Source organism: Stenella coeruleoalba (genome assembly GCF_951394435.1).
Source record: "Stenella coeruleoalba genome assembly, chromosome: 5".
In the NCBI taxonomy this organism is placed as follows: domain Eukaryota; kingdom Metazoa; phylum Chordata; class Mammalia; order Artiodactyla; family Delphinidae; genus Stenella; species Stenella coeruleoalba.
Window position 1 is genome coordinate 57378452 of NC_137150.1, and position 144179 is coordinate 57522630.

The 144179-nt window shown below is 37.5% G+C and overlaps 3 protein-coding genes across 9 annotated transcripts; 2 read left to right on the forward strand and 1 right to left on the reverse strand.

Moving 5' to 3' along the window:
- Nucleotides 1-1793: 1793 nt before the first annotated feature.
- On the forward strand, nt 1794-17218 carry ZNF639 (zinc finger protein 639). Of its 3 annotated transcripts, none has more exons than XM_079922962.1 (6): nt 1794-1985; nt 5697-5769; nt 6408-6476; nt 7518-7628; nt 12399-12533; nt 12677-17218. In XM_079922962.1, the coding sequence occupies exons 3-6, from the start codon at nt 6419-6421 to the stop codon at nt 13828-13830; spliced, it is 1458 nt and encodes a 485-aa protein (XP_079779088.1). In that variant the 5' UTR covers nt 1794-1985; nt 5697-5769; nt 6408-6418; the 3' UTR covers nt 13831-17218. The 3 variants fall into 3 exon arrangements, with proteins under 3 accessions (XP_079779088.1, XP_079779090.1, XP_079779089.1); XM_079922963.1 differs by lacking the exon at nt 1794-1985 and adding an exon at nt 2036-2216; XM_079922964.1 differs by lacking the exon at nt 5697-5769.
- An 8690-nt stretch (nt 17219-25908) lies between these two features.
- On the forward strand, nt 25909-60094 carry MFN1 (mitofusin 1). 4 transcript variants are annotated; one of them, XM_079921702.1, is made up of 19 exons: nt 25909-25981; nt 26525-26658; nt 27347-27462; nt 30321-30456; nt 31687-31849; nt 34547-34671; nt 35995-36103; nt 37707-37814; nt 40779-40932; nt 41046-41113; nt 47155-47276; nt 48936-49062; nt 49235-49339; nt 49637-49739; nt 49879-50108; nt 52043-52195; nt 53336-53532; nt 55911-56045; nt 57916-60094. In XM_079921702.1, the coding sequence occupies exons 3-19, from the start codon at nt 27351-27353 to the stop codon at nt 57995-57997; spliced, it is 2229 nt and encodes a 742-aa protein (XP_079777828.1). In that variant the 5' UTR covers nt 25909-25981; nt 26525-26658; nt 27347-27350; the 3' UTR covers nt 57998-60094. The 4 variants fall into 4 exon arrangements, with proteins under 4 accessions (XP_079777828.1, XP_079777826.1, XP_079777827.1 ...); XM_079921700.1 differs by lacking the exon at nt 26525-26658 and having other exon boundaries at nt 25914-26018; XM_079921701.1 differs by lacking the exon at nt 26525-26658 and having other exon boundaries at nt 25923-25981.
- Nucleotides 60095-60456: 362 nt separating this feature from the next.
- GNB4 (G protein subunit beta 4) lies at nt 60457-120584 on the reverse strand. 2 transcript variants are annotated; one of them, XM_079921296.1, is made up of 10 exons: nt 120285-120584; nt 91364-91461; nt 80179-80217; nt 79362-79468; nt 77136-77199; nt 75331-75493; nt 74219-74285; nt 73915-74116; nt 68860-69076; nt 60457-64869 (listed from the first exon to the last, which is right to left on the reverse strand). In XM_079921296.1, the coding sequence occupies exons 2-10, from the start codon at nt 91418-91420 to the stop codon at nt 64763-64765; spliced, it is 1023 nt and encodes a 340-aa protein (XP_079777422.1). In that variant the 5' UTR covers nt 91421-91461; nt 120285-120584; the 3' UTR covers nt 60457-64762. The 2 variants fall into 2 exon arrangements, with proteins under 2 accessions (XP_079777422.1, XP_079777423.1); XM_079921297.1 differs by lacking the exon at nt 91364-91461.
- Nucleotides 120585-144179: the final 23595 nt, after the last annotated feature.

Genomic DNA, 144179 nt, shown 5'->3' on the forward strand with positions numbered 1-144179 from the left:
CACTTGCGGGGACTTGAAGCTTAAAGCTTCGTTATCTCCACAGTAAATGCATCTTTGATGATAAGTGGACTGAAGCACCAAATGCTATAAAACCTCTGAAGAGTGATCAGAGATCTCTGCTAGGGAAAATCAAAGACTTCACAGAAGAGATAAACTGTGACCTTGATCTTACGGACAGAAGCAAAGGAAAGGAATTGCAGGTGGAAGAAACACACCAAAACACACAGATGAGAAAGAACTGGAGCCTATCTGTGGAATAGTGAGAAGCACTGTAGTATTTACCCAATGTCAGGCTGGGTGGGGAAAGCCTTAGGCTAGTGGTTCTCAAAGTGTGATCCTGGGAGCAGCATCAGCATCACCTGATGCTTAACAAGCCAATAAAGAAATACTCCAAACCAAAGATAGATTAATTACACTACCGTTCCAGGCTGACGGGAGGTGTAAGAAATAAAGCCCAAATTTAGTTGAGGTGTACCTTTTCTATAAGTTGGTTCTCAGTAGAGTTGTCTTAGTCAACAGAGAGCTGATGTCCAGCTGCCAGCGCAAATCAAAAGTTCCTCGCTGCCAGGGCACAACGCTAGTGGAATGAAGGCGCCGGCGCTGGCGGGCAAAATGATCTCCTTCCCAGGACCGCTGCATGGTTTCACCACTGCTGGCAAAGAGAAGCCTTCAAAATGGTTCCATAACACCCCCTAGTGGCTTCCACCGTATCAGATCAAGAAACAGCCCAAATACCCAAGAGGAGGGAACGAAACATACTGTCCTTTACAAATTCCACAAACCTGTGTCAATTCCCTATTCCGTGCCATAACTTACTATACTAGGATTAAAAGGTGCCTCTAAATCTCTTCATACTTTATTCAGGCCATGCCAGCATTCGTAAATATTCGTTTATTTGGGCTTAACACACACATAAAAGTTATGAAATCGTAAAAATCGAGACACACACTAGTGTCTCTTTCAAATATGACTTTTATCTCCTGGGAGATAGTTGAAGGGGTCAGAGTAAAGTCTATGATAACTATCTGGTGGTTGGTTGGTTAGTATGTGGTAAGGAAGAAAAGCACAGTAGACGTATGGATAAAAAGACACAGATTGCAGTCCTGACTGTTAGTGACCTTGGGCACATGACACTCCATATGGGCTTCATCATCCATTTAACAATTATTTGAACCGGGTGCTGAGGCTACAAATGAATAAAACCTAGTCTCTAGACCCTCACAAGCTCACTTTACTAGTTTGTAAATTGGGACTAACAACCTTAACTCTTTGTCAAAAAGATAAAACATGTGACCACACCCTGTTCACAAGTTTATTTACGCTTACTTAATTTAATCCTCTCTACCTCTGCTCCTAGAAACTCAAGGTCGGAAAAGGAGTTAAATCATCTAATCCAATCCGCTATAATTTCACACTCATTCCACCAAGATTTTTTGAGTCAGGGAATCCGGCTAAAGCCTAACAATGATTCACGACCTTTTAAGAGCTTAACACTCCTGCCCTGTGGACAGCTGCCCTTTTCGTCCCCAATAGGCTGCGGCCCCTCTTTGGGGTTTGAAACGCCACATGCCTTACCCACCCCGAGCAAGACCATTCTCGCACATCCCAGGAGGAGCTTAGTGGGAAAAGGGCGCCCGGCGCGCGTCGCTTCTCCCACTTCTTCCGTGCGGGAGGGAGGGCCGGGGTCGGGCGGGGGAAAGTTCCTTCGGCAGCCTCGCCTGGAGCAATTCTAGAGGGTGGAATCGCCCGCTTGTTTCGGGCGGGGCGGTCCCCCGCCCGGAAGGGACCCGCCGCGGCGCGGAGGTGCCTGCCAGGGGGCGGGCGGGCCGCCGGGCCACCCCCGGCACTCGAGGCCGGTGGTCCCGCCCAGGCCGGGTGTGCTGCGAGGCCAAGCCACCCGTTCCCCAGCCCCCACTCTCACCTAGTCACCTCCCCGCCCTCACGGCGGGCCCCTGAGGCGTGCGGCGCAGGCGCGGAGCGAGGCGGTGAGTGCGGCCGCCAAGCCTGGGTTGGGGGCCTGGCAGGCAGGGCATAGGGCGCGCGGGGAGGGAGTGGGGCTGGCCCGGCGGAGCGCCCGGGAGCGTGAGGGCTAGAGCGGCGCCGGCCGCCGCCGTGCGCCTGAGGGCAGGGCTGCGCGGCCCCTCCGACCGTGCTCGGGCGCCTTGTCCGCCGCCTCGGAGCTGCGCCTGGGCTGGCCGGGCGGGGCCCGAGGACTGGTGAGTGTGAGGGCGGAGCGGATCGGGCTCTGCACTGCTGCAGGGGCCGCGGGCGTGCGGCCGCAGCTTCCTGCGGGAGAGGGCAGGGAAGACCGGATGGCGTCTTTTAAACTGAAACCCTGCCTTCGTTTTCAGGCGGGATGGCGCTCCCCTCCCCCATCCCGAAGGCAGTTCCATTCCCTGTGGAGGATGCCTCCACCCTGGCTCGCCTCGGCCCCCCGCTGTTTTTTTCCGAAAGGTGCCTCCGGGGTCGGGACTTGGGAGTTTCCGCTAGTCGTCGGGGCCGGTGCGTGGCGCTGGGGTGGAGGCGGCTGGGTCTCGGTGGCTCCTGAGGGGCCCCTCCGGGCGTCTGGGCCCGGGACGCCCGTCGGTGCCACGCTGGCCCTCAAGCCCTGACGGGTGGCATCTTGACCCTCCGGCGGCGCGTCCCTTGACCGATCTTGTAGCCTCAATCTTCAGGCCTCGGTCCCGGCTATAAGTCTCCAGCCAGTATAGTGTAAGCCACTTGTTAGGGTGCTTATAACTCCTTTTGGTCTTGTTTTTCAGTAGAACCAAGGGACACGGGTGATTTGAGGCAGTTTATCTCTTAGCAAAGAGATAAAGCAAAGACTGACACTAAATTGGACATATAGTGTCGGTTCTAGTTCAAGTTTTCCTGTGGCATTTTTGTGTTTCATTTCTTTTAAAATCTGGAAAATATATACTTGTTTCAAAATGAAGGTGGAAAAGAACGTGCTTTTAAAACTCTTTAGAAGAAAACTAGCTTTTTATTGTAAGTGCTTGTCTTATGTTTATACCAATTAGAAAGAGAATATTTACGTTGCATGAAAGGCCTTAGAAAGTTTGAACTCTTTGATGTGAGTGCTGACTGCCTATTATCTGTAGTGTGTTTTGTACTTACACATTTTTATTGTTGAAAAAAATGACAGGTGGAAAGATGCTGATGAGTGTCTTGTAAGTTGCTTTTTAAAAAAAAATGCTTTGGATGGCATGATTTTCTTTCTGTAAACGTAAAATATTTGTGAATACCTTAGCATGAGAAAAATGTCTAGATGTGTATGCACCAAAATGTTAACATTGGTTTTTCTGGATAAATAGATTCTAAGTGATTCAATTCATTTTAATTTTTTTCTAATTTTACTGCAGTGACATATATTACATCTGTAGTTTGTTTTTAAGTGAGGAAGGGGAGTTGAGTTAAAAGGTGCATGTGCATGTTCAGAATCTTCCCAGTGAAAGGAGGACTAGTGAGCAAATGTGTATGTGACATACCTAAGTAAAAAAGCCAAACTTCTTCATCAGGGCAGTTATACATACAAAAGGCACTTAAAAACATTTGCTGAAATGAAGGATGGTTAGCATTTTTGGTCTTGAGTGGGCATTTTACCATCTTGGCTTAAAGGAGGTCTGGTGAGCATTTGGATATTGTTTAGCCCTAAGTAGGAGTCAAACAGTTCCTGATCAAGGTGATCCTATTCCTTCCACCTGACATCTGAATCCAGGCCAGCTTAACATTAATTCTAATGCCGTAGTTGGTTTCCTTTTCTTGTTTTTTTGAAAGAATTTGAAGTGTTTAACATGCTCGGCTGACAGTTTTCAGTGTTCTATCTGATACTTGTAGAACATTTAGAACATGAAGTATAAAGGTTTTAGCTGTGTAAATTCTGGAAGTGTACAAAAGGTATTAGGAATAAGTCTTGAGATTTTAGTTTATTACATAAATATGAAAACAGCTTTTCTTTTTTTTATTTTTTAATGCACTTGATGGGGGTGGGCTCAAGGAATGCTATTTGTGTTGTTAGGTGAGGCATTATATATATTGATACCATTTCTGTAAATCATGGTTGTCAATTTCTTTGGGTGATTCCCTTCCCCTCCTCCCAATTGGTGGCTGAGTAAGAACTGGAAGCAAGACGTAACTTTCTGGTATCAGTGATTAGAAATGAAGATTTACTCACACAGTTAGTTGCTCAAAACCCAGAAGTCAGAAGACATGCTTTTTCATCTCTGGTTCTACTACTTTGTTGACTTGACTTTGCCTGAGTTTGTTTCCTCATCAGTAATATTGGAGTGGATTTGATAGTAGCCCTTCTATGTACTTCACAGGATTGTTGTGAAGATCAAATAAAATAAGGAAAATTTGCAATAAACTCAGCAGCACTATAAGTGTAGTATAACAGCACATGTAGTGCTGATATACCCAGAACTTAGTGAAACAGCAAAAATAGTATGTTCACCTCAAGTTCCTTACCACTAGAAATGAGATGGTCTTAGTAATGATGCCAAGTTCTACCTGCTATATAGTATATCACCGTGGTGATAAGAAAAGCAGTTTATAAGCTGGTAGAGAAGACTTCATGATGCATTTTTTTCCCTGACATTCCTTACTTTCCCAGTGCTACAGTGGAAAGAACACTAATCTGAAATGGAGTAGGCAGTTCTGATTCTGACACTAAGCTATTACTTGAATTGGGGTGATCACTTTGTCTCCCTATTTGTTTCCACAACTAAAATAAAGGGATTGAAAGCATGGTCTTCAAAATCAGTTAGATCTTTGTTCAAATCCCAGCCCTGTCACTTATTAAGTATTCCCCTGACTTAAATCTATGCCTCAGTTTCGTCATCAGTAACAAAGGGTAAAGAATAGCGATTTTGAGAGTGTTGTGGATTTTGCAAATCATAGGGTTAAATAAAATAATGTACACAACAGCATGGTACATAATTGGTGCTCAAATGATCATTATTATACTTTATTAAATAATCTATAAGGATTTAAACAGTTTAAAGTCTAATTTGGAGTTGGCTTGCATTATATTGGCTTTCACTGTGGCTAAATAAATTAATGAGATTTATATTCCTATTTCGGTGTTAAGATACAACTATAGCTTTAGAAGATAAATTCATTTCAATGAAACGTGACACATTTACATATAGTCACATATTTATAGATTTACACAAGTTTTAGTACTTAATACAGTATGTTCAAAAGAATATTGTACTTGAGTTAATTCTGTATAGCTTTCTAGTTGACTAAGATCTGGTACCATTATATTCGTTTTTTAAAAAACTAATTTTATTTATTTATTGGGGCTGCATTTGGTCTTTGTTGTTGCACACAGGCTTTTTCTAGTTGCAGCGAATGGGGGCTACTCTTCGTTGCAGTGTGCCGGCTTCTCACTGCAGTGGCTTCTCTTGTTGTGGAGCATGGGCTCTAGGCGCACAGGCTTCAGTAGTTGTGGCACGCGGGCTCAGTAGTTATGGCTCGAGGGCTCAGCGCAGGCTCAGTAGTTGTGGCGCATGGGCTTAGTCGCTCCACAGCATGTGGTATCTTCCCGGACCAGGGCTCGAACCCATGTCCCCTGCATTGGCAGGCAGATTCTTAACCACTGTGCCACGAGGGAAGCCCACCATTGTATTCTTGTGTCTCAGAAATGAACTACATTTTTGCTCATAAGACTTTTGTCATGTTTTTTTCTACAGGCATTTTTTTTACCATCTGTGAAAACTTCCTGTAATTCATTTTTCCTCACTCCAGTATTAAGAATTATACCAAGTAAGTGGGATGTAGTAAAACTAATTAATCAATTCTATAACAGTCTGTCGGAATTTAATCATTCAGTGGCTGCCGTACTCTTGTTCTCGACGGAATGTTGAATGTGACCTCATAAGTCAGAAAAGGATTTTTTTCTTGAAAGTTATATTCTGAGCTTCTATACAATGAGTTTTGTTTTTTTTTGTTTTTTTTGTTTTTCCTGAAGCCAGGGCATCAATACAGATTTGTGACAGTATTTTTTTGAGGGAATCTATCTACCCGTGGCTTCAAAACTGCATCAAAATATTCCCAACTCTAAGAAATGTACCTGTAAAACCCTTAATTTGGTGCCATATGCACAATTTGTCTTTTATAAAAAATTAAGCATAAGGCTTATGTTATTATCCAGTTTTCACAATTACATCCACATTTGAAAAGGAGTTCTCAACCTCAGTAAGAAAGAAAACAGAACTTGGTGTCCTGCCTTTAAACTTGATCAGAAAAATAAATCCAAAATGTTAGCAGAAGGATTGTTTAACATTTCTCTTATGAAGTGGATTTTCATGTGGCACACATACTTCCTATTGCCAATAAATTATTTGGTTAGAAGAAAATTTTTTAACAGTTGTGACATATTTGTTAAATTTTTCCATTTTTAGATTAAAAAGATATGAATGAATATCCTAAAAAAAGAAAAAGGAAGACTTTACACCCTTCTCGTTATTCAGGTCAGTGTGTGATTAAATTATTTAAAAGTTAGGCCATGTATTCCCGTGCAGTTGTGTTTCCATCATTTTCTCATAAATGATCTATTTGATAAGAGTTAAATATCTGGGTCAACTTTTAGGTAAGAGTAAACTTTAAATAAATTCTCTGAATATATATTTCTCAATGTCTGCCATGTGCTAAGCACACATCAGAACTTTACAGACATTGTTTATTCCTCACAACTTCGTGGTTTATAGATATTTAAAATTCGATATCCAAGGTTACATACTTATACAGCATAATTGATATTTGCCTGTGTGATTCCCAAGCTTGTGCTTAAGGCACAGCAATAACCTTGGTGGAAGATATTTTGCATCATTGGGAAAATACTTTATCTTGTACATTATTTTCAGAAATATGAATTTCTTTTTGATTGTATAATTTTAGATCCTTTCTTTGAGGTTGGCTCTGCTGTCTTGGCAAATAAGATGTCTTTGGCCATCTGTAACAAATGCAACTCACATGCATATACTTGGGGCAGTTTCAGGTATACCTGTTAACCAACCCAACCTACACATTTTTCGTATCTGAGGAAATTAAGCCTGATTTACTGCTTACTGGCACTTCCCAGGCAAGAGTTGAAATGACTGTATTCAGGGCCCTAACTGGTCCTCAGACTTTCCCCTATGTGTTATGCTTTTCCTACAGTACATGGCAGATCTTCTTGGTAGTTAATTCAATGTTTTTTTTGGTTTGTTATTTTTGTTTTTGTTTTTTGCAATTAACATATATATTGCATATTTATATTTTGTGGGATTCTGACCAAGGCAATTGTATCTTTGTGTGCTTCAAAGTATTATATTTTAAATTGTATAATTTATGGTTCTTTCAAAGCTCAAAGTCAGTGTCAGATCTGAATTATAAAAACCTTGAGAATTGAGGGAAATATTAATACTTTATTACAAATACTATGAAATTTTATATATGTTGGATAAAGAGATTGCTGTCATTAAATGTATATATGTTCAGTATGCTTGAAATTTTTAAAATTTTGTTTTCAGATTCCTCTGGAATAAGCAGAATTGCAGATGGATTCAATGGCATTTTTTCTGATCATTGTTATAGTGTTTGTTCTATGAGACAACCAGACTTAAAATATTTTGACAACAAAGGTATATCTAAATTTTCCAAAATATTTTTCTTTAAGTTGCTTTTATAATTTTTCATTTCATTTTTGAAAATGTGGGTGAAAGTGATGATTTCAAAATGGGCAAGTGTTTAAACTTAAGAAAACAAAAGAGTTTTGTGTAAGAAAGTGAATTTTAATTTTTAACATTATTTCAGAGATATAAATCAAAAACAGATCCTCCTAAATCAATTTTAATCAGCTAGGAATCAGTGGCAAAGCAGGAATGACCCAGAGTTTGGACCATTTATGATGAAAGGTAAAGAATACTGTTACACACAGTTCTTCCACTCAGCTATACCTTTCAGTCTGGAGGGCTAATGGAAGGAAAGAACAGAGGGTGAAGGATTTGGTCATTTTCAATCTTGTATCTTCTATTGACTCCTCTTTTCTAGAGCATAAGATGAATAGTAACTTGCATTTGTTCTCTTCTTCCTCTGCAATAATCAAAACTCCCAGTTCCTGTGAGCTCCTATTATAGGCACAGATACATAAATTATTTAAAGAACATGCAGGGATTTCCCTGGTGCTTAGTGATTAAGACTCCGTGCTCCCAGTGCAGGGGGCCTGGGTTCAATCCCTGGTCAGGAAACTAGATCCCACATGCTGCAACTAAGAGACTGCATGCCGCAACTGAAAGATCCCACGTACTGCAACTAAGACCCAGTGCAGCCAAATAAATAAATATTTAAAAAAAAAAATAAAAATAAATAAATTTTAAGAAAAGAACATGCAGAGTCAGAGACATCAGTATGAACTCATGTTTGGCTTAATATAGACACAAATGGTTACATACAGAAACATTTATGGGTATATCTATATATACATGGCAGTGTACATGCACATATTATTTGCTGTGTTAGCTGAGGGGGCCTAGCAGAAATGACAGCCCAGTAGCAATGAGCACATCTAGTGTCCAGATCTTGGTTTCTAATACCATTTTCCAATAAAAGGAACAAGGGCTTCTTGGAGAAATGGCTGATTTAAGGGAGAGGAAACAAATCTGTACAGAAGAATTCCAAATGATTTATGTAGATACTCCTCACTCAAGGAGGTGGAGCATAACTTTCCACTCCTAAAGTATGGACTGCACTTAGCGACTTAATTCCAAGCATAGAGTATGGAAAGTAAAAGAGTGACTTTACATTGAAGAAACCTGATAAATACCCCGGTTATCAAGTTCAACGTCAACAGTGATAAACCAAGTTAATAGTATGTACTCTTGATATGATACAATAAAACTTGACAGTTTGCCTCTGTGTTTCCCTCCCAATAATCCATAATCCCAGTCTAATCATGGAAAAAAACCAAAGTTCATTAGTGGGACATCCTGCAAAATACCTTACCAGTCTCCTCAAATTGTCATGGTCTTCGAAAACAAAGGAAGTCTGAGAAACTACCACAGTTAACAGTAGCCTAGAGACATGACAACTAAATGGTATGTATCCTGATTGGGATCCTGGAACAGAAAAAGGACATTACGTAAACACCAAGGATATCTGGATGAAGTATGGACTTCAGTTAATAACAACTTACCAGTATTGGTCATTAATTGTAACAAATATTAATGTAAGATGTTAAGAGTGGAGAAACTGAATGGAGGATATATGGGAATTCTCTGTACTGTCTTTTTTTTTTTTTTTTTTTTTCCGTAAATCTGAAACTTCTAAACCATAAAGACCTGATGTTGAAGTGCAGTTTTCACTACTGGCTGGCATTTCAGCTTGTCCATGTTAACTTTAAAACACTGGGGCTTTAACAGATTGAAAGAGAAAAATCATATGATCATCTCAATAGGTGCAGAGAAAGCTTTTGACAAAATTCAACACCAATTTATGATAAAAACCCTCCAGAAAGTAGGCATAGAGGGAACTTACCTCAACATAATGAAGGCCATATATGACAAACCCACAGCCAACATCATCCTCAATGGTGAAAAACTGAAACCATTTCCACTAAGATCAGGAACAAGACAAGGTGGCCCACTCTCACCACTATTATTCAACATAGTTTTGGAAGTTTTAGCCACAGCAATCAGAGAAGAAAAAGAAATAAAAGGAATCCAAATTGGAAAAGAAGAAGTAAAGCTGTCACTGTTTGCAGATGACATGATACTATACATAGAGAATCCTAAAGATGCCACCAGAAAACTACTAGGACTAATCAATGAATTTGGTAAAGTAGCAGGATAAAAAATTAATGCACAGAAATCTCTTGCATTCCTATACACTAATGATGAAAAATCTGAAAGTGAAATTAAGAAAACACTCCCATTTACCATTGCAACAAATAGAATAAAATACCTAGGCATAAACCTAAGGAGACAAAAGACCTGTATGCAGAAAATTATAAGACACTGCTGAAAGAAATTAAAGATGATACAAATAGATGGAGAGATATACCATGTTCTTGGATTGGAAGAATCAACATTGTGAAAATGACTCTACTACCGAAAGCAATCTACAGATTCAATGCAATCCCTATCAAACTACCACTGGCATTTTTCACAGAACTAGAACAAAAAAATTCGCAATTTGTATGGAAACACAAAAGACCCCGAATAGCCAAAGCAATCTTGAGAAAGAAAAACGGAGCTGGAGGAATCAGGCTCCCGGACTTCGGACTATAATACAAAGCTACAGTAATCAAGACAGTATGTTACTGACACAAAAACAGAAATATAGATCAATGGAACAGGATAGAAAGCCCAGAGATAAACCCACGCACATATGGTCACCTTATCTTTGATAAAGGAGGCAAGAATATACAATGGAGAAAAGACAGCCTCTTCAATAAGTGGTGCTGGGAAAACTGGACAGCTACATTAAAAGAATGAAATTAGAACACTCCCTAACACCATACACAAAAATAAACTGAAAATGGATTAAAGACCTAAATGTAAGGCCAGACACTATCAAACTCTTAGAGGAAAACATAGGTAGAACACTATGACATAAATCACAGCAAGATCCTTTTTGACCCACCTCCTAGAGAAGGGGAAATAAAAACAAAAACGGGACCTAGCGAAACTTAAAAGCTTTTGCACAGCAAAGGAAACCATAAACAAGACGAAAAGACAACCCTCAGGATGGTAGAAAATATTTGCAAATGAAGCAACTGACAAAGGATTAATCTCCAAAATTTAAAAGCAGCTCATGCAGCTCAATATCAAAAAAACAACCCAATCCAAAAACGGGCAGAAGACCTAAATAGACATTTCTCCGAAGAAGATATACAGATTGCCAATGAACACATGAAAGAATACTCAACATTATTAATCATTAGAGAAATTCAAATCAAAACTACAATGAGATATCATCTCACACCAGTCAGAATGGCCATCATCAAAAAATGTACAAACAATAAATGCTGGAGAGGGTGTGGAGAAAAGGAAACCTTCTTGCACTGTTGGTGGGAATGTAAATTGATACAGCCACTGTGGAGAACAGTGTGGAGGTTCCTTAAAAAACTAAAAATAGAACTACCATATGACCCAGCAATCCCACTACCGGGCATATACCCTGAGAAAACCATAATTCAAAAGGGCACATGGGCTTCCCTGGTGGCGCAGTGGTTAAGAATCCGCCTGCCAATTCAGGAGACACGGGTTCGAGCCCTGGTCCGGGAAGATCCCACATGCCGTGGAGCACCTAAGCCCGTGCGCCACGACTACTGAGCCTGTGCCCTAGAGCCTTCGAGCCACAGCTACTGTAGCCCACACACCTAGAGCCCGTGCTCCGCAACAGAAGCCACCACAATGAGAACCCGCGTACAGCAATGAAGATCCAATGCAGCCATAAATAAATAAATAAATAAATAAGTCATGTGTACCCCAATGTTCATTGCAGCACTATTTACAGTAGCCAGGACATGGAAGCAACCTAAGTGTCCATCGACAGATGAATGGATAAAGAAGATGTGGCACATATATACAATGGAGTATTACTCAGCCATAAAAAGAAATGAAATTGAGTTATTTGTAGTGAGGTGGATGGACCTAGAGTCTGTCATACAGAGTGAAGTAAGTCAGAAAGAGAAAAACAAATACCGTATGCTAACACATATATATGGACTCTAAAAAGAAAAAAAAAATGGTATGAAGAACCTAGGGGAAGATGGGAGTAAAGACACAGACCTACTAGAGAATGGACTTGAGGGTATGGGGAGGGGAAAGGCTAAGCTGTGACAAAGTGAGAGAGTGGCATGGACATATATACACTACCAAACGTAAAATAGCTAGCGGGAAGCAGCCTCATAGCACAGGGAGATCAGCTCGGTGCTTTGTGACCACCTAGAGGGGTGGGATAGGGAGGGTGGGAGGGAGGGTGACGCAAGAGGGAAGAGATATGGGAACATATGTATATGTATAGCTAATTCACTGTATACAGCAGAAGCTAGCACACCATTGTAAAGCAATTATATTCCAATTAAAGTGTTAAAAAATAAACACACATTAGGGCTGAGCTGAGGGAATAAAGACTTACTCAGACTCAGTAATTTCAAGTTAAAATTCCTAAGTAACTTTAAAAAGTGTATTCTTGTCCAAATAGGGCATGGAAGCAAAAGTAGTTGCTTGTTTGGACAGATTTTCTGTGTATCTGTGGTACGCAGATAACAGAGCTTTTCATAGCTAAATTTAAGTCCTTAGTTCTGTTGGAATTCTAAATTATATTTAAAAACATTTGTGCTTTGTTTTATAATAATGTTTAATGCTTTTATATAAATAATAAATATTTTTCCAAATCCCTTTTCACAGATGATGATTCTGATACAGAGACATCAAATGACTTGCCAAAATTTACAGATGGAATCAAGGCCAGAAACAGAAATCAAAACTACCTGGTTCCCAGTCCTGTACTTAGAATTCTAGATCACACTGCCTTTTCTACAGGTAAGGGAAAGTAATTAATAGAATTTGCACATTTTGTATAGGTCAGTGAAAAAATAATAAGTAAAATAAATTTCTTTTTGCCAGTGACTTATTTAGTAGGTCTTATTTAGTAATAATAATAATAATAGCCTTGTTTTATTTAGAAAAATCTGCTGATATTGAAATTTGTGATGAAGAGTGCGACTCCCCTGAATCAGTCAACCAGCAAACTCAAGAGGAGAGCCCTATAGAAGTTCACACTGCTGAAGATGTTCCAATTGCTGCGGAAGTGCATGCAATTTCTGAAGATTATGATATAGAGACAGAAAACAATTCCTCTGAGAGTCTCCAAGACCAAACTGATGAAGAGCCACCAGCTAAACTTTGCAAAATTCTTGACAAGAGCCAAGCTTTTAATGTGACTGCCCAGCAGAAATGGCCTTTACTGAGAGCTAATAGCAGTGGCCTCTATAAATGTGAACTTTGTGAGTTCAACAGCAAATATTTTTCTGATTTAAAGCAGCATATGATCTTGAAGCATAAGCGTACTGATTCAAATGTCTGTCGAGTATGCAAAGAAAGTTTCTCTACCAACATGCTCCTGATCGAACATGCCAAACTGCATGAAGAGGATCCCTACATTTGTAAATACTGTGATTATAAGACAGTAATTTTTGAGAACCTCAGCCAGCACATTGCAGACACCCATTTTAGTGATCACCTTTATTGGTGTGAGCAGTGTGATGTACAGTTCTCCTCAAGCAGTGAACTCTACCTACATTTCCAGGAGCACAGCTGTGATGAACAGTACTTGTGTCAGTTCTGTGAACATGAAACGAATGATCCAGAAGACTTGCATAGCCATGTGGTAAATGAGCATGCATGTAAATTAATAGAGTTAAGTGATAAGTATAACAATGGAGAACATGGACAGTACAGCCTCTTAAGCAAAATTACATTTGACAAATGTAAAAACTTCTTTGTATGTCAAGTATGTGGGTTTCGGAGTAGACTTCATACAAATGTTAACAGGCATGTTGCTATTGAACATACTAAAATTTTTCCTCATGTTTGTGATGACTGTGGGAAAGGCTTTTCAAGCATGCTAGAATATTGCAAACATTTAAATTCACATTTATCTGAAGGGATTTATTTATGTCAATATTGTGAATATTCAACAGGACAGATTGAAGATCTTAAAATTCATCTAGATTTCAAGCATTCGGCTGATTTACCTCATAAATGTAGTGACTGCTTAATGAGGTTTGGAAATGAAAGGGAATTAATAAGTCACCTTCCAGTCCATGAGACAACTTGATTGTTCTCTTTAACTTCCATAATGTTGATGTAAAATAATAAATTTGACTTTTTTGCAGATGTTAAAATGGATGATTTTAAACACAACTTATGAGAACTGTCTTTAACAAGATCTTTTTAAATTTTTTTTCTTGGCATTGCTACCTTTTTCAGTATATAATTGTATCCTAAATGTGGTATTTTCAATGTATTGTAGTTGGTAGTTTTAACCGCTTTTGGTGACTATCGTCGTCTGGCATGTTCTCTGATTTCATAAATCGATAAGAAACAGATGTACTGAAGAAATTAGACTATAGTTTTCCTTCCGTAAACATAGGTGCTGTAAACTTTTTCTTCTTTAAACTCAAAACAAGATCAGTTTTTCATGTATGAAGTTGTTAAAGTACTGTACTACCAGAACTAAAGTGCAACATAATATGCACCTAAGTCCAGTGATACTCCCATTAATAAGATCCAGACCCTCCTTTTGCATTCCCCAACAATTATTATCCCCAAGGCAATCAGTGAACTCCCCATCTGTGTGATTCTTTCAGTGACACTAGGAGGCCAGCGTTATGGTAAGAAGGAGAGATCTGGTTTTCTTGGCAGTCTTTTTTTAATTCTCACTCTATTTTAACCCCATCTGTGTGCTAAATAATTTTAAATGGGGAGAAAGTGGTAAGGGGTTCGACAATAAAGTAACATTTCATAATTCATTTATAAATGAATAAACAGGTTATTTATAATCTGTTCACATTTCATTTAGAGTTATGCAACTGCAAAGTCATGCCCGAACTTCTGATATCAAATCATTTTCTGAGAAAACCCTCTGAAGTATTAAAATAGAAATAGGAAGATGTGGGAGATAGGGGTTGCTGTATGAAAATGTATAGATTACTTTTGATAGTGGTAAATCAATCTTCTATATTAGTTTCCTGTGGCTACCATAACAAATTATCACAAACTGAGTGGCTTAAACAATAGAAATTTATTGCCTCACAGTTCTAGAGGCTAGAAATTCAAAATTGAAATATTAGCATAGTTGATTCCTTCTGAGAGCTGTGAGAGAAGGATCTGTTCCCCGCTGCTCTCCTTGGCTTGTACGTGGCTATCTTCATGTTCACATCATCTTCTCCCTGAGTGCAAGTCTGTTTCCAACTTTGACCCTTTTACAAGGAACCAGCCAGTAATTGGATTAGGGCCCACCCTGATAACCTCATTTTAACTTGATAAAGACACTATACCCAAATAAGTTCATATTTTGATGTACTGGGGCCCAGGACTTCAACATATGAACTGAGGGGAGTGAGGGAGAGGCACAACTACAATTCAGTAACAGCTTTTTATAGTATCAAGGAGATAGCATTTTGTGCATCATTGACCTCAAATATAATAAACACTGTCACTAACTATATTGTCATTCAGAAATATTGATGTAGTTGAAAAGACTGATTTATGACCCACAGTGTTTTTTTTTACTTCAAGACCCATGGGAATTGAGTCTGTTTTGAGAATGGTGGCAGCAACAAGTTTTTCAAAACCAATCATTTTTATTTCCACCATTTTGTTATATATGCATACCTGTATTCCTAAAAACTACCATTCTATCTGATTATCACATTCCAGGTAGAGCTGTCTGATGTAAATATTTCTTAGAAGATTTAAAATTATAATGAAATTGTAAGAAAACATTAGAAACCATCTGGTCTACACCCTCTAGGTTTCTAAGTTTCTTACAGAAACAGAAACTTAGGGTTATTATTAGGCCAGGGTCCCAAAACCAGTTATAGCAGACAGGAGTGGAATCCAAGTTATTTGGCTTCCAGTGTAGTTATGTTTCCATTACACCATGTTACATAAAAATCTAAGATTTGTCCTTGGGATGTTTTTCATAACTACGTAACCTAGCCATTCAACTACCTTCTTGGTAATTCTGTCTATAATTTTTTAATATACATCCAGCTTCAGGAATTTGATTTTCAGGAAACAAACCTTAAATAAATAATGCCTGGGTTTTTTTTTTAATTGTGTATTTTACAGCTTTACTTTTGATCAGGTGTTAGTAATCAAATTAGAGATTGTAATGCAACTACTCCAGAGGTATTAAATCCAAGTTTTAGAACCATATAATTTAGTGCTTTTTTGCTGAATCTGCAGCTTGAGGCCACATCTCACTGACAGTTTGTCCAATAAAACCTTTTTGCTTTGACTCAGCTTTCAAATAAGCCTATGACTGACCATAAATTGCTGAGGTAGCAAGTCTATATTTTTAGCTAAATGAACTTCTTTGGAAAAACAAACCTACTTAAAAAGAAAATTTTCTAATTGCTTCTAGATTTTTTCTGTGCAAAGACAGACATTTCCACTGTACTCTTGTGACTCGAGAATACGTAACAGATGGTGATGTTTATTAGCACTACAATAGAATTCTTGGCAGTAGTGAACAGTAGTGATCTTTTTTTTTCATCTTCACTTTGCAGTTCATGTTATTTGAAAATGATTGTGTGGTACTCAAAAGCTTGTAAATTTGTAAATTTCCTGCTTGTGAACTTGCCAGTTTTACCATTTTAAATCACCTTTCTCATTCCTCTGAGTTTGTATCATCACATATTAACCAGTTTCTCTGTTTCACAGGGTCTGTAGCCTGTTAGGTGATTGCTGAATTATTGGCAGGTGTAGCCAGTAGTGTTTTGTTTTTCCCCAATAAACTAACACTATTCCTAGTTTTTAAATCTGATTTTCAAAGCATTGAATTACTTAATTCCTGGCAATTTGCAGTTAATCTTACTCAGCTTGTTCTCCCAGTCTTACCTTTTACAAGCAGGTTAATATACTCCCCAAACTTCTGTGATTAATTTTTGATGGAATTTTCATGACTTAAAAGCACTATAAGTGACATAAATTTGAAAAAGCTAATAAAAATCAAATAGCCATGGGAATTCCCTGCCAGTCCAGTGGTTAGGACTCCATGCGTCCACAGCAGGGGGCACGAGTGAGATCCCTGGTGGGGAACAAAGATGCCCCAAGACGTGCGGCACAGCCAAAAGAAAAAAATACGTATCAAATAGCCACAATCCTCTTGAGAAGCAGATTGGCTTAAAAGAATCAGTACTTTTTATTTAATTGAAAATAAATAGTTTAACTAACTGTAAATCCCAACAGAGAAGCAAATCTGGCTAGTTTTTCCCTACGATTAACAGTCTCATCCCTATAAATTAAAAATGAAGTTTTGAATATATATTCCTTTGTAACTCAAGTTCTGATGACTGAAGATAGAGTATCTACAAGAATTATTCATGGCATTGAGTTTATGGATTTACAAATATACCTTATATTGGTTTAGCTTTCCATAAATTAATCTCTTAAGACAACAGTCAAATCTAAGAGAAAGAAATGTGTATGTACACTTATGGTGTAAAATATAAATTCACAAAGCTAAAAGTCACATGTAATTTACATGTTTATTACATGAAGTTGTATGCTCAATTTGTAAGTTTAAAAAACAAAATATTAATAGTCTGTTAGTTGCTTGGAGTCTACTTCATACTAGTGATTTGAAAAATAATTTTCTATATAAAGATTTTTCCATATTAAAGCATCACCACAACTTCCTTGTTAAGTTCATTCTCCTTAGTAACCTTGGTATTAAACTGGTAACTACCTGAACCCAAAATAAATCACATTTATGAAAAGTAATTTCTTCACTGTAAAAAGAAACAATTTTCTCACATTGCTAAATAGGAATATTGTGTCATCTACTAGTCTTAATCCCATACTTTAAAAGGTATGACTATTTAGATACTTTTTTAGGGGGATTTTTGTTGTCACAACCTTTAAGTTTTTGTTTATTTTGAGTTTTAAATAGGCAAACAAATATGACCTGGATAATTTTTTTCTTGCTAAAAATATTGAGCTGAATGAATTACACATTGAAAAATTTAATGAAAAGTATGTTTTGAATAAAAAATGTTTTCTAGTTTTTAAATATCTTATCCAGATACTGTCCACTACTGAAAAACATTACAGTTGAAATCATTGATACTTTTGCCCTTATTCTTCAGAATAAGCTGAGATTAGGAATTGGAATCATACCAAAATAACACAGAAATGTAATTTCTGGTGGGTAGTGTTTTTTTGTTTTTGTTTTTTGTTTTTTGATCCTCTGCCTAAAGACCATTTACCATGATGTTTTGGATTTTAGTTGGCTGAAATCTGAGACTATTGAATTCTCTTTTCTTGCCTACCCTGCACATTTTATTTAGGGTTACCACTTCTCTGCTATAGCATTATGTTTTTTTAAAAAACATATTGCTCGAACTGTATTCTATGACTGATTACCCTCCTCTGTGCAACTCTTCCACACCTCATTTGGATTTTCAGAAAGTCTCAAAAGATTAAAATTTTCCCAATTAGCAAGGTGAGAGTGGATTTTTTTCCTTTAATTCTTCCTTCTCTGTATTCTCCAAACTGTTTAAAATAACTTAATCCTTTCATACCATATACCCACCACATCACTCGCTTCTATACCCTGTAAATATTTTATAAATTTCTGTCTAACAGCAGTGCTGAATTTAGAAATTTTTAAAGCATAATATCATGGCACTTTTTTTTTGCGGGGGGCGGGGCAGGGAGGAGGCTGTGCAGCTCTTGCAGAATCTTAGTTCCCCAACCGGGGATTGAGCACAGGGGATTGAGCACAGGCCACGGAGTAAAAGCACCAAGTCCTAACCACTGGACCGCCAGGAAATTCCCTCATGGCACTTCTTCCTTTATGGTTACAAGATTATGGTTAAGTGCCTTGTGGCACTGATCCAGTGTTCTTTAGTGAACAACTAAATTGCTGAAGTAGAGAAACTAACACAAAATGACAGTATGTTAGTTTAGGAGGAACCTCAGAAATCAGGAGGAACCTCAGAAATCATCTCCTCCAGACTCATAAAGCGCACAACATATAAAAATATATATAGTACATAGTTTTATTTTCATGGTTGTAAATTATATGTTGTGAAATGTAACATCAGATCTGATTCATGAATATTTTTACTTAAGACAGAACTTTTTTTTTTAAAGCAAACAGTTAAGGAAAAAGCATGAAGTAAATAATGATACATGGACACGGAAAAAATTGAGCAGGTGAAACATGAATGACTGAAGTTTGAGAATACAAAATTCTGATGTAAATTTCTTGTTTATAGCTTAGAAAAATGCTTCTCTAACATCATTAGACAAATGCTTTTTAAACTAGAATAAACAGGACTTTATAACTCTCTACCACTCTTCAAAGAATTTTCTATAGAAAAAGTGAAAATGTGCCCTATTTTTTCCATGGAATGTCATACCAGACAATTAAAGAGAGAAAATAATGTAATAGAGAGTACTGGACCATGGCATGTGACTTTGTTTTCTAGTCTCTGTTTGCTAACCATAAATTGTGTGACTAACCAAGGACAATGGATGTAATGTTACCAAATTTTTCTTGCAGCTCCTTAAAAACTTCTGTTTCACTACTAGTCAGTTTAACAAACAGCTATGGAATATCTCCTATCAAGCCATATGCACAGGGATACAAAGATAAACTATGGTTCTTGTCCTTAAAGAAATCTACTGTATAGGGCAGGAAACTCTCCTCTGTCACCTTTCTGAACTCGAATTCAGTTAAACATCAAGTTGAGTGCCTTCTGTGTTTCTAAGTATTCACTTTGTAGATAATGCTACCATAAACATTCTTGTATGTGTTAAGGTGTTTGTGGGTTTTTTTCTCTTTTTTCTGAGGGGGAGTGGGCTTTGTGTATATATTTTTTTGTATGCTTGTGATTAAATACCTCCAAAATATTATCCAGAATGGCTCAAGTTTACACGCCCATCAGCTGATCATGTTTCCCTACATCCTTATCGAAGGTTTTATACAACTTTTTAATTTTGGTAAATCTGAGGGGCCTAAAGTAGTATGTTACTATTGTTTGAATTTGCATTATTTGATTACTAAAAAGATTGAAAATATCTTAATATGCTTATGAGACATTTTGGTTTCTCATTTTGTGAAGTGCCTCTCCATAGCTTGCAGGACCTTGGTTTGCAGAACAGGGATTGGACCGGGGCCACGGCAGTGAAAGTGCTGAGTCCTAACTGCTGGACCGCCAAGGAATTCCCCTTTGTTCACTTTTCTATTGGGTTTTCTGGTTAATTTTCAGAAGTTCTTTAAAAATTTTAAATATTGGTTCTTAGTTGATATACACAGCAAAAAATAGATTCCCAGATTGCCATCCATCTGTTACTTACGTCTTTTGTTGAACAGAAATCGTTACATTGGGACTTCTCTGGCAGTCCAATGGTTAAGACTCCACGCTTTCAATGCAGGGGGCACAGGTTCAATCCCTGGTCGGGGAACTAAGATCCCACATGCTGCACGGTGAGGAAGGAAGGAAGGAAAGAAAAAGAGAGAAAGAAAGAGAAGAGAGAGAGAGAGGCGGGAGGGAGGAAGGGAGGGGGGAAAGATCTAATGTAGATAGATCCATCACATTTTACCTCACAGGATGTGCTTTCTACATTTTTTTTTTTTTTTTTTTTTTTTGCGGCACGTGGGCCTCTCACTGTTGTGGCCTCTCCCGTTGCGGAGCACAGGCTCCGGACGCGTAGGCTCAGCGTCCATGGCTCACGGGCCCAGCCGCTCCGCGGCATGTGGGATCTTCCCGGACCGGGGCACGAACCCGTGTCCCCTTCATCGGCAGGCGGACTCTCAACCACTGCGCCACCAGGGAAGCCCTCTACATCTTGTTAACAAACTGTTTTCCTACATTTTCTCCTAGTAATGTTCTGGTTGTACCTTTTGTGTTTAGGTCTGAGTTTCTTTGTGTGTAAGGATAATTCAAGTTTTATTTTTGTTCATTCAAGCGAGCTGATTTTGTCAATACTATTTGTTAAATAATGCATCTTCCCCCAGTGATTCATGATACCAATTTGAGCATATATCTACTCCCCATGGGCATAATTGGCATATGGATCTGTGTCTGTACTCATTATATTCCTGTTCCTGCAATAGTATCACATGTTTTAACAGTTGCTTTAAACATTATAGCTTTCCAGTATGTCTTAATATCAGGTAGTGTGAATTTATTCTCCCTGCTCTTCTTTTTTTTTTTTTAAATTTATTTATTTATTATTTATTTATTTTTGGCTGTGTTGGGTCTTTGTTGCTGTACACGGGCTTTCTCTAGTTGCGGCGAGCAGGGACTACTCTTCATTGCGGTGCATGGGCTTCTCATTGTGGTAGCTTCTCTTGTTGCGGAGCAACGGCTCTAGGCGCATGAGCTTCAGTAGTTGTGGCATGCAGTCTCAGTAGTTGTGGCTCACGGTATTAGTTGCTCCACGTCATGTGGGATCTTCCCGGACCAAGGCTCGGACCTGTGTCCCCTGCATTGGCAGGCGGATTCTTAATCACTGCGCCACCAGGCAAGTCCTCTGCTCTTCTTTTGAGAACTGTTTTAGTTATTGGTAGACTTTTTCTTCTTCTATGTAAATTTAGAATTAGTTCCAATTCCATTTAAGTCTTGTTGGAATTGCATTATAGTTATGATCATTTTTGAGGGAATCAACATCTTTACAATGTTAAATCTTTTCTTTTGTAAACATTGTATATTTCTCTAGTTACTTAGGTCTCTTTTAATGTTCTTTTAAATTTTTTCCATAAAGGTTGTGTGCGGCTTTTGTTAAATCAATTCCTAGATTCTTTACAGTTTTGGTTGCTTTGACATGCTATCTTATTTTCTAATTGGCTACTGCATGTATAGGAAAATGTCTGAGTTTTGAAACATGGATTTTTGTATACAGAAATAATGTTGTTTGGGTTTTAATCTTTTTAGTTCTAATAGCTGTCTTTGCTTAATTTTTAATGTAAATAACCATATAATCTGCCATAAATTATATATTTGTCTCTTTACTTCCAGTCTGCGAGTCCAAATGGCTCTTTTTTCTTATCATCGAATTTGTCAGCACTTCCACTGCTATAAGGTGTAGAAATAGCATTAGCAGGCTTTTTTTTTTTGTTCCTAGCCTTAGATGTAAGACTCCTAAAGTTTCCCCATTAAGTATATTTTCTGTAGGTTTTGATAAGTAGCCTTTAGCAGTTTTCTTAGTTTTTTAAGACTTTTTATTTTAAGTAGGTATTAAACTTTAGCAATGACTTTTTCTATAGCTATTGAGATAAACAGGTGGGTTTTCTCCTTTAAGTCCGCGAATACGAATTCCATTGGTTGATTTTCTAATGTTGAATTATCTTTGTATTTTTAGGAAAACCCTACCTGTACAAAATTTTTTTTCTAATACAATGTTGGATTCAGTTAGGTAATATTTCACATAGGATGTTTGCCTTATTCATACGTGTGATTTTCTTTACTGACACCTCCTATCCAGTGTGGTATCAAGGTTATTCTAGTCTTATAAGTGAGTTGGAGTGTTTTTTCTCTTTTTCTATGCTCTGCAAAAACCTGTATGAGATAATATTAATCTTTTCTTTAAAGATTTGGTAAAATGTTACCTCTAAAATCATCTAGGCTCTCTTTTTTTGTATATATGGGAATTGCCATTTCAATTTTTTGAATGCTTATTAGCTTATTCAAGTTTTCTATTTTTTCTCAGGCTAATTTTGGTATTTGATGGTTTCCCAGAAATTTTACACTTCATCTGAGTTTTCAAGTTTATTGGCATTTATGATATTTTGTATCTAGAGTTATTTCCCCTTTGGTTTGTATCTTCCCTCACTTTTGACATTCTTAAACAGATTTGGCAGTGGTATGTCAAATTTATATGTTTTTTAAATAATTAAATTTTACTTTTTGTTAATCTCTGTTTTAGCCCTTATATTTTAATTTTTTTCTTCTTCTTTATGTTTACTCTGCTGGTTTTTGCCTATGAGTCTGTTCCATAAAAAGAAAAACAATGGATTAAATTACTTATTACTTATACAAAAACATTTATTATTTTTATAATTTATAACATGCAATGTCACTTTTACTTTGATATACAATAATTATATTAAAGATGTAATTATTTATAAAACTAATAAAGGGATACCATTATGATTTTAAAAATTCAAACAATATAAATAAAGCAAAAATTTCCTTTGAAATTCCCTATGCTAAAAACTAACTGAGTGGTTAAGAGTTTCACATAGCTATTAACTGGCATAGTCTAGATTTGAACTGAGGTCTTCAGATCAAGTTCCATGCTTTTTCATTAAAAGATTTCTTCTTCAGTATATATTTGTTTAATGAACATATGAATGATCTCAAGTGTAGTAACTGCCTTGACCCTTCACATGCTGACTGATGCTTGAAATTCATCCTTAAAATTTCATTCCTTTTTGCTTAATGCCTTAACGTGATTGTAAATTATAGTGCTTATTGGTCAGGCACGTACAAAGGAAATCTTTTGATTTCAAAGTGTTTTGTGCTTTTTAATGCCTTATCTCTTCTCCCCACCCTCCCTCTCCACACCATAAACAAAAACACTTACAGAAACAGTATGCTAATTATTTCTGCTAGGAATCCTTAGAATTGTACTTCTATCAAAATGTGTTTTACAATGAAGATCTTTATTTATTTTAAAATGTCACATTATGATGCAAATGACCAAGCGTAGTCTCTTACTTTGCTGGCAGGAGGGTTACAGTGTGTGTCAGTTAGGGTTCAGTGGGTAAGAAATTTATTGCAAGGAATATTACAAGGAACTGAGGGCTGGCTAGGCAAATCCAAAATATATAGGGATAAAGAAGATCTGAGATATATATATATATATATATATATATATACACACACACACACACAAACGGAACATTACTCAGTCATAAAAAAGAGTGAAATACTGTAATGCCATTTGCAGCAACATAGGTGCACCTAGAGATTATTATATTGAATACTAAGTGAAGTAAGTCAGAGAAGGACAAATATCATATGATATCACTTATATGTGGAATCTAAAAAATGATACAAATGAACTTATATACAAAACAGAAACAGACTCACAGACATAGAAAACAAGCTTATGATTACCAAAAGGGAAAGTGGGGTGGGATAAATTAGGAGTTTGGGTTTAGCAGATACAAACTACTGTATACAAAGTAGGTAAACAACAAGGTCCTAATGTATAGCCCAGGGAACTATATTCAATATCTTGTAATAAACTATAATGAAAAAGAATATGAAGAAGAATGTATGTATATTTATGTATAACTGAATCACTTTGCTGTACACCAGAAACTTAACAAAACATTGTAAATCAACTAAATTTCAATTTGTCTATGAAAAATCAAATACCAATCAAGCTAAGAAGAAAGAAAAGAGAATTTTATGTGAGCCAAACTGAGGATTATAACCCAGGAAACAGATTCTCGGAACCTCTGAGAACTGCTCCATTGATCAGGAATTAGAGGTGCAGTTTTATAGATTTTTGAGAGAAAGAAATTATGTATCATATTGACAGATTAACATTGTATCTATAGTTCAATCAACAAAGGTTTTTTTTCCTTTTTTTTCAATTACACATGTACAGACAAGCCTTTGGTCAATGTGACCCCTTTTACCTTTGTATGAGATGAAAAATAAATATATTAATAATAGAATTACAATGTTATAATGCTGGAGCCTGAAGAAAGGAGCGGACTTTTTCTCATAGGTTGATTTCATCCTCCTGCTTTGAGGAGGTCTGGTTCAAGTGCATAATGTAGATTGGCATTGCACATTGGGAAAGGCCTGCCACAAAGGGGGCATGTTATTTGTCTTTTTTTTTCCTTTTTTCTATCTTAGATTGTCCTGCCACAGAATATTTACGATTCTCCTCATCAGATTAAAAAAAAAGTTTTTTTTAAAGGGTGAAAAGGCAAACCATGGACTAAAGAAAGTATTTATAATACATGTGTAATAGGTTGAATAGTATCTCCCAAAAATATGTCTCCAAGTCCTAACTCTTGATACCTTGTGAATATGATCTTACTTGGAAATAGGGCCTTTGAAGATGTAATTAAGTTAAGGATTTTGAGTTGAGATCATCCTGGATTTAGGATCCAGGATCCAAATCCCCATACTGGATCTAGTGACCGGTGTCCATATAAAAGGAAGGAGAGAGAGATTCGAGACAAAGAGACACAGGGGAGAAGGCCATGTGAAGATGCACGAGAAGATAGAGGCAGAGGTTGTTGCCATGTAGCCTCAAGCCAGGGAATACCTCTAGCCACCAGAAACTGGAAGAGACAAGGGAAGGAACCTCCCCCTAGAGACTCCAGAGAGAGCTCAGCCCTGCTGACACTTAGATTGTAGACATCTGGCCTCTGTAACTGTGAGAGAATAAATTTTTTGTTGTTAAAAAACAAACAAACATTAGGGCAAGCCATCAGTAAGGGCAGAATGGAAATTCTTGGCCAGGAACTGACACTGCAGTCCACAGGCAGAATTCCTTTATTAGGAAAACCTCGGTTCTGCTCTTAAAGTCTTTTAACTGATTGGATCAAGCACACCCAGATTACCCAAACTAATCTCTTTTACATAGAGTCAACTGATTATAGATATTAATCACAAATACTTTCCCAGTAATACCTAGATTAGTGTTTGGTTAATAACTGGGTAGTAGAGCCTACCCACAAAGTAGGTATTATTAGTACTCTGATTTTGTAGATGAGGCTCAGAAAAATGAAGTGGCCTCACACACCGCTATACTCCAAGCTCAGGAAGTGAATCACACAAGAACAGAGGGTAGTGGAGAGATCAAAAGGTTTTCCTTTATTGCTGCTGGCGGAGTAAGCAGGAATCCTTTTCTGACACCCTAACTCCACCCCATCTCACCCCTCCTCCTTTTAGCTCTCCCTCACTAAACGAGCTACTGACAGCTAGCTACGCCTAGGCTGGGCAGAGTTTTGGAAACTTTGAAGGGAGAGGGAGGCGATGCACAAGTTGGGGGTGAAAGGAAAAGCATTCTTCTGGATGCATTGCCTGTTCACAACAATTCCTTGCCTTCTGCCCTTAAGAAAAATGGCGCTCGGAGTAGGTCACTTCCGGTTACGGAGCCAAACCAAATCGGGAAGGGCAAGAGACCGGAAGTGACCGCCCTCTTGCTTCTCCTCCCACCGCCTCCGAGTCTCCCAGCCTCTCTTGGAAGAATGAGGCGGCCAGGGGGCTGTGGCTGAGGTGCGGTTGCTGGGTGACAGGTCGGAGCCGGGACGGGGTGAGTGCCCGCAGCCTCGGCTGCGGGCCGGTTCACTTTGCTCGGGTGACCTTCGTCCTGCCGGGGGCAGGGGGCGAGGAGTCGTGCGTGGGGTGCTCTGTGACGAGGCGCCGCCGCGGTCCTGCGGAAAAGGAGGGAGCTGCTGCGGTTGCGAGTAGGGCTGGCGACCGGGTTAGGCCCGCGGAGCCCGCGAGCCCGGAGCCCGGGATACCGTGAGCCGGGGCCGGCGCAAGCGGGCCAGGGGTGGGGTCTGGCCCCAAGCCCTGCGGGCGGGGCTCCAGCGCCTGGTGTGGAGGACTGGGAAGGCCTTTCTTCAAGGTCGGCGTTCACCACCAGCTGAACCGAGTTGTTACCCCCACCGTGTTTTCTCGCTTGTCCCCTTTGGTCAGTCATTTCCTGACGCTTTGGAAGGCTCAGCCTTCTTTATGGCCGCTTTGCTCCATTTAACACACATGCATACCAGGATTAGACTGGTGTGTGATCATTTTTGTTTGGTGTCTTTTCAGGAGAAGCTGCCACCAAAACTTATTTTTCTTAACTTACACTCCTTGAAGTTCTTGGTACTTTGGCTGGAAACGTTAATACTCGCTTTAAGGCTTGCCTCCTTACTTGTTATGACGAGAACTACTTCTTTCTAAACGTTAGTATTGCATTATGATCTTGGAATTTTATTTCCTCATTCTGCATATCCACCTCCACTCACCTAGAGGTCCAGGTTGAAAAACGTAATAACTTAGTTACTGTTCGTGAACTTGGCTTCATGTCACTCGCTGCCGTGTTCCCTGATGTAGTTAAGAGTCACATGCAATCAGAATTTGGCCAGTTTCATCATCAGCAAAGGGAACTAAAGTAGAAATTGCAATCAAGATTTTGGCCAATTGAATTCACTTATTTTAGTGGAATATCACCCAAAAGTAGTTTTTAATTGTCTGACTAAAACACTTCTCCCCCAGGGACTTCCCTGGTGATCCAGTGGTTAGGAATCCGTCCTGCAATGCCGGGGGACGTAGGTTCAATCTATCCCTGGTTGGGGAACTAAGATCCCACATGCCACGGGGTAACTAAGCCCACGCTCCACAACTAGAGAGCCTGCATGCCCCAACTACAGAGCACATGCACTCTGGAACCCCCCACGCCGCACCCGAGGCAGCCAAAAAGTGAATATATAAATAAAACACTTCTTTCCCCCAGAAATAAATCTAAAAGTTTGGAAGTTTGTAAGTTTGTAAGTTTGTTTCATTGGGGAGTTAATGTTGCTGGAAGTGTTGTTAACTCACATGTCTTTATCATCCAGTTTAATTTGTACTTTTCTAACTTTTTATTTTCAGCATAATGGCAGAAACTGCTTCTCCACTGAAGCACTTTGTGCTGGCTAAGAAGACAATTACAGCAATCTTTGACCAGTTACTGGAGTTTGTTACTGAAGGATCACATTTTGTTGAAGGTTAGCTCCTCTAAGTTTTTTAAATAATTACTTTTGAAAATATATAAAGGTGCTTTATTCTTTCAACCTTGGTTACTGAACACATACAGGGGATTGTGCTCTATGAGAGATACCATAACAAATAAAACCCACTTCTGCCCTCCAAAAGAGGAAGATTGAATTATATTAATAGCAACTAAGAACGAAGTGCATATGTGAGGTCCTATTCTAAGCACTTTATTTTATTAATAACTCATTTAATCCTCAAATCAACACTGAGGCAGATTTTAATCACACTCATTTTAAAAATGAAAGCGGGCTTCCCTGGTGGCGCAGTGGTTGAGAGTCCACCTGCCAATGCAGGGGACACGGGTTCGTGCCCCGGTCCGGGAAGATCCCACATGCCGCGGAGCGGCTAGGCCCATGAGCCATGGCTGCTGAGCCTGCATGTCCAGAGCCTGTGCTCTGCAAAGGGAGAGGCCACAACAGTGAGAGGCCCGCATACCGCAAAAAAAAAAAAAAAAATGAAGGAACTAAGGCACAGAAAAGGTAAGCAGCTTACCAAAGACCACGCAGCTAGTAAATGCCCAGACTGAAAGTTAGGCAGCCCACATTTAGCCATTATACTTACCACCCCCATCAACTCAGCAGTTAAGCCAAGATCTGAGACCTTTCTTATCTTCTCAAATGAGGCTGGGATGCAGTGGGGAAAGGGCAAAAGGAGTTTTCTTAAACAGAGTGTAACTGTTCAAACAAAGGTGGTGAGAATGTCATACTGGGAAATACTACTTTAGAGTTAATTGTTGACCTTCAAGCATACAGTGAAAAGGGAGGGATTCTGTAAACTCCTGTGACAGTGGGAAAACATTTGGTAGGTTGGTAGAATCAAACTTTTTTCCTTGTCCTTCCTAATTCTCTTTCACCAGATTTTGAGTTTCTTGAGAGTAGGGATCCTGCCTTATTATTTTGTCCGTATTACCAGATCTGACACAAGTTTTGCTGTTGAATGAGGAAAAAAATACTGGTTCAGAATTTTAGTTTTCAATTTGGAAAGAATTTGAGCTGGCATGGTGACTTTTGAATAATATGTTATTCTACAAAAGTTGATGGGAAGTGAAAATGAAGTTAAATGTAACATCTTCTGTGTATTGAGCATGTAACAGATGCTAGGAGCTATTACTCTAGGAGCTAGTGAATTCAGCTTTAGAATCTGAATTCAATGTTACTGTTATTGGTGGGTATCGAGCCAGTAGACACAACCAAACCACAGATCGGGAGAAGGAAGGATTTATTACTTGCAGCAGGTAAGGAGAACACTGGGGATCTTTCCTAAAGCAGTGTGTCCCCAAACAGCAAAATTGGGGAAGTTTTAAGCTAAGGGTACATGTGTATTTATGAAGGGGCTTGAGCAGAGGAGAATTCAGCATAGAATTGGAGCAAAGATCAACAGAGTCCAGGTCTTGGTTGACTGAAGTCAGGAGGGTCAACATCATCATTCAGTTCTCCACCTGGGTGGGGACTTTAGTTCCTGCAGAACGCAAAGATAGATAGATAGATAGATAGATAGATAGATAGATAACACACATACACACACACACACACACACACACACACATATGTATGTCTCTTGAGGAGGAACTAGGACTCTGCTTTATCACTCACTATTGTTTGACTACCCTTTCTCTTTTGCTGCATTCCTTTGTTCCCTTAAGATCATCAATTACTGAGACCTGTTCAAGGACGAGCATTGTGGCCAGGCTTAGATCACAAAATGGCTTAGGCCAGGATGGATTCTCTTAAGTCAAGAAAGCCATTTCTGGTTCTCTTTCTCCAGGGACCCCCTAACCTATCTGCTTACATTACTGGTTCTAAAACCTCAGAAAAAATTGTTGCAAAAAAGAGGCAAAGCGAGTAAATCAGGAAGCACGTAGAAGAGCAAGAATGAAATGAAAAACAAAGACGAATGTAATGGTATTTAAGCCAGTCTTGCTGGTATTCACCAAATTGCACATATTTTATCAATGTACTTGAAAAGTATGGTGAGATGTGAAGCTTAAGTTTAATTAGATGGTCACTCAGTAAGTTGTGTCAGTATTTGTCTCTAATTAGGACCATTCAGATAGCCAAATGAATCTTCATGTTTTCACCTTCAAAATGAGGTGAAAAAAAATGTAAAATGTATATTCCTGAAATATAAACAAAACTGAGATACTTTCCTACTTTTCAAATCGTTGCTTTCCCAGCTACCCCCATCTCTGGAGGAAGAGAGATTGGGGCTGGTGTAGGCAGTTACTCCCAAACCTGACAGGAGTGGGTTACAGTCTGCAATTCTCTTTTCATTCATGTTCAAGGAGCTGTCTTGCTCCACCCCTGTGGAAAGTAGACAAGAAGTGGTAAGACAGCAAGGTCTTACCTAGCTTGAAGACCTCCTTGAACCATATCTTTATTTTGGGGGGACTGCCCATTCAAACCTCACTCTTAGCATGTGAATCCCTCTTCTCAGTTCAAGATTTGAAGCTCCTATCAGGATGGAATAATAATAGGTGGATATTAGGTTCTAGTTTTGCTGTTCAGAAATGCTTTTTTGTCTTAGGTGGGTATTTTGTATCTTTGAGACCTAGATGAATAATAAATACCCTTTTGACTGGACCCCTGTAATTTTTAATAATTTTGAAATTCTTTTGGGCAGTATTCTTATGACCCATTACAACAAGGCATTCACCTTTTACCAAATATTCAGATACCATGTTATTTTTATTTTCAAATATCATGTTAATATAGAACAAAACCCAAATATATGTATATCTTAAGTATTCTGTTCTATAATTAACTTAATGTTCATCTATATTACTTTCTCTAATACTGTTTCAATTTTACAGCAACATACAAGAATCCAGAACTTGACCGAGTAGCTACTGAGGATGATCTGATAGAAATACAGAGGTATAAAAGTAAGCTTTCCATCATTGGTGAGGTGCTGTCTCGGAGACATATGAAAGTGGCATTTTTTGGCAGGTAATCCTTTATTATTTCTTCTCAAGGGTAGTTTCCAGATATTAGCTTTTCTTGATCATATCCGCAGCTCTGTTTCTGATGTTGCAGCAAGTGATATTCTTCCCTCTTCTCTTCACAACAGTTTCTGCCTGTATTAAATGTTAAAGCTATTAGCATGTAAAAGAACTTGTTCATTTTAGCTCCTGGTATAAAATATAGCTTTATGAAGCTATATTTTTGCTTTTTAGGAATGCTTATCTCTAAGAATTGGCTTCTTAGTCAGCTGTAAGAATAGAAAAACAGATAAGTATAATTTGTGACTTACTCTTTTTAAGTTTCTATTGATTATCAGGTGTGCCTTCCAAAAGGATTTTCAGCTCCATGATTCCCAGAGGGAGAATAAGAAATGCCATTCCTTAATGAAACTTCTGGAGTGGTAGAATGATTTCTGCCACAGCTCATACGTTAATTTAAGGACCATTTGTTAACTACCTATGTACCAGTCACTCTGTTAGGTACTAGAGATGCAAAGAGAAATGACAAGGCCCCCACTTGATTGTTCAGATATCATGTGCTGTTCACCAATAGAAGCATTTATTTACTCACTAACCTCATAGGCCTTCTAAGCTATTTCCCATCTTAGGGTTTTAGCACTTGCAATTTCCTATGCCTAGAATTCTCTTTGCCTTGTTGTATGTCTGACTCCTTCTCACTCTTCAAATCTCATCCTAAATGTTACTACAGCAGAAACCTTTCCGGACCACTCTAAGGTATTCCTTCTCAGTTATTCTCTGCTAAAGCACCCTGTTTATGTCCTTGAAAACTTTTCTCAAAGTTCTGTTTTTGTTTGTTTTTTGTTTTATGTTGTTACCTGCTTCTTCCACTTGACCATATTCTCAGGGCCTTAAACAGAGTCTAGTGTGAAGTAGGTCTATGAAAGAGGCCTACCCCAGGTTAGGGTAGTATAGGAGTGGGAGGGAAGAGGCCTCCTGGAGAAGTGATGACTCAGTTGTCCTGCTTGAGAAGAAGAAAGAGGAATGAGCTTTGCGTGTGAAAAAGGTCCAGCCCAGATTTAAGATGAGATGTTAGACCACATCTTGTGATGGGAAGAGTGGGCTGTGATTTCAGATTGTAATCTGATGAAATTTTTTTTACAAAATTTGCATTCTAAAAAAGTTGGCCTTTGACCCAGTGAAAGAACAAAGTTTTTACCATTATGTTTTGTCATGATTTTGTGTATTCATTCTTCAGGACAAGCAGTGGGAAGAGCTCTGTTATCAATGCCATGTTGTGGGATAAAGTCCTCCCTAGTGGAATTGGCCATACAACCAATTGCTTCCTGAGTGTTGAAGGAACAGATGGAGATAAAGCCTATCTCATGACAGAAGGGTCAGATGAAAAAAAGAATGTGAAGGTATACTGTTTGATCTTTAGCAACATAATGTACCTGACATAATGTCCTTAACTTGTTCTTTTAAAAAAATTTTTACAAGAAGATACTTTTAAGATACTTGTAAAAATTTTTTACAAGAAATACTAATGGAAGAACCATTAGTATTTCTATTCATAGCTTTTAAAACCATCACTAATATTTTGAATTTTCTAAAATTCTTTTGCTTCAGAGCTAAGTTACTGGAAGAATAAAACCTGTCCTCAACTAAATGAAAGTAAATTAGAATTAAAAGTTTATAAAATTTTTAAAATAGTGTTCCTGGTGAAAAGAACATTATTGAAGTGTGTTGTTGCTGTTTAATCTCAAATCTTGTCTTTCTAAAGAAAACTTTGTTTAAAAAATTGAGCTCTGGAATCTGTTTTTGACACATCTGTGCCTTTAGAAACTGTTTTTGCCTTTGGAATATTTGGTAAGCATATTCATTAGTAAATGTTATAGCTTTATCAGATAAAGGCCAGTGGTAGTTCCCTGCCTTTCATAAATTTCTTAAGGAATTCAGTGGCACTAGATTTTTTTTCAGCCAAACAAAAATAAAAAGCAATTAGGATGCAAGATATTTACTCTGCACTGAAAGCAGTTGGTAAAAGGCACTGCTTCTCACTATACTCACTTTCTCTTAAGTTGTAAGATCTCTCCCACAAATGCAAAAGTTCAGTGTGTGAAGATCCATGCTATTTTAGTTTTGGCTAAACTGTAGGTGAATTCATAGGTCTAGTCCTCCTTCTGTGAGTTTGCTGTTTGATCAGAGAAAGTAACTCAATCTGTCTAATACCCTTCAGATTACTTACAAACAATAAATAAGATGATATTTATGAAAATATTTTTCAAGCTTTTAAGCCATACAAATGAAGGAATTGCTTATTTTGTAAGCAAGATAAGTAGCAGACACTATTCTAAATACTTGTAATAACTCAAATCTCACCACAACTCTGTCAGATGGGTGCTTTTATTATTTTAATTTTATAGGTAAGGTATCAGCATTTTTTTTTTTAATTAAACTAATTTATTTTTGACTGCATTGGGTCTTCGTTGCTACGCACGGGCTTCCTCTACTTGCGGCGAGTGGGGGTTACTCTTCGTTGCAGCACGCTGGTTTCTCATTGCGGTAGCTTCTCGTTGTGGAGCACAACCTCTAGGCACACAGGGTTCAGTAGTTGTGGCTCGTGGGCTTCAGTAGTTGTGGCACGCAGACTCTAGAGCACAGGTTCAGTAGTTGTGGCACACAGGCCCAGCTGCTCCGTGGCATGTGGGATCCTCCCGGACCAGCGCTCGAACCCGCATCCCCTGCATTGGCAGGTGGATTCCTAACCACTGCGCCACCAGGGAAGCCCAGGTATCAGGATTTTAATACAAGTTTATAATTCTATCAAAAAGTTTATGAAAGCAAGCAGAAAAACCCCTACCTAACATTGTCACTGTGGAGATTCACTTCAAGCCTGATCAGGACTATTGTGCCCATTTGAAAATAGATGTTTCCCTTTAAAATTTCATACAAATCACAAAAGAACCATCGAGATATGTGTACTGATGCCCTTTCCTTGATTATTAATTTTGTCTTAAGCCCTTTGTACTTAATTGTATGTTTAACACATACAAGAAAGGTAATGAACTAATGTGTGTCAGAAGTCATCTTGAGAAATAGAAATATTTTAGGAAATTTAAATGGAAAGAGAAGGCGTAGTCATTGATATAAAGCGGGCTTGTGTGAATAAATAACTGCCTAGTGACGTTCCTTTATTTTTCCCCCTTATTACTAAGCAATAAACTCATTTTAGAAGAGTCAGAAAATACAATTAGGCAAAAGAAAAGAAACTCCAAAACTCTTAAACTTCTAAATTCAGTGGAAATTCTTTGCTATAGAGTTACATTGGTGTTTCTCTGTATTTTTAAAACAAAATGGTTTTATATCATATATGCTATTTTCTTTCTTTTTTAAAATAATTTTATTATTTATTTGGCTGCACTGGGTCTTCATTGCTACACGTGGCCTTTCTTTAGTTGCAATGAGCAGGGGCTACTCTTCGTTGCAGTGTGCGGGCTTCTCATTGCGATGGCTTCTCTTGTTGTGGAGCACGGGCTCTAGGTGCACAGGCGGGCCAATAGTTGTGGCATGCAGGCTCAGTAGTTGTGGCTCGTGGGCTCTAGAGCGCAGACTCAGTAGTTGTGGTGCACGGGCTTAGTTGCTCCGCAGCATGTGGGATCTTCCCGGACCAGGGATCGAACCCATGTACCCTGCATTGGCAGGTGGATTCTTAACCACTGCACCACCAGGGAAGTCCCATATATGCTATTTTCTGATTTGCTTTTTTTCTCTTAACATATTGTGAATTTCTTTTCATACATACAATATCAATTTCAGGGGTTGCATGGGATTCATTGCCAGAGTTCCATTTGTTGGACATTTAGAATGTTTCCAGCCCAGATTATCATTGTTGAATGGTATGAGTAAACTGTTTCAAGGCCTTATTTTTTTTCCTACTTGGTAATTTTAAACCTCAGGTTTCTCAAGATTGCTCAGATGGTTTTACTTCAAAAGATTTAAAGTTCTGCTTTTTCTACATGTTTTGCAGAAAGAAATGTACCAAATCATAATATTTTAAATTTTTATTGAATTTTGTTACAAGTAGAGTTTTATTTTTTCTTTCCTTCCCACTTTAGACAGTTAATCAGCTGGCCCATGCCCTTCATATGGACAAAGATTTGAAAGCTGGCTGTCTTGTACATGTGTTTTGGCCAAAGGCAAAATGTGCCCTCTTGAGAGATGACCTGGTTTTAGTGGATAGGTAAAATTACATATGAATTGTTTTCTACGTATGTATTTGTATTTTTTTTTTTTTAGAAATGCTGCTTGCTTCTAGCATGTAGTACGTAAAATTTTTAAATGTTCAGTTGCTTAAAAAAAAATGTTCAATTGCTGCTTTGTTCTCATTTGCTAGATTGTAATGGAATAGATAAGTTATTATTTTTTTGTTTTTTAATGGTTTCATAAAAGTGCCAATTTATCAGTTTAATTCTATTACAGGAAATTTCAAGAATTGTCACTTTTTCTCTAGACTGACTTTGTAGTTTGGATAATTGGTTGGGCCTTAGAGATTGTCTCATTCTAGATACCTAGATAGATAACTCTAAATAGGTATTATTTTTAATCAGTAATTATTCTTGAGACTTAGTTTCCCAAAATAACTGCTGGACAGTTCATACAGCTTTTCATTATTCAAGAATTAATCGCATGCTTTTGTAATTTATTCAGGCTCTTCTGATTAACCTGCATTTAATATGTTTTTTCAAAAATCATCCTACTACACTGGTGCTTAATAAAATGGTAATGCATATCTCTTTAGCAGAGTCCTTAACCAAAAAAAGTAGTTAAATGATTTTTTAAAATTGTGGTGTGTTCTTTGTTTTCTTCAGTTAAAATTTCAGTGTTCTATGGAAATCTTTATTTTTTTGGTTGAGTGTCTTCCCTTTTGATTGAAAGCGAGTTTCAAGTAATCAACAGAAATAGCTCAGATGAGAGAAGGTGCTTGGAAAATTAAAATATTTGGTTTAAATATAATATTAACTAATTAATTTTTCTTTATTTCATGGCCAGACTGTATCCATGACCCCAACCTGTTAACTTGCCAGTTTGTCACAGGACATATCAAGTCAATGTATAGACAGTTGGTCTCTACTTTTTATAGTATAGGTTGTATATTAGCCTAGGTTTTATTTTCTTTTTTTCCATTGCTTATTTTCAGTCTTCCAAAGCATAAAGATTTAAAAGATTAAAATAGTGAACATGTTACTTGCTTTGTCAAAAATCACGAAGTTTTCTCTCTTTAGTAAATAAACTTTTTTAGCATTTGTTAAGTTGTTGATTGGACAGGCTCTGGGGGTTGTCAGCAGAATAGAAGTATATAAAGCACAGATTCTCAGCTTTCCACAACTGCTGTCTTATAGCTGAGAAAGTAATTTAAATCTCCTAGGCTTCAGACTGATAACTGGTAGAAATCCTATCCTTTAGACTTCAACTAATTCTTAAAAGTTTAAAAAAATTATCTCTCTGTAATCTAAATTTTCTTTTTAAAGAATATATAACACAATTCTTATTTTATTCCCATTAGTCCAGGTACAGATGTCACTACAGAGCTGGATAGCTGGATTGATAAGTTTTGCTTAGATGCTGATGTCTTCGTTTTGGTTGCAAACTCTGAATCAACTCTAATGAATACGGTAGGGTCTAATCATTATTTTGTTTAAATGATAGGAAATGAAATGATGTCTGTTTTAATTCTGAAAAGTGAAGGAAATCCAAGTCATGGATTAGAAAGAAGCTTTAATATCAGAGGTGGACGAAGGGGTTTGTGTTTCTGTGGGATTGGAAGGGCTGATTCTGGTTTGATGGCTCTAGCTTCTAGTGAATATTTGAGTTCACGGTGTGATACATGTGTGTTGTTGACATTCACTGTGGTTATTTACAAGTTTCTGAAGGAATAGGCATCAGAATTGTTAGGCTGTTGGCTTAAGTCTTTTGAATAAAGTATAACACTCCCACCTCATCTCCCTATCTGGCAGGCAAGGCTTTTCATACTTTGAGTTTTGTCAGCCTTTTCCAGCTTTATCTGTGTGCACTGTAGGTTTCAGCTTACCTGTGTAGACTATAAGCTGCTGTCAAACATAGAAGATTATTTATCCAGAATGTCTAGAGCCAGACTTATTTCAAATAAACTTTCCAGAGTTTCAATATCTAATATCCAAAACTATTGTATAATCTTAAAAAAATGTTATTCATCAAAAGCATATAAATGGCCAAACACCATTAAAACCTAGGTGTTACCAGCAAGACCTGTTTTGTCACCGTGTTATTAGTGTTTATATGGCCCGATCTATATCACATAAACCGTGTTGCTGTGCCAACACTGACAGTTGTTTACAACCTGATGGTATAAAAAATAGGGAAATGTTTAAAACCTGTTTTAGAGTAACTGCATTATTTAGGTGTTGGATAAACAAACTTTGATACACATCCTGACTTTGGTACCTTTGTTTATGTTATTCTTTGTGCACAGTTCTTCCCCCTCCCAATTTTTCATCCTTCAAAAAGCCCTGTTGTCAGTACTTTTCAAGCCCATCTTTATCACCACTTCCTTCTTTATGGAGCATTTCCTAATTTCAATTGGATATTTATACTATTTATGGCATATACCTTTATTGTTTATTATGATGTGTTGTACATGTGTCTTACATTATTATTTACTTAGTCTAAATCCTCAAAAAGATGGGAGGTAGCTTTTTAAAAATATGGACTGTCATATCTAGCAGTATCTTTTGTGTCATGCATATAGTAGAAACAGATAAATATTGGTTAAATTGAATTGCAAAAAAAGACTGATGGGAGGAGTAGGAAAATCTTAACTTTTGCTTTCTTATATCTTAGTTTTGTCATCTATTTTTTTTTTTTTTTTGTGGTACGCGGTCCTCTCACCGCTGCAGCCCCTCCCGTCGTGGAGCACAGGCTCCAGACACGCAGGCTCAGCGGCCATGGCTCACGGCGCCCAGCCGCTCCGCGGCATGTGGTACCCTCCTGGACCGGGGCACGAACCCACGTCCCCTGCATCGGCAGGTGGACTTCTGACCACTGCACCACCAGGGAAGCCCAGTTTTGTCATCTTTGAAAGTTCAATGCTCAGAGTGCTTTGGGATCCTTTATCAGTGGGTGTTATCACCGTTGTTAAATGGTTCAAACTTTGAGATTCAAATAAAGTTTCAAGTATAAAGGTAAAAATAAAGTAGCTTTAAAAAATAAACATACTGTTGGATATTTCATGTTTTTCAGGAAAAACAGTTTTTTCACAAGGTAAATGAGCGACTTTCCAAGCCTAATATTTTTATTCTGAATAATCGTTGGGATGCCTCTGCATCAGAGCCAGAATATATGGAAGATGTAAGTTATTTTTTTCTGTAAGTTTTGAAGTACAGTCATGTACATTGCTATCTGAAGAAACAATACATCTCATAGAATAGAACATCATAAGCAGCTATTCTCTTGAGAAGAATATAGTTACAGAAAACCTGAAGTGGATATGTGATAGAGACAGAGTATTAAGCTACTTTGAAGGAAAGTTATGTTATAAAAGTACTATCTAATCATTTTAGATCTTGAAATGTCCTTCTGTTTCTTTGTTGTTGTTTTAATATTTATTTATTTATTTGGTTGTGCTGGGTCTTAGTCGCAGGCAGGCAGGCTCCTTAGTTGCAGCTTGCCAATCTAGTTTCCTGACCAGGGATCGAACCCGGGCCCCCTGCATTGGGAGGGCAAAATCTTAACCACTGTGCCACCAGGGAAGTCCCCTGTTTTTTTTAATTCTCTATTTAAGTATAACATGACAGAAAAGTGTACAAATCATGTGTCCAGCTCAGTGAATTTACAAATTTGACACCTGTGTAAGGATCCAGATCAAGAAGGATCCAGATCAAGAAGCAGAACATTCCAGCACCCCAGTACCCCCTGTTTTTCTGGTTGTTCAACTTTATGTAATGGAATCACATAGTATCTACTTCTATGTCAGGTTTTTTGCTCAACATTACATTTGTGGTATGTATGCATACTGTTGTGCATAGCTGAAGTGCATTGCTGTGTGGTATTTCATCCTATGAATAACAGTTGATCTGTTCATTCTGATAGTTATGGGCATTTGGATAAATTTCCTGTTTTTAGCTATCATGAATAATGCTGCTGTGCATATTCTTTTTTTTTAATTTATTTTTTGCCTGTGTCGGGTCTTGTTGCGGTGTGTGGGCTTCTCTCTAGTTGTGGCGTGTGAGGTCTGTAGTTGTGGCACGTGGGCTTAGTTGCCCTGTGGCATGTGGGATCCTAGTTCCCCGACCAGGGATTGAACCAGCATCCCCTGTGTTGCAAGACGGATTCTTAACCACTGGGCCACCAGAGAGGTCCCTGTGCATATTGTTGTATATGTCTCTTTGGTGCACATTGGTGTATATTTCTGCTGAGTATATACCAATGGTTCTCAGTGTAAGTGACTGCGTGATTTTGTCCCCCAGGGAATATTTTGGTTGCCACAATTAAGGGTGTGTGCTACTGGCATCTAGTCGGTAGAGGCTAGTGATGCTGTTAAGCATCCTATAACACAGAACAGCTCCTGCCCCCAAACCAAAGATTTATCAGACTCAAAATGTCAATAACACAGGTATCAGTAATCCATGGATATAATCTAGGAGTAGAATTGCTGGATTACAGATTAAGAATATGCTGGGGGTTTATTGTTTGTTTTTTGGCCTCACCACATGGCTTACCAGGATCTTAGTTCCCTGACCAGGGATTGAACTCGCCCCCTTGGCAGTGAAAACAAAAGAGTCCTAACCACTGAACTACCAGGGAATTCCCAAGAATATGCTGTTTTAATAAATACAGCCCAAGTATTTTCTGAAGTGCTCATACCAGTTTATATTCCCACCACCAGATTGAGAGTTCCACGTGATTTATATCCTTGCCAACACTTGGTATTTTTTGTTTTTCATTTTAGTCATGCTGGTGGTTTTAGAAACTTCATTTTAAAAAGAGTAGAGAATCTGGTATTTGGTCTACAAATAATATTTAATTTGCTTGATACTACTTTTTCTGATTTTAATAGTAGTATGTGTTTATTATTAAAAAAAACTTAGAAAATGCATTAAAAAATGAAATTTACACTATCCCATCACTATTCACATGTTAGATTATTTGCTTTCATTCTTCCCCTCACCCCCCAAATGGAAATTTTGCTTAATATGATGATTTATATCCTGTTGTTATTAACTCTTGCTTTATAATCATACTCTTTCAAATTGGGGTCTCATTTAATCATCAGAGAATTAGGAAATATCACCCACAGATTGTTCTTCTCCATTCCTATTTAGCTTAATTTTATTAAGTCTTAACATGGAGATCTCTTATCATAGCCATAATGCTAAAGGCTGGTACTAAACCCTAACTAACTTCCAATCCTTCTTCCTAATTTAGGTACCCAAGTGCTATTGTTAAACCTAAAGTTAGAGCTCCAATCCCTAGCTAATGCATTCTCCCCAATTTTAATTCCGGGTAGTTTTTTTTTTAATATTTATTTTAATTTATTTATTTAGGCTGCGCTGGGTCTTATTTGCAGCTTGTGGGATCTTCGTTCCAGCATGTGGGACCTTTTAGTTGCAGCATGCAGGCTTCTTAGTTGTGGCCTGCTAACTCTTAGTTGCAGCATGCGTGTGGGATCTAGTTACCCAATCAGGGATTGAACCTGGGCCCCGTGCATAGGGAGCGTGAAGTCTTACCCAGTGGACCACCAGGGAAGTCCCCCCAGTGTTTTTTAGAAGAAAAATATACCATCTATGTTCTGATTTCAAATAAAGATAACTTCATTATAGCAAATTTATTGTAGCACTTAATTTCTGATTTTAAAGGTATTAATAGCTTCACTGTAGAAAATTTGGAAAATAAAAGCTTAAGGAAGAAATTAAAATGCCACCTAGTTTTGTGGGTATTGCCTGCATGCCACCTATTAATTTACATAAATATATGTACACATCATATACCCTTAATACAGAATTAGGAACCTTTCCCCATGCCATTAAACACTAATGTTTGTCTACAGTATGTTTCTTAATGGTTGTGTAGTATTTGATGGTCCATCAGAATTTTAAATTAAATGTTCAAGGAAGAATCATTAAGTTAAGAGGAAGATTTCCTGTCAGCAAGTATCAAACTTCATTTATTAGAATTTTTGGAGTTGTTACGTATAAGACAACTGTTACCGTATCATATAGTAACAATATCACTATAAGTGGAGTTTAGTATAGGCCAGTAACTGTTATATTTGTTTAATTATTAGAATTCTTTTAATACCCTGTTTTTCTCTAGGTACGCAGACAGCACATGGAAAGATGCCTACATTTCTTGGTGGAGGAGCTCAAAGTTGTGGATCCTTTAGAAGCACGGAATCGTATCTTTTTTGTTTCTGCAAAGGAAGTTCTTAGTGCTAGAAAGCACAAAGCCCAGGGGATGCCAGAAGGTGGTATGTATTCATTATTTCATCCTTTTGAAATACAAATAGATTATAAAAATAGCATGCTAGAAATCTTATCTTGCTATATACTAGGTTTTAAAATCTTCACCTAAATATTACAGGTGGGGCACTTGCAGAAGGATTTCAGGCGAGATTGCAGGAGTTTCAGAATTTTGAACAAATCTTTGAGGTAGGAATTTTGTGAATGTACTGACTAATGTAAAACCGTAGCATTGGTTGGAGAGTGAGCATAATCTTCTGTTTTCACTGCTTACCTTTGTCAGTAACCTTTGGTGTTATTTAGTGTAGTTTCTGACACAGCAAGTAAAACGAGGAAAATTGGAAGAAAGAAAGTCCCTGCAAAGTGGATGATCTATAAGAATGGAAAATTAAAGATTGTAATTTCTTCCTATTCTTTTTCTTTAATGTATTTGTGTTTAAATGAGACACTAGTTTCTAATATTTTGTTGGTCAGTGGGTAAAATATTCTATATTCAACAGTCAGGCACAAGATTAAAGAAATGTAATTGCTGTTGGAATGGATAATAGAGCAAAATGAAGATTTTGATAGAACATAGTTAATGTCATTGGACAAAAGTTAATTACATTTCTAAACTGTATTGTCACCTGTTAATTCTCCACGTTTTATGCCAAATGTCCTGAATAAATGAATACAAAAATAATTAAGATATAGGTCCTGTATTTTAGGAATCTAAACTGCTGAGGTGCATGAATAGATAATGTGTGTGCAGCACGGGGGAGGGAAGATACTCTTATGTTTTGGTGTAGGTGTTTTATTCAGAGACATTAAAACTTTCTACATTGACTGAAAAATTCTCTAGCTGTTAATCTTCTTGACTCTAATTTAGCTCTTAGTTGTGCTTATTAGATTGCATATCTCCTTCTCATCCGCAGATGAACACAAATACTTCAGAAATGAAAAAAAACTTCCATCAGTAATTATTCTTCCTTATAAGTAGTAACTGTCTTAATAGTAAGGACATAAATGTTGAATGTACTTGGCAGAATTTTTAAAATTAACCATTTGCTCACTATCCCCTATTTTTAATTTGGTGAGAGGGAGAAAGACCATTAGGTAGATAAAGACAAGGTGTTTAAGAAAACCCATTCTCAGGCCCCTGGGATATCAGAGGTCCCTGGGATATCAGTAGGTGTCTTGTCAAACTAAGCTGTAGGATATATGATATCCCAGTTACTCAAAGACCATTGTTTATCTTCTTTCCCTTTTGGTTTCACAAGAGATTCAATGCTCTCCTCACTCTTACTGGTTATAGTCATTTCATCCATGGAGAAAATAATTGGGGAGCATATCATTGTTTCCCTTGTCTTTTCTTATTTATTGAGCTTTTCTTTCTTCCTGTGTGTTTGTATGCATGTGTGTTTGTCATTGATTTCTCCTACCAAATCATATATTGTTCAGTTATACATTTATACCTCTTTCATATTGGTTCCTGGTACAGCATTTGATTTCCCAGAATATCTCCTTGAAGAGGTGGGAATGAGAAGAATAAAAGATGTGCTGTAGAGCACTGGTTTTCAAACCCGGCTGATGATGAGAAACACATGAGGTACTTTAGAGAACTGCAGACTCCTGACTCATCTCAGAGACTAATCCAGTAGGGCTAGGATGGACCTAGGAATCTGTTATATATTTAAAGTTCCCTGAGTGATTGCAATAATCAGGCAGACTTAGGAACTATTCTTTTTAATGTTTTTAGAAGAAACTTGGCATTTCACTTTTTTATTGTAAAAGTTCATTTGAGCATCTAAAAATTATATATGGAAAAAACTGTTTATGAGCAAGAGCTTTTACATGAAGTTGTGGAGAATGTTAGGCTTTAGAGTTTGAAATTTTTGTTTAAAACTATGATATAAAATGAGAATCAACTAGAAATTATTTGAATTTACCTAAAGAAATAATCAGGTGGCAAAAAATTTTGTCTGGATGGCCAAACCTTTTTTTGGTAACTGCACTGACAACTCTTTTCAACTTTTGTCAAAGCTGAAATTTGTTACTTTTAAAACTAATTTTGGTAATTTATGATTTCCTATAAATTGGTGCATTTCTGAGAATTTATGATTTAGTATAAAATTGTTCATTTAAAAAAATTTTGTATTCCTTTTCTATATCTATACTTATATGTATATATAGATAGATAAAGGATACAAGAAATATCTGTGTATTTTAAACCTTAATTGGATTTACCAATGATCTGATTGCTTTGCTTTTCCTCCAAAGACTTTGGTTAATTTATCAGTTGATACATAGTATTTTTGGGGTTTTATTCATTAAATTCTATGTTAATCTTTACACAAAGTTTCTTTCTGCTTTCATTATATAAGTGGGATTGTTTTTTGCTTTTTGGTCTTTAAGAAAGAATTTAGGGCCATGAATTTGTCTGTGAGTGTAGCTTTGGATGTATTCTATAGGTTTCAGTATCCAGTTTCATTGTTGATTAATTTTTAATGATAGCTTTTGGCATTTCCTATTCAATACAGGAGTTACTAAAATTCAGATGTTTTGATTATTATCATCTAACTTTTCTTGATTTTTTTTGCATTGTGATCACAAATGTGGCCTTTATACACATTTTCTCTGTTTTTAGAATTCAATATTGTGTGTGTAGTCTTATAAGATGATTTTTGTATAAAGAAAAACTGTACCAAGTTAATCATTTTATCAAACAGTCTGATCTTTGCCATGGACCTCTTGAGATTCATTTGGTTTAAAAGAAGCTGAATATTATGAACTTTCAGGGTACCAAGTTAAATAAGGCTTGGAAATTAAATAAAATCAATCAAGAAAATCAATGTTAATTCTATTCATATGTTTTCTTGTTTTCAGCCTATATTTGGACAGGTGTGTATTCTGAACACAGTTTAGAAATCTAAAATTTTTTTGCCCAAATATTTGGCCATTAACTATTCTTAATAGTTTTGTGTCAGTGAATTTGTTGTGAAGGACATTCCTGGGACAACTGGTGAAATTTGGAAATGGACTGTATGTTAGGTTAATAATATTGTCCTGGTGATAAAAGTTCTGAATACAGTAATTGTTTTGTGGTTGTATAGGAAAATGTCCCCATTCTTAGGAGACACATGTTAATATATTTAGTAGTAAGGCTGTGGTGGTTACAATGAACTGTCAGATTGTTCAGGAAGAAATATATACAGGTATGTATAAAGATGAATATCTATATAGACTTACCTATATAGATCTGCATGGAGAGAGAGAAGGAAAGGTAAACAAAGCTGAATGTTAACATTTGGTATATTTACTTGAAAGGTATATTGTATCTTGGTGTTCTTTCTTGCAATTTTCCTGTCAGTTTAAGATATTTCAAAATAATACATTGGGAGTGGTAAATAGCATGTTATTGGGTATTTAGGGTCTTTTATCAAGGGGACTTGACAAGCTGGTTTATGTTTTTGTTTTTGTTTTTGTTCTTTGCGGTACACGGGCCTCTCACTGTTGTGGCCTCTCCCATTGCGGAGCACAGGTTCTGGACGCGGAGGCTCAGCGGCCATGGCTCACGGGCCCAGCCGCTCCGCGGCATGTGGGATCCTCCCGGACCGGGGCACAAACTCCTGTCCCCTGCATCGGCAGGCGGACTCTCAACCACTGTGCCACCAGGGAAGCCCTGTATGTCTTAATTACACATAAATATTAATATTTACAAATTTGTAACTACATATTACTAAATCATCAGCTGTTTTCTGTAGATGTTATTAGAAAATCAGAAGATGATCATAATTGAGATGTGATTATTGTTTTGGTTCTAAATCTTTAATAAGTTTTAAAACAGCCTACAGGATACTCTGACAAGATGGAATTTAAATTGTCTGGTGTAGTATTTTAAATTTCTCCTTGGAAAATTAGAGTTCCTGATAAAATAAGTCTGGGAACTGCTGCATGCTATATATGTCTCCCATGGAGATTCATAAGTATATTAGTATATAAAGGGCTCTGAGAAACTGTTCAGTAAAGAACCTTTATTTAAATTAGCATTCCCTGGGACTTCCCCAGTGGTCCAGTGGCTAAGACTCAGTGCGCCCAATGCAGGGGGCCCGGGGTCAATCCCTGGTCAGGGAACTAGATCCCACATGCTGCAACTAAGACCTGGTGCAGCCAAATAAATAAATATTTAAAAAAATAAATTAGCATTCCCTATACTTAGTTTGGAATAGAGTATTCCTTTTGCAGTTGACTTCTGATATTTTTCTGATCAGTGGGAACGTCAGTGTGGGATACTTTTTAATTAGAAAAAGATTGCCTGTTTTCTTCTTTATACTTATTCACCAATGTATATTTTTGAATCAAGGAATAACTTGTATATTGCCTAATAACTTTTGGAGGTCTTTTCTTTTTCTCTAGTCTAGCTCTAATACTGTGCTGTTATCTACAAATTTGGGGTCTTCATTGCTGATATCTAGATCTGCTTCATCGAGGAACAGAATTTCTTTTAACTTTTTTTTCTTTTAAAAATATTTTTATTCTTTTATTATAGTTTTTGTGATGGTTAATTTGGCAATTTATGAGATAGTTATTTAAAGTAAAATCATAACTTTGTTTTGGTCATTAAAAAATAAGCAGTTTGGAAAAAAATAAGCAGTTTGCACTTTAAATGTTTAATATTTTGTAGTTATTGGTGGCTTCTGCTTTGGCATATACAGAACAGGAATACTGTAACTTCTTATTAGTAATCTCTTCAGGATTAGTGATAATTGAGTGATGTATAAATGAGCTTGACAATGAGCAAAAGTAAGACTATGCACTGAAAAAAAGTAATGGGCTCTGAGTTAAGACATAAACTGTTAACTAAGTGAATTACCCTCATGTGCCCTATAGCTAAAGAAATGAATCTGCTTTGTTTTCTATACCTCAAAAAAATACCAAAGAGAGAATTTAAAAGTCTCTTCTGTCTTAGTGAAATAATCATTTTAGAGATGTGACGGCTCAGCATAGATTATAAATAGAACACTGAATGAATATATAATATACTAATGATTTCACCATAACAAATATAGTGCTAGTGTATTAAGTGACTACCTTTTAAAGCTTAAAAGCTATTTATTTTGATAAAGGATAGTAATTACTTTCAGAAGTAATTACCACAATTTGTACTGGTTTTATATTAAGTTCAAGAAGATGAATTCATGGAAATATTGGAGAGTTGGGGAGTATATCCCTCATTTGATGTCGTGACCCAGATGAGTGTTCTTGGTTGTTCAAAGACCAGATAGTATTTCTCTACACTTGCGGTTGTTTTCAAATGTTATGTCAGTACAGAATTTGACTTTTCTATGATGTAAAAGTGAAAGGCCAATTTTAATTTAATAATTTTGCTAGCACTTAAATGATGAATCACAGTAAATGTTTTAAATAACAAGTAATATGCACATATATTGAAACTGAAACAAAATTTCACAAAAGAAATATCCATCATCATATGTGGTGCATTCTGATGTATTCTCTGTGTAAAAAACACAGGTCATGAAACACTAATTGATTTGTACAACTGTTAGTAAGTTGTGAGCTACAGTTAGTGAAAGTGAAACATGAGATAAGGCATCATTCTGACCTATATGCACACACTATATAGTCCAATGACAATAATGGGATTATCTTAGAAATAGCTTTAGATATTTTTCTATAAACAATTTAAAATATTACTTAGGTTGTTTGCTGTTAAATAGTATTTTTCAATTTGTTCAAGCTTTAATCTGTAGAAGTCCTTTTTACTAACTTTATGTGAATCGTATCGTTCATTTGTTTCAATGTAGAATTCTATTTCATGGCTTAAGAACTTCATGAGGTTTTCATTGCAAATATGAGAAAAATCAAGATAGATGGACTAGAAGTAGATTAAAGGTGATCCAAATAAAATTAGTAATCCTAATAGGAAACCTTTAACATTGAAAATAGCACCCTTTTTTATTTATTTAAAAAAATAATATAGTCAAAGAGCCATTGCACATTACTGTGTAAAATTACACAAAGCTATGAACTTGCTGTTAAAGCCTTTTAACTTTTAAATTTTTTGACATTTTTTTTTACCTTTATAATTTTAAGTTGTGTTTGTCATCCATTTATTTTCTATCCTTATGTCTGTTTTGGTTAACATTACAAACAGCAAGTTTTTGTGTTTAAATTCCTGAAAACGTTGGGATGGAATTACAGTAATGTGTTATGGCTTGGGCCCCTCGCAGGAGTGTATCTCGCAGTCAGCAGTGAAAACAAAGTTTGAACAGCACACTATCAGAGCTAAACAGATACTAGAAACGGTGAAAAACATAATGGATTCAATAAACGTGGCAGCAGCAGAGAAAAGGTATGAATTCATTTTATTGCAAAATTATTTTTGTGTCAATATGAATTCTTTAGACTAAGGTTTAAAATTTTTATATTATTAAATACCTTTCACACTAACATCAACCTTGCAGGTTTAGCTGATGCCTACTTGCATGTTTTTTAATGAATATTTGAAACTATAAATATTTTTTTTACAACCTTGAACAACTACATCATTTACATCCCCTGGATCTCAGTATTCTCGTGTGTGAGCTGTGATTTTAAAATGTTCAGTGGCTTTAAATGTCTTTAAAGCAGTGAAAGAACCATTTCTTCCAGCAGAATTTCTCGAAGTCCAGAACAGGTGACCCTCTTTTTGCATTCAACCTATCACTCATCTTTCATGTATTCATACATTGAAACCTTGAAATCACTCCTTTATGCCAGTTGTGGTTTTATATCACTGGTAAACAAACAAGGTGATACTACCTGCCAGCCAGAAAGTGAATTTGGTAAGCATTACTCTATATGTCATACTATATTGCAGTATATTTTTCCATTTATTACCTTGTAATGATGAAAATGAATACACGAAAGTGCCAACACTAGTCGAAGAAGAGGGTAGTTCTCACAAACTTGGTGTACTTGAAACAGAGATTAAGATGTTATTAGATGTTATAAGCATAATGATGTTAAGCCTCAATTGGACCTTTAAGTGGGCTTAAGCCAATCAATGGGAAGATATAAAGAATCTAAGATTAAATCCAAGATATAAAATTGGGGATTTTAAATGTATTTGATCTTGCTGAGAACAAAACTCCACTCATATCTAGGTCTGTTGCCTAATTTTGACACTTTAGCAGGAATGCATTATGTACAACATTAGAGAATTTGCAGCATATAAAACTCAAGGATCAGAACCCAGATTCTGATCTCTGGCCCTATGCACACTGTTTCTGTATAGTGAGCTCAGTTGCTTTATTATGGTAGCCAAAGTAAGTATTCGTCCACTGGATTGACCTTAATTTTTATAAAAATATAGGACATTGAAATAAACGTAGCACAAAAAAGATGTGATTTGAGGGTGGTTCGTATAATCATGCCTTGGGAACAGATGTCTTGGGAAAGATGATCTTAAAAGGATCTCAGGCTTTTATTTTCCTATATCATCCAGGGGTTGACAAATTTTAGCAGATAGTAAATATTCTAGGCTTTGTAGGCTATACTGTCTCTTTGGCAACTACTCAGTTCTGCGGTTTTAGAGCAAAAGCAGCCATATACACAATAGGTTCATGAATGCTTGTGGCTGTGTTCCAAGAAAACTTTAACAGAAACTAGCAGATGGCTGGATTGGGCTTGCAGAGTGCTGTTTACTGGCCCCTGTTTATTAAGTAGACTTAATATTGAGTTAGTTCTGTTTTGACTGTTCATATCTATGAAATGGGTGGAGATTTAGCATCCTTATTAATCCTTTGTGGGATTCAGGTACCACATGAGCAGAGAGACAGTTTATATCCAATCATCTGTAAAACATTTTATAAGTGAAATATTATTTGAATCCTTTTAGATGTTGAAATACAAGATTTTTTTTTCTTCTATCGTGCTAACAGATGGTTCAATATATAAGTGAGTGTTTGTACTTAATTTCTTTGGGACTTTAATACACCCTGAATATTAATTACTTTTCATACTATAATAGGGTTTATTCAATAGAAGAGAGGGAAGACCAAATTGATAGACTGGACTTTATCCGAAACCAGATGAACCTTTTAACACTGGATGTTAAGAAAAAAATCAGGGAGGTTACAGAGGAGGTTGCAAATAAGGTGGGTAACATTAGCTTTGTGATTATAATATCTGGGAATGGAAATACTTTTGATAATGCTAGAAATGGTATCTGTTACCTTAAAGGAATATTTAAGTTTTTTCAATTTAATTTTTTTGAGTAGTTGGTAATCTTGTTTAAATATTTTAATTCTGATTTTTTAATATTTTTAGGTTTCATGTGCAATGACAGATGAAATTTGTCGACTCTCTGTTTTGGTTGATGAATTTTGTTCTGAGTTTCATCCTACTCCAAGTGTATTGAAAGTATATAAAAATGTAAGTTAAATTGTAGTTAAATGTTATTCAGATACAGTTTCCTTATCTTATTCTGACTCTTATTCCACTCTTTAGTGGTTTGGCCATTTTAGTGTCTTCATGGCAATCAGTACATGATTAAACTATTACATCTCCTGTGCACTCTTGTAATAAATCTAAACTATAAAGTACACAGAAGAATTATCATCTTAGAAAAGAATAAGATCATTTTAGTGTTTACTACTTTTTTGACATTTTAATAAAATCTGCATATATTCTAGAGAAAAAAATAACGTGGACATTTACCATTGTTAACAGGAGTTAAATAAGCACATAGAAGATGGAATGGGAAGAAATTTGGCTGATCGGTGCACCAATGAAGTCAATGCTTCAATGCTTCAATCCCAGCAAGAAATTATTGGTAATATTTATGTCTGCAAGTTTGTGTGTAGTTTTTTCTTTATGTCGTTGTTAAAAGATTTATTATAAAATCCTTTAGATATTTTATAAAATATTATTTACTGTTGTTAACTAAAATATCATAATTCGGTTCTTTCTAGAAAATTTGAAGCCATTACTTCCAGCTGGTATACAGAATAAACTACATACACTGATTCCTTGCAAGAAATTTGATCTCAGCTATGACCTAAATTGCCACAAGTTATGTTCAGATTTTCAAGAGGATATTGTATTTCATTTTTCCTTGGGCTGGTCCTCCCTTGTCCATCGTTTCTTGGGTCCTACAAATGCTCAGCGGGTGCTTCTAGGATTATCAGAGCCTATCTTTCAGGTATATATATATCTATATATATATTTTTTTTGAGTAGGCTTTTTATTAGGTGGTTATTGCTGTACTATACAGGTATGTATCTGATTCTACCAGTTTAGAGTCTCTTTTTAAAAACTTTTTTGAATTTATCAATTCAATAATTTTTTTAATTAATTAATTTTTTTTTCTTTTTGGCTGCGTTGGGTCTTCATTGCTGTGCGTGGGCTTTCTCTAGTTGCAGCGAGCGGGGGCTACTCTTCGTTGCGGTGCTTGGGCTTCTCATTGTGGTGGCTTCTCATGCTGCGGAGCACAGGCCCTAGGCACATGGGCTCAGTAGTTGTGGCTCATGGGCTTTAGGGCGCAGGCTCAGTAGTTGTGGCACATGAGCTTAGCTGCTCCGCGGCATGTGGGATCTTCCTGGACCAGGGCTCGAACCTGTGTACCCTGCATTGGCAGGCGGATTCTTAACCACTACGCCATCAGGGAAGTCCCTCAATTCAATAAGTTTTCAGAAAACTTACAGAGTTGTAAAACCATCGCCACAATCCAGTTTTAGAACATGTCTGTCACCCCAAAGGCTACCCTTGTGCCCATTTGCAGTCAGTTGTCATTTCCACCTCCAGCCCTACTGCTAGTCAGGTTTCTCTAGCTACCATTTTTACCCTTCAGGACATTTCATATCAATGGACTCACACAAAATGTGGCCTTTTGTGACTGGCTACTTTCACTTAGCATGATGTTCTCAAGGTTTGTCATCATGGTATATGAATGTTGTAGCATGTATCAATACTCCATTTCTTTTTTTGGATGAATAATATCCCATTATGGATATCACACATTTTATTTATCCATTCACCAATTGATGGACATTTGAGTTGTTTGTACTTTTTGGCTATTATGAGTAATGATGTTTTAAATACTCATAGACTGTTTTTATATGGACATCTGTTTTCATTCCTCTTGAGTATATATGTCTAGGAGTGAAATTGCTGGACCACATGGTAACTCCATGTTTAACTTTCTGAGGAACTGCTAAACTGTTTTCCAAAGCAGCTGCACCATTTTACATTCCCACCAGCAATGTATTAAGGTTCCCTTTCTCCACATGCTCATCAAGACCTGTTATCATCTTTTTTATTATGGCAGATGTGAAGTTGTATCTCATTGTAGTTTTGATTTGTATTTCCTTAATGACTGATGATTTTGAACATCTTTTCATGTGCTTATTCGTGTATCTTATTTTGTAACATGTCTATTCAAATCATTTGTCCATTTTTAAATTAGGTTATTTGGCTTCTTATCGACTTGTGGGAGTTCTTTATATATATTCCAGATACATACAAGTCTTTATCAGATACATGATTTCCAAATACGTATGTTTTTCTAGTCTGTAGCTTGCCTTTTAATTTTCTTATGGTGTATTTTGAAGTGTAAAAGATTTTAACTTTGCTTTTATTTTATTTTTTTTTTTTAATTTTTATTTTTTATTTTTGGCCACGTAGCTTGTGGGATCTTAGTTCCCCAACCAGAGATTGAACCCAGGCCCTCGGCAGTGAAAGCGTATAGTCCTAACCACTGGACCGCCAGGGAATTCAAAAGGTTTTAAATTTGAAGTCCAGTTTTTTTTTAAGGATTGTTTTTTTGGTGTAAAAAAATTTTTTTTATATACAGTTTTAATTTCACTTGAGAGTTGAAGGCTTGTTGTTTTAGGTAGACTCATTGTATGTTATGAAAATTCATTCTTCATGATATCATTGGTCCATGTCACAGGAGATAACTTTCAGACCATTTTTATTTTCTTCATGTATTTATGGTAAACTCATTAATTGGAGTCATTCTTTTTGTAGATTTACTACTGTAATTTTAAAAGAGAATACAGTCGAATTTTGTAAATGTAACTTTTCCATTTGTAGTGGTTTAATTGAATTAATCCTTTCCCCCCCCAACCTTATTAGCTTCCCAGATCTTTAGCTTCTACTCCCACTGCTCCTACCAATCCAGCAACACCAGATAATGCGTCACAGGAAGAACTCATGGTTACCTTAATAACAGCATTAGCCTCTCTTACGTCTAGAACGTCTATGGGCATCATTGTTGTTGGAGGAGTGGTAAGAAATAGTAACTTTTTTTTTGAAACAGTATTTTTTGGTGTAATTGAAATTGAAATTATTGCAAAGCTACCTGCTAGATCAGGAAAAGAAAGATATATTTACTTCAGTTTCCAGGATCTATAAGATGACATGAAAAGTTGTAAGTTAAAATTAGTGAATTGAGTTTCACAAGTCTAATCTTAAAAATAAATATTTAAAAAAAATTTTAATTGAAATATAATTGACATATAAAATAGTATTAGTTTTAGGTGTATGACATGATTTAATGTATGTATATATTGTGAAATGATTACCACAACATAAACAATACTTCCTACTTTTACATCACAGCACACGAAGACACAATATTTGTGCATTGGAGTAACAGGAATGATCCAGGTCCCTTATCTAGCCTTCTCCAAATACCAAAGGGATCTGCCTTAAAGTATTAAATATTATTTTTTGTAGTAGTTCTTATATGCTAAAAGTTTTTTTCATATCATTAACAGCATAGGTTTATTTTGGTTTGTTTTTATTGACGTATAGTTGATTTACAATGTTGTGTTTCAGGTGTACAGCGAATGATTTAGTTACACAAATATATATATCTCTATTCTTTTTCAGATTCTTTCCCCTTATAGGTTATTACAAAATATTGAGTATAGTTTTCTGTGCTATACAGTAGGTCCTTGTTGGTTATCTTTTTTTTCTTCTTTTTTCTCTTTTGGCCACACCACGCGGCATGTGGGATCTTAGTTCCCCAACCAGGGATCGAACCTGTGCCCCCTGCAGTGGAAGCATGCAGTCTTAACCACTGGACTGCCAGGGAACTCCCAGTTAACTATTTTATATACAGTTCATTTTGGTTTTTTAAACCTTTGACCTAAATTAACATCCCTTTTTGAGATACATTTAATCAGCTTACCAAATGCCTGGCAGGTTATAAAAGTTCTTGCCTGGTATTTATGTGCTGCTCCTTTTTTTGGCTTGATTTCCGGTAATTTCATATTTTCTCATAGAGAAGGAATATACATTTTTAAAAAATGGATCTGACTCAAAGACCTGTAGGGAGCCAATGAGTTTTCTAAAATGCCTTTTAGTACAATCTCCCTAGTGGTATTTTTCTTTCTTAAAGTAAGCTGTGAATTTATCTTACAGATTTGGAAAACTGTAGGCTGGAAACTCATATCTGTTTCATTAAGTATGTATGGAGCTTTGTATCTTTATGAAAGGCTGACTTGGACCACCCGTGCCAAAGAGAGAGCCTTTAAACAGCAATTTGTGAATTATGCAACTGAAAAACTGCAGCTGATTGTTAGCTTCACAAGCGCCAACTGCAGCCACCAAGTACAACAGTAAGTTGCAAGATTCATCTATTTTTGTTTTAAACCTTTACTGAAGTAGGACATACATGCAGAAATGCAGAAATAAGAGTACAGCTCAAAGAATTATCACAACATGAACACATTTTATAATTGCCACCAAAGTGGAAAACACAGAATGATACCAAACAAGTGGGCTCAAAATGCATGGTGGTACGTAATTTATTTTTACTATTATAGCCCAGATTTGTAGGTTTAAAGGCATGATTTTTTAAAACTCAAGAGAATTTTATTATAATAATAAATACCTGGGTCCACCAAGTTTATGTATCTTAAATATTTGTTTCATTGATTTAGTAAAAACATATAGAACTCCAGTCAAATCAATGCATAATATTCTGTATTAGAGTGCCCCTGAGAGCTGAATTAGAAAGTTTTCTGAGCTAAAGATGATTGCAATTTAATAGAAGAAACAACATGTACATAATTATAATAAAAGGTGAAAAGTGAAAAGTAATGAGAGCTTCATAATGTGAGGCTGTAGAATCTTTTTTTTTTAAATGGCATTGAGTATTTATGTATTTATTTATTTATTTATTGGCTGCATTGGGTCTTCGTTGCTGTGTGTGGGCTTTCTCTAGTTGTGGCAAGTGGGGGGCTACTCTTTGTTGCGGTGCGTGGGCTTCTCACTGTGGTGGCTTCTCTTAGGCACGTAGGCTTCAGTAGCTGTGGCTCACAGGCTCTAGAGCGCAGGCTCAGTAGTTGCGACACATGGGCTTAGTTGCTCCACGACATGTGGGATCTTCCCGAACCAGGGCTCGAACCCGTGTCCCCTGCATTGGCAGGCGGATTCTTAACCACTCTGCTACCAGGGAAGTCCCTAGAATCTGAAATCATGAAGGATAGTGGATCAGCAAAGGTTTCCTAGAGGAGAGGTAGCCTGATGAGACTTGAACATCAAAATAGAACGAGCAAGACAGAGAAGACAGCTCAAACCAAAGGCAAGAAGGTTGGGGGAAAAGGAATGTGTTCAGAAACGTGAGATAATTTCAGTGTGGCAGATGTGTACATAAGAAGGGGTCCATTCAAGTATAAACCTAACACTAGGACTGAGGTTTGGATAATTAGGAACCCTGGGAGTGATATCATTAACATTTAGCTCTAGAACAGATAACTTTGCAGTGGTGTGGTGTGTAAAGTGGTTTAGACTCAGGAGACAAGAATTGCAGGGAGATTAAACTGTTTCAGACACAAGATCAGAGCCTGTACTAACCTAGTTAAGTTAGAGCTATAGGGAATGGAAGCAATGGGGGCACAGAACTGAGACCACTGAATTAGTTCACTCATTTACCAAATATTTATTGAGCTCCTATTTTATATAACTGTTAATTTTGATTTATTTATACTAAGATCTTTTTCTTTAATGAGGATAAACTGGACCTCCAAACAAAATCAGCTGAGGCTCACATTCATAAAAACAGAATTAATGAAGCTTACTATTCATTTCATCATCAAACATTTATTAATTGCCTACCGTGTGACAATAAATACTCTAGAACTTATGGGAAATTAAAAGCTAAAGATAACTTGTATTCTTCCTTAGAGGACTTTACACTCTAATGGAGGCAACCTCAAATAATTACTCCGGTTAAAATAATACTAGCTAAAAATAATAATAATACTAGCTAAAATAATACTACTACTACTAGCTAAATATTAATGTAATAAAATATTAAAATAAAAAGATGCTTCATTTGTCTTATATTGGTATTTGGTCAGATAGGGGAGAATGGAGGGGGAAAGGACCCTGGGAAAGATGAAGATGCGCAGGAGAATAGTTGCAGAGAAAAACAAGTCAGTTCATCAAATTCCAGTGGTACACACCTACCAGGCATGCTCCAAGTTGCAAAAATATAAATATATTTTCCAAAGTTAACATATTAACTAGCACACAAATTAAATACAGCCCTTTTGTTTTAGAAATGTGGTTAAATGTTGCTATAGTTTAAAGTATTTTTGACTGTCACATAAGTTCATGAAATTTTCTTTCCTGTTCTCAGTAATTTATTTCTATAGGCAGGGGACAAGAGTAAGGCTTATTATGCTTCTGAAGAAATACACCCATCCTTTGCCTTTTTATAGCTTATTCATATTTACAGCAATATGGCAGAGTAATGTTATTACCCACTGAGCATTTGTCTTGAGGCCAGATGAAATTAAGCCCACAGTCATATTAAGCTTACAAGTGCCATACCCTCCCTCATACCATTCTTAGCCGTGTTCTTTGATACCTTATATTTTTGGGAATTTTTTAAACTTGTGATCTCTTTTTTTAATATAAACTTTAAATGAAAGCTTATTCATTTTAAAAGACATTCATGACTGCTGATAAAATTATTTTTTATTTGAAGGGAAATGGCAACCACTTTTGCTCGCCTGTGCCAACAAGTTGATATTACACAAAGACATCTAGAAGAGGAAATTGCCAGATTATCCAAAGAGATAGATCAACTGGAGAAAATACAGAACAATTCAAAGCGCTTAAGGTATTTGAACCTTTTGTCCTTAATAATATGAACATTTATTGGTTTCATTACCAAAATATAATTATGTAAAATCACTAGCAAATTTATGTTAAAATTTTTGGCTTTCTGCATTGGCTTAATTGTAATTTTGCAGTTTCAATGAAAGCTAATTTGAACAACAACAAAAAAACAAATCTGAATTTAAAGGAATTTTTTAGATCTAAGCTTATAGCTCTATGTTAAGCTATACTAGTCCTTATTCAGAGCAGAAGTTTTGTAATTAAAAGTATGAGTATGAATTTTCAGTCCTACATATCCAAGACCCATAGCTTTTCTTCTCATTGGGGACTGTTAGGTATACTTAAGTTTGAAGCAACGGAAGTAAACAAGATATCCTAATATAGTGTGGAATTCTGGTTTAATATGATTTGCCATGGATTCTTTGGAGTCTAAATAAATTGTGCTTTGGGGGTCAAGACCAGAAGTATCACCACGAGATCTATACTTCTTGGCAGTTCTTTCAGCTTTATTACCCATTAGCTGGCTCACCTACAAGTCTGGTAGAATCATTAAGCATCATTTACTTCCTGCTGCTACTTACCAGGGCACATGCTACATACAGTTGCCTATATAAAAACAGTTTGCAACGCCTGCAAATTGGAGAGGCTGTCCTTATGACGTGGATTTTGGGACATTATACTTAAAACACCTGTGATAGTGTCCATCCCTGGTATCTTAATCTGAAAAGATTAAGATTTAGCAGTCACATTCTCATTGCATCTCCATTTCAGGGTCTCTGAAAAAGGTGACTGCCTATCACTTAAACCCGAGCATCACTTCTCACACACAAATACACCCAAGTTAATTTCACATATTCCATTGCTCCTATTTTAAGTTAGGTCATCCCAAATACAGCTTTTCAAATTTGGTGAAACTATATCCAATAGAAATTTTTTTTTAACCTAGGTAGGTTTTTAAATATTTTTCATCTTGCTATAGTAAAAAGCCATAACTGATAAAATAGATTATTGGTACTTATGTAGCTTTCAGATTTTGGCAGGACTGACTTGAATAAGTATCAACATTTTTGATCTGCTAATTCTTCTAATAGGAAAGTTTAGAATAATGTTAACATAATAAGTTTAGAATATTATTAACATAATATTTGGAATCTCCCTTGTTACTAAATTAGGCTTTTAGCCATTCAGATATAATTTAACTTAACTAATGCTTCAGGAGCATTACTTGAAGAAATATACAGTGGAGTTCACAAGAACATTTAACTTATGACCTTGACCATATGCACTCAGCAACAAACAAAACAGGACCAAGAAAAGAGAGAAACTCATTTAAGTATGTGTGTGTGCCCTGGCAGAGTATGAGAATGGGAGATACAAACCTGCATTCCCCTGTCAATTTACATTGTTTTCCCTCTTGTTATGGGCATTTGGCTGCATCAAGTACAATTTTAATATTTAAAAAAAATATTTTTGGTAACTATGGTCCTTTGACATCTACCAGCTACTTTGTGTATACATAAAACCACTTATTCTACGCTTTATTCTTAACGGGAATTCAAGAACAATTATGTCTTTATGTGACTTAGGATGTAACTCCCATGTAAGGTGATATGACTCCACTGTCTCTTAGGCTTTTCATTCTTATTAAAGATTTTATCTCAGTATACCTTTCTTCTGGCCATTGGATTCTGTGTTTATTGCAAAGTTACAGTAGCACATACAATAAATGCTTTAAAAAGAGTTGATGATGTGAGTTCAGACAAATGTAGCAACAGCTGGCTAGTGATTTTTTTTTAAGATTTGCATGGGATGCATTTTTTCTCCTTGACCTTTATGATTAGATTGGTGTTTTATTCATTTTTTTAAATTAGAAATAAAGCTGTTCAACTTGAAAACGAGCTGGAGAATTTTACTAAGCAGTTTCTACATTCAAGCGATGAAGAAGAATCTTAACAATAGAGATTGCTTTGGTGATCATGATACAAGATGGAACTTGGAAGATGGGGACAGTTATTTTTATGAAGTGACTTTAAATATGAATTATACTAACTATACCTAAATAGCAAATCCTTGAGTAGATTCTGGTATTGATCTATCTCAGGGTGTGTGCATTTCTGAAAAGTGTTGTCTCTTTAGTTTTAATTTTGGGTAAAGAAAAATCCTTTGATATGTGAAAATGATGAATTAGTTTAAAGAACCAACTCTCTGACCCCTGCGGGGTGGGGCCTTGCTCTTAATTAGGGCTCTCTTTGTTTTTGATTCTGAAAAACTCTGCTTCCTGGCATCCAGGAGTTAGAGAATGCTCCTTTCATCTTCTTTCTCAAAACGAATTTTTGATGCCTATTTCAATGGGAATAGTCACATTTTTGTTTTATAAACTGCATTGCTCTAACCACAAAGGAGTGTGGAATGTTCTTGAGTGTATTATTTATGCAGGTTACAATCACTTTTGCATCCTGGCAGGTATGTAAACCACTAATAATGCTGTTTTTACTCCCTCTTTTATTCCTATTAAAATTGATGTAAAACAGTATATAGGTTTGTTATTATAGAGTCCTTATAAAGGTATTTGCGTCTAAATAGTTTTCTCATGCTTCTCAAGAAACACTTCCAGCCTCAGCTCTGATTCCAGTAAGGAAAGCTTTCTATCTCAGTTTTAAGAGTTAAGTTTGAAGTGATAAAAATAGCCAGAGATATGGGAGATCTGAATTTTGGGTGGCTACAGTCATGTACAAATGCTGTTCTTTAGAAAGTATTTGCCAAGGATACTGCTGGGTTGTCCCCCGGAGTGGCTTTTAAACATTGTATGAATTTGACAGGTCACGGTTAAAAATTATGTTTTTTACCTTAATGAAATGTTTATGAGTTCAAGTATTGTTTGTTTCTATGTTAAAAACTAATAGAAAAGTTATATGGAAACATTAAAAAACTGACATTCTAAGGCTTTGCTACACAAAACGTAGTTTTGAGGACCACCAAATCAGCATCACCTAGATGCTTGTTAGAAAGGCACAATCCCAGAAGACACAACACATTTGGCAAGTATAGTTTATGCTGCTTTTCCATGGGAGGGATAACATTTCATGCTTTTTTCTTTTAATACTCAGTACTTCTTTTTCTCTGCCTTTAAGGCTCCTGGATGCTACTCAGTCTTTTCACAACAGGTGCAACACTGTTTTCCAGGATATTTTAAGGAGAAAATATTATTTAGGCCATAGAAGGCTTTCAAAAATATTTTTTATGCAAATCGGATATTAGAATGCAATATTCAAATCCAAATAAATATTCATTTATGGCTAATATTGTTGCTTTATAACCAAAAAATGATACAAGCCACCAAGAAGTGGGATTAGGTAACAATTGCAACATGAAAAACATGTCTAAGACTGCGTACTGCTAATTAAGTTTACAATTTCAAGGCCTTAATCTTTTTTTTTGGGGGGGGGTCTTAATCTTTATATGCAAGTACTTGAACTTTTGAAATAGCATAGTGGTTTGGTATCACCTCATTAGTACAGTGGTTCTCGCAATTTAGTCCCTCAGTCAACAGTAGCACTACACTAGGGAAGTTGTAAGAAAGAATTGCATTCTTGGGTCTCATCCTAAGACCTACTGAATCAAATACTAGGTTTGGGGACCAGGAATCTCTGGTTTAACAAGCCCTCAAGGTGATCTGATGCATGCTGAAGTTTGGGAACTACAGAATAGTGTAGTGTGATTCTCCTGTAGTAAGTTTATACTAAGTTTTTCATCACTAGTTTGAATCCAGTTCCGCCTGATCAAGCTTGAAAATATGAGTGTTGGAAATGGGACACTAAAGTAATGAAGCCCAGCCTTTATGCTTAGGGATAATAAGTGCACCTATGACCAAGCCCATGAATTAAAAAGAATTGTAGCTGTTGGCGTTCAAAGTTATTGCACATTTACTTGACTGTCTACTATGTATGTTTGCAGGATTATTTATAAACTTTGTGTAACCTTCAACTTTTTACAAAACTAGATTTTTTATAAGTATGCAAGGTGAAAATAAAATGTTTGCCTGATAGTTGATAAATGTAGCATTTATACTGGCATTTAGTGAGTTTTAATCTTTTAATGATTTTTATGGCTATCTTGGGGAGACCTGCTCATGTTTTTCCTAAGGGAACTTTAAGGGAAAAAAATGACATTTTGATGAAAATCTGTGGCCTTTTAACAGTAGGCTAACATTCACAGTACTACAGAATAGGTCAGTGGCACTCCAGTCTCTTCCTTGCTTCCAGCAGCCCATTCATTTTTCATGAAGAAAATAATTACCAATGTTTAGATAAAGGAATTAGAACTGAACATGAACTATTGGGCTTGGAGTTTAGTTCTGGGACTTAAAAGTAATTCTACTAAAAATCAAAACATGCTACATGAAATCTGTTAAAAGCACTTTATTGATTACAGTATCAATTCACAGCAACATTATTTCACAGAGCTACTGTACAACTAAAGGAACAAATTACTGCAAGAAAGATTCAAGAATACTGTTAAATCATGATACAAGTCCATAGTTTGGTTTAAAGCTTTTTTCTAAGAGCTTTAATCTAATACATTCACCTTTCCCACAAACTACTGACATTCAGATTCAGTTGGCCACAGCTGTTGTAGAAACCATTCTAGGTGAAGAAAAACATTTTAATCAACTTAAAAAACCCACTTAGACATGAATGCCTTTGGATAAGAATATGCAAATGCAAGTGTTCAGATGCTTCTTTGAAAAGAGAAAACAATAGGATAGAGCACCATTGTGTAAGACACAGAAAAGGCTTGAAATATCTACCAAGTATATCACTGAAGTTCTATTAATTAAAAAATACTGTATGATGTAAGATTCTGTCAGGCACATTTAACACCAGTTGAAACATATAACCAGCTTTTTCATATGCTGCATTAATCAACTATTTTGTAGGATCAATTGGATTTAAGAAAAAAGACTTAGGAAATTTTATCAACATGCAAACAAATTTGCTAAACACAAGGTGTACCATCATTCTGATTAATAAATTACTTTTTAAAACAATGCTAGCTTAGACATTCAACTACAGACCACTTTACTGAGTACCTATTATAACCAATACTTTTAAATATATCAGTGAATTTAAGGCAACTTACAATGAACAATGGGAGAAAAACTAGTAAATATGAAGGGTACTTCACATTCTACTTAACCTAATTTAAAATACCAATTTTATTCACTGTGATACCATTTCTCACAAGATAGTCTGACTGGTGGGTGTTTTAAAAATTCTAACAGGAGGTAAGAAACGCTTCAAAATTTTGCTTTCCACAGTGGCAAAAGGGAAATTAGAAACTGAACATAGTACTTAATTTAAAAATGTTTTTAAGTCTGACTCACACTGTGAAGATTTTAGAAAGAACATGTTTATTATTAAAATCATAGGCCCATTTGGGAGATTGTTTAATCACTTTCCATTAACGTTTAAACACATCAACAGGTAAGCCACAAGTATTCAACTGTTGTACTTTAAACTGTGAGACATTCACCAATGATCAAGCATAAATTTCCATGAATGTCTTCATTTTTAAAAGTCTTAATAATATTACTAAATCTAAGACATCAAAAGTGTTGGAGAAGGTTAGTTATATAATATTGGCACAGTATTTTTTTTTTTGCAACAATAAAAATTTCACTTTGTCACCTGGAGAAGCCAAGATCCATTTCTCTTTCAATATGTTAACTTTAAAATTACTTAACATATTCCAGAAGCAGCTACCTCCGTTATGTCTAGGAAACTAGTTTACTATCATCATGCAGTATTAATCAGTTCAACTGAGTCTAAATTAAGATAAGGAGATGGCTTACTAGGCTCTCTTGAAGAATTAAGTATCTCTTGATACTTAAGTATCTCATGAAATATTAAGCCTAAATCTTTGCCTCTCTGAAGATGGAATTCAATATGCTGTTGTAACCACAGACTCAACTATAAAAATCCGAGCTAGGGAGGGATCTTGGATATTTAGTCTAAATCTCTGATAGCATAGCTGCCAAAATTGAGGCCTGTCCATCAAAGTGGAGGTGATGTTCTTGCTGAGAGCACAAAGTGCTTTCTTGAGCAGGTTTATGGGATGATTTGCTGAAGCACATGGCAATCACTCCACTTTGTTTTAGAAAAGCGTATGTGCCTTTAAAATATTCTTGCCACATCTTAAAAAAACCTGTTCTTTACAAAGTGATTAAAGACTCTACAAATAAACCTAACTGAGGCGCATGACGTTTAAATGTTTCTTAGGTAAATAGAAAAAAATCAGGCACCAGAACTGCAATATTGATAAAATTCCTTAAAACTACTTTTGGCCATATTTTTTTTAAGTTTTGAAAAACTGAGATTCAAACTGTACTGTGCTTCTACAAATTATACTGACTTTAGGAAGTTCTTATGCACAAAAGAATTAGATGAGCAGATGAACTCAAACTGCAAAGAAACAAATATTTAGCAACTGGAACCCATATCACTAAACAACGGTTTAAGTAGTAAGTTAACGTGGTAATGAGGTCACCATTCGGTCATATGTATAATACGGTCATAACAGCCGTAGTAGTGGTTAATTTTCAGTTGCCTAATACATATTTAATTATGGGAATTGCTTTTTAACTATCTACAAAAACTTTAATAACATTAAATCACTTTTATTAACATTTTGAAGACCACAGACTTCTCATAGTCTGTGTGCCTCTGACTAAAGTATCTTGTTACTAGAACCACTTTCAAAGTAGAGGAGATACTCTCTTTTTATATATATAAGGCTATTTTGCACATGGTAGAAGTGCTCTCTTGAAGAGGATTTTGGAATAAATTGCTGAACTACATGGTAAACCCTCACCCCTCTCTATTTTTGGATATGAATATGTCCCTTTGAAGTATTCTTGCCTTATCTCAAAGAGCTGCTCTTTATGAAGTGATATAAATAGTCCACAAACATTAACAGCTAAAGCTCATAGAAATCTTGAATGTGTATATAAATATACATTCATGCCTGCCATCTACAAGTCTGTTTTTTTGGTCCTATAAATCTTCCTTTTCCCATTTTATTCTTTTTAGTATCTTAAAACAGTTACTTATTTCATTATGGTTGATGCACTTATTAGCACATCCACAATATAAAAATGAAAATTTACAAGTAAAATTTGGGAGTATTTAGGTTAGGGTTACAGGTGATCAAAAGTTAACAGACCTATCTCAACAGTTACTGACAGTTTACTGTTACAAAACACAATGCACTTCTACATCAGAAAAACCCCACGACTTTACCATCAAAGAAGACTAACAATCTTCTACTGTCAATCATTTAGATTATTTTTAAGAGAGAAATCCAAGGGTCAAGGATCTCTGTTTAAGTTCAAGGGGGCCCGTTCTAGTAATACACACATTATTATATCACTGACAAGCAGAGGAATTGCTTAGTATTTTCCTCTGACCCCTTCAAGAACTGCTCTTAGAATCTTCTTTTGGCTTTAAAGTGGGGGTCACTTTGATCTTGGTATCCTTTGAAGCAAAACCACTTAGAAACCAATATTTTGTGCTAATGGGAGGAAATATTACAGAAGATCAAAAAGCTTGAATGTCTGCTTTTTAAATTTTTGAAGGCACGGAAAGTTAACATCAATTCAGATTTTATATTATGTGAACAAATTCATAAAGCAACTTTCTTAATGATTATAACTAGTCAGACCTGGTGACTGGTTAGATTTTATACTTCTTTGAAAAACGTAATGCCATCACATTATTTTTCCTACCTAGATACACACTGATGGAGAACACTGGGAAAAATCTTTCAGATGCAAGGACAGTCCAAATGTTCATCAATCTGCTGAAATGAGTGCACCTTACAAACTCAGTTCTAGAATATGAAATCAATAGGAAAGCCCAGCTATTTCGAATGCTACCTAAGTGTCATTTGATCATAACCAGCTTTTTAAAATAACAAGAAACCATTCTCATGTGATTACTGCTATCTACCAATTAATATAATACGAGTTTCTTATGTATGTCTAAAATTTCAGAGTGAGATCTCTATTCCCTGGCCATCAGATTATGTCCCCTTCAAAAGACTAAACATGAGCACTAATTTAAATTGATAAGATGGCAGAGGATATTGCAGAAACTAATGATATTCACAAGGACTCCCCTCAGTGGTACCTAGGCCTGTCAGCATTCTTAAACAGTAAGCAACCAGGATCTCTTTTAGATCAAAATGGTCGGAATACAAGGGGACTTGCTTCAAATATCAGTACACACATCAATGGTATCACTTCCATCTATTACTGTGCCTGGTTCCTCCACTATAAAACTCAAAACTATGACACTTTTTAAGGTATACAAGGTTAAAAATGTAGTTCTTAAAAAATGCAAACACATACTCTCAAACATGATAGGCTGCTATAATGTGTACATTCTGTTCTACACAAAGAAAAAGAATTAGACAGTACAAGCAAAAATTCATCAAGGTTAAATTAGCTCAACTCCTCAAATTAATACACTGGTCCTGATCTCAGCAAGCACCTTTACCTTGTTTTCACCTTTTTTTGTTTTGTAGTTTACTGAAAGCTTCTTTTTGTATATAATAATAGAAAAATCTTCACCTGCAAATATAAGGTAAATTCTTTTGCACAGCTATAGGCTGTAGTACTGACTTCTCCAGGTATCAGTGGAGAACAGAAAATTTGTGCTGTTAATTCCAGATTCTAAGAAAACTGTCCCAAGACCCTGTTGCCACAGCCATGCCATCATCAGTTACACCTAAACAGCTGACACGGTTGTCATGACCAGCAAGAACACCTGAAAAACAAAAGTTCAGTAAAAAGTTAGCAATGGGCAAGTTTTAGAATTAAACAAGTGTATGCATAAAAGATCTGGGAGAGTACTTAAAAGCTAACAGGTTCCCCTGAGTTGAGAGACTGAGTGCCAGGGGTAAGGTGGGCATGTAGGTAAAATAAAATTCTTTGTATTCCGTGAACTTCTGACATGTGCATCAAATTGTGTTTTTCATTTTTGAAAAATTATTTTATAATTATGCTTATGTTCAAAATCATCTATTCAACAACATGTAGTCTTTTATTTTACATCTCTAATAAGTTCATGATACTTCTAAATTTTGCCAATAAGCTATGCTATTTTCAACAAAAACAAAATTTTAAATGTTCAATGAACTTTTACCACCAGAACAACAAAAACATGAGAATGAAGCTGACTTATACTACCACTTCCAAAAATAACAACATAATTTATTTACTTTATTCTTTTAACCACCAAACCCTGGAATGTTTTGGTCATAACTTTCTGAAACCATCAAACTCATCTAGTCTTAGTTTTCTTTTGTATATTTAACCTATTTGATCTTCTGACCACTACACAGGATAAAATTAAATATTCCCAAATATTTGAGAGGAAGATGAGAAAAGTAAAGATTTAAGAGAAAAATTAGAATATATCAAATTCTCAAAAAGAATTTTTTCTTTAATATACTGTTTGAGTTTTCATTATCTCCATATGTAATTAAGCATATCATTTTCACCCAATCTTAGGAACAGAAGTTCATCTTGTCTAACAATATTTTGTGCAGTACCTTCAATATGGCAATGTTTGGCAATAGGCAAATTTACCATTATGGGTTGAAATAACAAAAAATGACCATTGTGACTAAATACTCCAAGTCATATTGGAAAGAAGAATGAATTAGCAATTCATGAGTCACATTTCAATTTTAAGGTGAAAGTATCCAGTTGAGTCAACTTGAAACCAAACAGCTGTAAGCAAAGCAAAACTAAAACTCAAGCATATGTTTAAAAAAATACAGAAAACAAACATGTTTTTATTTTGATATGGATATTAATTCATTCGATCCAAGCAAAACACCTAATACCTCAAAAAAGTAATTGGCTTTGAACAAAAGTTCAAAGAGTATCTCCAAAAGTTTACTTGCAAAATGCTTACCCGTGAACTTTTCTGCAGTCTCAAGAGAGGCTGTAGAAAATTATTCCTGGTAATGTTGACATTGCCTCCACTCCCTCAGAAACCTCAGCAACTGTATAGGTGTTTAAAAGGGCAAGGACATACACCCACAAGGACAGCAAGGATGAGAGCAAGCAGTGGCAACAAAATTTTGTGTGCTGTATGGTGGTAAGTGTGTTAGTGGACCCCAATGCTAAGTTCAAAGCAAATGGTCTGATAAGCCAAGAAACAAAAGCAAACTGCAGAACCTCCAAAAGGGTCAGATACTAGTGGAACCAGGTATCTGTGGAACCAGACACGGGCAAAGATGGGGTAAACTGAGGCTACATTAGAAAGTGTCCAGGAATCAGTTAGACTCCCCAGGTCTCTTCCTTCACTCTGCAGAGTCAGATGATTTATCATCCTGAACCAGAACATAAGACTAGAGACTTATTTGCTAGAGAGAGTAAAAGAGGGTCTCTTAACTAGAAGAAAGTAGGCACAGTTGAGATTGGTGAAACTGCTGAAAATGGGGAATAAGTAAGTTTACTTGCTAATTGTCTTGCACCCCAGCTTCTTCCCGGAAATCAGCCCCCAAACTGTCAGTCAGCTTATATACTTCAGGTAGAAAAGTGGAACAATCCACCTCAGAGAAGACAGCTGGCCCAAGGGGAAAAAGGCCATAAGATATATCAGAGATTCCCCAGTCAAAGCCTGGCCCGATCACTGTTCAGTGAGGCCTACAGTCAGTACACCCCAACCATGTGCAGAGGGCTTTCAAACAGTTATAGTGCCTCACTCTTAAGGATAAATAAGAGGCTAAGAATCAGAGTTTTAAGGAAATATAATAGGACACTGAAAAAATAAGAAAGAAGGGGGAAAAAAGGCAACTTGGAAAACAAAAGATTATGCTTTCAGAAGAAAACTTCAAAAAAGGCTTTCATTAATGACCCCAGAAAAACAAAAGACTTTTATTCATGAAAAAAAGAATGGGGGCCCTAAAAAAAAAAACTCTCAAAACGATGGTAGCAAAAATAGAAAACCAAAGCTTAACAGAAGCTTCATGGAAAGAAAAGGCAAGAATTTCTCCCTGAACATGGAGCAAAAAAGACAGATGGAAAATATGAGAGGAACTAATAAGAAAGTCCAAGAAGTCCAACGTCAGAATAATGGGAATTCTGGGCTTCCCTGGTGGTGCAGTGGTTAAGAATCCGCCTGCCAATGCAGGGGACAGAGGTTCAAGTCCTGGTCCGCGGGAAGATCCCACATGCCGCGGAGCAACTAAGCCCTTGCGCCACAACTACTGAGCCTGAACTCTAGAGCCCATGAGCCACAACTACTGAGCCTGCGTACTGCAACTACTGAAGCCTGCATGCCTAGAGCCTGTGCTCCACAACAAGAGAAGACACCGCAACAAGAAGCCTGCGCACCGCAACGAAGAGTAGCCCCTGCTCACCACAACTAGAGAAAGCCTGTGCGCAGTAATGAAGACCCAGTGCAGCCAAAAAGAATGAATGAATGAATGAATGAATGATGGGAGTTCTACAAACAGAATGATAATGGAGAAAAAAGTGCAACCAATTAAATAAGCCTCCTAAACTTCCCAGTACTCCAGGGTATACGTTTCCAGGTTGAAAACGTCCACTGAATGCCCAGAATGAGGGATGAAAACGGATCTACTCCCAAACATATCAAAACTTGCAAAAAGTTTGAAGATTAATTAGTGAGAAGTACATCAAAACTAAGAATGTAAGCCAAAAAATTAATTTGACCCTAGAGAATATTCAAAAGCAGCGCAGCAAAAGAAGTCACAGTGGGCTTCCCTGGTGGCACAGTGGTTGAGAGTCCGCCTGCCGATGCAGGGGACGCGGGTTCATGCCCTGGTCCGCGAAGATCCCACATGCCACGGAGCGGCTGGGCCCGTGAGCCATGGTCGCTGGGCCTGCGCGTCCGGAGCCTGTGCTCCGCAACAGGAAAGGCCGCAGCAGTGAGAGGCCCGCGTACCGCAAAAAAAAAAAAAAAAAAAGAAGTCACAGCATATACCTCACTGCTTGGCAGTAAGTACTGTTTAAAAATTCATAATTGTGTAATAAACACTGACTGATGTTCTAAACCAAATTCACTACATGGGAAAAACTGGAAGATGGAAGCTGTGGTGGGAGGAGGGATGTTGTAACCAAACCCTCAACAGATAATGCCTAAAAGTTAAAAAAAAAAAAAATCAGGATGTTCTTTAAAGATATAAAAGTAAATACTTAAAAGTAGCTACCATTGGGAGCAGAGAACATGGGCTGGGGTCAGAGGACTGCTGTGTTTTGCTAACAAGCCATATAGACCTATTTGATTCCTTGAGTATAATTTTGATTCTAAAAAAATTTTAAGTCACTCTGTGTAATTTGTTATTAATGACAGTCCCCAGTACAATTGGATGCTAATATTCTGGAAGCTGCAGGGGAGAACACAGAGTACGGGGTTAAGGGGAGACAGTGGTTCCATGTCCTGCCCCATACAAGATCTGAGCCAAAAAGAAGATCCATGTTTCCTGTCAGGTTATAAGAGAACTGTAATTGGGAAAAGACCATACTAAATTATATTCACTATTCATTTATGTCAAAACTTACCAAACAAGAAAATATAGAATCAGATATTACTCTTCAGAAAACAGAAACATAAATATGGTTTATGGACTGTAACCGCACTCAAAAGATCAACGACCATGAATGAGAACTGCCATGTTGCCATTCCCCAGGGTGTCCATGGGGGCCCCAGAAACAACCGATGGGAACCTTTTCACATTTCCTGACAAAATCAAAACCTAATGTGTACTTATTTACTAACCTGCACGATCTCCTTTTAGTGTGTCCCATACGTTACAATTGAAGTCATCATACCCAGCTAACAGGAGACGCCCACTTTTTGAGAAGGCTACGGAAGTGATCCCACAGATGATATTGTCATGAGAATACAATAATAACTCTTGGTCTGCACGAAGGTCAAAGAGCCGGCAAGTAGCATCATCAGAGCCAGTGGCAAAGGCATATCCATTTGGGAAAAACTAGAAAGAAAAGCAACAAACATTTATTCCATAGAAGTACACAAAAATTATGTGAGGCAGTGTAATAATAGACTCTGGGGTAAGACAGACCTAGATTCAAATTCCAACTTGGTTTCTTACCAGGTGAATGATGTTAGGCACTAAAGATTCTTAAACGCTTGAGTCTTAGTTTCAGAATTTAGTGTGTTGGTTAGGGCTGAATGAAATAACACATGCACAGTACCCATAACCCACTGTTCAGCACAAAGCAAGTACTCAAAACATCCTGGCTCTGGTCCTCCATATGTCTTACTAAAATGTTTAAATCAATTATTACTATTTATAGAATTTATATATGTATGTATACTCTTAAATGTTCCAATAATCTCATTATGAGAAATAAATAGGAAACATTTTATAAAAGAGAACAAAAATCATCCAGTTAGGCTAGGTTATAAAGTTAAGCTAGTAGTAAAGAAAACTATGCATTAGTTTGTGAATCCCCTTTCTCAGATACTGTGGCACTACTCAACACTTTTTACAAAGAGGAAATCACTTCATGTATCTATTGGTCATCTGTATTACTCTGTTAGTACCTGCTGATGTGTAGGAATAAAATGAAGAATATAAATTTATCTTCTTTGTGGCAAATATTTTATAGTTTGTCATTTGCATTCTAATATTTTTTACTTTTTTAAAAATATAAAGAAATTTTTTGGAGGTATCACTCTCCCTGATTTCAAACTACTACAAAGCTATAGTAATCAAAACAGTATGTTACTGACACTAAAACAGACACATAGATCAATGGAACAGAACAGAAAGCCCAGAAATAAACCCATGCACACACAGTCAACAACAAAGGAGGCAAGAATATAAAATGAGGAAAAGACAGCCTCTTCAATAAATGGTGTCAGGAAAACTGGTCAGCTAGATGCAAAAGCATCAAGCTGGATGACTTTCTCACACCATATATAAAAATAAACTCAAAACGGATTAAATACTTACACGTAAGACCTGAAATCATAAAACTCCTAGAAGAAAACACAGGCAATATGCTTTTTTCTTTTCTTTTTCTTTTTTTGGCCATGTTGCACAGCTTGTGGGATCTTAGTTCCCTGACCAGGGATCAAACTCAGGCCCCCCTCAGCAGTGAAAGTGCAAAGTCCTAACCACTGGACCACCAGGGAGTTCCCAGGCACTATGCTCTTTGACAGTGGTCTTAGCAGTATTTTTCTTGGATGTCTCCTCAGGCAAGGAAAAGCAAAAATAAACAAATGGGACTACATCAAACTAGAAAAAGCTTTTGCACAGTGAAGAAAACTACTGACAAAAGGAAAAGGAAGCCTACTGAATAGGAGGAGATATTTGCAAACAATATATCCAAAACATACAAAGAATTCACAAAAGTCAATATCAAAAAAACAAACAACCCAATTAAAATATGAGCAGAGGAACTGAAGAGACATTTTTCCAAAGAAGACATACAAATGGCAAATAGACACATGAAAAAATGTTCAACATTACTAATCATCAAGGAAATGCAAATAAAAACCACAATGAGACAGCACCTCACACCTGTCAAAATGGTTATTATCAAAAAGACAATAAGTGTTGGCAAGGATGTGGAGAAAATATCCCTCATGTGTTGTTGGTGGGAATGTAAACTGGTGTAGCCACTATGGAAAACAGTATGTAGGTTCCTCAAAAAATTAAAAATAGAACTACCATATGATCCAGCAATTTCACTTCTGTGTATTTACCTCAAGAAAACAAAAACACTAATTGGAGAAGATATACATGCACCCTGTTCAATGCAGCATTGTTTAGAATAGCCAAGATCTGGAGGCAACATCAGTGTCCATCGATAGAAGAATGGATAAAGAAGATGTGAGATATACACGTACACACACACAGACACACACATATACATACACACAATGGAATATTACTCAGCCATAAAAAAGGAAATCTTATACCATGTTCTTGAATTGGAAGAATCAATATTGTCAAAGTGAGTATACTACCCAAGGCAATCTACAGATTCAATGCAATCTCTATCAAACTACCAATGGCATTTTTTCACAGAACTAGAACAAAAAATTTTTAAATTTGTATGGAAACACAAAAGACCCTGAATAGCCAAAGCAATCTTGAGAAAGAAAAACAAAGCTGGAGGAATCAGGCTCCCTGACTTCAGAGTATACTACAAAGCTACAGTAATCACAACAGTATGTTACTGGCACAAACACACACTTGATTCCATTGATCCACAGATCAATGGAACAGGATAGAAAGCCCAGAAATAAACCACACACTTATGGTCAATTAATCTACAACAAAGGAAGCAAGAATATACAATGGGGAAAAGACAGTCTCTTCAATAAGTGGTGCTGGGAAAACTGGACAGCTACATGGAAAAGAATGAAAGTAGAACATTCTCTAACACCACACACAAAAATAAACTCAAAATGGATTAAAGATCTAAGCATAAGACTGGATACTATAAAACTCTTAGAGGAAAACATAGGCAGAACACCCTTTGACATAAATTGCAGCAATATCTTTTTGGATCCTTTCCTAGAGTAATGGAAATAAAAACAAAAATAAACAAATTAAACCTAATCAAATTTAAAAGGTTTTGCATAGCAAAGGAAACCATAAACAAAACAAAAAGACAAGGACTTCCCTGGTGGTCCAGTGGTAAAGAATCCACCTTCCAATGCAGGGGACGTGGGTTCAATTCCTGGTCAGGGAAGTAAGATTCCACATGCCGCAGGGCAACTAAGCCCGCGCACCACAACTACTGAGCTTGTGCACCTCGATGAGAGAGCCCACGTACCGCAACTACAGAGCCCATGTGCCCTGGAGCTCACGTGCCACAACCAGAGAGAGAAAATCTGCATGCCACAACTAGATAGAAGCCCATGCACCACAACAAAGAGCCTGCGCCGCAATAAAAGATCCTTCATGCCTCATCTAAGACCCAACACAGCCAAAAAAATAAAGAAAATAAATAAATAAATATTAACAAAACAAAAAGACAACCTACAGAATGGCATAAAATATCTACAAATGATGCGAGTGACAAGGGATTAATCTCCAAAACACACAAACAGCTCATGCAGCTCAATATCAAAAAAAACAAACAATCCAATCAAAAAATGGGCAGAAGATCTAAATAAACATCTCTCCAAAGAAGACACACAGATGGCTCAACATCACTAATTATCAGCATCACTAAAATCACTAAAATCAAAACTACAATGAGGTATCATCTCACACTGGTCAGAATGGCCATAATCAAAAAATCTACAAACAAATGCTGAAGAGGATGTGGAAAAAAGGGAACCCTTTCAAAATCTGAAAAAACATTTCAAGAAATGAAAAATCATATAATAACTTATCAATATGGATGCAAATTTTAAAATTTTAACAAATCAAATCCACTAGTAACTAAAAAGGATTATGCATTATAACCAAGTGAGGTTTGTCCTAGAAATGTAGGGTTGGGTTAATATTTGAAAACTAATCCACGTAAATTCACCATTTAACAGACTGAAAAAGAAAAACCACATGATCATCTCAATAGATGAAGAAAAGACATTTGATAAACTTCAACACTCATTCCTGATAAATCTGTAGCAAACTAGGAACAGAAGAGAAGCTCATCAACGTGATAAACGTGGTGGGATGAGAGATGGAGAGGATTGCATTTGCCTATTCCAAAATTCTACTCTTAAACCAGGTTGGCCTAATAGGGGGTGGGGGTAACAAAGCCTTTACTTTCTCTGATATTCTCTAAAGATTATATAAAATTGACTTTCAATATGCACATGATAAATAAAAACAAATTTTTCCCAAAAAATATCTTCTTGCAAAATTAGAGTGTATCTTACACCCATAAACACTTGCAATTACAGTGCTTTAGGAAATTCTAGTCATATCTATACATTTTGGCATCTGATCCACATAGGACAATTTACCTAAGTCAAGCGGTATCCCACCTCCTCTTAATATCCCTCTCCTCAATGCTGACTGTTTGATAAATCATTTTGATTGTCATTCAAAATGCCATTTTAGTTTTAATTTATAAAGACATATGACTAGTTCATTCTCATTTTTGGAGTTATTTATTTATTTTCTTTCTTTTTCATTGATGTATAGTTGATGTACCATATTAAAAACAATACTTTTTTGAAATAAGAACTAAGTACTTATTGTCTGGCTTAATCTATTTGTGGATACCTGTTTGAGGGTTTTTGTTTTCAATATGAAGGAGATTATAAATAATTTATACCATTTATTGAGCATCCAGTCTATAGTTTCATTTAGTCTTCACATTATTCTTTAATGTAGGTAGCATTATTCCTACTGAGGAATGTGTAGCTCACAGAGGTTAAGTAGCCCACCTGATCTCACACAGCTGGTTCCCAGCAGAACTAAGATCCAGAGTTTGCTGACTTCAAAAGCTATACTCTCTACACTGAACAGCTGCCTCTGTCTTCCTGACTGTCTCTCTTTGGGTTGTTCCCTTGACCCAGAGATATGGGACTTTGTTCTCCTCTGAACACACTGTTGATACTCATGATCTGCTTGTTTGCTCAAGATGATCTATCCCTCTAAATCTGGGAGAAAAAAAAAAAACTTATTCCTGATTACCTGCAAATAAGGACCTAGGCCTATGGATTAAAACCTTTCCATTAAAAAAAATCAAACCCTTGTTATTTGGGGGTTAAATGTTACAAAAGCATACTATTTATAAGAATGCTTGAAGGGAATCTGTTGTTAAAATCATACTGTAGAGTTCAACACTTTATACGCACAATAAATTTTCCTTAGAAATGCTCTTCACTTACACTGACAGCATTAATATCCGACACATGGCCAGTGAAAGACTGTCTACACATTCCATCTCGAATATCCCATAATTTTGAAGAGGCATCACAAGCACCAGAAACAAAAGTCCTCATGTCAGGACTCAGAGAAAGACTCATCACATCTCCAGAATGCCCAGTGAATGTAGTGGTCTGCTGGGCAGTTTCAATGTCCCATAAAGCACTATAATTAAAAACAGAAATAATTAATGACTGCTCTTTTCTTACATTAGTTCCTACTACCACCCTCAACCTCAAAATCAGTAATCTTCTGGAATAAACTTACCAAGTTGTATCTCCTGAACTTGTAACAATTTGGCTGTCATCTAAAAAACGACAGCAGGACAAGTAGCCTACAGCATAGAGAGTAACAAATGTTAGGTTATCACTGATTAATTCAATTACCGTATGAAACAGTAATATATATTTTTAAACATATAATACCTGGGCAAGTGTTTGTTAATATAATCTATAGTTCTACTTTTAATTACTTCCAACTCTATGCTGCCTGCAACTGAATTTTATCAACAAACTCTCTTAGGTATTTACTGTGTTGATGACTCAGTTACAAACTTGTGTAAAAGACACAGTCCTTTCCACCTACTACAATTACCTAAGAGAAAGATACTCCTTAATACAAATATCTATTATAATCTATAGCAGACTTGGTTAAGTACCTTGGAGAAATATTTTAAAAACCTCAGGGAAGGAAAGGTGGCACTCAAATGCTCAGAATTCATCTGTGCTTCAAAATATGGAAATTTCAGGAACAATACCATTATTAAGATTGTGTAAAAAGCACAGCCAAATAGTACTTCCAAGAATCCAGAGAGGCTGAAACCTGGTGAGTGGTGATAAATTCCTAATTAACACTGCTAACCAAATACTATATTACTGAACTATGGTGTGCACACTGAATGCACTATCACATAGTGAAAAATACTTCATAAATGTATCTTGATACACACTTTCAATTACATAATTAAGCACCAAAATCCCATAATTGCTATAGGTTTGCAGAGAATACAGAAAATTATATTTGCTTTCTTTTTGTATTTTTCATTATTGTTTGAATTTTTCGCAATAAATTTATAATTTTTACAAAAGCAATACTATTTTTTGGAGTTATTTATTTATTTTCTTTCTTTTTCATTGATGTATAGTTGATGTACAATATTAAAAACAATACTTTTTTGAAAGAAAAATAGAAGTATGGTCATCATTTGTATAATTATAGAAAGTCAGTGTTTCCCAGATTCATGGTAATTTCTACTCTCACTTGATTAATATGCATCCTTTGGCCAGCTGATCTCACTTTGTCACTCCTTCTCCTTGATCAGCTCATTCTTCAGGAGGAAGCAGGTTTAGGAGAAAAGGACAATATGTAGTGATGCTCACCCGTGTGACCCGGTAACTCTCGGCTCACTCTCACATTTCCCTCTCTGGTTTTCAAGTTATATATAGAGCAGATGTTGTCCAGTCCTCCACAAGCAACATAATTACCAGAGGGAGCATAAGCACAGGTCATCACCCAGGAGGACCTCAAAGGAATAGCATGCATCTATAGGACAAATACAACACAAAAACTAAGTCAAGAGTACAAAAACAGTCATTAATTTTTCAAACCTATTTACAATGAAGCAAATATTACTGCAATTTAAATGTACTTAAAAAATAGGCCAAGTAAAACAAAAATGAAATGGTTTGAGAAAGTGAACAATAAAAAATAAAATACTAGGGCTTCCCTGGTGGTGCAGTGGTTGAGAGTCCGCCTGCAGATGCAGGGGACACGGGTTCGTGCCCCGGTCCGGGAAGATCCCACATGCCGCGGAGCGACTGGGCCCGTGAGCCATGGCCGCTGAGCCTGCGCGTCCGGAGCCTGTGCTCCGCAGCGGGAGAGGCCACAACAGAGAGAGGCCCGCGTACCGCAAAAATAAATAAATAAAATAAAATACTAATGCACACTGAAATGCCTGTTATATCTTCTGTATTATTATCAAATCATTTGGATTTAAGTGCTCTTTTCAGAAAGTATTCTTTTAAGAATAACAAGGACGTAGGACATTTCAACACTAACAGAGCCATTTGAAATATTAAGTGTAAATGTTAAAGAACTTAACAAAATTTTTTGTTTTTGTGTTGGTGCTCAAAAGATGAATTTCCTCTAACATAACACTGAATAATACAAGTACTGGAGTTGAACAGAGTGGTTCTTCCACAAAGAACTATGACCTTCTAATAACACATATTCTGGGCTCGAATTCAAACAATGGTAATAGTTTGCACTGATCTACTCATACAACTGTATGATGCCTTATTACCCAACACCAAGCATTTGCAGGTCAGGTAGCAAAGTTTAATGTGAATGGGAACATAAAGGCTAAGTGGCCCATACACAGAATCAACACATCGTGGGATTACTATGCTCTCACTTAACCTAAAAGAATATTTTTCTGTTTTAGGAAAATATAGTTGAAAGTCACACTCAATTCTGATTGATACAGAAAAACTATTATATTACAAATGTGTCTTAGCTAGCTTTAAATTCTCAACCAGGCTGAAGTTACTGTTTATTTCACAAAATAGTACTTCTAAATCTTTACTAGAAACAGTGGTATAAGTGCACACAGAATCTAGAAGTATTTGACTTGTGAGCATTTTCCTGGAGCTTCTTCATGACCACTCAACACCTCTATGTCAGGGGTTCCTTCCAGTGGACATATTAAGAGGACCCACTGGCTTTTACCACCAAGGGATCTAAACAAGTTGTAATTTGCCTCCAATCTACTGTATCTTCTGAGCAGTCCAGAAACACAAATCAATGCCTAGTGTGAAAACATTCTAGCTTATCCACAACTAAAAATAAAAATTGCAGGGTCGCTGTCACATTAGGAAATGGGACCTTTTAAAAAAATCATTTATATGTAAAACTGATGCACACTGTCTTCTAATATTCAAGTATGAAATATGGGACTCAAATAAGACACACTGAACTATATTCCTGTAGTTGTCCTTGGGAATAAAAAGAAAAGGTTAAATATTAAAAGCAAACACTAGGTCTAAAGAAAGGATCTGAGTTAAAATTAACGGAGTAAATTTATCCTGGAAAGAAATTAAAGCTTGAAGTAATAGAATAAAGGAAAGAATTGGTGGACATCAAACCAAATAAAAGGTTATGTAAGAGGATGATTAAGAAACTCTACCTTATTTGTTGTATAGCTATCCCAAATAATTAATTTTCCATCTTGGGAAGCACTGACTAGTAGCCTAGAGGAACAAACACAAAAATAATGTGACATTTAGAGGAAAAAAGTAGTTTAAATTATGCATTGCATTAATGTAGAACAGTTCAGAAAAGACAAAAATAATTTTTCGAATTAAAAACTTGATACCAGAAAATATTCTCACAAGGTAAAAAAAAATCTATTCTGCATGCCAAAAAATTTCAACATTAAATATTTTTAGACATTTTACTAGAAATGTCTCTGGTTATAACAACTTTTTCATGGTAACAACATTCTAGTTCTTATTCAAGATTCTGGTAGCTATTAGCTGACTGGTTTAGTATGTACTGACTTAAATATAATGACAGTAGAGTACATATAAGCCTAAGAACCACATTTCATTCAATCTAAAAATATCAATAGAGAGCCTGTGAATGCAAGGCAGTGTTATGGGTACAAAACAGGCTATACCGCCTACCCTGGGGCCCTCCATCATCTGGTGGGGATAAGACATTTAATAAAATAAATTAGGTAAATGAAAATAGTCAGAGGAGTGGTATAAAATAAAGGCCATAGGAAAACAAATGAGGGACAAATAAGTGCTAACTGGGTTACTCAAGTAGTCTTGCAAAAGAAAACAAGTCTTGAAAAAATGGAATTTCGAAAGCTAAAGATAGAGAAGTCTGTGTTCTATGAGGAGGGTATGTTCCATGGCAAGAAGTGGAAAAATACAACAGGTATTTCAGGAATTGTGAATTTCCCAGTTACACAGAGTTTGTAAGAAATGGGAATAACAGTTTAGAAAAGGGGACTGGGCTTAAACTACAGAAAGCTCTGTTTGCCAGGCTAAATATGAACTCTTGACTAAGTTACCTGCCACTGAATTTTTTGTTTTGTTTTGGAATTTTATTTTTCACTATGGTATAAAATTCAAAAACTACAAAAGGATAGATATACAGTGAAAAGAATCACCTTCCTGTCCCCATCACCCTTCACTGTAGGTAAATAACATCAGGTTCTTATGCAGCAATTACTGTAAGTTTTATGAAAGGGAAGATCTAACCACAGGGTATGGGATGGAACCTGAAGTTCTTCAAAAATCAGTTGGCATCATCAGCATTGAGTTGAGAAGGACATTAAGTTACAAGTTGATAATCAGAATGGGTAGAAAGACAATGTGAGATAGGTTCTGTTGACACTTTGGGTTCTCTATTAAGATTAATAGTCTTGAGAAAACTATAAGAAAGTAAGAACCATTAACATTGTTTCAAGTGATTGTATTTTACACATTTGCTATCTCAATGGGCAGATTACTTCTTAAACTTCTTCAAGAAAAAGAATAAAACATTTGGCCTAGCTTTATGTCAGTTGCCAGTTATATAATTTTATTTATTCCCTCCTAAGAGGCACAAGTTCTATATTACTGTATTCAAGTATCTTATTTACATCAAGATGTGCCAGGCATTAGCAACAGGTAGCAACATTTTTAGGTTCTCCTGGAAGAAGAGAAAAAGTATGCAACTTCTATTAAAAAATAATTTTTTAGTTAAGACTTTTTCCCAATTAGATGAACCAAATCAAAGGAACAAGTCAACCACTATGGAAGCAGTGCCAGACACTCTGGAAAAAGCACAGGCCACACTGTGACCCTATGAACAAAGTAAATCATCAAGACCAACCATCCAACTGCACTCCAGATGGCGGCTGTGTGTGTGTGTGTGTACACACACTTGTATGATGGGGTTAGGGGAATAAAAGATGTATTCAAAAATGTCATTGTTTTATGTAATTCCATCCTTTGTGAATTTAGGTAATAAATAATTACGGCAAGATCTGGTAACTTGTACATAGCAATATTCAACAAGTATTTCCTTATTAACTGAAATTTCAATGTTAATACACAATAAAACTGCCTTGGCATGTTAAAAAAAAAAGTATAATACCCCACTGCAAAGAAAAGAAATCCTAAACGCTTTGCCTAAATCATTTGATAAAGGATATTTCTGAGAGGTAAATCTGTTTTCCATATTAAAGGTTTCTAAACTTTTAAAGTATCAATGAATACTTTTATTAAAAGCAAAGCGTTCACATTAGATGCATTTTCTGCAAATACTTCATAGATATAGGTTGTTTCTAAAAAGAAAATGCAAATGATGACTCAACAAAAATAATTCTGCACACAGTCTGAAAATGGCAGGTACAAACCTCGAATCATATCCCCAGTGCATAGCATAGATTTTAGCTAGGTGACCCCTCAGTGTACGTCTTGTTCGCATTTGTATTCGACCCACGGAATCCATATTTGACGTGATCTACAGGAAGTGACGAGAATGTCATTCTTTACCTTAGACATAGCTCAGAAAATAAAGTAGAAACAATTAATAGGCAAAAAAGCAGACATAAAACAAATTTATAGCTATTGAAGGTATTTTAATAATTCCTAGAGTCATTATAGGATTAATATGTTGTTCAAGAAAAAGTATATTTGCACACCTTCCAGCGAGAACATCTTCTGTAGACTATTTAGTAAAAAGAACAGACATACCTTCCAACCTTATTAAAAATCAGCTACAAATAAAAATCTAATAGATGATCAAATAGTAAAACATTTCTAATTTTAACTATCTAAAGAAAGCCAATTTTATATTTAAACAACACATAAAATATCTCCTTAATAAAAATGATCAATAATAATTAAACTAATGAAACCTTCCTAATAGTTTATATGAGAAAAAAAGATCTTAACCAGGGCATATCAAAAGAATCAGAAGCTACCTAAAAAGAAACATATACTATATGAACGTACATATTTTTATTGTATTTTTTCGGACTTCCATTTTAACAGGTATGCTTTAAAAAGCACTTCTACCAGCATCTGACAAATTACAAAGTGTTTTTAAATAGAGATCTCATATTCCTTTCAATTAAACACTAATAAAGAGAATCTGAACATCATTTGCATCAGTATCAAGCAGTTTCATGTGAATTAATAAAATGAATTGAGGAAAAATAAAAATTTTACCTGAACAAGCGTGGCATCATTACATGCTTTTCTAGCATCCTGAAGTAAAGAAAGATAATTATACATTTAGATATGGAAATCCCTAGATATGATTTAAAATAATACTTTCATTGGAAATATAGATTTGAAATATACTTCTTACTGTACCACACAATCTTTATTTTTAAAAGGTTTAATGAGATGAAATTCACATAACATAAAATTAACCATTTTAATCATTTTTAAGGTGTGTAGTTGGGTTGGTTAGCATATTTACAATGCTGTGCAACCATCCCCATTACCTAATTCCAGAACGTTTCCATCACTCCAAAAAAGAATCCCTATACCTTCCAATTCCCTCTTCCCCCATCCCCAGGTGATCACTAATTTACTTTCCAATGGATCGCTCATTCTGGACATTGCATACAAACGGAATCATACAATATATGACCTTTTTTGTGTCTGGCTTCTTTCACTTAGTGTAATGTTTTCAAGGTTCATTCAGTTGTAGCATGTGTCAGTATTTCATTTCTTTTTATGGCTGAGTAATATTCCACGGTATAAAAATATGACATTTGGTTTACCCATTAGTTAATATGATGGACATTTATGCTGTTTCTACTTTTTGGTTTTATGATTAATGATGCTTTGAACATACCTTTTCAATTATCCTGGGTATATACCTAAAAGTGGAATTGGTGGGTGATACGGCAACTATGTTTAACATTTTAAGAAACTGTCAAATGGTTTTTCACAGTAGCTGCTCCACTTTACATATCCACAAGGAATGTATGAGGGTTCTAATTTCTTCATGTCCTCACCAACACTGTTCTTGTCTTTTTATTCTTCTTCTTCTTAAAAAAAAATTATTACAGCCATCTTAGTGCATGTCAAATGGCATCTTAGTGTGGTTTTGATTTGCATTTCCCTAATGATTAGTGATGCTAAGCATCTTTTCATGTGGAGTGTCTTCACATGCGCTTATTAGCCATTTGGATATCTTCTTTGGAGAAATGTCTATCAACTTCTTTGCTCATTTTTAAATTGGGTTATGTGTTTATTGTTGAGTTATAGGAGTTCTTTATATATTCTGGATACTAGACCCTTATCAGATTATGATTTGCAAATATTTTCTCCCATTCTGTAGGTTGAGTTCTCACTTTCTTGATAGTTTCCTCTGACACACAAGTTTTTATAGTTTTGATGAAGACCAATTTGTATATTTATCTATTTTTTTCTTTCTTGCTTGTGCTTTAGTGTCATATTAAACTGTTGCCTAATTCAAGGTCACAAAGATTAACAACTAGGTTTACTTCTAAAAATTCTACACTTTCAGCTGTTACATTTAGGTGCCATTTTGAGTTAATTTTTATATATGGTATGAGGTATGAGTCCAAACTCATTCTTTTACATGTGGATATCTAGCTGTCCCAGCAATATTTGTTGAAAAGACTATTCTTTCCCTATTGAATTGTCTTGTTACCCTTGCTAAAAAATCAATTGGCCATAGATATATGGCTTTATATATAGACACACAATTCTATTCTATTGCACAAATATACTTTTGGTTTATGGTTAAAAGATTTTTAATTGCATCCCCCCAATAAACTGAACTAGACTGATTTAATAAGCCCATTGTATTCAGAGTTATATTTGTTAATAAGCATCACCAAAATGCAAGAGTTCTGAGTTCCCTTCTATTTGTTCTGGCAACTAGAAATTGAGGTGATGGGAAGAGTATTTACAGTATAACCCAAGTCATTTCAGAAATATTTTAAAAAATACATAGTACTTGAAAACTTGACAGCTACATGTAAAAGAATGAAATTAGAACACTCTCTAATACCATATACAAAAATAAACTCAAAATGGATTGCAGACCTAAATGTAAGACCAGAAACCATAAAACTCCTAGATGAAAACATAGGCAGAACACCACCAAACCAGCTTTACAACAAATGTTAAAGGAACATCTCTAGACAGAAAAGAAAAGGCCACAACTAGAAACAAGAGAATTACAAAAAGGAATGCTCACCAGTAAAGGCAAACATAGAGTAAAGGTAGAAAATCATCCCCAAACAAATATGATATCAAAACCAGCAATCATGAGGAGAATGCAAATGCAGGATAATTGAAATATATTTGAAATTAAAAGACCAGCAAGTCAAAACAATCTTGTATATATATAGACTGCTATATCAAAACCTCATGATAACCGCAAAGTGAAAATCTACAATAGATACACACACAAAAAAGAAAAAGCAATCCAAACACAAGACTAAAGATAGTCATCAAATCACAGGAGAACAAAAGGGGAAGAAAACAGACCTACCAAAACAAATCCTAAACAACTAACAAAACGGCAATAAGAACATATCGATAATTACCTTAAATGTAAATGGATTAAATGCTCCAACCAAAAGACACAGACTGGCTGAATGGATGCAAAAACAAGACCTGTACATATGCTGTCTACAAGAGACCCACTTCAGATCTAGGGACACATACAGCCTGAAAGCGAGGGGATGTAAAAAAGGTATTCCATGCAAACAGAAATCAAAAGAAAGCTGGAGTACCAATATTCATATCAAACAAAGTAGACTTTATTTTTTTAAATCAAAGTAGAGTTGATTTACAATGTTGTGCCAATCTCTGCTGTACAGCCAAGTTGACTCAGTTTTACACATATATACTTTTTTTTAAATATTCTTTTCCATTTTGGTTTATCCCAGGAGATTGGATATAGTTCCCTGTGCTATACAATAGGACCTTGTTGGTTACCCACTCTAAATGTAATAGTTTGCACCTACCAACTCCAAATTCCCAGTCCATCCCTCTCCCTCCCCCCTCCCCCTTGGCAACCACAAGTCTGATCTCTGTGTCACAAGTCTGATCTCTATCTTTGCAAATCTGGTTCTGTTTCACAGATAGGTTCATTTGTGCCATATTTTAGATTCCACATATAAGTGATATCATATGGTATGTCTTTCTCTTTCTGACTTACTTTGCCTGTGTGCCACAACTAGAGAGTCCACGCACTGCAACTACTGAGCCCATGCGCTCTGGAGCCTGTGTGCCACAACTGGAGAGAAGGCTGCACGCTGCAACGAAGAGCCTGTGGACCACAACAAAAGATCCCACATGCCGCAACTAAGACCCTGCAGTGGAAGGGCAGAGTCTTAACCACTGGACAACCAGGGAAGTCCTCCTTATATATTTTTTTCTTCTCTGATTGCCATGGCTAGGACTTCCAAAACCATGTTGAATAAAAGTGGTGAGAGTGGACATTCTTGTTCCTGATGTTAGAGGAAATGCTTTCAGCTCTCCACCATTAAGTATGATGTTTGCTGTGGGTTTGTCATATATGGTCTTTATTATGTTGGTAGGTTCCCTCTATGCCCACCTTCTGGAGAGTTTTTTATCATAAATGGGTGTTGAATTGCGTCAAAAGCTTCTTCTTGCATCTACTGAGATGATCATATGGTGTTTATTCTTCAATTTCTTAATGTGGTGTATCACACTGATTGATTTGCAGATATTGAAAAATTCTTGCATCCTTGGAATAAATCCCACTTGATCATGGTGTATGATCCTTTTAATGTATATTGGATCTGGCTTGCTAGTATTTTGTTGAGGATTTTTGCATTTATGTTCATCAGTGATACTGACCTGTAATTTTCTTTTTTGTGTGGTATCTTTGTCTGGTTTTGGTATCAGGGTGATGGTGGCCACATAGAATGAGATTGGGAGTGTTCCTTCCTCTGAAATTTTTTGGAATAGTTTCAGAAGGATAAGTGTTAACTCTTCTCTAAATGTTTGATAGAATTCGCCTGTGAAGCCATCTGGTCCTGGACTTTTGTTTGTTGGAGGCTTTTTAATCACAGTTTCAATTTCAGTACTTGTGATTCTGCTGTTCATATTTTCTATTTCTTCCTGGTTCAGTCTTGGAAGGTTGTACCTTTCTAAAAATTCGTCCATTTCTTCTAAGTTGTCCAGCTTATTGTCATATAGTTGCTTGTAGTAGTGTCTTAGGATCCTTTGTATTTCTGTGGTGTCCATTGTAACTTCTCCTTTTTCATTTCTAATTTTATTGATTTGAGCCCTCTCCCTTTTTTCTTGATGACTCTGGCTAAAGCTTTATCAATTTTGTTTATGTTTTCAAAGAAGCAGCTTTTAGTTGAGACAAATATTGTATGATATCACTTAGATGTGGAATCTAAAGAATAAAACAAACTAGTGAATACAACAAAAAAGAAAAAGACTTACAGATATAGAGAGCAAACTACTGGTTACCAGTGGGGAGAGGGAAGAGGGAGGGGCAAGATAGGCTTAGGAAATTAAGAGGTATAAACTACTATGTATAAAATAAATAAGCTACAAGGACATATTGCACAACACAGGGAATATAGCCAATATTTTATAATATAACCTTTAAAATAAGGAATATTTTAAAGGAATATAACCTTTAAAAATTATGAATCACTATGTTGTACATCTGAAACTTATATAATATTGCACAACTATACCTCAATTAAAATTTTTTAATTAAAAAATAACACTTCTTTAAAATACTTTGCAAATATACTGTATACAGGTGTTATTAGAAATAAAATACTTTTTTTTTTTTTTTTGCGGTACACGGGCCTCTCACTGTTGCGGCCTCTCCCATTGTGGAGCACAGGCTCCGGACGTGCAGGCCCAGCGGCCATGGCTCACGGGCCCAGCCACTCAGCGGCATGTGGGATCTTCCTGGACTGGGGCACGAACCCGTGTCCCCTGCATCGTCAGGCGGACTCTCAACCACTGAGCCACCAGGGAAGCCCAGAAATAAAATACTTTTGATCTAACATGATAAAAAGATACGGTAGGTCAGGAAAATAATTTTTTATATAATGAGTTATATTTTTATATTAAAAGCAAATTCCCTACATGTAAGCAGGTGTTTTTGCCTAAGTATTATAGGGTAGTCTTTCAAAAAGACCTTAAATTTTTACACAAACTGAAGAGAATTATTAAACAGAAGATAGTGAAACAAAATAAGTAACGGCAAACAAAGAACATGTTTAATAAGCAACAAAATGTTTTAAATCAAGTTTATCAGTTAATAATAAATTTAGAGGATTCATATACATGGGAAGCACAATTAATTCTTCCTACTAGATTTGTTCCAATTTTTTCCCCCAAAGGTTAGGGTAGTGTTGTCTTCAACTTTGTTCTTCCCCAGTGTGCTGTGCACGCTTCTGTGCAGAGAGGCACACACGATTTGTTGAATTACTGTCCCCAAAGGACAACCTGTTCCATTCAGCCAGGGGATGCCTGCCACCGTCTGCAACAAAGACTGGATAAGTATGCAATCTTTTTGGCAGCCTTTTCAACCTATTTATAAGCACTTAGAATATTTCTATGTAAGGGTGTTCATAAGTAGTTACACAAACATATGATTTGATTCTCTCATTCTCAGATTGTGGGTTTAGAAACCTCATTTGGCAAGGAATAATTTAGCCCACTTTCCTACAATGAAAAGAATTTCCAGAAACAACAGTGACAGCCTGAGCCATGTCCAAAAATGCTGGAGTAGAAGACAATTCTAAAAAGAGCTCTCTGATTTTAAGCTTTATGAAAATGAACTATCACTGTTTAGATCATCTTTCTTAATTCAGTCATTCAATAAAAAAATCTGTTGCACACTGTGTCAGGTACTATGCTAGGCACCATGGATAGAGCAGTAGACAAACCAGAAATCCCTGCCCTCATAGAGCTTACCTTAATATTAACAACACAATTAAAACACTGCAAGTTAAAATTACTGAACTTATGAACACTTTTATCCATTATAAAACAGAATATTAAGAGAATCATTCCCAATTAACAGCTGAATTCCTTATTGCCCACCTTAAAAAATAAAGCTCTGATATTAATATCTTTCTGCAAAATAAAAGTGGTGTTTCTCACTCCAAATCAAACAAGTAACAATTACAAAAGACAATCTACATTTTCTCTATTTCTGTTTTTTTAACTTAAAATGAATTATAATCAATGCTACTCCAATATAAAATAAAATAAACTTTTTAAATGAATCATGTATTGCACCAAATAGCATACATTTCTATTATGTCATGTGTTTATACCATAGTTAAATATATAGTTAAAATATATTTCTGGAATTAAGGGGGAAAAAGAGGAAAGAAGGAAGAAATGGTCTTTAAATATAGCATGACATGATTAAACTGATAAGAAAAGTACATGGTATTTTACATACACATGGTTACTTGAAATCACGGAAGATGATTCAGTGAGCAACTATGCCCATGACATTCTGCTTGGATGCTGGTGAGATACAAAGATAATTAAAACACAGAATTTCCCAGCCAAGCACAGGTAGTAAAGACAAATGTGCACAAGGAACGATAATATCAGGTGGGCTGTAATCAGCCTTGTAACACAAATCCAAAGGGCTGTACAAGTAAGGAACTGCCACTTACTGGCATTGATCTAAATCCTTTACATGTCATTTTGTTTACTCCTCTCCGCAAACCTATATAGTGGGCAGAGACATTAAGCATCAAAAAAAGCTGTAAACACGTCCTGGCCACAAAATAATTAAAAGATGGAATCCATGTCCTTTCCACCAGGCAACGCTGCCTTCCAACAAAAGAATAAGAAATCCAAGTGCAGGACTCTGGTGAGGTTTTTTAGAGGAAGACTAGGATTCAATGAATACAAGTCCCAGGAACAAAATTAGAGCAGAGGTAGTATAATTCCAGGCAAAGGAAACCATTTGATAAAAGGCAACAAAGTGGAAAAGAGCAATGCATGTTCAGGGAATGACCACCAGATTCATAATGCTATAGCACAGGCTACAGAGCCAGATCTTAGCAGACATGATGGGGAGGCAGGGCCACAGGGGTACCTATGGCACGGGCTCTGGAACCAAAATACACCTGGCTTGAGTCCTGATTTACCACTTCATAGTTATGTTACCTTCGCCAGTTACTTAATCTCACTGAGGCTCAGTCTCCTCAGCTACGAAGTAACATCATCTACCTCATAGGGTTGCTACAAGCATTAAATGAGATCAGCACATGACCAAGTGACTGGCCAGTCACTCCAGACAAGACCACCACAAGAAATGAAAATTGTAGGCCAATATCCCTGACGAACATAGATTCAAAAATCCTCAAGGAAATATTAACAAACAGAATTCAACAACACATCAAAAGGATCATACACCATGATCAAGTGGGATTTATTCAAGGGATGCAAGTATGGTTCAACACCCACAAGTCAATCAATGTGATACACCACATTAACAAAATGAAGGATAAATATCATAAAATCACCTCAACAGATGCATAAGAAGCTTTTGACAAAATTCAATATCCAATATCCATTTATGATAAAAATTCTCAACAAAGTGGATATAGAGGGAATGTACCTCAACATGATAAAGGCCATATATGACATATATAAGATACTCAATGGTGAAAAGCTGAAAGTTTTCCCTCTAAGATCAGGAGCAAGGCAAGGATGCCCATGCTTGCCACTTGGATTCAGCATAGCATTGGAAGTCCTAGCCAGAGTGATTAGGCAAAGAAAAGAAATAAAATCAATAAAGGGCATCCAAATTTGATAGGAAGAAGTAAAACTATTGCTACTTGCAGATGACATGATATTATATACAAAAAAACACTAAAGACTCCATCAAAACTGAGAATAAATGAATTTGGTAAAGTTGCAGGATACAAAATAAATATACAGAAATCAACTGCATTTCTATACACTAATAAAGAACTATCACAAAGAGAAATTAAGAAAACAATTCCATTTACAATTGCATCAAAAAGGATAAATTACCTAGAAATAAATTTAACCAAGAAGGTGAAAGACCTGTACACTGAAAACTAAGACGCTGATGAAAGAAATTGAAGATGACACAAATAAATGAAAAGATATTCTGTGCTTACAGACTGGAAGAGTACTGTTAAAATGTCCCGACTACCCAAAACAATCTACAGGTTCGATGCAATCTCTATCAAAATCCCAATAACATTTTCCACAGAAATAGAACAAACAATCCTAAAATTTGTATAAAACCAGAAAAGACCTCAAATAGCCAAATCAAGCTTGAGAAAGAAGAACAAAGTTGGAGGCATCACATGCCCTGATTTCAAGCTATATTACAAAGCTATAGTAATTAAGACAGTATGATATTGGCACAAAAACAGATACATAGATCAACGGAACAGAACAGATAGCAGAAAAATACATCCACACATATATGATCAATTAATTTACAACAAAGGAGCCAAGAATACAAAATGGGGAAAAGACAGTCTCTTCAATAAGTGGTGCTGGGAAAACTGGACAGCTACGTGCAAAAGAATGAAACTGGACCACTATCTTACATAATACACAAAAATTAACTCAAAATGGATCAAAGACATGAATGCAAGATCTGAAATCATAAAACTCCTGGAAGAAAACATATGCAGTAAGCTCCCTGACATCAGTCTTCGTGATGATTTTTTGGATTTGACCACAAAAGCAAAGATAACAAAAGCAAAAATAAAACAAGTGGGACTACATTAAACTAAAAAGCTTCTGACAGCAAAGAAAACCATCAATAAAATGAAAAGGCAACCTACTGAATGGGAGAAATATTTGTAAATCGTATATCTGATAAGGGATTAATATCCACAACATATAAAGAACTCATAGAGCTCAACAGAAAAATAAAACAAATAATCTGATTTTTAAAATGGGCAGAAGGGGACTTCCCTGGTGGCGCAGTGGTTAAGAATCCGCCTGCCAATGCAGGGGACACGGGTTTGAGCCCTGGTCCGGGAAGATCCCACATGCCACGGAGCAACTAAGCCCGTGTGCCACAACTACTGAGCCTGTGCTCTAGAGCCCATGAGCCACAACTACTGCAGCCCGCATGCCTAGAGCCTGTGCTCCGCAACAAAGAGAAGCCACTGCAGTGAGAGGCCCACACACCACAACAGAGCAGCCCCCACTTGCCACAACTAGAGAAAGTCTGCACACAGCAATGAAGACCCAATGTAGCCAAAAAATAAAATAATAAAAATAAATAAAATGGGCAGAGGGTCTGACTGGCATTTTTCCAAAGGAGACATACAGATGGCCAACAGGTACATGAAAATGTGTTCAACATCACTAATCATCAAGGAAATGCAAATAAAAACCACAATGAGATAGCAACTCACATCTGTCAGAATGGCCATCATCAAAACGAGAAGAAATAGCAAGTGTTGATGAGGGTGTGGAGAAAAGGGAACACTGAGCACTGATGGTGGGACTGCAAATTGGTGCAGCCATTATGGAAAACAGTATGTAGGTTCCTCAAAAATTAAAAAAAGAACCACCATATGATCCAACAGTTCCACTTCTGGGTATTTATCTAAAGAAAACAAAAACCCTAACTCAAAAAGATATATGCACCCCCATGTTCACTGCAGCATTATTTACAATAATCAAGATATGGAAATAACCTAAGTATCTGTTGACAGATGAAAGGATAAGAAAATGTGAGATACATACACACACACACACACACACACACACACACACACACACACACACATACATACACACAATGGAATATTATTCAGCCATAAAAAAAGACTACCTTGCCATTTGTGGTGACAACATGGATGGACCTTGAGGGCATTACAATAAGAGAAATATGTCAGACAGAGAAAGACAAATACCACATAGTCTCACTTATATGTGCAAGTTAAAAAAAGACAAAAAACAAAAATCCAAGCTTACAGATACAGAGAAAAGATTTTAAAAAATGAGACGGCCATGTGACCAATGTGCTTGGCCAATCAGTCATTCCTGCTCAGCATCTGGAGCAAGGGACACAAAGTAGAGATGGTGGAGAATCCATTCTGGTGGTGGTAGCAACATCTTAACTCAGAGATTAGCCTATGAAGCCTTCTCTAATCATCCCAGAAAAAATAAATCCCTCCTTTGTTTTGACAGGTTTGTTCAGACACCTAAGGTATCCACTCAGAGTTCTCATTCACAACTAAATCATTAACTTCCTTGAATTCCTGGTGATTAGAATGATTATGATTTTAATCCGCTCAGAACCAACATTTTTCTGCTGAGTGTTCTTCCCCCATCCCTTGTTTTTCCTGCTCCTTTCATCTCTTTCCTGTAATATCTTTGCATAGATCCTATGATTGTTCCTTTTTTCTTATTCTTCACTTTTAAATTAGATAAGTAATTCTGAAATCGCTATTGCCAAAGATTCATACTGGACAGATCACAGCAGTGTTCCAAGTTACTAATAACTTGGATTCTCCATGCTTCGTTATGAAGTTTTTCATTTATATTTGTAAGTTGTTTAGCTCTTACTTTTTCCCTGTGAAAAGAAGTAGGCAGCAGCAGGCTACACACAATTCGGTCTCTCCTCTACCTTCTCACCAAGAGGCTTCCTAAAAGACAGCATGTCTATATCCTTTCATGTTTATCTCTGCCCTCCTTGATATTTCTCAGTCCAGGGAAGCATCTGTTTTCACTGTTCCAAAAGAAAGGAACGATGTTGTCCCTGAGGGAATATGAGATTGACAGCTGCAGAAACCCTCTCTCAGAGCCTTTCCACACCCTAACATTTGACAACTTTTCCCCACTCTATTAGGTTTTGAAGTTCTAAGTGTCTTTAATTTTGTTAAGGATGAAGCTTGTATTTGCTCCTTATGCTCTTTACTGTTTTGAGTTGATTTCCAAGAGTAAAGATGGCAGACATCTTCATTACGCCACTAATCATTTTTAATGTTTTTCTGCAATCTAATGGTTTAGAGATTAATTTTCTAATAGATTACAGTATGTGATATTATGATATTGTGTAACATTATGATATTACATTATGCCTCAACATACCAAAAATCAAACTATGATTCCAGGTGTGTGAGTAGAAGAGAAGTATTATCATGTCAGCAGAGATTACATGTGCACTATTAACTTCTTAGGGACACAGGGGCCGTTGGTCCACATAGGTATTTGTTAGGAATGATTTTTGGAGAGTTCTTTAGAGGCATGATAAAAATAAATTGACCATTTCTCACCTTATAAATTATTTAATATACGTAGACTGATAAACTAATGCACAAATTTTGTTCATCGCTGGTATTACATAAAAATGTTAAAATTTCAAAATGAAAAAGTTTGCTCTTACCTGGATCTGATTCCGCAGCTGCTCGGCTTCCTGCCTCAACTGTTCCAGCTCACTCATCCTTGAATTTGTTTACCTCAGAAACTAACAAATGAAAGTCACTATTCAAAAAGAAAGAGAGACAAACTGACTCAGTTCTCCATTTACATATTAATCTGTTTTTTAAATATTGACATGTAACTTCCTTTTGGTCCCTCTGAAACTCAAGTGAGATAATTATTACTGGAACTTAAAACTGCTCAGTAAATATAGATCTAGATTATTTGCTAAAGGATTTTATGGAGGAATGGGATCAGAGGAAGGAAGAGACAGCTTGAGTTGCAGTATTCAAGACTTAATTATAGAGAATCAGTACTAGAATGGAGTCCAGGGAGAAATACTTTACAACAGTTTCAAGGGCACCAGTAGACATCCACACTTGGATGCCTAACAGACACCTCAACTTATTTCAAAATTGAACCCCACACCACCCTTAAGTCTTCCCCATCTCTGCAAATGGCAATTGCATCCTTCCAATTGTTTAAGCCAAAAACCTGGGAGTCATCCTTAACGGCTCTGTTCTGTTTCTTTCATACCCTACATCGAATCCATCAGCAAATCATGTCAGGCATTCCTTCAAAAAATATCCAGGATTTGACCAACTCTGATTACCTCCACTTTGACTACCTTGGTCCAAGACACCATCATCCACCTGGTCTCCTTTCTACTGCCCTTGCCCACTCTCCAGTCTATTCTAAATATAGTAACCAGAGATGCTTTGAAAACACAAGTCACTCTTCTGCTTTAAATCCTACAATGGCTTTTCACTCCACTCAGAGCAAAATCTAACTCTTTATCTTGACCCACAGAGCCCCCTACACAGTCTCTTACACACACCCCCTCTGACCTCATCTCTCTCCTCCCCCTCCCCCTCTCTGCTCCAGCCACTCGAAAGCTTTCTTGATGTTCCTTGAACACACTAAGCAGGCTCCAGCTTCGGTCTTTGCACTTGCTCTTACCTCTGCCCGGAACCCTCTTGCTTGCCCCGATATCTTCACTGCTTCCACCCTTACCTCGGTTCAAATGTTACCTTCTCAGAGCAACCTTCACTGATAGCACATATGTACCCAACTAGGCCCCTTACCCCGTCTTATTTTTCACTGTAATACTCAATGCCATCGAACACGTATTTGCTTATTTGTTGTGTGCTTCCTCCTAGTAGAGTGTAAGCTCCTTAAGGCAGGGACTTTGCTCACTTTACTCTGCTACACCTCTAGCACCTGAGACACTTCATGCTCCAGTAAATTAACCAACCTGAAAATAATCTAAGAACTAAAGGAAAATTCATTCCAAGCATTTAGCATGAATCCCAGAAGTAAAAGGCAAGGATGTTATGACCTCAGGAAGAAAACAGAGACTGGAAACTGGCAGTATTCTTTCTCTACCTGTCCTGCTTTTCTCTTCACACCTGCTTTGTTTTTCTCTTTCTACAGAATGACTTTCTGTAGGTATATCAAGGGGCTCAGAGAGGTCTCATATAACTTTTAAGGGCATTCAAAACCACCTCTTACCCAATTCTACTGCCTTTCTACCCCCCAAAGCCACACACACACAAGGGACCCTCTAAAGAGGAGCTATCTGCAGCTCACAAGAGTTATCCAGGAAAGACTATGAGTTGTTCCAAATGAATGAAATTTTCCAGCTTGGGTGCCAAAAGGATGGAGGTACTGCGAATAGAAATGACAAAGAGGAAGCAGTTCCCTCATCACCACCACTACTCTATGGAGGGGGAATACTAGGAGAGGCCATGGGGCCCTGAGCATCCCTGCACATTCTTGCTGTGTATGCCAAAATAACAAGGCCCTAGTCACTTTTACCTAAGCCATTTCTCAAGGCTGCATTTGGAGTGAGCAACCTTGAGGGATGAGACGACGTCTGCCCCAAGACAAAGAGAGACCTTGCTGCTTCTTACTGTCAAAGTGGTAAATTCCCTAAGCTCAGTGTTTCTAGACCGCGATGCAAACCCAATGCATATGTGGCATCCATCTAGGCACACCTGGGTCACCTCCATGGGACTGAGGAGCATGGGGAACGGGCAAAAACCAACATCAGGCCATGCTACTTGGGGTGCTGCGAGTAATAAAGTCCTTGGTCTCTGACCCAAGAGTCTTATGTCTTCTGCCAGCATCCACAAAACACTAACAGGCTAATTTATTAGCTTATAAGTAGGTAAAATCCCAGACCCTTTAGAGTCCATGACAGGGAGAAGGTTCATATGAAAGATGAGGGGTCCAATGTGAAATATAGTGAGTTTGTGGCAATTCCCCCTTTTTTAAAATTGAGGTATGTGTAATTGGCATATAATATTGTGTAAGTTTAAGACATACATGTTGATTTGATATTTATATATCTGTATGATTACCACCAAAGCGTTAACTAACACCTCTATCACATCACATAATTACAATTTCTTTTTTGTGGACAGAACATTTAAGATCTAGTCTCTTAGCAGCTTTGAAGTATAAAACACAGCGTGGCTGACTACACTCACTATGCTGTGCATTAGATCTCCAGAACTTATTCATCTTCTAGTTGCAAGCTGCACTCCCTTCTCACACAGGCTGAATTTCAGGTCCAGCACTTCATCAACAACTCTGCCAGTACCCTAGTTTCCCCTGCCCTTCTATTTGGTCACATTCAACTGACAAAAATCACAACTTCGATGAATCCAACTCTGTACTTTCTTTCAGCCAGCACTCAATCTATCAAACACTGATTGAAAAGTCAAACAGCGGAGCAAGTTAGTTCTACTACAAGTTCACATCAGCAATCTAGCTGGGCCCTCAAAACCACCTGGCTACCATATGCAGCTTTTTACCCATCACGTCCACTCAATATCAACAATTTCAGCTCCTTTGCATCCTTCGCCAGCTTCTGATCTTCTCACAACCCCTCTTGCAGCAAGTGAGCTTACCTTCTATATCACAGAGAAAAGAGAAGCCACCAGACATGAACTGTTTCAATTTCCCACTATTAGTTTTACAAAATGATACATAGAGGACTGACTCATCATATGCTCCTCCTTCCCTTCTGTTACAATAGAGAAGCTGACTTTTCTGTCATTTGGGTCAATTCCTCCTCCTGAGATTTAAATCCTATCTCTCCCTATCTTTTCAGTAATCTTACATTTCTGATTATCCCTTTTCACCTAGTACACTCAACCTCTCACTCTTTCTCGATTGTTTTAGTCTTTTTCTTTTTCTTTTTTTTTTTTTTTTTTTTTGCCCTACGCGGGCCTCTCACTATTGTGGCCCCTCCCGTTGTGGAGCACAGGCTCTGGAGGCGCAGGCTCAGCGGCCATGGCTCACGGGCCCAGCCGCTCCGCGGCATGTGGGATCTTTCCGGACCGGGGCACGAACCCATGTCCCCTGCATCGGCAGGCGGACTCTCAACCACTGCGCCACCAGGGAAGCCCTGTTTTAGTCTTTTTATTAAGAAAAATTTCAAACACGGAGAAAGGCAGAGAAATTAATATAACAGACATCCATAATGTCCACCGTGAAGGTTTACAAATTGTTAATACTGTTACTGTATTTGCTCCATCTTTTGTTTTTGCTGAAGTATTTTAAAGTCAATCACAGACATCAATGGATAAAGATACACACACACACACACACACACACACACACACACACAATGGAATTATTTCTCAGCCATACAAAATAATTAAATAATGCCATCTGCAGCAACATGGATGGACCTAGAGATTATCGTACTAAGTGAAGTCAGACAGAGAAAGACCAATATTATATGATATCGCTTATATGTAGAATCTAAAATATGACACAAATAAACTTATCTACAAAACAGAAACAGAATTACAGACACAGAGAACAGACTTGTGGTTGCCAAGGAGAGAGGGGTGGAGTGGGATGTATTGGGAGTTTGGGATTAGCAGATGCAAACTATTATATATAGAATGGATAAACAACAAGGTCCTACTGTGTGGCATAGGAAACTATATTCAAAATCCTGTGACAAACTATAATGGAAAAAAATATGAAAAACAATGTGTGTATATATATATGTGTATAACAATCATTGTGCTGTACGGAAATTAACACATTATAAATCAACTATATTTCAATAAAACAAATTTTTTAAAAATCACAGACATCAAGATACTTTACTCCTAGGGCTTCCCTGGTGGCACAGGGGTTAAGAATCCGCCTGCCATTGCAACTAGGGTTCGAGCCCTAGTCTGGGAAGATCCCACATGCCGCGGAGCAACTACTGAGCCTGTGCTCTAGAGCCTGCAAGCCACAACTACTGAGCCCGTGCACCACAACTACTGAAGCCCGCACGCCTAGAGCCTGTGCTCCACAACAAGAGAAGCCACCGCAATGAGAAGCCCACGCACCGCAACCAACAGTAGCCCCCGCTCACCACAACTAGAGAAAGCCCGCGAGCAGCAACGAAGACCCCAACACAGCCAATAAATGAATAAATTTATAAAAGAAAAAAGATACTTTACCCCTAAACACTTCAGGTACACATCTCCAAAAATATCAAGACATTTTCCTACTAAACCATAATACCATTAACAAACCTCCCAAATTAACACCAACTATTTAGTAGCGAATACCCAGTGCGTTTTCAAATTTCCCCAATTATTCCACCAATGTCTTCTACATCAGATTTGTTCAAATTAGGATCCAATTAAAGGACTATATATTTGGTTTTATCTCTTAAATCTCTCCATCCAGAAGAATCCATCTCCTGCTTTCTTTTTTCCTCTATGCTAATTGACTTATTGGAGACAGCTGTCCTGTAGAATGTCCCACATTCTGTTTACTTCCCATGGTATTGTTTAACTTGTTTCTCTATACTCTATACTGCCTATGAACTGGAAGGAAGTTAGATCTACAGGCTACATGATATTCAAGTTCAATGTATTTGGCAAGAATACTTCTAGGTGAGACTAGACTTCATATTACAATACATCAGAATGAACTTAATGTTTATGCCGCTATTAGCGAAGCTAAGATTGATCAGTGTATTCACGTCTACTGTAAAGTTATAATTCATTTTCATTCAGCAAACAGCCTCTGGGGAGCATTTCACTTTCGACTGCATCCTTTCCATTAGGGGTTACACACTCAAGTCTCTCCCTTTAAGAAAAAAAAAAACTCCTTGATTCTATATTTCACCATCACTTACAGTCCTTTTTCTATGTTTAAGAACTTTCAAAGACAGTTGCCTTTACATGACCCTATTTCCTCATATGGAATTCTGAATTCTCAAGTCTCATGCCCAATGACTTCAGCTAAGTTTAAGCAGGCATAATGGAAAAGAAGAGGGTAATTATAAGGCAACGGATTGTCTGAGAAACGTTTCCAAGCAGCAAAATCAGAACCCTTGTGATGCCTGTGCCCAATGAAGGGTAGGAAAATATGCCTACCCAAAATATGCCTCTTAGGCAGGAGGATTATCTTGAGAAACAACAGACACAAGAGAAACTCTGAAAACAAGAGTAGAAATTACCCCTTTGCAATGGAGAGTGACATTTACAAAGCAAATCTCCATTTTTAAGGGTGTCTCCCTCTGGGTACCAGAAGTGAGGGATGACTACAAATGACTAGAGTCTTGGGATTTAAATCTGCATATCAAACCCTACCCTTGCTTTTCTTAGGCTCCTCCCAAGCCTAGTCTCCACCCCTAACCTCCCAACCTTTCTTTTGTCTTTAGCTGAAGATGGTATTGGGTTGGCCAAAAAGTTCATTCGGACTTTTCCTTAAGCTGTTACGGGAAAACCTGAACAAAGCTATTGGCCAACCCAATATTTAAGCTGGTGTCTTGGGCTACCCTCAGGGAGTTACTCATTTTTCCCCGGGTATTTCACATGTATACTGGAGGTATACATATTAATAAACTACTGTGTGTTTTTCTCTTGTTAAACTTTTATTACATGGGGTCTCACCCAAGAACTCAGAAGGGTAGAGTGAAAATTACTTTTCTTCCGCTACTGAATACCGCAAACTCTCTCTGGATGTCTGAAAAATGTCAAAGCAGCCTTCCCCGCCTATCATATCTGTTGCTAAAAACAGGAACTAACTTTTCACTCTTTATTTGAAAACTTATTAGTGTTACCCGAAAACTGGGTTCACCTCTTGGTGGGTGTCAAGCCAAAAAACACAACCAAGCTAAAGGTTGGGAGAAGGAAGGATTTATTACTTGCACCAAGTAAGGAGAACACTGGGGATCTTTCCCAAAGCAGTGTCTCCCAGCAGCAAAACTTAGGAATTTTTAAGCTAAAGATACATGCAGCCTCAAGAAGGGGCTTGGCCGGCCTACAGAGGCTAAACTGCAGTTGACTGAAGTCACCAGGGTCAGAAAAGGTCAACAAACATCATCATCCCTTAGGTTCCAGTTGATCTGGTGGTTGAGCCCTTCAGGCTAATGTTTTACCACAGAAATAAAACTGGGAGTCTTTATGACTGATATATTATCTTTGCTGTTGTTACTTCTCTTGCCTGTCGTTCTTTCGTTCCCTTAAGATCATTCATTACTAAGACCCGTTCAAGGGCAAGCGTTGCCGCCAGGTTTAGAGCACAAAATGGCTTAGGCCAAAATGGATTCTCTTCTGTCAAGAAAGCCATTCTTGGGCTTCCCTGGTGGCGCAGTGGTTGAGAGTCTGCCTGCCGATGCAGGGGACATGGGTTCGTGCCCCGGTCCAGGAAGATGCCGCGGAGCGGCTGGGCCCCGCGAGCCATGGCCGCTGAGCCTGCGCGTCCGGAGCCTGTGCTCCGCAATGGGAGAGGCCACAACAGTGAGAGGCCCGCATACCGAAAAAAAAAAAAAAGAAAGCCATTCTTGATGCTCTTTCTTGGGGACCAGCTACCTGATCTGCTTACACTAGTCCTGTCACTATGGAGGAGGAACATTTTGATTGCACAGACTTTCTGTTGATGTTTTCTTCTCACCTGACAATTGTTGTATTCCCAAGAATACCAAAAAAAATTTTAAAAAGTGCATCCAGCACAGACTAGTAGATTATAAACTACTTCCAGACAAACCCAGAGGCTGATTAGGGTAAAGAGAAGCAACAGGATACCCCCAGATGAAACCTAATATGATAAATCCTAATAAATTATGCTTTGAAGGGGAGGATTTAAAAAAGTAGCCAATCTGTGTATTTGACATGGTCTGTGTGTATATATAATACAGCTAGAAAAGTTTTGAATTCTTGAGAAAAATATTGTTGCATGAGGTATAGTTTATTAAAGCAGCTCCCTCAAACAATACACCTAAGAGCATGCTCCGAATGAGAGGAGTGAAGTTTCGATGCGCATTTCTTTCGACTTGTAGAAAACAAAGTCATCTGACTACTTGCTCTCCTGCAGTTCCTTTGTATCCACAGTTAATAAAGGACAGAAATCAGGGAAGTGGCAAAATATTTTATAAAGCATTGTAAATTCTATGTGGGGAAAAGAAAAATATGGAAAATAATGACAGGAGAAAACCAGTAAGACAGTCATCAACGAATGAAAAAATCCTCAGTGGGTGTAGCCAGGCAGACTAAGTGCAGTATAAATTCTTAGATAAGGAAGAGTCTTATCTAAATTTTAAAATAATCAAGATCCCAACCTAAGAAGGGAGTAAACCAAAAAACAGTCTCCGATCAGACTTACCCTGAGTTATTGACCAAAAAAGGAAGTGATTATAGACAGAAATAAACGTATACCATGTACACTGGTTATATGCATGACAGAAAATTGAGTATAACTTCTCCTAAGGACTCAGACCTGGTAACTGGCCCAAAACTGAAAACAAAGAGGCATCAAACACACTACTTTTTTAAAAAGCTTCCAACATATGGGAGCAGAATCACTCTCCAGGCTTACTAAACAGCCCAATAGTCTGCTGCACACCACCACACACACACACACAGTTGATGATGATTTTCACAATTATCCCTATACACAAGAAGATGGAGGAGAGGAGGAAAGGTCAGCTATAAGAGCTAGCTATCTTCAGCTGTGGAAGTACAGTGTATGCATGATGAGAAGAGAGTTTCTCCTCTACCCCAAAGAGAAAGAAAGAAAAAACCAAAAACACGAAGACACAGATCGGAAAAAGACAGCTGCAAGCTAAAATTCAAAGAAAGGATTAGCCTTATAAAAAATTAATAAACAGAAAATGAAAGAGAGTTGGGAGGTCAGAAGGGGGAGCTCTCACACTCTGTGACATAACACAGCCCAAAAGAAAGACGCCTCTTCTTTCCTGGCAAGGACTCAGCCAATGAAAAGCCATGGACTCTGCTTACTACAGCCCTCCCAACTTCATTTTCGTCTCTATAAAAGAGTTCTCATTCCCTTGCCCTGCGAGACTTGCAGCTGGTTTGCCATGGCTGCAGACCTTGAATTGCACTTCTCTGCAATAAACCCAAATAAACCCATCTTTGCTGGAGAAATATCTGGCAGTCTATCTGTTTTAGTCTACAGAATCTAGAATTTAAAATTCCTACAAGCTAATAATAAAAAAGGCTGATGACCCCAAAGAAAAACGTGCAAATTGTAGCACGAATAGCAGGTCACAGCAGGAAAACCAGTAGAGGCCAATACACAAATGAGAAGATACTCAACCTCAGTAATCAGGGAAATGCAAATAAACAATTTCATACCTATCAGATTAACAGAATTTTTTTTCTCATCCAGGAGCTGGCAAAGCTGTGAGGAAATGGTAACATATTCTGGTAGGACAGCTCTTTGGGAAGCAATTTGGCAATATCTAACAAGGGTGATGATATGTGTATCTTCAACCTGACAATTTAATTCCACTTCTGGGTAGATGAGCCCTAAAAGAAACTTAAGTACCTGTGCTCAAGGGCCGGATTCATACAGCACCACCTGTAATAGCAATAAAATAACACCCGCTAATAGGAAAATGGATAATTACAGTGTTTTCACAGCAAATTATTACATCGCAGTGAAAATGAATGAGCTACAGAGGTATACAACATAGATGAATCTGAAAAATACTGCTAAGAGGAAAAAGGCAAGTTCCAGAAGACACATACCAGCATAATACTCTTTACAAAACTCAAAACCAACTAAAACTAAATAATATATTGTTTAGGAATGCATACATATGCAATAAGACTTTTTTGAAGCAAGAGAATGATAAAAGAGAAGGAAGGAACACACAAGGAGTTGCAAGTAATTGTTAATGTCCAAATTCCTGAGTTGGATATTTGCTTTACAGGTGTTTATACATTCTCAATAAGCAAGCAAATATAAATATATAACGACGAGTCATACATGGATCCATGAATACTATATTTACAATTAATCCAACTCTTGAACATGTTCAGTTAAACAAGGAGGCCATTAGACTGAGGTGATTCTAATACCTTAGCAGCCTGTGTCAGCAAATCAAAATCTAAGCCTGTAAATGCCTCAAGGTTAAGAAATCAAAACCTAAGGACAACCAATGGGGACTTCCCTGGCGGTCCAGTGATTATGACTCTGCGCTTCCACTGCAGGGGGCTAGGGATGGGGGAACTAAGATCCCACATGCCTCACAGCACGGCCAAAACAAAACCAACAAAACCAGTAAGGCGATCACATAAACTACAGCCAATCAAATAATTCCCTTGCTTCACTTCCTCCTCTTCTCTATAAAAGTCTTACCCCTACCTCCAGAGGTGGCTGGTGGAACACTCCTAACCACTCTGGTTTGGCAGTGCCCAATCCAAATCGATTTTTGCTCAGAAAACTTAAGCTTTTTAATATTGGGTTGGCCAAAAGGTTCATTCGTTTTTTTCCATAAGATGGCTCTAGTAGCGCTTAGTTGTCTTTAACTTCATTCAAAATAATTTTGTTACACTGTATTGTGACAGCTGTCATATTAGCATGCATTTAAAAAAACCTTATCAAAACTGGTGAATTTTTGTGTAGCCATTTAATACTGAGGATGTGAGAAAAAAGCAACATTTTCTGCATATTATGCTTTATTATTTCAAGAAAGGTAAAAACCAAGTGAAACGCAAAAAAAAGATTCGTGCAGTGTATGGAGAAGGTGCTGTGACTGATCGAACGTGAAAAGTGGTTTGTGAAGTTTCGTGCTGGAGATTTCTTGCTGGAAATCGATGTTCCACGGTCGGGTAGACCAGTTGAAGTTGATAGCGATCAAATCGAGACACTAATTGAGAACAATCAATGTTATACCACGTGGCAGATAGCTGACATACTCAACATATCCAAATCAAGAGTTGAAAATCACCGGCACCAGCTTGGTTATGTTTATCACTTTGATGTTTAGGTTCCACATAAGGGAAAAAAACCTTCTTGACCGTATTTCTGCGTGAGATTCTCTACTGAAATGTAACAAAAACGTTGTTTTTAAACAAATTGTGACAGGCGATGAAAAGTGGATACTCTACAATAACAGGCAACAGAAGAGATTGTGGGGCAAGCGAAATGAACCACCAACAACCACACCAAAGGCCGGTCTTCATCCAAAGAAGGTGATGTTGTGTATATGGTGGGATTGGAAGGGAGTCCTCTATTATGAGTTCCTTCAGGAAAACCAAATGATTAATTCCAACAAGTTCTGCTCCCAATTAGACCAACTGAAAGCAGCACTCGACGAAAAGCGTCCAGAATTAGTCAAAAGAAAACTCATACTCTTCCATCAGGATAACTCAAAACCGCATGTTTCTTTGATGACCAGGCAAAAACTGTTACAGCCTGTCTGGGAAGTTCTGATTCATCCACCACATTACCAGACACTGAACCTTCAGATTTCCATTTATTTTGGTCTTTACAAAATTCTCTTAATGGAAAAAATTTCAGTTCCCTGGAAGACTGTAAAAGGCACCTGGAACAGTTCTTTGCTCAAAAAGTTTTGGGAAGATGGAATTATGAAGTTGCCTAAAAAATGACAGAAGGTAGTGGAACAAAACTGTGAATACGTTGTTTAATGAAGTTCTTGGTGAAAATGAAAAATGTGTCTTTTATGTTTACTTTAAAACCGAAGGAACTTTTTGGCTAACCCAATACGTCTCAGTTTACCTTTGTTTTTATTTTATTTTTGGCTGCGTTGGGTCTTTGTTGCTGTGCTCGGGCTCTCTCTAGTTGTGGCGAGCAGGGGCTACTCTTTGTTGTGGTGTGTGGGCTTCTCATTGCGGTGGCTTCTCTTGCTGTGGAGCACAGGCTCTAGGCACGTGGGCTTCAGTAGTTGCAGCATGTGGGCTCTAGGGCATGCAGGCTTCAGTGGTTGTGGTGTGTGGGCTCAGTAGTTGTGGCTCGCAGCCTCAGTAGTTGTGGTGCACGGGCTTAGTTCGTCCGTGGCATGTGAGATCGAACACTGGCAGGCAGATTCTCAACCACTGCGCCACCAGGGAAGTCCCTCAGCTTACCTTTTAACATACCTTAAGTCCACTGGGAACCATAAAATAAATGTAATGGAATGAAATTTAAAAATAAACTGAGGTTAGGTTAAACAACTTGCCTAAGATTAGAAGCAGAGTTGGGAATTGAAGCAAAGCATGTATGACTCTGGAACCCAGTCTCTCAACCACTCCACTTCGCCTCCTTGGAAGGGCATTTCGTTAGATCTCTCCACTGAATCTAATGATCCTCCCCCTCTTATTCAAGCTTTACTCCAATAGCTTTCCAGACCCCTTACTTCCTCCTTGTACTTCACTGACTATTCCTTATCCGTACTATTGTGGGCTCCTCCCCCCGCCCCTTCCCACCCCCAATTCATTTCTTAAATATTTATGTTTTTCCAGATCTATCTTCGGTCAGCTAGTTAAGAAACTTCCCTCCTGGGAGGAAGGAAGGATACAGACGTGTATGAGATATGAGCCATCTCTACCTTCCTTTACAAAAAACACAAAAAAATCATTAGAAGGATACAGTCAAGGAATTTCACCAACAGTGATTTTTACTCAAGATCCAATTGGAGCTGTTTCTCACAATCTCTGCAGTTGTACTGAAATTACTAACTAAGGCAATTTTAAACTAATAATTTAACAGAAATTAGTTTGGTATAAGAGTAGTGCTCTCTTAATTACTATAACTTCTTGACTAGGTTCTTTCTCAACATGAATATTTGATTCATTTAACACATTTTAAATAACTTGATCATATAGTGAAAGCACTGTTAGTTGAGCAGAAGGCAGCATATCAATTATCCTTTAAAAAGTTCAGCTGTACCAGTTACAAATATCAAAAAATATCAATGGGTCATTGTATCCAAGCCAACTTATTAAATAAAATGGAAAAAAATACAATTGCATAATTCAAATAGACTTCTCTCTACACTTCTTAAAATGTCCACAGAATTTTTACTAAAACAAGGCATTATGTAGCCTGTACAATTATATTGCTGTGTTAATGAACAGTTATTTTAATCCATCTAAGACAAAGACATACAAGTATTTCTTAACTATTAATAATTTTCATATGGATCATGAAAGCTCATGTAAGGCATGAAAAAATATTTTAAACTGTACTTTAAAAATTTAAATGTAAACTACTTTTACCTACTAGTAGTCTATCAGAAAAGTTTGCTATTATTATACTTAAATTCTGTAATGTGCTGCTTTCCTCTCTGCAATCCTGATTCATAATTCCTATACTTTATTTATTAAAAAAAAAACCCCTAAACCCTTAATGAATCAGTTAAGGTATTTAAAGCTTTTATGATCATTCTCAGAAGAATGTAAAAACACACTTGCTTACCCACCCCAAGTAGTCTTCCAATTACAGATGTTCCCATGTGGCTTTCTTTCTCAAGAAGTTGGCCTAAAATCTAAAGCTGTATGGAGTGAGTGGATAAGAGAGGAAAATAGAAGAGATGCCGACATTGTAGTACAGGCACTAAGTTTTGCTTTTTTATTTTGCTACCAAATTTCTCATTACACTGAACATTTTCAAGTGCCCCAAAACTAACATGATTCAGCCTCTTGTAAACTGAAGGGAGTCTGGTTTGTCTGTGTTCCAGGAAAAAATAAGGTGCTGCTCTCAAGTCTGTTTCCCTTCACCTAACTGGTTTGTTCTGGCACAGTTCATTCTCTCACCAAACATTTACCGAATGCCTATTATGTGCCAAGAACCGGGGCTACACATGAATTAGATACAGGTCAGCTCTCCAGGAGTTTACAGTCTAAGAAGGAAAACAGAGGTTTAAGGGCATATTCACGGAAGTCCATAATCCATTACCCTAAGCCCTAAGGGCCAAATGCATTTCAGAATTTGGGAGTCTACAGATTTTAAAAAAGATTTTTTAAAAGCTTTTCAGATTTTTTTTTTTTTTGGTCGCACCGCGTGGTTTGTGGGATCTTAGTTCCCCAACCAGGCATCAAACCCACGCCCTTGGCAATGAAAGCGTAGAGTCTTAACCACTGGGGAATTCCCAGGTTTTCAGATTTTAAAAGGTGTATTCATCACATATTTCATTCCACACCAACTGGACTCCTGGGCAGCATCCACATAATCCAGAAGGAGTATGTCTGCAGCAAAATGTAAGTGTCGTCACAACTAGGTGGGGAAAAAGTAGACTAGCAACAGTTTCACGTTAGTTCAAGTTAGGTTGTGCCACCAAACGAGTTCAAATCACATAAGGTTTTGCCACTAAATGATATATGAAAAAAATTGCAGTTTCAAACCAGTCTGGATCTCCAAATTATGGATAAGAGATTCTTTTTCTTTTAAAGCAAGTAACAGTTTATCTAAGAGATGTTTGAGGCATTCCCAAGAAATGAATACTTTTCCAGTAAACACAATCTATTACGTAGTGATTAATCACTGTCTCATTATACAGTTAAAGCAAATCTCGGTATAACAAATGATTTCCTACAAAATTGATGGCTACAAGAGATGTGGCTGGCAACACAAATCAACTTCTCAAGTATAAGCGGCCAATCCTGATTCTGAGCCTCCACCTTCTCACTGCAAAAGTCAAACAAACTTAGCTTGATCCATGATTCTCAACCCTTGTGGCACACGGAACCACGTAAGCTGGTAAGAGATTCTTGACCTATAATATATAAGAGGAGGATTACCTGGATGACCCCTGATGTTAAAAGATACTTAGTATTTAGCCAATCAAGAGATGACATTTACTAAGCACTTACTATGTGTCATGCACTGTTCACAACTCTTCACAGTAACTCATTTAACAACCTCAAATTAACCTCAAAAGGTAAGTACTAATATCATCCTCATTTTACAGATGAGGAAACATGTTTTGGAGGTTATGAACCTCACCCAAGTTCACACAACCTAATGAGAGTCTGAGTTATGACTATACTTACTGTGTGATCCCAGAAACTGTTTAACTTCTGAGTCTCAATTCCCTCATCTGTACAGTGGAGACACTAATGTCTACACCCAAGTGATTGTTTTAGGGATTAAATAACACACATTAACAAAACGTCCTTGGAACTTTAAGTCAGAGCTAATTTGGCCTAACAAGGGAAATATAAGAAGAGGGTATAATCATAAACATGACTCAGGCCAATATTCGTATCTGTTGATGGATCAATAGATATAACACAATAATACTTTAAACAAAAAAGGAAAATAGAATTATTACCAGAAAGAATTCTGTTCATGGCCTCAGCATCCCAATTCTCCTGCAGTGTAACCTCTTCTTTCTCTCCTCAGCTCCTTGAGAAGCACTGAAGCTTCCTCCCTGACTCTAGAAGGTATAAGTTTGCTAGGAGAGGACCTAAACTACCTATACCCCGTTTGCACCCTTACTTATAGACTAGGACTCTCTAACGAGCGTGGAGGAGGAAGATTCAGAGGGGGAGAGAAGAGAAAACATCCAATCATTTAAAGGGCTATCTCAGGGACTTCCCTGGTGGCTCAGTGGTTAAGAATCTGCCCGCCAATGCAGGGGACATGGGTTCGAGCCCTGGTCAGGAAGATCCCACATGCCACGGGGCAACTAGCCCGTGCACCACAACTACTTAGCCTGTGCTCTAGAGCCCACGAGCCACAACTACTGAGCCCGCACTCCACAACTACTGAAGCCCATGTGCTCTAGGGCCCACGTGCCACAACTACTGAGCCCACGTGCTGCAACTACTGAAGCCCGTGCACCTAGAGCCCATGCTCTGCAACAAGAGAAGCCACTACAATGAGAAGCCCGTGCACCGCAAAGAAGAGTAGCTCCTGCTCACTGCAACTAGAGAAAGCCTGTGTGCAGCTATGAAGACCCAACATGGCCAAAAATAAATTAATTAATAAATTAATTTTTAGAAAAGGGGGCTATCTCAAACTACACCCACCTCCTGAAGATCTCAATACCTGACTCTCTAACAGCACCTTGCCCATCCCATTCCAATGCCGTGACTCCTGGATTGGGGCATTATTAATGTTATATCAATCAGGTGTGTAAGGGAAGAAACATGGTTGATGACCACTAATTTAACCAAATAGCCTAATCATTAGTTCTCAGAAGGTGGGGACCAGTAGCATCAGCATCACTGAGGACCTTGCTGGAAATGCAAACTTTTAGGCCCTTTGCCAGGCCTAAAGAACCAGAGACTCTGAGATGGAGCCCAGCAATCTGTGGTTAACAAGCACTCCAGGTGATTCTGATGCCTCCTGGAGTTTGAGAACCACAGGCCTAAACTCTTGTCTAAAACCACTGGATTGGAGGAAACCTCAAGGGTGTGTGTTCATTTATTAAGAAGTTCCTAAAAAACTAAATGGCATTTATATTATCTTCCTGGTCAAACACAACACCTAGATACTTAAAAAAAAAATAAAGATAATAGATGGAATACATAATTACAGAAAGAAATCATTCCCATTCCAATTGGTTTTAATATAGAGCAAAATTGGGACTTCTCTGGTGGCACAGTGGTTAAGAATCCTCCTGCCAATGTAGTGGACATGGGTTGGAGCCTTGGTCCGGGAGGATCCCACATGCCGTGGAGCAACTAAGCCCGTGCGCCACAGCTGCTGAGCCTGCGAGCCACGGCTGCTGAGCCCACGTGCCACAGCCGCTGAGCCTGTATGCCTAGAGCCTGTGCTCCGCAACGGGAGAAGCCACCACAATGAGAAGCCCATGCACCACAACGAAGACCCAACACAGCCAAAAATAAATAAATAAATAATAGAGCAAAACTATTTCCCAGATCTGAATTACAAAATTTTTTAGTTTTATTTTTCTGAAGGACAGCTTGGGAATGAGAAAAGAAGCAACAGGAAAGAAGAAGTTTCCATATACATTTCCTATTTCAACACTCACACCTTAACGTATTTTTTTACAAAGAAATCATTAACAATTCCTTGACGTATTTCAGGTGTTATCTTCCCTTTCCTCAAGGGAAACAATGCATCTGGTAAAATCTTTATTTTCTTTCTTTTTTTTTTTTTGGCAGCCATTGCCTTCTTTAAAATAATCTACTTGTATTTGGTCTTGCTTTACTCTTTAAGAAATATAAGAATGAAATAAACACCAGGATTGAAAAGGACAACTTAAGAACCAAGCTATCTTCTATGTTGAAATACCCATGTCACCTGAAAAGACAGATACTTGAAAACAATGTTTTAAATTCAAGTCTTAAATGTATTAATCTTTGTTAAAGTAGCAAAGTATATGAGAAAATACCCCGAAGAAAACAGTGTTTCGTGTATCCTTGGAATTAACTAAAAAAGGAACCTGGATTATGAAATGCCAAAACTGACTTTTATATATTTTTCTTTAAAACAAAAAAACCCACTTGTGATTAAGTTTTCTTAACAAGGCACAACAGGATCAGTCTACACATAGTCATAAATCAATCAACAAGAAACCAAGTTCTTTATCTAAGTGTCATAAACAGATCCACTTAGGGTGAACACTTTGACTCTTTTTTTTTTTTTTTTTCTGGTGGTACGTGGGCCTCTCACTGTTGTGGCCTCTCCCGTTGCGGAGCACAGGCTCCGGACGCGCAGGCTCAGCAGCCATGGCTCACGTGCCTAGCTGCTTCGCGGCATGTGGGATCTTCCCGTACTGGGGCGCGAACCCGTGTCCCCTGCATCGGCAGGCGGACTCTCAACCACTGCGCCACCAGGGAAGCCCGGGGTGAACACTTTGGATAATAATTTGAGGCTCTATCATTGAACAGGCTATGTCATCGTTGCAGACATCTAAACTAAGATGGTAAATTCCATGACCCAAAAATATATGATGCATAAAATGTTTTTTAAAGAATAGGGCTTCCCTGGTGGCGCAGTGGTTGAGAGTCTGCCTGCCGATGCTGGGAACACGGGTTCGTGTCCCGGTCCGGGAGGATCCCACATGCCGCGGAGCGGCTGGGCCCGTGAGCCATGGCCGCTGAGCCTGCGCATCTGGAGCCTGTGCTCCGCAATGGGAGAGGCCACAGCAGTGAGAGGCCCGCGTACTGCAAAAAAAAAAAAAAAAAAAAGAACAGAATAGGAATTCATGAAATTAAAAGCAAATGGATTTTGTTGTTCCATTCCTACACATTTTTTACATTTGTGTTATAAATTATATGTGAGACATCTGCAATGTGTTAAGACTATTTGCCATTTATAAAAGCTGTGTTTAACCCTAAGTTCTTTGAGTTTGATTTTTAAATTAAAATTAAATTAAATTTTTAATTAAAAAATTATCCTTAGTCAAGGAAAGGGAAAAGAAGGGGAAGAAGTCTTGAGGCAAAGCTAACAAAAACTAAAACTACTGTAATATCAAGTACTACCTGAAAACCTGATGCAGAGTACATGTTTTAAATATAAAGTGGATATGCTTCTGTTCTTTTTAGTGTATCCCTTTTAAATTCCCACATACATATATAGAGATACAACGGAAAATTTAAGTGATTAGGTTTAGCTTTTTTCCATTTAACATTTTGGGAAGGCTTTCAAAAAAAGAGTTTTCTTCCTGCATTTCCTATTATTTTTATCTCTAGTCCCAAGTACATAATAAATGAGCACTATTCCAACTGCTGTCAATTCATATCATCATGTGATTTATTCTTCCACTCAACAAACATGTATTTAACACCTACCCTGCACCAGGCACAAGAACTGACCCATCCCAATCAGAAAAATTCATCTTCTCACAAGAAAGATAATAATTACATTAAGATGTAAGTGCCACAATACTGAACATATTTAGAGTGTTATGTCACCAAAACCAAATGTTTCATGAGAATGTGACTGAACTCAACATACTAAGGATTTCCCTTAAACTAAATGCAATACATTCCAAAACACTGTCTGTGAATCCACTGAAACCACTTTCAGTATGCTTGTATTTTTAGCTGTACAACCTCTTAAAGTAACCAGTTCTATAAATTCACTGTCAGAGATGTAAAATAGGAGGGTATTTCCTTTTACTTAGTCCTCAAACTACTTTCTCTAAGTTGCAACGCCTCTAGTTTTAGTATTTCCAAGGCTTCGTGAACCAAACATTAGGAAAATGAATTACGATTATGTACATTACAGATCATAACCTTGTCAGCCCGTCTTTTCTCATATGACTTCACTCAAATATTATCACCTCTTGGATTTTTTTGATAGGACTATACATGGTTCATCTTTGTACCACTAAGTCACAAAGTCTTATACCCTTTAAAGTCACATAATTTGCTTTTGTTTTACCAGAAACAACACAAACTCACCAGACCTGATTACATATTACTCTTGGTTATATCTAAAAATTTTTTTAAATTAATCCCACTGCTAAAGGATGAAAATATGACAGCTGGATACATCAGAATTTCATCCAACAAATTTTTATGAGTGCCTAGCAGGCATCAATCATGATCTAACTCATTTGCTGAGTTGGCTTGATAGCACAAAATGTGACTTGTGTAATTAACATATTCATAGAAAGGTAGCTACAATTCCATATGTTCAGTTTTAATAAAAGTAAAATATCTTAAAATTACCAATAATAAGTCGAAATAGAGTATAGCACTCAGTGCCTTTCTCCCAGGGCAGATTTCATTCTTTCTAACATAAAGCTATAATGCCTATGCACGAGGTAAAACTTTGGAAGTTTTACTAATTAAGAAGCAAGTGTACTTATATGATGTTGGTCTGAGATGAACAGATATCCACCAACGCTACTTCAGTATCACACTTTCTTTACCAAAATGTCATCTGATTGCTCTCTTGGGTTTAGACTAACAGCTAATTAATAACCCACACTAGCTATTTGCAACTCCACTCCATCCCCAGCTCCCTACTCCTACAATTAATATCCTCAAAATCCATCAATCAACAGAGAGTTCCATCTCCACCAGGTGGCTTCAACAGTGTACTCACTTTTAGTTACATTTACATTGTAGTCGCATACAGTTTTCGTCTACTGCTCAGACTGTCCTATTGATGTTTTCATCCTGCCACACTCACTATCACATACACCAATACTGCCCTTCAGCAGCCTTAAGGAAACACACATTGCTCCTGATGCTTCACAATCCCTTCATAACCTATCATCTCTAGAAACTATACACAGATGTTCCCTCATGGAAAGATTAGTTATAACCATGGGGGAAATTTACATACAAACATTTCTCTCCTTTTTTATATCTTAAGGCATGGAGGAGTCTTTGTGTGTGTTTTTAAATTCATTTTCCCCCAAAATCTTCCTTAGTGGCGCATTAATAATTAATAAACATAATAAAATTCCTTGTTAATAAAGTTTAATTCCCAAAAGTAAAGGTTAACATAACCATGAAAACTAGTATCTATTAAAACTTTTAAAATACCAACTGCTTTTGCTTTTTTACACCAAATGACAAGGAGACCACATTTTTCAAAAAGTTTATTCTCTCCCAACAACTTCCCTAGGGGCACATTTAGTAAGCAATGCACATAATGACATCCCTTGTCGACGAATTTCAATTTCCTTAAGTAATTAGCTGTCTACCATTTTTCCATTTAAATACATAATTTAATTTACAGAAGCCTAGAAAGTAAAAAATGTTTCAAATTATTTCCTTATAAAACTAGTCATTATAAGCCTTGTTAATTATCCTAAATACCATGTATCAATATAATCTATGTCACATGCCAGTTGTACAACAGAGCCTCATTCAGCTTAAGTTGCATTACTGGGGTTTTAATTTCACAAACCAAAGAGTTAACGTCCAATTTTCGTATTTTAAACAATTCCTGAGTAAAGGTGTTTAGGTGGGGAACTCATAAAAATTGAAGGGGAAAAAAACAGAGTCAAGCCATTGGTAAATGTCATCATAACAAAAATACCAAAACTTCCTATGTAAGAGCCCGGAGGTTATTAGCACTTTGAGCACAGGAGCCACTGTCCTCATCTTTGTCCCTACCAAAGTAGTGTTCTCACTTTATGATACAGATTCTATCAATTTCTCTATAGCTAAAAATGTATTACAAATTACATGATGAAGAAGAAAAAGTAAGGCTTCTAAAAACATGGTAGGACTCCCCTGGTGACGCAGTGGTTAAGAATCCACCTGCCAATGCAGGGGACACGGGTTCGAGCCCTGGTCCGGGAAGATCTCACATGCCACGGAGCAACTAAGCCCATACGCCACAACTACTGAGCCTGAGCTCTAGAGCCCATGAACCACAACTACTGAGCCCACCTGCTACAACTACTGAAGCCCGCGTGCCTAGAGCCTGTGCTCCACAACAAGAGAAGCCACCGCAATGAGAAGCACGCGCACCACAACGAAGAGTAGCCCCCGCTTGATGCAGCTAGAGAAAGCCCACGTGCAGCAATGAAGACCCAACACAGCCAAAAATAAATTTAAAAATAAATAAACAAAAAATAAAAACATGGTATTTTTGAAGAGGTAAGAATGAATGTTTAAAGACAGTCATTACCCAATTGTTTATATAACCAAAAATTATAAAAATAAATCAATTGGAGAGCTAACGGTGAAACTGGGGAAAAAAATTTTAAGCTGTATATTGCCTTAAATGTTAAATATGGACATTAAGAGAAACTTTATATTATTTTAGCAAGTCAATAGTACACAAGTGTTGAAATCATTTAATGTGATTTCTACTTCAAAACAGATTAAATAAGATATAGTTCTCAAATTCTATATGAAAAAGCTCTCCATAATACATACTAGGAAAGTGATATTGAGGAACACAGGCTGTAAACTTATCAAGCTTTTTTTTTTTTTGGCTGTGCTGCCCGACCAGGGATTGAACCCGTGCCCCTTACAGTGGAAGCACAGGAGTCCTAACCACTGGACTGCCAGAGAATTCCCCTTATCAAGCATTTTTGTTGTTGTTATTCATAACTATTACACCAAAGGAAATTCTTTGGTGCCCGTACCATTCAGAGGACATTAGTAGGAAGGCTGTAGTGAAGCACAGTAGTTAAGAGTGCTGCCTCTAGTACCCAACTGTTGGGGTTTGAATACTGGCTTTTCCCCTGGCATATGTTAACTGACAACTGGAAAAGTCAACAAAGGTTAGCTGACGTTATTAGTACAGTTGAGAAAAAGATGTCTTTGAACTAAAGATGGAAAAATATTAAAAATATTTTAAGAGAAGAAATATATTTAAGCAGAAATTATTTTAAGTAATCAAAACATTTTGGAGCTAGTTTTATTTTTCATCCTAAGCCAGATAGTTCTTTAAATCTAACTACTGCCAGTTTTCTTTTCATTCTTTCCAACCTTATTATGGTTAATTTTGAGGCTTACCTAAAATTTAAATTTTCAAATCTTTGTAACTTAAAAGTTAATTATCCAGTTTGTGATCAAGACTCGTCCACTTTTATTTCTTCCTACTGACCTACTCTACTATCTCCTGCTTATTAGTACTCCCTCCACCAGAGGGCAGACAAAAGAAAGATGAAGTCGTGAAACACAAAGCTGATAACTTGTTAGCTTCCAGAAAACCTGGAGCAGTGTCACCAAAAAACAGCACCGATGTTATGGGATTCTCTGAGACAGTCTTCTCCAATTGCAACAGTGTAAAATAAAATACAGCCAGAAAGCTGGCAAATATTGATTCATGCATTTATTCGTTCATTCAACAAATATCTGAATTCCAACCACATGCCTGGCACATTCCAGGCTCCAGGGATTCAGCAGTAAACAAAACAAAGTTTCCCGTGGTCATGGAGCTTTATTCTATATTTGTCTAGGAGAAGATTATAAAGCTCGTGAATAAATAACAATTTCAAGTACAGATAAGTACTACGCAGTGGGGGAAAAAACCTGCAAGAAGTTAGAGGGTGACCAGGAAGGCTATTTTTAAATAAATTAATCTAAGTAAAGACCTGAATGAAACGAGGGAATGAGCCATGCCTTAAATGGAGAAGAGCATTCCAGGTACAAGAAATAATTTTGATAAATGCAAAGGCCCTGAGGCAGAAACTAACCTGGCAAACTGAATCAACGGGAGAGAGTAGAGTAAGGCTGGAGGGGAGTAAGCAAAGCAGAAGATATAACAGAGGTGGGTAAGAGCCCAACCATGTGATCATGTAGGCCTCCTGACCATAATAAAAACTTCAGTTTTCATCTAACAGTAATGTGTTCTGATACTGGGCGATATAATCTGATTTGATTGATACCTCTTAAAGTTCATGCTAGCTGCTAGGCGACACAGACGCCGAAAGCTGAAAGACCAGTTAGGCACTACTACAGTAGTCTGGACCAGGAAAGATGGTGGTTTGACACAAGGGTAGTGGCAGTGGAGGTGATGAAAAACAGACAAATTTGGAATAATTCTTAAGTTAGAGGCCATAATACTTGCCAATGGAGGAACAGATATAGGATGAGTCAATCAGGATAACTCTTAGGAGTCTTAGACTGAACAACTGGGTGGACAGCGATACCATTTACTGAGTTGGAAAAGAATAAGAAGCCACAGCCAGTGAGGCAGGATGAAAATCAGAGTTAGTGTCCCATAAGTCAAGGGAAAAAATGCTTCAGTAAGGAAGGAGTTATCTATCACTTGTGTCAAACGTGGCTGAGAGATCTAACTTGGCAAGACTGACATCCCTGGTGACCTTGAATGGTTTTGTGGCATAGGAAGGATAAAGTCTCTGGAGTAGGTTCAGAAGAAGAGGGAGAGGAGGAGTTGAGAAGCAGATACAGCCTACATGGAATCTTTCCAAGATTTTTGGACACTAAGTAGCTTTATTACTTTTTGAAGTTTTAACTTTCCATGTTTTTGGAATTTCAAACTTAAAGTTGAAAATTTTAATATAGTGAATACTCCTATTCCCTTCACCTAGATTCACCGGTTGTTAACATTTGCCACATTTGCTTTATTGCTCTCTCTATATGTAATAATTATTATTGCTTATCCATTTGAGAGTAAACTGAAGATATTTTGACCCTTTACTCCTAAATAATTCACTGTGTATCTTCTAAGAACAAGGGCATTTTCCTACATAACTACAGTACAATTATCAAATTCAGAAAATTTAACATATGTTAAATTTGATACAATATTATTTAATATTCAGTACATATTCAAGTTTAATATTTAATATTCAGTACATATTCAAGTTTTGCCAACATCTCCATAATGTTCTTAGAGTAACCGGATTTCCCAAAACCCAAGATCCAATCCAGGATTATGCATTGCATTTAACTGACAGGTCTCCTGAACTTCCTTTAATCTGGAACAGTTCCTTTGCCTTTCTTTGTCTTTCGTGACATTAACATGTTGGAAGAGTACAAGCCAGTTACTTGGTAGAACAATCCTCAGTTAAGGTCCCTCAACTGTTTCCCTGTGATTAGATTTTGGTTACACATTTCAGAAATACCACAGAAAAGTAATGACATCCCTATTTCAAGCATGTCAAAAGGAACATTTTTTTTCTAACATCTTTATTGGAGTATAATTGCTTTACAATGGTGTGTTAGTTTCTGCTTTATAACAGAGTGAATCAGCTATACATATACATATATCCTCATATCTCCTCCCTCTTGTGTCTCCCTCCCACCCTCCCTATCCCACCCCTCTAGGTGGTCATAAAGCACCAAGCTGATCTCCCTGTGCCATGCGACTGCTTCCCACTAGCTATCTATTTTACATTTGGTAGTGTATATATATCCATGCCACTCTCTCACTTCATCCCAGCTTACCCTTCCCCCTCCCCGTGTCCTCAAGTCCATTCTCTACATCTGAGTCTTTATTCCTGTCCTGCCCCTAGGTTCTTCAGAACCATTTTTTTTTCTTTTTTAGAATCCATATATATGTGTTAGCATACGGCATTTGTTTTTCTCTTTCTGACTTACTTCACTCTGTATGACAGACTCTAGGTCCACCTACCTCACTACAAATAACTCAGTTTTGTTTCTTTTTATGGCTGAGTAATATTCCATCGTATACATGTGCCACATCTTCTTTATCCATTCATCTGTTGATGGACACTTAGGTTGCTTCCATGTCCTGGCTATTGTAAATAGAGCTGCAGTGAACATTGTGGTACATGACTCTTTTTGAATTATGGTTTTCTCAGGGTATATACCCAGGAGTGGAATTGCTGGGTTGTATGGTAGTTCTATTTTTAGTTTTTTAAGGACTCTCCATACTGTTCTCCATAGTAGCTGTATCAATGTACATTCCCACCAACAGGGCAAGAGGATTAAAAGGAACATGTTTATCCCACTACTGGTGATGTTAATTTTGATCACTTGACTGAAGTGGTATCTGCCAGATTTCTCCACTGTGAAGTTACTGTCTTCCCCTTGGTTGTTAATCTCCAGAGAGATCACTGGAAACGGTAGTAATACCCTTTTCCTCATCGACCTTTCTCTATTAGTAACACTTGCCTGAATCAGTATTATCATGATGGTTGCAAACTAGTGACTTTTCTAACTCTATTGTTCCTTCTACAGTTTTTATTGGTGGTCTTCCAGGAACAGTTTTTCCCTTTTTCTTATTTTATTTATTTATTATGGACTTGTGGATTCTGTTTTCATTCAGTGGGTTATATTACTATTATTATCCATTTTGATGCTCAAATTTTCCCAGATTTGTCTGTTCAAGCTAGTTCCTACATTCCTTTGACATGCCCCCATTATTTTTTTGAACGCTTCCTTATTTTGTGTTCTAGGCTCATCTTATACTTTCCCTTCCCCAGCTCTCGAACCAGCCATTTAGGTCTGTGCACTGGTTGTGCTCACTGCTACTAGGGTGTCATTACTTCTAGCCCTTTCATCAGACAGAGCTAGGAATTATATGCATGTCTGTATGAATGTAGGTATATATATTTTTTTATTATTATTATTTTTTTTGCAGTACGAGGACCTCTCACCGCTGTGGCCTCTCCCGCTGCGGAGCACAGGCTCCGGACACGCAGGCTCAGCAGCCATGGCTCACGGGCCCAGCCGCTCCACGGCATGTGGGATCCTCCCGGACCAGGGCACAAACCCGCGTCCCCTGCATCGGCAGGAGGACCCCCAACCACTGTGCCACCAGGGAAGCCCAATGTAGGTATATTTTAATCATGAGTTCATATGTATAACTCTAATTCCAATCCAACACCATAGAGGTCTTCATTGCCTTCTTCTGTTTCGTATTTTTTATTTCCCTTCTCCCACAGTGAAAACCCTAGCTCTCAAAATAGCAATGAATTTACTCATTTGCTCAATCCTACAAAACACACAAAATAGTTTCAGAACTGCTATATCTCTACACTATAGATAACAGCCTACTACACATGGTTCAAGGTTTTTTGTTTTTGTTGTTGGCAGTTCTTTCACCTTTAGGTTAAAGGTATATAATCAAAGTCCTGTGTTAAAAACTCACTTGGATTCATTTTCTTTTCTTCTGAGAGTTTACGTTATTCACTAAAATACAGTTGGTTCATCTGTTGCTGTTTGTATTCAATTTTGGAGGCTTTTTTCTCCCAACCCTGTTAATTTCATTCTTGAACATATAAAACATTACCAAGTTTCCAAAGCTCATAACTACACAAAAAGGTATAATCAGAGCAATGCCATTCCCTCCACCATCCCTTTTACTCAGTTCCTACCCACCCCCTACAGGTAGCTAATTAGTTTCTGGTTACCTCTTCTCTATTTTTGTTCTATCAAAAGATTATGCTTTCTCAGTGTGGAACAGAGAGATGGGACAGCATACTGGATCAAGAAAGAATTTTAAGATGGGAGACATAACAGAATGTTTGTATTATAATGTAAATGATTCCACAGAAACTGAAATTGAAGGTGGAGAAGGGATGGGATAACTGCAGAAAGAAATATCTATCAAAATAACTTCTGGTTTAAATTTGAGGGATATCAAAAGGTTCCCATATTCCAAAATAGATGGCATCTTGTTTGTAACCTTCCAAATTAGTTATACCTATGGCTCTAGAGAACCCACATAAAATGGGGTTATTATTTTGGAAGGATAATTAAGCTATCACTACCTATTAATGTCAGCAGGAGAAATTCTGCCCTGGCAAGAGGGAGGTTTTGAACTTTGAGCTAGACATTTAAGCAGGAATAGAGAGGTGAGAAGAGAATGGGTGACATGAGGATCTGTGTAGTAACACAGATGGACAGTAATGATCGTGCTAGAAAATCAAACCCACATCTCTGGCACGTCTTGGAAAATTTACAAATATGCTATTGAGTAACTGAGGGTTATTCCTCATGTCCTGGCACTAAGTCAGTGTGGCACAGAGGGAAGAACATGAACTTTAGAGACAGAGCGGTCTGGCCTTAAATCCCAACTGAGTTACCTAACAGCTACATAACCACTGGCAAGTTACTTAACATCTCAGAGTCACAATTTTCTTACCTGTAGAACTGGATAATATCTCTTTTGCCAAGTTAATGTAGAATATAAACAGAATAATGTATAGAATTGCCCCTGGCCCAGAACATATGCTTAATAAGTAGTTCCTATAATAAATGCAGATTAACAAGATAAAGAAATTACACAGTGTGTTTCAATAACATGCCTAAAAGAAATCAGTGAAATCACACCATCTCAGGCAGTATTTGGTAAGGGCAAAAAAAATGTCCAACACGTAGTTCCAATTCTCAATTTTCAAAATGTCCCAGAGTCTATTTTTAAAGTGTAAAAATATGTGCTGACATACTAAAGTGCCAATGGTTTAAAAGAAACAATTCTGAGGAGATGTTGATCAAATGTTAAAAACTTCCAGTTAGGGACTCCCTTGGTGGCGCAGTGGTTAAGAATCCTCCTGCCAATGCAGGGGACATGGGTTCGAGCCCGGTCTGGGAAGATTCCACATGCTGCAGAGCAACTAAGCCTGTGCGTCACAACTACTGAGCCCGCGTGCTACAACTACTGAAGCCCGCACGCCTAGAGCCCATGCTCTGAAACAAGAGAAGCCACCACAACGAAGACCCAAAGCAGCCAAAAATTAATTAATTAATTAATTTAAAAAAACAACTTCCAGTTATAAGATGAATAAGTTCTGGGGGTTTAATGTACAACATGGTGACTACAGTTAACAATACTGTATTGCATACTTGAAAGTTGCTAAAAGAATAATCTTAAATGTCACACATACACAAAGGTGATGGATGTATTAACTAACTTTAACTGTGGTAATCATTTTGCAATTTATATATCTATCAAATCATCACTTACACAATGTTATATGCCAATTATATCTCAATAAAACTGGAGAAAATAATAAAAGAAGCAATACCAATGACTCTGAATAATCTAAGTAATGCCTATGGCTCACAAAGAGATGAACATAAATCTATCAAAAGGCATATTAACCAATTTTATAATTTTATAAATGTGTATACACAAGAGAATTAAGGACATTCAATAAAGCAATGTTTTAAAAGTTTCTATTTCACTTTCAAATTGATCTACAAACCAAAATGCAACATGGAAAGTCTTAAAGTGATCTTTAACTAAATACTGAAATATACAATAAACTTTCAGAGCCTAGAATCAGTAATAACCCCAAAGCCCCACACTGAAGAGCCTTAAAATGCGCAATGGCAATGAGACACGAAGCATACAATTTTACCCGTCGTTTTCCTCGCCGACTAGAAATGACTTCTCTTTCATCTTAAATAAGCAGTGTGTGCTCTACCTCTGTTCTAGAAGACGCACTTAAAGGTCACAATCTCAGTATGCAATACCAAGACGATTAGAATTCATCAACAATTCAATGCCGAACGTCTTAAGAAAACTTTCCAGTAGGGTGCTAATCCACAGACCGAGCTACTTTTCTTGTGGAAGGAGAAAGATGCATCCACACCCTTTACTAAAAGAGAAAAGGAAGGAGTGGGAGAAAAGGGAAGAGAGAGAGATGCAAAATAACAAGACACTGCTTCTATAACCAAATGAAAGTCTGTTTTTAAACTTTGGGAAATTCTTCCTCTGCCGAAGGGCAATAAATATCAAAGTACAATACAAGGCAATCATTTGTGTTTTGAAAGCAGAAAAGAATGCGGAGAGAAAAGGAAAACATTTTATCATGTACTGAACTTACAAGTATTCAAAATCCTTAATTCCTTCCCCCCGCCAAATATTGGGCATCATCATATCCTTTACAAAATAAATTTAACACGAAACCACTGGACTCATTTTTAGCACTCGGTGGAGAACTTTTATCTCTCCCAGCGCTCACCACCCAATAACCCTTCTGGGAAGCCCTGAATAACCGCTATTCTCGGAACAAACGCACGCTCGCGTTCCAGTGCCCCGGAGGCGCCTCGGGGCGCGGAGAGAAACCTGGGGGTCTGGAGGCCAAGGACCATAGACCGCCCCTTCGCTGCCCAGGAAGTGCCCGAAGCGGCGGCCGAGCGGCTGGTCCCCGCACCGGAGCGGAGCGCCACCGAGGCGCGCCCGCCCCGTCCCTCCCGGGCAGGGTCCGCCTCCTGGAGTCCCCCGTCCCCGAGTCAGGAGGACCCCGCCGGCCGCGCCTCACGCCCCCTGCGGGAAGCCCAGGATGCCCCCGCGGGGCGCACCGACAAGCCGCAGCTAGCGCGGCCGCCGCCTACCTGAAGGGAGCTTGGGCCCGTGTGGACTGGACGTGCGGAGGTCAGCTGGGCGCTCAGCAGCCCCTGGCGCGCGGAGCCGGCTTGCAGAGCGCAGAGTACCGCCGAGACCAGCGCCGCCGAGATCCGCCGACCACACCCAGGCCCGCGCCTCCCAGCAGCCAACTCCGCTGCGCGCGGGGACGTGGCTCGAGGCGCGAGGCGCGAGGCGCGAGGCACGAGGCGCGCGAGCCCGCGGGGACGCGCCGTGGACGCGCGCAGACCCTGGAGCGTGCGCGGCCCGGGCGGGGGGCGAAAGCAGCTAGCGCGGAGCGGAGCGTCTGCTTCCTATTTTCTCTCTCGTTTCCTGCTAGAAGAAGAAAAACATTTATTCCCGGGCAGTTTCGTTTTCTTGGTTCGGCGCCTGGACGCTGGAGCACACTTCTGAGTAGCGCCCAAGTGGTGTGGCCGGTTTCCTTCCTGCCACCGCACAGGCCTCAGCTTGCTCGTGGGCAGGATAGAGGGGCTGATTTAGAAGACCTCAAGGTCCCGTTTAGGTTTAACATTCTGGAATTCTAAATGTAAGAGAGTAAACTGAAGCCCAGAGTCTTACAAAATTGCATTGCAATCCCAGCTCTACCGTCCCTAGTTGTATGACCGTGTACCATCTCAGGGCCTCAGTTTCATCATGGGCAAAATAGGGATACTGTACATGCCTCAAAAAGGTGCGAAAATTTTAACTGCGTTAACAGTTGCACAGAACCTGCCTCTAAATAAATGATCAATGCTTGGAAGTTATCGTTACTGTTGTCACTGATGAAACCGGGCCTTCCAGATAACCCTGTCAAGTTGCTCATCTCTGCATGAGTTAAACATCACATGCAACCGACTTTTTCTAGATTTCTAGGGGTGTTTCATGTTTAAAATGTCATAAAATGAATGCATCTACCCAATTTGCTTCCTCTGAAGTCAGTACCGCCCGGGAGCAATTTTCCTCTCCCCACCCCCATCTTTCTTCTGAGTTAATTCCAGTTTGACAGACTGTTGCTATAGCATTCCTGCTCTGACGTCAAACAATTTAAAGAAACAGCCCTGGGTAACGACAACTGCAGAGGAGTTCTTTGTGGAGTTTTTGTGCTGGAGAAACGTTTGAACAATATCTTAAGAGAACTTTAACACCTCCGCAGCCCTTCCATTTCTTCTTCAGCAGCGTCCCACCATCACCTGGAATAAATCTTTTAGTACCTTCATGATGAGCACACCCTGACTGCAGCTGTGGAGAAAATGTGACCGTTTTGTTTAAAAGCCAGACCATGACAAAAATGGAAACAGTTGTGGTGCTAGGGTGATGAAATTATAGGTGGTTTTTTTCCCCAAAATTTTCATTTTCCTTAATGTGGGGTGCTTGTTTCCATTAAGAAGAAAGAGGAGAAATGCCAAATCTTCTACATATCAGTGTAGGAAAAGTTGATTGGGACCTGAATAGTTTGCAGCTGTAACTATTTATATGTTTTAATGATTAAATCCTGAGCATTGTCATTTTTAGGAGGAAGCAAAGGGGAATTATTATTTAAGGAACTCCTATTACGTACCAGGCTCCCTGCTTTCTTATATTGTACTTAATTCTCATACTAACTTTACAGTGTGCATTCTATCTCCATTTTACAGATAAAGAAACTGAGGCTCAGTGAGATTAAGTAATTTACATAGAATACACAGTAAGTGTCACAGCCTTACGTGGAATCTAGATTGGATTGACTCCAAAGCCCACTTTCTTTTAGATTCTTTTCTGTCTTGTTCTTGTGCACTTGTACAGGTCTTTGAGAGGTGGTTGGGTTAAGATTATTAGCTGAAAAACAAGTTGCTGGTATTTAGGAAAACCCAGTGGAAAGTACTGTATTATTCTATTCCACAAAGGATTAGGGGAAATATAAATCAACAGCTCCTAAACACAAAAACCTGAAAATAGTTTACAAGAATTTTACTGACCATTATTTGAAGACTTGAGAATAAATTACACAAAATGATCACTTCAACCTTCCTGAAAATTTGATGTGGACTAGAAGAATAAAGTCTAAATACAAGAAAGGAAAGTTCATTATCCAAACTAGTTCACTTCCAAGAATATTATATTTCTGTTTTGCCACATCTGCTGCACATTTTTCTGGAAGGAACACTTACTTGTTAAAGGACAAGCCTGTGTTGTAAATCTGAAAGTAGAGCTGATGAAAAGAATTTCATTAGCAGGAATAATTTCCTAAAAGCACATTGATGCATCTAAGTGACCCAGCAATTAGTAATTTTTCAAATGATAGCATAATCCATGTAGAAAGAAAAAGAAAGAGAGGAAGGAAGGAAGGAAGGAGGGAGGGAAGGAAGAAAGGAAGAAAAAGAAAAGAAAGAGAAAGAAAGAAAGAAAGAAAGAAAGTGTTATTAGTATCCTCGAAGCCCGTAGATTTGTGTAGACAATTGTAATGATGTATCTATCCTGCCTGCTTCTAATGTTTAAATCCAGTGTTCATGTGTTTGGATGCCACTGGCTGATATTTAGATTTCTGACTCATTATGCCCATGTTGTCAAATCCTATTCTATTAAAAGAGGATGGTGGGGTCCCTGCTAGAGAACCTTTGAAGACAAAATCCCTGTCTGTTTCATCCTTGTGTTCTTTGTGGTGTTTAACAGAATACCTTGCACCTACTAATTACTTAGTGAGCAGATGAATGAATAAAGGTATCTGGCTACTTGTTTTACTCAAATAAGCTTCATACCAACCACCCTCAGGCCCTACTCAGAATCATAGAAAGAAGAAGAGTGATCATTATTTTTCTGGGAGCTCAGATGTAGTTGCTTCTGCAAGGTGTTTTGCTCTCTTATGACCAAGTTCAGAGAAGCTCTGCTCTCGGTCCTCTATTGGATGAATCTGAATCCTGTTCTCAGCAAGCTACCCTAAAATCCACAGTGCCATAGGTTCATAACCTCTGCTTTTAAATCATACCCCAGGGCTTCCCTGGTGGTGCGGTGATTAAGAACCGCCCGCTAATGCGGGGGACACAGGTTCGAGCCCTGGTCTGGGAAGATCCCACATGCCGCAGAGCAACTAAGCCGGTGCGCCACAACTACGGAGCCTGTGCTCTAGAGCCCGCAAGCCACAACTACTGAAGCCCGCGTGCCTGGAGCCCGTGCTCCGCAACAAGAGAAGCCACCGCAATGAGAAGCCCGTGCACCACAACGAAGAGAAGCCCTCACTCGCCACAACTAGAGAGAGCCCAGGCGCAGCAACAAAGACCCAAAGCAGCCAAAAATAAATTAAAAAATAAAAAACTCATACCCTAGAAATAGTCTATTTTTTTTCTGAGCCTGCTTTGCTGTTAGACAACGCCAAGTGCGTTATGAAGAACAGAACCGTCAGAGTGTACAGTATTCCAGTACTACCCTGTTGTATGTGTTGTATACATTCCAATTCTATTGTATTCAGGATGAGACCAAATTACATACATGGAATATACTTTATAGAACTAAAGTAACAGGTTTTCTTCCAACTACAACAAAATAGTTCAAAAATATTAAACGGAAATTGTCTAATCGGATATGCAGCAGAGTTCCTCAAGGATGTGGGAAATGATTCCTTAGTAGACTCCAAGAAGTGAGTTTATGTGTTTCAGACATCCTTAATCCCAAGAAGTCATGTCCAAACACTTCCCTCTTGCTCATGCACATTGCATTTAGATACAAGCTCTTTCTACAGCTTATATTTTGAAACCGCCTTTGCTGTGTTCTTCTGACACTCCTAATACATATCAGTTATAGCTCTTGCGCCTTTCTGCTCAGGTTCTCTAATGGCAATTTGGGTCTGTCGTCTACATGCACATCAATGAGCTTAGGAGAGCACTGTACTTAACTAATGATGTCTGTCTCAGGCATAGGAGGGGAATATATATTTGCTGCTCTAGGTCCTGTGGTTCATTTCTCTGGAATCTGTTATTGGGAAGGGACAGGCAAAGTGGAAAGAATACTAAACTGCACATCAGAAGACGTGATTTAGAGCTTTGGCTCTGGTACTAAATATCTGTGTGAGCAGATCACAACCTGCCTGCATTCTGTCTTGTTCAATATATACAATTGGAGTGCTGGATCTTAACAAGATTGGCAAATAGCACTGATGCCATCCCTCGGTACTATGCCCAATGTATAACTTCACTAATCAGAAGTGCACTCTTTCCCTCTAAGCCTCATTACCATCCCCCCAATTCTTCTGAATACAGGTATCCTCCCCCCCCCCCCCCCCCCCCGCTTCAGCAGTTCACTTTACACCACTTCACGTTTATGAAGGACCTACATTAGAACCTGTTTTTATTAACTGAAAGAAATCTAAAGAGGATTTTTCTTTTATGGAAAAGCAAAAAGACCAAAAGCGAGAATAGCATTCAGCGTTTGTTTTTTAACAGCCCTTATAGAGCCATCGCACACCCAGAGCAGCAAGGAGGGCAGCACTACCCAGCCCCTTCCCTGGGAAATGCACTCAGCATCTCAGCATCCAGCCGCCATATCTTTGAACTATGTCTGCGAGCATCTGCGCTTTATCTCGATTTATTTTGTGCTTCCATTAGGAAGATGGGTCCTAAGGTAATTACTTCTTCACGTTAGGCCATTTCAGCTTACAAATGGTTTCCTAGGAAGGTTCTACTTTTGGATAGCAGGGGAAACCTATACCACACACCAGGAAGGCATTCTGATCTATTGGTTTGATAAGTGAGTAAAAACATTGTTATTGGTTACCTATTGCTGTGTGCCAAGCCTCCCCCAAACTTAATGGATTAGCACAACAGCAATCGTTTATGTTGCTCATAATAACCTGCTTAGGCAGGGCTTGGCTAACACACTCTGCTCTGCTCTGGGCCGTGTCAGCTAGTTTGATTCTACTTTTAAGATGTCATATGGCTGGCAGGGTGGTGCTGGCTATTTGTTGGAAGACCAGCCAGGGCTGCGGACAGAGACCTCTGTTCCTCTTCACTTGACCTTTCCACGGGCTACTTGGAATTCCTCACACTACGGTGGCTGGGTTCTGAGAGCAAGTGTTTGAAGAGAACAGGGAGGAGGTACATAGCATTTTCATCACTTAACTTGGGGAAGCACATACTGTAGCTTCCAGCATCCTCTCTTGGTCTAGACAGTCAAAATTCAAGTCATAGGGACATAAACCTCTTGATGGAGGAGTAGCAAGGTTCTAGAAGAGCATGTAGGCTGACACCTATTTCTGCAGCCATTTTTGGAAATACAATCTGCCACAAGCATATTTGCTGACCCTGGGTTAATCTATGAGTCCGATGATCTAAGATTCTGTTTTTCCATTCCTTTTTCCCATTTAGCATTGTTTTATTTATTTATGCTAATGTGCTCTAACAGATATTTCAAACAATGGAAAATATCTTGCTTTCCTTGCTAATTTGGTTTTTTGGCTTCTTTTAATTTTTAAAATTATCATACTGTGAAATTGGTCTTTTTCTTTTGGTGTATGGTTCTATGATTTTAAACACATGTACAGATTCATGTAACCATCACTACAATCAGGATACAGGACAGTCCTATCATCCCCCCAAAATTTCTCATGCTATCCTATTATTATTATTATCTCACCTCCCTCCCTATGCCCTAGCAATCATTGATCTGTCCTCCATCCCTACAGCTTTGTCTTTTCAAGAATATTATACAAATGGAATCATACTATATGAAACATTTTGAGACTGGCTTCTTTCACTCAACATTGTACCTTGTTCCTTCTTATCACCGAGTAGTATTCCATGTATGGAGGTACCACAATTTGTTTACCCATTCTCCCACTCAATGACATTTGGGATGTTGTCCAATTTGGGGCAATTATGAACATAGTTTCTATAAACACTCACGTACAGGTTTTTATGTTAACGTATGTTTTCATTTTTCTAGGGCAGGTAACCGTGAGTGGGATTGTAGTGTTATATGGTTAGTGTATGTTTAACCTTATGAGAAACTGACAAATCATTTTCTGGAGTGGCTACTCCAGTTTTCATTCTCACCAGCAATGTATGGGAGTTCCAGTTGCTCTGAGTCCTTGTCAGCACTTGATACTGTCAGTATTTGTTTGTTAGTTTTTGCCTTTCAAATAGATGTGTAGTGGTATCTCATAATGGTTTATTAGTGTATCTTCTTCAGCATCACATATACATGTTATCTCCTGCCTTCCCCTACCCTGATCCAGTCTATGCATTTCTGTCAAATTAATTTTCCTAAAATACAATAGTGATTAGATTCACTTTTGGCTCAGAGAACCTGCAACAATTTCCAATTACTTACTGAATTGAATATATCTGCCTTGCACTGGCTTTCAAGGCCTTACATAATCTGACTCCAACCTACATTTCCAGGTTCATCTTTTACTCCTTTATTTTTCTCTCCACCTAGCCTTTTTGCTCTTCTGAGAGTAGGTTCTTTGCCTTCTCATCTTTGTCATTGTTCCCCAAACTGTCTCCTCTGTCCTTCTCTCTGTATCTCTCAAGAACCAAGAACTTGAGGGGACTGTCCTTGCCCCTCTGTGCCTGGAATACCACCATGTAATACCATGCAGTCTAACCCAGACACTCTTCCCAGGCTCTTCGAGCACCCTCCTGGGCAGGTCAGAAAATTCAGGACTGGGCAGGTATCCAGCTGGGGAATGAGTCTCCTTTGCTGATACAGACCAACTACTTTCCAAGTGATTCTACTTGAAAATAATGATATTATCTCATGCTTATCTTACCAGTTCTCTGAGAGGTTTTTGAACCATTTTTGAGATTTGAGATTAATGATATGGTAATTTTTCAACTGACTTTGCTATAAAGCATGAAGAGCTCTGATAGCTGTCAACAATATATCACTTCCCTTCAGCAATGAAAGCTGAGAAAGAATAATTTAATAACATTGTTTCCTGATAGAAACAATTGCTTTGGTCTGATACCAAGCCACTCAGCATGGACTTCAAACTCTACCTAGGAAGTTAAAAAAAAAGGTGAAAAGATGGTATATAAATAAACTATTACGCTAAACATTTTTATTTGAATATTGAAGAGACACAATTCTCAGTAACAACAAATATTAATGAACCTGCTCTTTAGAACAAACCTCTAAGATTAAAGGAATGATTTTGAAAGCCTCTGCTTGCTCCAAGGATTATTTAAGAGAAAAAGAGTTATGTGTTGAGACTCCCTTAGCCATATTCTCTAAGTGGACCAGGATATCTAAATCATATTTTCAAAAGCCCATATAAATTCTAAGAAAGTTAAGTGAAATTGTTAATGATAGCAAATTCAGTTCAGGTCAAGAGTATGATGTATTCAAGTTACATTCTACATAACTTCCCTCTTCTATAATTATGCCCATAATTATAGTGTCTAGAATACATTATTTTGCATGAGCTAGAGGTTTACAATTATATGACTATTCCATGCCACAATCTCACTCCTGGGACTCACATCTTATCACTGTATCCTTAGTCTTAGCACAGTACCTGCATATAGCAGGGACCTCTCATGTTTGTTCAATGAATGAAGCAATACAGAGCTCTAAGGACAGGTTGCTGGGAGTTTCATTCATTCATTCATACATACATCCACTCATTTATTCATTCATTTGTGAGCATTTAATAAGTTCTCACACAAAAATGTATCTTCATAGCTATTTAAGAATGAATAGAATCAGACCAACAAAATGCTTGATTCGACATTAATGCTTCTAGGAGTGGAGTCTTCTGGCAGATGGGTGGTCAAACTGAGGTGGAAGCAGAGCACAAGGTCTAAGGCTTGGGACAGTTTTACACTTTTCCTTCACTCAGCCCTCTTATTGTCATTTTAAGTTCTTAATGTGATGTGGGGAGGGGCAGGGGACTGCTCTCACACTTTTGTCATCCAAAGGACAGCAGCTAATAAGGGTTTCTGGAGCAATTCACTCTCCTCAGGGACCAAGGATGGGAGAAAACTACTGGGCAGAAGCCAGCTTCTGTTCTCATAGGGTGTGCTGAGTGCACTAATGGGTGTGATATCATCACCTGTTTTTAAGTGCTCTATGGGAAAGCCCAGCTCCTTTGCATTTGAGACAGACTATTAGTGGGGGTAATAATGGTTTACACAGGACTGCTTTTCTCTTCTTTAAAGTACCTTTGGAGGAAAAAAAATCAACAAATAGGACTAAATATCTGAAAATAAATATTTAAAATGCTCTAGAAACACGGCAGAGTTAAGGTTTTTTCAAAACAGAAACAATTTTCTTTGGAACAGATATCCTAAGTTAGTATTTCCCCTTTGGTATCTTTTAGGTTTATATACATTTATTGAATATTTAGGAATCAGCACTTCACATTATTTACCTCATTTACTATCTACAACAGACTTAAAAGGAGATATTATTATTCCTATTGTGCAAAGGAGGAGATTTAGTCTCAGAGAGAGTAAACTCTTGCTCAATGTCCTGAGGTAGTGCCAGGGGATGAGTATGAAGGGCTCAGGCTCCCATCCTTCTTATCTCTCTCTAACCGCCATCTCCAACAGCCCTCCTGGCTACCCCAATAACTATACCACCTAAGGAAAGGGTTATGCAAATTTTATGTAAATACAGCTTTAAAACCTGCCCCTCCCTCAGCAGTTTCCTACCCCTTGAGCCTCTCCTGTATCGAATGAAACACCTAATACATGATAGAGCTTTCAAATGGAGCCAGAACTTTCTGACCCGATGCTTGGGTGTGTTCCCGTCCCTGCTCTTTGAAGCCTACTCGCCAGCAGGAACACAACTGCCCTCACTTAGGTTTCGTTTTGGATATTGTATTTTCTTCTGAATAAATTAGGTCAAAACCTCTGGTTAATGAATGCCTCAGAAGTTTTTCTCTCTCTTCAGTTGTATTACATAAATAAAAATCAGGCAGGCAGAGAATTTAACCACTCCACCCTCATCCAGTTTGACTTGCCCCAACACTTACCCAAATCCAAGAGACTTCACAAATTCTTTCAATCAGAGAACATCAACTTCTTTGCTCTTGCTTGCCCCCTACCCCTGCCCCTTTATCAGGATAGCTACTTACTGCTCTTCCCGTTTTGCTTTAACTGAAATGAATTTGAGCTCTTATCCCTTCTGCTGTTTGGATTTCCTGCTTAAAAGCTCTGAATCAGAATGACATTAATCCTACTTTTCCTGCAATGTGGCGTTATTGTTCATTACAGATACTTGTACTGCTCCTTCTTACTTTCTGAGAATTTCATGGACTTTCTCATTGGAAATGAGTCAGTGACTTGGAATTTACATCTTCCCAAGTAACAAGTAGGCTGCCTCATTTTTTAAATCTCATTTTTAAAAGAAAATTCTAGTCCAATTTATCAATTTTTTTCAAAATCTGATTTAGTTACACCCAAACCCAGAATTTAATTAGTGTTTACATTAGCAATGTCCAAATTTAAGTATATTTTCTGTAGAGATCAACCCTAGGGGAGCTGCACAAGTCTCTGCAAGAAGGTTCCTCTTCTTTGGTGACAATGAGTCAGATTTGTATTAACTCAAAAATGAACTTAAGGAGAAAAAAAAAGAAACTTTGTCATCTAATGAGTAACTGTTTCATCTTGGTTTAGTTGATAAAGCAGCAGCTCTAAAAATAAAACTTACTGTACATTTGTTCTTTTTTCTCTCTTTTAAAAACTAAACTCTTAACTTTGCCCTTTGTCATACCTAATGAATATATAATTTAACAAAATGACTCCAAGAATTAGTAGTTGGAAGGAATTTCTTGGTTTGGAGATGGTGTGCTAATTGTTTGGGTCCACATGTGAGCTGAAATACAAATTTCAAGAAAGTTTAAATGTCCCCAATTTAATTATTTTCCATGAAATCAGACCTAGTTTTTTTTTTTTTCCACATGGACAATGATTACCTAATAAGTCTAACCTAGGCCAACTAAAACATGACAACTTTCCAGATCTATTTCTTCCTCAACCTACAACTATGATGGTATTTTACACATTTCAGTGACATTTATTAAAATCTGCCTTTTATTGAAGTTATTTGTATAACTGTGTAAAAAGTGATTGTGTAATAAGAATCTTAGAGATATAAATCAAGCCTGAACCACCTTTGTATCCCTTATGGCACCAAACAGAGTTTTCTGACTTTCTGGGCCCCAATCCATCCAATATACTACTGTTAAATTCATTTTCCTGAAGTTGAGCTTTGCTTAAGTAACTTTTTGGATAAGAATCTACAACATTTTCGTGTTGTTTACGGAATTAAATTCCCCTGTCACATTTGTCACTCATAGCCTGCCATTACCTAGCCCTAACCTGTCCTTTCCAGCTTTTTCTCTATGGTATTTTCCATTGAAACTTGGCTCTTCCTACTTCTGAGAAGAGGTCCTGGGATTTCCCACATGTCTTGTGCTATTCTCACTAACTAGAGGGCTTCATATAGGAGCCTATCCACAAAGCCACATCCAATCCTCCCAACTGAACACATCTCTCCTTGTTTCTGATCTCAGCAGCACTTGGTTTATACTACTCTTGTGTACTTCTGTCACTTCTGCCCACTTTGGCTTAAATTATAATCATCTGTGTGCTTGTTTTATCTCCCAGATTTGAGATTAGGCATGGCATGCTGCAGAGAACACGAGCTATGATGTTGGAAAAAATCTAAATTCATATAGTGCCTCTATCATTTCTGAGCTTTTTTTTTTCACTTATAGAAAAGTCATTGATTCACTTGCCCTCTCATGCTCTGAGTTATCACAAAATTATTGTGAGTAAAAAGAAGATTCTTTCCACCCAACACCATTTGTAAGTACCAAAAAAAAAAAGTGATAAAGATAAAAGGGAGTAAACAGGCTAATGAATAAAAAGAGACAGAAAGCTTGTACAGAAAGTCTAAGGAGGTTTGAAAAAAATAATTAAGGGTGTTTAGCTGAGAAAAGAAAGAACAGAAGGACAGATTGTATTTTTCAATTTCTTTAAGAAATTTTATTAGCGGTCTTTACATTCACTGAGTCAGGGAGCAATACCTGCAGTCACTCAAAGCAAAGAAGCCCCTGGAAATCAAAAAGAAGTCAAACTCATTTCTCTCTGAATCTGTCATTCCTCTACTATGTCTTTCAGAAATAAGACATTGAAAAGAAACAGTGCCATCTGGCATATATTGGGAGATTAGATACTTTGTCTCACAAAACAGAAGAAATTTATCATATTATAAAGGACAATTTCCTGAAATAAATTTGCCATTGCTTCTGCAGGAGAGGAAAAGAATTAATGTACACATTAATAATAATAGTAAAAATAATAACCCTAAACACTTGTCAGGTGTTTATTATAAGCCCGTTAAGTAATTGGTATCCAAAACTGTTGTCTTGCTTAATAGTCCAATAATTTTGCTACTCAAAGACTGGTCCATGGAGCTTGTAACAAATTCAGAATTACAGGTCCTGCTCCTCATATTCAATCTATAGAATAGAATCTACGTTTTAAAAATATTCCCAGGAAACCACCAACAGAATAAAAAGACAACCTACTGAGTGGGAGAAAATATTTGCAAATCATATACTGATAAGGGGTTAATAACAAAAATACATAAAGAACTCATACAACTCAACAGCAAAAAAAAAAAAATGGGCATTTTTCCAAAGAAGACATGCAGATGGCCAACAAGCACATAAAAAGATGCTAAACATCACGAATCACAATGAGATATTACTTCACGCCTGTCAGAACGACTGTCATCAAAAAGACAAGAATTAACAAGTGTTGGCAAGGATGTGGAGAAAAGGAACACTTGTGCACTGTTACTGGGAATGTAAATTGGTATAGCCACTTTGGAACACAGTGTGGAGGTTCCTCAAAAAATTAAAAATAGAGCTACAATGTGATCCAACAAGTCCACTTCTGGATATTTATTCAAAGAAAATTAAAACACTAACTGGAAAAGATATATACACTACCATGTTTATTGCAGCACTATCTACAATAGCCAAGATATGGAAACAACCTAAGAGTCCATTAGTGGATGAACAGATAAAGAAGTTGTGGTATATGTATACATATAGTTGTGGTATGTATATATAATAAAATATTATTCAGCCATAAAAAAGAATGAAATCTTGCTATTTACTACAACATAGATGGAACTCGAGGGCATTATGCTAAAGTGAAATAAGTCATACAAAGAAAGACAAATACTGTATGATCTCACTCATATGTGGAATCTTAAAAAACAAAACCCAGGGCTTCCCTGGTGGCGCAGTGGTTGAGAGTCCGCCTGCCGATGCAGGGGACGCGGGTTCATGCCCCGGTCTAGGAAGATCCCACATGCCGAGGAGCGGCTGGGCCCGTGAGCCATGGCCGCTGAGCCTGTGCATCCAGAGCCTGTGCTCTGCAACGGGGGAGGCCACAACAGTGAGAAGCCCGCGTACCGCAAAAAAAAAAAAAAAAAAAAACCAACCTCATAGATACAGAGAACAGATTAGCGGTTGCCAGAGGTGTGGTGGTGGTGGTGAAATGGGTAAAGGGAGTCAAAAGGAACAAGCTCCCAGTTCTAAGATGAATAAGTCATGGGGAGGTATGTACAGCATGACAACTATAGTTAATACTGTCTTGCATATTTGAAAGTTGCTAAGAGAGTAGATCTTAAAAGCTCTCATCACAAGAAAAAATTTCTCTAGCTACGTATGGTGATGGTCATTAACTAGACTTATTGTGGCGATCATTTTGTAATATACACAAATATTGAATCATTACGTTGTACATCTGAAACTAATGTAATGTTGAATGTCAATTATACCTTAAAATATCCCCAGGTAACTCATAAGTACACTACAGTTTGTGAAGCACGGATAAAGTCCTTTCCACGAGGATTCTAAGATCCTTAACATTAAGAAATAGTTTTTTCCTCTCTCTTTCCACCTCAGTCTTAGTCACTTGAGGTTCTTTAGTGTCCAATAATGATTTGGACTAATATGGGCTTGAAAAATGCAAAAGCATACTAATGTTAATATGGTTGCAAGAAGGTTCTGAAAGTGATGGCATCTTTTCCACCTTGACTATACTGAGGCCAGGGAAATGCAGTCAATAATCAGAAATTCTTTTCTAGTCATCTATACCTGATCTTTTCGGGTGAGTTAGTATTAGTCTCACATAAAAGTGCTGTGGGTTGAACAGGTGAAAATAGACTTTGAGGAAACCAAATGGAGAGACCACTTGTAGCAGAATTTCAGATTCAGGTGGATAATTGTCAGGATACCCTTTCTGTAGGACAATTTGCCAATATGTATTAAGAAAACTAAATCTCTTTGACCCAGTGATACCACTTCTAAGAATTTAGCTAAAATACATAATCAAAGATGCACACAAAGATTAATGATTGAAAATTTTGTATGTGCCATTATTTATGTTAGTGAAAGTTATGTCACTTAGATATTCAACCCAATAATGGAATGATTAATTAGATGATGAATTAATATGCAGCTAATAAAACTTTATTTTTGATTTGGGAAAAGCTCACAATATTGTAAATGTAAAGGTAAGTTCACCAAATAAAAGTGGAGTATGATCCAAATTTTATACAAAGTACTTACACATAGAAAAGAAATATATCAAAATATCAACAGTAGTTATTGCTCAGTTATTTTAAATTGTGGGAATATTTTATTTATTTATTTATTATTTTTTAATATTTACCAAAGTTTTTACAGTGTGTTATTTCTATCATTAGGAAAAAAATTAAATAACAACAAAATGTATAATCGGTACTCCTTGATTACTGCTCTGATTTCAAGTCTTGAGTTGGAAAAGAAAGTGTATATTTGAAGGAATATTCTATCACTTTTTCTACTTACTGCCCCTATGTTTGGAAAATGACCCTCCACGGAAAATAAATATACCCTTTGAAAATGACAAAGGTCTGACTACAGACATCCCTTCCTTTATTCTTCTACTAAATTCAAGAACATAGCAGTAATTTTATCCAAGGTTAAAAGTCCATTACCCATAGTGAAGGAACTTTTAAAAAAAAGTTTTACTTTGGAATAAATATAGATGCACAGGAAGTAGTAAAGATAATATAGAGAGGTGTGTTGTGCCCTTCACCCAATTCCCTCTTGAAGCAACGTTTAAACATGAATTATTTGCTGGATTTCATTTCTTTATCCTTATAGCAGGAGACTAATGCTGAGCAGCTGTGTGATCAGTTCTAAAGGCAAGTCCAGTCCTTTCAGTTTCTCTATTCTGAAAACAGGGAAATAACTTTTTTCTTAACTTCCCACGGTGACTCTGAGTCATAGATGTTTACAAAGAAATCTCAGCCTGTTATATTGTATCATTTCTTCTGCCAAATCCATGTGTAAATGTAACCTCTTAGTTGCAGTTTCAGTTCAAGAGTGCATTTGCTCTGAGCTTCTCTCTTTATAGGGAATTATCAGGTGCTGCTGGTACTCTGTTCAGCCAAGTTGATGTAATGGATGCAGAGAAAGAGAATGGAAAAAATAGTCTTGACTGATATAAACTTCTCTATTGTTTTTAATGTGTTGAGGCTTCAACATAACTGAAACTTAAAACATTGAGGATTGGGCTTCCCTGGTGGTACAGTGGTTAAGAATCTGCCTACCAACACAGGGGACACCGGTTCGAGCCCTGGTCTGGTAAGATCCCACATGCCACAGAACAACTAAGCCTGTGCGCCACAACTACTGAGCCTGCGCTCTAAAACTCGCGACCCACAACTACTGAAGCCTGTGAGGCACAACTACTGAAGCCCGCATGCCACAACTACTGAAACCCATGTGCCTAGAGCCCGTGCTCCACAAGAGAAGCCATCGCAATGAGAAGCCCTCGCACCGCAAAGAAGAGTAGCCCCCATTTGCCACAACTAGAGAAAGCATGCGTGCAGCAACGAAGACCCAACGCAGCCAAAAAAATTAATTAATTAAATTTTTAAAAATTGAGGATTGAAAAAGATAGTACCCTATTAAAAGACATCTGCTTGATGACGAGATTAAAGCCAAAGCAAACCAAACAAAGTGACAAAACCTGACTACTTTTCTTAACCATTGTTAATGGTAAAATCACGGAGGCTCAGAGATGGCAGGAGTCAATGGTTAAGTGGGCACTCTGGAGTCACTTTGCCCAGATTTAAATCGTGGCTCTGCCGCTTATGAGCTGTGTGGCCCTGGGCAATTTCTTATTCCTCAATTTCTTTACCTTCCTGGCCCATAGTAGGCACTCAAGAAGTATTAGCTATCATTCCTGTTGTAGAAATTATAAATATTGAATTCACATTCTTTGAGATTACCAACCCCACTTTACTCACATTAGTCAAGAAATCTTTTTTTTTTTTTTTTAGAGTTTGAGTAGGATTGGTATTAATTCTTCTTTAAAAGTTTGATAAATTTCACCAGTGAAACCATCTGGTCCTGGACTTTTGTTTGTTGGGAGGTTTCTGATTACTGACTCAATCTCCTTACTAAGAATCAGTCTGTTCAGATATTCTATTTCTTCATGATTCAGTCTTAGTAGGTTGTATGTTTCTAGGAATCAAGAAATCTTTAAAACCAGTATAAAGTTTCATATGTACTGCGATAATGTTGATTTACAGGACGCTAAGATACACTTCAATTTTAGCCTTTAACAAGCGGTTCTATATAATCTCACGTGTCTACTTGTTTTTAATTTAATTTAATTTTTAATTTTTTGGCCACATCATGTGGCATGTGGGATACTGGTTCCCCGACCAGGGATCGAACCTGCATCCCCCCCTCATTGGAAACACAGAGTCTTAACCACTGGACAGCCAAGGAAGTTCCCACTTGTTTTATCTATTTATTTATCTATATTATTATTGTTATTTTGCCTGCATTGGGTCTTCCTTGCTGTGCGCGGGCTTTCTCTAGTTGCGGTGAGTGGGGGCTACTCTTTGTTGTGGTGCGCGGACTCCTCATTGCGGTGGCTTCTCTTGTTGCGGAGCACAGGCTCTAGAGCGCAGGCTCAGTAGTTGTCGAGTGCGGGCTCAGTAGTTATGGCATGCAGGCTCTAGAGCGCAGGCTCAGTAGTTGTGGAGTGCAGGCTCAGTAGTTGTGGCTTGCGGGCTCTAGAGCGCAGGCTCAGTAGCTGTGGCGCGTGGGCTTAGCTGCTCCGCGGCATGTGAGATCTTCCCGGACCAGGGCTCAAACCCGTGTCCCCTGCATTGGCAGGCGGATTCTTAACCACTGCGCCACCAGGGAAGCTCCCCACCCACTTGTTTTTAAATGGCTGGAATTCTTTTCTCTCGACACACATCTCCAGGTGCCCAGTTGAACATATTTCCTGTCTACGCTTGTGTTTGTGTCCCATAAACATTCAGGCATCCTAACATTTTTATGTTCCTTTTATGTAGAAATTGAAAAATTATTTGAGAGAAAATCAAATGAGATTATTAACCAGAAAGCCACCACTTTTCAGGCCAAGAAACCAGGACAGGGATAATTTGGCTTTATCTATCCAGTGAAGGAGTACCAATATTGAAAAACAAATAAAAAACCCCTGTCATTTTGCCAAGCTAATGGAGGAGTATTTCCCTAATCCACATAAAGGCATCCTATGAGCTAATTAATTAGTTCAATTAAAAGTAGAAGAAACATTGAAGTGCACAATGTATAAGGGCGCATGTTAGAAAAAATACTCAAATAGCTACAAACTCTTCTTAAGTAGCAAGTATCAGATTATTACAGTCTTCAAGTCTTCTTAAGTGCTCCAGCATCCCTTAGAAATATTGTTCTCAGGTCATAGAATAACAGAATTTTAGAAACATGAGAAATCTTAAGGATGGTGCAGCCCAACCCTTCATTTTACAAAGGATAAAAAGTGCCCCAGTGGAATTGACTTGCTTAAGGGCACTGGATACAACTCGTAGCTGAACCCAAATATTCTGACCCCCTGAAATGACAGTAGTAACAATTTTCTGGTGCACAGCTCTGAACACCTTTCCTTATGCTATCTCTCTTCAACTCTCACTGTCTTTATTTTTCCTTCTCTCCATCATAAGCCAACTTGTCATTCCCAAGGTCCTGGTATCCTCTAGGAGAAGCCTGGGAAACAGCTTGTCTCCTTCACAGTCCTTTACTCATACCATGCACAATCCCACCCACTACTTGATACTGTCATTAAGTACAGAGGGGTTTGTGTTTATTATCCAAGTCCACACAGATAAGATATAGTGTAAAGAAGCAGAATTTACTATTACATGAAAATACTCACTAATGAAATCACTGATCAAATTCCAACATCTTTAACACTGGTCTTTTCTTGTCCATGGCATCTACAACTTGGTCAGTCATCTCTATCTGATTTTTAGATATGGTCAACATCTGCTTAAAGAATGGGAATACAGTGCAAACTGACTGAAAACTGAAGTTGTAAATCTTGTTAAAGTTGCCAGAATTCCATGAGGTCTGTAGCTGTAAAATCAGTCCTAAGAAACAGAGTTTCTTACTTCCCTCCTTCTAATTTTTCAAAGACAGCTAATGTCATTGATAATGATGATCTGACACAGTTTAAGAAGATTAAACTTGTTAATTAAACAAAAGTAGACAAGAATCATACCACAATAGGCATTTTTTAAAAGAATGATTTAATTTAAAAATCAATGAACCGTCCTTTAAATTATGCTATAAGTATCAAATATATTTTGTTCAATCAATTGCTCCAAAACAAAGTTAAGACTTGATTCATTCTAAGACTTTGTGCGTAGTCTCAACTCCAACCTAAATTTTGTTCAATATAAGATAAATTGAATTTATTTTCATAATTTCCTCCTTTTAAAGATCAAGTTTCAATCAAATATTTATTTATCATCTGCTGTAAAAGTATGGTCCCCTTCTTTTTTTTTTTCTTTTGCGGTACGCGGGCCTCTCACTGTTGTGGCCTCTCCCGTTGCGGAGCACAGGCTCAGGACGTGCAGGCTCAGCGGCCATGGCTCACAGGCCCAGCCGCGCCGCGGCATGTTGGATCTTCCCAGACCGGGGCACAAACCCGTGTCCCCTGCATCGGCAGGCGGACTCTCAACCACTGCGCCACCAGGGAAGTCCTGGCCCCCTTCTTTAAGTGATCTTTTTGTAACGCCATAGCTCCTCAGAGAGGGAATGTATGCATACATAAACAAAGATTAGAAGACTAGAAAGACAAGAGTAAAATCTTAGTACAAAATAGGTCATCTCTGGGGCTTCCCTGGTGGCGCAGTGGTTGAGAGTCCGCCTGCCGATGCAGGGGACACGGGTTTGTGCTCTGGTCCGGGAAGATCCCACATGCCACGGAGTCGCTGGGCCGGTGAGCCATGGCCGCTGAGCCTGCGCGTCCGCGTACCGCAAAAAAAAAAAAGAAAAAAAAGGTCATCTCTGGAGTGGTAGTGTGGCAAGTGATTTTTGTGTTCTTCTGTGACTTTTTCTAAATTTTTCAAAATTTTCTAAAAAATGAATACATCCTGCTCTTGAAATATGAAAATACTTACTTTTAAAAAGACTGAATTCTCCTTCCACTCCATCTCCTCATAAGCCCCCACTCCCACCAAGAACCTGGAGCATTGAGGCTGCAGTTCCTCTTTCTACTAAGACACTAATTATTCCTGCTGTTTTCAAGGCTAGAACCACTTCTACTGCCTGTCATCGATGCAGTTAATCTTCAATTTTGCAATTTAAAATTAAAATAATCTAGGGCTTCCCTGGTGGCGCAGTGGTTGAGAATCTGCCTGCTAATGCGGGGACACGGGTTCGAGCCCTGGTCTGGGAGGATCCCACATGCCGCGGAGCAACTAGGCCTAGGCCTGTGAGCCACAGCTACCGAGCGTGCGCGTCTGGAGCGTGTGCTCCGCAACGGGGGGCCGCGACTGTGAGAGGCCCGCGCACCGCGATGAAGAAAGGCCCCCGCGATGAAGAAAGGCCCCCGCTCGCCGCCAACTGGAGAAAGCCCTCGCACAGAAACGAAGACCCAACACAGCCAAAAATAAATAAATAAATTTAAAAAAATAAAAATAAAAAAAAATAATCTATATTTCTGAGTAAGTTTGCAATTATTCTAAAGCTTTTCATGACCCTCCTTTTTCAAGCAAGGGAGGTGGTGTAGGTAACATCTGACAGGTGGAAATCTCTTAATTTTTTGTCTGACTTTTCTGGCCTTGGGGTGTAAAGTTAGTCCTGAGAAATAAAGTATCTTATCTTCCTCCCCCTAAAAGATAGTGAGCCTTTTATGATTTTTACCCTTTATCATGTCAAGTGTAGGAAGTCCTTACCCTGAAGCCCTTCTTGTAGCAACAATCAGCTAATGGGCCAGTGGTCTGTTAAGGCCAACCCTGGTTCATGATCATAAAACCATGATGCCCACATATAAAAGAAGCCATAGACATAGTTCTGCCAGCTGGAAAACAAGGGCTCACCCTCTTTCTATCCCAAAGACAATTTAATGTTTTCTTTTCTTTATTTATTTCCTTTAGTTGTCTGTTTTCCTGTGTATGCTCTGTCTCTTTCCACAACAGAGAATACTTTTTCCCTTCTAATGCCAGAATTGTATGGCTGACAACAAAAGACCCATAAAATGAAAGAGTAAAATAGAAATAGGAGTTAAAAAGTCAAGGATTGAGAAAATTATAAATAAATAGTAATACATTTGTAATTAATTAACATATACTATATTATAAACATATTTTTAGTCAATTTATAAGTAAGTAGTATAAGTTACAAATAGGATTAGGAAGAAGAAAAGGCTCATAAAGGCACAGGTCTTGAAAAACTATATAGTTGTTATTGTTGAGCTTCAAATTTCACTCTAAGCTGCCTGGCAATTAAAGCTAAAAGAAAGAATAATCAGCATAATTTCATTTTCCTTCGTTAATTCAGTGGGGGACTCTATAGTAGATTTATATGATACAGCAATTATTGAAATCACAAATGGCAGAAAACCTGTGACTAACAGACAATGGTTTCTCATGATACTAAATATAACCTCTATTATTAAGACTAAAAAAATTGTTACCTTTTACCAGATAATGGTTTAAATAATCTTTTGATATTCTCTGTACATTATTTAGATAGCTTATTTCCATTTTCACTTTAAGAGAATTCTTTTCTTTTCTGACAGTGTCCTAATAAAGATTAGGGTTAGAAAATGTTAACTAAAGTAAAAATATTTAATGAGTTTTATTACAATCATTATAGTTTAAATAATTTTGAATTATCCCTCACCGGTTCCTTCTTAAGCCTCTTCAGTCTCTCAAAATTGCAGAATTCAGACCCCAAAGAAAGGACTTTAGAACTTTTCTTGTTCTGTCTCCTCATTCAGCAGTTATGGGCATATTTTCTCAGTGTCTTAGTCTCTGAAAATGTATAAAGTACAATTTCCAAATTGTAAAAAAAACTGACTCTCAGGTAAATAAAAAATGAACACGTGTCAAAGATTTTATTCAACTTGTTAATTTAATAAAGGAACCAGGGAATTCCCTGGCAGTCCAGTGGTTAGGACTCATTAGGACTTGCGCTTTCGCTGTTGTTGCTTGGGTTCAATCCATGGGCCGGCAACTAAGATGCCTCAAGCAGCACAGCGCGGCCAAAAGAAAAAGGAACCAGAAGATATTAAAATCAGTTCAAAGAGCAAATGAGAAACTGGGCTGACAAAGGCAGACTAATTGATCTCTGTCTTAGGTATAAAATTGGGTAACCCTCCAGCAGAGCCATACACCACGAACTATAGGGTTCTTTTCACTGGTTAGAAATTATTCGCATCTCTGCAGGATGAAGAAAGTCAATCTTCATTATTTGCGGAGTCCTTATCTGCGAAATTCTGCTCATTAAAACTTATTTGTAACCCCCAGATTAATACTCACTACGCTTTTGTGGTCATTCGAGAACATGCACAGAGCAGCGAAAAATTTGAGTTGCCTGATGTGCGTGTTCCCAGCTGAGGTCAAACAAAATGATACTCTGCCTTCTTCCTGAAGCTCTCACACTGTAAACAAGTGTCTTTTTTTGTGGTCTATTGAGTGCCATGTTTTTTACATTTTTGTGGTTTTCTGTTGGTGATTTCACTGTTTAAAATGGCGTAGTGCTGAAGTGCTGTCTAGTGTTCCTACTGCAAGCAGGCGGTGGTGTGCCTTGCGTGTGGTGTGTATTAGATAAGCTTTGTTCAGGCATGGCCATGAGTTCAATGCTAATGAATAAACACTACATATGTATATATTAAATAAGGTATTTCAAACAGAAACACACATAAAATAAGGTTCTATATTGCTCAGTTAATGAAAATGTGACCAGAAGCTCTCAGGAACTTAACATTGTATTTCCCATAGAAGCAGTAGTATTTGCTAATTCAGTGTTCATGGCGACTTTATAGAACACTACCAGGAGAACTGAGACTCAACTGTATCTATAAGTTAATCTCTGCAGAATTATAAAATAGGCCTGGAAATAGAAAGTCAAACCAGCACTGGACGGCAAGAACATGTGGTAACTCTTTCCCTTATTTCCAATATTTAATTAGCTTTGTAAAATGCCTTGACACCACTAGAGTTCTCTGCTCTTTTCTGAAACTGTGAAACACAAAACAGGACATACTTCTCCACTAACATTTTGATCAGTACCATGTGGAGTGCCTTTCCCCCCTTCTAACTCCAGAAATGCATTGTCTTCCAACATATAAAATGCAGTCTCCTGTGCTTTAAACATCATCACTTTAAATTCATATTTAAGCTGTTATTCACTGACTCTTAAATCCCTTTCTGCTATTCCTACTCCTTTTGTTTTGTTTTGTTTTTTAAATTATATATATATATATATACATTTATTGGAGTATAATTGCTTTACAATGTTGTGTTAGTTTCTGCTGTACAATGAAGTGAATCAGCTATATGTATACCTATATCCCCTCTCTCTTGGACCTCCCTCCCACTGCCCCCCATCCCACCCATCTAGGTCGTCACAGAGCACCGAGCTGAGCTTCCTGTGCTTTATAGCATGCTCCCACTAGCTATCTATTTTATGCATGGTAGTGTATATATGTCAATCCTAATCTCCCAATTCGTCCCACTCTCCCCTTCCCCCCTGGGTCTACATGTCTGTTCTCAACGTCTACGTCTCTATTCCTGCCCTGAAAATAGGTTCATCTGTACCATTTTTCTAGATTCCACATATATGCGTTAGCATACGGTATTTGTTTTTCTCTTTCTGGCTTACTTCACTCTGTATGACAGACTCTACGTCCACCCACATCTCTACAAATGGCCCGATTTCATTCCTTTTTATGGTTGAGTAATATTCTATTGTATATATGTACCACATCTTCCTTATCATTCATCTGTCGTTGGACATTTAGGTTGTTTCCATGTCCTGGCTATTGTAAATAGTGCTGCAATGAACATTGGGGTGCATGTGCCCTTTTGAATTATGGTTTTCTCAGGGTATATGCCCAGTAGTGGGATTGCTGGGTCATATGGTAGTTCTGTTTTTAGTTTTTTAAGGAACCTCCATACTGTTCTCCACAGTGGCTGTATCAATTTACATTCCCACCAAAAGGGCAAAAGTGCTCCCTTTTCTCCACACCCTCTCCAGCATTTATTGTTTGTAGATTTTTTGCTGATGGCCATTCTGACCGGTGTAAGGTGATACCTCATTGTATTTTTGATTTGCATTTCTCTAATAATTAGTGTCGTTGAGCATCTTTTCATGTGCCTCTTGGCCATCTGTATGTCTTCTTTGGTGAAATGTCTATTTAGGTCTTCTGCCCATTATTTAATTGGGTTGGTTTTTTTTTTGATATTGAGCTCCGTGAGCTGTTTGTATATTTTGGAGATTAATCCTTTGTCCGTTGCTTCATTTGAAAATATTATCTCCCATTCTGAGGGTTGTCTTTTCATCTTGTTTATGGTTTCCTTTGCTGTGCAAAAGCTTTTAAGTTTAATTAGGTCCCATTTGTTTATTTTTATTTTCATTACTCTAGGAGGTGGGTCAAAAAAGATCTTGCTGTGCTTTATGTCAAAGAGTGTTTTCCCTATGTTTTCCTCTAAGAGTTTTATAGTGTCCGGTCTTACATTTAGGCCTTTAATCCATTTTGAGTTTATTTTTATGTATGGTGTTAGGTAGTGTTCTAATTTCATTCTTTTTGTATGGAAACACAAAAGACCCCGAATAGCCAAAGCAATCTTGATAAAGAAAAACAGAGCTGGAGGAATCAGGCTCCCGGACTTCAGACTATACTACAAAGCTACAGTAATCAAGACAGTATGGTACTGGCACAAAAAGAGAAATATAGGTCAATGGTACTGGATAGCAAGCCCAGAGATAAACCCATGCACATATGGTCACCTAATTTATGACAAAGTAGGCAAGAACAAACAATGAAAAAAGACAGCCTCTTCAATAAGTTGTGCTGGGAAAACTATTCCTACTCTTTGGAAAACTTATATTTCAGTTATACAGTTATTATATCATATTTTGGTCTCAACCCAAATATAAGATGGCAAATCAAACTCTTACAATTCCTTAGATTTGTTTGCTTTTGGAAGTTTAGAGAACCTTATTTAGGAAATATTGTTTAGGATAAGAGCCATTTAGCTAACTTAAAAGACTTGCTATATACCATCAGAAGACATTTAATCAAGTTCCGTCACTCACTAGTTGTGTGATCACAGGTAAATCATGTCACCACTCTGTGCCTCGGTTTCCTTATCTCTGTCTCTCAACTATAAAATGAGGTTGAGAACAACCTAACTTGCTTACCTCTCAGTATTGTTTTTAGTGGTCAGGTACAAGTGCATAAGGCAAACAATGTCTAACCTAGTCTCAGGGATCAGGAAGTAACATTTAAGCTGAAACTTGAAGAAAATAAGGAGAAAGAAGGGATAGCTTGTGAGAACCCTCATCTGGAAGACAGAGTGTGACACAA

What these genes read in the sequence shown, in the direction of transcription:
- ZNF639 (XM_079922962.1), top strand. Translation starts at nt 6,419, where the DNA reads ATGAATGAATATCCTAAAAAAAGAAAAAGGAAGACTTTACACCCTTCT. An exon ending in ACACCCTTCTCGTTATTCAG is followed by an intron (nt 6,477 to 7,517) that starts GTCAGTGTGTGA and finishes TTTTGTTTTCAG; the next exon opens with ATTCCTCTGGAATAAGCAGA. An exon ending in TCACACTGCCTTTTCTACAG is followed by an intron (nt 12,534 to 12,676) that starts GTAAGGGAAAGT and finishes TGTTTTATTTAG; the next exon opens with AAAAATCTGCTGATATTGAA.
- MFN1 (XM_079921702.1), top strand. Translation starts at nt 27,351, where the DNA reads ATGGCAGAAACTGCTTCTCCACTGAAGCACTTTGTGCTGGCTAAGAAG. An exon ending in TGCAGCCACCAAGTACAACA is followed by an intron (nt 53,533 to 55,910) that starts GTAAGTTGCAAG and finishes TTTTATTTGAAG; the next exon opens with GGAAATGGCAACCACTTTTG. An exon ending in AACAATTCAAAGCGCTTAAG is followed by an intron (nt 56,046 to 57,915) that starts GTATTTGAACCT and finishes TTTTTAAATTAG; the next exon opens with AAATAAAGCTGTTCAACTTG.
- GNB4 (XM_079921296.1), bottom strand. Translation starts at nt 91,420, where the DNA reads ATGAGTGAGCTGGAACAGTTGAGGCAGGAAGCCGAGCAGCTGCGGAAT. An exon ending in ATAGCTATACAACAAATAAG is followed by an intron (nt 75,494 to 77,135) that starts GTAGAGTTTCTT and finishes TTTGTCCTATAG; the next exon opens with ATGCATGCTATTCCTTTGAG. An exon ending in AGAGTTACCGGGTCACACGG is followed by an intron (nt 74,286 to 75,330) that starts GTGAGCATCACT and finishes TCTATGCTGTAG; the next exon opens with GCTACTTGTCCTGCTGTCGT.